Here is a 141523-nt window from a genome sequence, read left to right as displayed (position 1 = left end):
TGGTAGGACCTCTCACCTTGGCCCAGGTTTTTTCTTGCTTGATCCTTTGTTAAATTTAGCTAGAGAAGCCAAACGTTACTGGGGAGGACTGAGAGGCGGAGGAAGAGACTGAGGCTTGCAGCGCGATCGTTTTCTTAGGGGAGGAGAGGAGAGGAAAGGAAAAAAGAGAGTCCAGGGAACCCAGTTTACCCATGTCCTCTTATCTGCAGATCTTGAACTTAAATCATCACAAATATGTCATCGTTGCTGAAGTCATAATTAAGTGCAGCATTTTACTGTCAGCATAATTGCATGAACCACCTTCCTTTCTTGCTATGTCTTGAAATACAGTCTGTTTTATAGACTCTCTGCCAAGTTATTCAGTTTTAATGCAGTTGGAACCAGGTTTTCAAAACGCACCTCAAACACAGGAAAAACACTGGGTTCCCAGGGCCTGCCTTGTTTTTGTATATGAATGAGATCAACCGAACAAGCCAAGCGTGACGATGTCGTGAGGCTGAGCCCTACTGAGCGGCTGCGTACTCGGTGGCACTGAGCCGGCTCGGTGTCCCCCGGCCATACTGCAAACAGCTGGTGACGCTCCAGCTTTTCCAGGAAGACCTGTAAAATTCTCACATCCCTTCCTTAAAATCCAAGTTGCCAGAAGTGGCTTCTCCTTCAGCCTGAATATGTTTTCTCAGCGTAGCCTTGTTTTCGGGGGGTTAAAAAGAAAGTGCACGTGGTGCTGGGGTTAGGGTTAGTGCAGGGTGCTGCTGGGGGTGTCCCCGGGGGGCGGCGAGGGCTGTCCCCCAGGAGAGCCCTCTTGCCGCTGGGCTGCTGGTGAGCTGTTCGGGGATGTGATTCGTCTGGACAGACAGACAGCTCCCTCTGCCAGGGTAAGCTGTAGCTCAGCAGGGGGCTTTTCTGGCAAATGCTGTGCAGCTCTAATTGGCCTTTGGCTGGCCTCCAGCATGTGTGTGTTTGTTTGTTTGTTTGTTTGTTTTTCTTGCACTGAATCATCTTACTCCTAAAATACCAACAACGTGTCCAGCCAACGCCCCGAGCTGCCTGTTTCAGACGTTATCCGTGTTGTTGCTGATCATAGAACCGTAGAATGGTTCGGGTTAGAAGGGACCTTAAAGATCATCTAGTTCCAATCATGCTGTAAGGAAAAGAGGGATAATTCTCATCTTCCCCATTAATGCCTGTCCCCTTCCGAAATCCTTAAGGAAGAAAGCTGGGTTTGTAATATGGCTCCCTCTACTCCCCCCTTTATTTCGGACAGCCACCTCGGTGCGTGAAACACACGGAGGAGCTGAGGCGCAGGGAAAAAATCGCCTGGTCTGTGTTCCTTCCCCACATGCCAGGATTGTGGAGAGCAGGGATGGACTGCTCTTAAGTCTGCTGGACCTCGGACACCTGAGGAATGACGGAGGCCAGAGAGACGAGGGAAGTGAGGGTGTCTGCAAGGGAGTGGTGCACACTGGTGGGTCCTTGGGGTGAGGGCAAGAGTGATCTCTTCCCAAGCTCTGGCTCGCTTTGTGTGACATGGGACCAGGAGGATTTGCGTTGTCTGCCCACGAGCACTCGAAAATTACATCTGTTGTTGCAGGAGATGACAAGAGGAAAAGCAAAGCAGGGGTAACCTGCCGCTTCCAGAGATACGCAGCAGACCATAAGATCAGACTTCATCCCCACTCATGAACCACATGTTTCTATCACATCCTGCACCTTATGGGAACTCTCTGGATACCACACCAAGTAGGTGAACTTTCGAAGTGTGATGTGAATTTATTGCTACCCTTATGATCTGGTTGAGTGACCCTTTGCTTGCAAGCGTACCAATGATGCTTGTGAAACTGTATCCTCTGCCAGGGCTTCCTTACTGCTGGATTGTTTTGTTGGAGCACTAAAATTGGATGTCTCGTCTTCTGTCTCGCGGCAGCTGTCTCTTTTGTTGGATGATTTGTCAGCTGCTGTCTGACGTCCATTCTGCCATTCCTTCCTCTCTTCCAAGAGAGCCGTTGCATTACAGCGGCAGTCACACCTCTGTGTGTACGATGCCATTGATAAATTCCAGTCTGGCTCAAGCGGGAGGGATGGTCCTGAGACAGCCCTTTTGGAGGTCTGCCGTGATCTCTCCCTGCCGGCTGGCTTCGGGGCATGTTCTGTATTAGTGCTCCTTGATCTTTCTGCTGGTTTTGACACCGTCGACCGGGATGTCCTTGTGGAATGCTCTGAGCAGATGGTGCATCTGGCTGGGGCTGCTTCAGGTTGATTCAGATCATATCTTGGGAAGAGCTGCTCGTTTGCACATTCCATTCCTTCCAGAGGGTTTCTGTCTGCTGCCTGCGTGGCTCGCTGAGGGGACCCTCCCATTTTGGTGCCTATTGATCTATTTTGGCTAAGCTGATTAAGCATACGCTCGCTTCTGGCTGCCTTCAGGCACTCCTCACGCTCCCTGCTCCTTTCGCCAGCCTCTCACTCCAGCAAAGCAGCAGCATATTTGCAGCTTTTTTGAGGGTATGTCAGTGCAAGTAGTGTTAGCTCGGTGCCCCAGGAGACCCAAGCAACGCCCAGCCTGGCTTAGGAAGGGAAGGGTCTGAGTGTCTTCCCTCTGTACGTTGCTCCAGATGTGCACACCTGGCTACTAATATCTCTGCTACTATCTCCGCCACAGTGCCAAACCTGAGTGGTGCTGCCAGCCGGTGAGTGATTTGTTACGTCGGGCCCTGCCTCTGCTGTTGAAAATCCTCACGGGATGTTAGTCCCCAGGGTCACTGTCTGATAGAGACGTGCCAGCAGTCCCGAATACTCGGGCTGTGTGGTTGCTCACTTATCACCTGCTTGTTGGTATAGTGTAGGGGAACTTTTGGCTCTCCATAGTATTTGGATGCTGTTTTCTGCTTCGCTGTACGCTTTAGTGGTGTCACATTGCGAGGACTGACAGACCAGTATACACCTTTGGGCTTTAGAGGCGTGTAAGAGCTGTGGCCAAAGGAAACAGCCCTTTTCTGAATGCAGCAAACAGAAGTTTCTTGGGCTTGAGCACGCTTATCTTTTATAGAGGACTTTTGTTCTTTAGTTTGCAAATATTTTCATCTAAATACTTCCATAGACTGGAAAAGTGGGGTGGAGAAATGACATAACTTCCCCCGAAGTCACAGAGTAGGCACCTGGCAGATGTAGTCATGACCCGTCCCGTCCCAGTGGAGCACATTGCCGCTGTACTTTTACTTCTTGAGAGACGGCCCATGATATTCCTTTATGTATATCCCTTTCCCTTGTTCTTTCTTCCTTCCGGCCTGTGGGGTGAGGTGGAGGGGGGATGGATTTGGAAAGGCTGGGTTGCTCAGCTCCATCTGGAAGAAGCAGCTCCACAACTCACCCTACTTGCAATCAACACACCGCTCAAGGATTCCAGCAGACGAGCCAGCCATTAACAGGAGGAAACTTGGTTGGTATATTCTTACCATCTCCAGTACTGGGCTAAAAATCCACCTTCTCCCCAAAGGTGACAAACGCTGCCAGTTGTCACACCTTGGGTCCGCACTGCGCAAACCCTCGTGACTCAGAGCAGCAATTTCAGGATGAGACTCCAGAGGTTTCTTCTTTATGGGCTACACATTGCACATGAACTTTATCATGAGCAAGGCAATCCTAGCCTGTCTATCGTTACGTTCCCCACCTGGAATTCACCCCGCGAGCAATAGCGGCATAATAAAAGCCAACAGACGCCAGTTGCTTGGCTGGGCTTTGAAGTGGGAGCGTCTGGCGTCTTGCCCCACTCCCGTCGGGGCTCAGCTGCGCGTCCGCGTGGGCCATGGGGTGGGCAAGGCCCACCTCACCTTGGGTGCCCCTGCTCCTCAGGGATGGAGCAGTAGGCGGCGGGGGGAAATAAAGAGACTCTGTTCATGTCCGCGTTGCAGGACACGCTGCAGTGGGACCTCAGCCCCTCTCGGCAGCAGGAACCCCACACCCTCATGGCACCCGTCTGTGGATGCTTGATGGTTTCATCCTTCGTGGAACCACTTCGTTGAGGTTTTTGCTTTCAGTTCATCCTGTTTTTTCTTGGTGAAATCTGTCTCCTGAAACCGCACTAAAGGTGCACACCGGAATCAGCAGATCCTCTTGAAATATTCATGCATCAGCTCTGACTTTAAATTAGCTCTTGTCCCATGGAAATGCGGGCAGTATCCGTCACGCCTCCCAGGGCTATGTATTCACTTGTGAATCTTCTTCTACCTGGTGTTTCAGTGAGTCTAGCTGCACTAAATTTAGCAGGACTTTGTGTGGACTAAGTGCTCTGCGCTGTAATTTGTCGGAATCTGGCTTGCTCGGAGCAAACCTGGGACATTTCTCTCTATTGCTCTTCATTTGCTTAAGTACTTCGTAAAAGCCAGCCCCATGATGGTCCGAAGCCTGCTTGGCATGACTGCCTTTCACACCTGATGCAGGCTGCAAAGGAGGACAGGGGAGAAACCGATCATTCAAACAGCAGTTAAAAATACCCAGGGGAAAGTTTGCGAGCTTTTGTTTGGGGTTATGTGAGATAACCTCTCGCTTGCACTCTCAAGGAGAACGGGGCAAAGTACTCCCCGCCTCACGCAGGAGCGGGGACGACGGGGGGGCAGTGCCAGCCCGGCTGCACCAGGGAGGTGGCGAAAGGGCTGCAGATGCAGGAGACGAGCAAAGGGAAGATGAGTTACTCCAGAAGAAACAGCAGCAGAGCTGAGGGCAGGGCCCTGCTGTCCTGCGTGGTGGTGCGGGACTGTGTTCTCCCTCAGGACACCGAAGGGCTGCTCTGCTCTTGAATGACTCTGTTTCTCCTTTCTCCAGATCATAAACCAGAATGGCATCTGCACGCAATCCCTCTCCCCAGCCTGCAGCCGCCAGGTCCTGCTCTGTACAGAGGTACCAGCCAGGGCCACGTATGCTCTGGCCCCTGCTATGCCTGTGGCCCCCTCTGCTCCACTCTGGTGAGACCCCACCTGGAGTACTGTGTCCAGCTCTGGAGCCCTCAGCACAAGAAGGACATGGACCTGTTGGAGTGGGTCCAGAGGAGGCCATGAAGACGATCAAAGTGCTGGAGCACCTCTGCTACGAGGACAGGCTGAGAGAGTTGGGGTTGTTCAGCCTGGAGAAGAGAAGGCTCCGGGGAGACCTTAGAGCCCCTTCCAGTACCTGAAGGGGGCCTACAGGAGAGATGGGGAGGGGCTGTTTGCAAGGGCATGTAGCGATAGGACGAGGGGCAATGGTTTAAACTAGAGCAGGGCGGGTTTAGATTAGACATTAGGAAGAAGTTCTTTACACTGAGGGTGGTGAGGCACTGGCCCAGGTTGCCCAGAGAGGTGGTGGAGGCCCCATCCCTGGAGATGTTCAAGGCCAGGCTTGATGAGGCTCTGAGCAACCTGATGTAGTTGAAGGTGCCCCTGCTTACTGCAGGGGGGTTGGACTAGATGGCCTTTAAAGGTCCCTTCCAACCCAACACATTCTATGCCCGCGCTGCCTCACAGCAGCTCACCTGGGCTGAAATTTGGCTTTGCTCAGCTTTTAGAGGCAGCGATTGCTCTTGCAATTGGTGCTTGCAGCCAAGCTGTCAGCTGGAGGTTTGTTTCCTAGAGCTCGTTCAAATGTGATTTCAGGGTCTCACTAGGCTTTTGCAAATAACACACTGACCTGAAGGGAAGAAGGAAGAGATGCAGCTTTCAGAGCAGAAAATACCCATGGGCATCAGTGTTTCGGTGCCTGCCTCCCAGAGAACCTGGTCTGCACTGGTAAAAAGCCCTCGTCCTTTTCAGAGCCCAGCAATAGCATCAGGCGTTTGCCCTAGCTGCCAAGCAATTTTGGGTTATCCTATACGCGGTATATTTACCTTCCGAGCAGTCTGGGATGCAGGGGCCATGCAGCAGCTGTTGTACTGTTGTGTTGTACAAACACAAGGCAGGTGTTAGCTGGCATCCCATCTCTTGTATGTCGAGCGCAATTGCAGGAGCTGCCACGTTTCCGCCAACTGGGCGAGTCCCCGGTGTATTTTTATGGATATTGTATTCCTGTAAATATAGATTGTCATACTGCACCGAAACACTCTCCCCCTCAGGACGTTCCCCACGGGTTCCCGCTGTGGATGAGCCCCTCGCTGTGCTCTCCTACCAGCAGGGAGGTGTTGCAAACCCTGCCCACGCCGAGGCTTTCCAGCGGGCCGTCCGTGCAGGCACAAGGAGCTGGACTGTAGGGCTTCACAGACTGGTTGAGCCCTCCCATTCCAGTTTGGAAAGGGCTGCTCATGGTCAATATCTCGGCGTCTGAGATTTCTGACTCCCGTCTTCTGGGGTTGGGATGTGGGGTCGCCCAGAGCAGGTTGTTTCTAAGTGGAGCACAATCCTTATGGGGAAGTCTTCATTGATGGTGGTCATTCCCATCCTTGTTTTTCCCATAGGAGTGATGGACATGTATGATTTTTGGCCTCCCGCAGCAGGTTTGGTTGTCATCCATGCCAAAATTACATGCGAAAGGAGGTCTTTCAGAGAGGTCAGCGCAGAATTTCTCCTCCCCTGTCCTGCCTGCGCTACGTCTCCTCCAGAAGACACTTCACCTCCTTTTTTTTTTTGCAAATCTGTCTTCCTGTAACACAACTGAAGAAACCACCCAGAAAGCAAGTAAAGGCTCCCCATGGGCTGAGTTGTTGTGGGCAGCTGAGGAATCATGGGTCTGGTAAACGTGTTTGTTGCGCAGACTTTGGACCAGGTCAGAATCCCAAATTCCCCTGACCTGGGGAAGGGTTGGGGTGCCAAAACTCAACTCTTGAAAATGGCTTTTCCCCCTATGAGTAGCTACTGGTGATGTGAGCTGAGAAGAGCTTGCAGTCCCTGGGCAGATGAGGTAAGATACGCTCCTGTCCGGGGACAGATCTGTGAAGGAGGATAACATGGTGGGAGCACAAGGGGTGGCAAAATTGCTGGAGAAAATGGTCCCCAGGAGTCAAAATAGGCGTTCCTGCGTGCTGCAGGCATCAAAGCAGCCCCCGAGTGCAGGTGGGAGCCTGAGCCAGCCCCTGCGCTGCGACCAGACTCCGCATGCCTCTGGTTTCCTTACTCATGCCTTAATCTTTTTATTCCCTTGAGGGAACTCATAAAAGTAATTGTAAAAGCTTTGGCAAGGTGACGGGAGTGGAGGGGAAGCATGGGGGAGATCTCCACCCCGGCTGCTCTGTCGATGCTGCGGCTGCCCCAGGCAGAGCTCCTCCTTCCTGGGGACATCCCTGCAGGGACCTCATATCTGTGCTCACCCATCTCCTCCCTCTTAGCTGTGCTGGCTTGTCAGAAAACCTCCACTGAAGAGAGTGGAGACCATGGAAATGAAATACAGGCCCTCACCACATAAGTGTCCTCACCGATGGGCAGAGACCAGTGCCATGGCTGCGTCGCCCTGGGATGGCGATGCACCCCAGGGGCAAGCTCTTCTGGAGAACATCTCCTTCGCTTTGAGGCTGCAGAATCACTTGGAAAATGAGGTTAGGGCAAATATGTTTTTTTATGTATCCCCCAGACAAGGGGAGTGAGCTGCTGGGTATTTGATATGTCGGAGTGATTGGTCTCTGCCTGCTGCCGCAATGGGCAGCTAAATCAGGGTGCTTAGCATCAGGAAATGCCTCATAGCACAGCAGCCTTTGAAGGCAAATGTGACCCTTTGATTGGCAGCCCTAAATCTGACCGGACTTAAAATAGGAACCTCCGCATTAGGTCTCTGAAATTCAAGTCTCCATAATCTTCATTTTTTGTTTTTTGTCCCTGCTTAATTCTGATTTCACTATACAGGGATTATAATTAGGTAATCTGCAAATGGAAACCATTAAAAAAAAAGAAAAAGTAAGGGGGGTGGTGGTGTGCTGTGGAATAACAGCTCTGTGCTCACCCCTCTGCTCTTCCCCTGGGCCATGGGGCGGGATGCAGTGTCAGGGGGGCTCCCGCACTCATCTAAAGTGATTCTGACGCTCTTGTGTTGTAACAAGTATTTCAAGCAATGGTGACAACAGGGGAAATTCCTGCCTCTAACCTGGCTGTTAGAGACGGGTGTCCAGGCCGGAGATCAAATACATCAGTCCCAGAGTAATGGTGGGCAGAGACTCATGCTAAGAGCTCTCCTCTGCTTCTCTGTCTTCCTCCATTTCCAGCTGCGTGCAGTATTTTTGATCGCTTACCTCAGCCAAAGCACCTTCTGCATCTGTTTTTCTCCCCAGAGATGGGAGTTTTTCACTGGCCATTGAAATGGTCCTTTGTACCTGTTTGCAGAGGAGCCCCAGACCAAACAGCCCCACGCTGTCAGTGCAGGACGTTGGTGGCAAAGGTTGGTTTGTTTGTTTGTTTCATTGATTTTAATTAGTCTGCTTCGCTGCAAAATCCCTACCAGTTATACCAGCATAAAAGCGCAGGCTAAACGAAGCTTGATTTTGCTTGTCTGATGTGTTGATTCCCCTGGTGGATTTTGCTGTGGTGGGGAGTTTTGCCAGTATAGCTGCACCAGCAGGACTGGTTAAGTGCAGGTGAGAGGAGCTGGATGCATATCAATAGATTGGCAGCCAATACACCGCATCTCGAGATGAAGGGCGACGGTCTTTGCTTCCTAAGCCAGTATTCATTGCGTTGTGGGTAAGGCATGGCCAATCCCTGCTCATGTCTGGAAGCAGGAATGCGTGGTGGGCTTCCCATCATTGGGTGCAGAGTATTCGTCAGGGAACACACCGTGTGCATGTGTGTTGACCCATGCTCACGTGCCCATACCTTGAGGTTGGGGGTTTCTCTTGAGAGTGCCCCAGAGCCAGATATTTCAGCACCCGACACCCAAGCTGAGCTCTCTGTGAAACCCAGGTCCTTAAGCGTGCAAGGAGCCCTCAGACAGCGTTGTGCCGTGGTCTCACACCGTCTCCTGGAGGTCTGCAAGCCTTTTGGCTGATCGTTTTTGCCACCTTGACTTACATTCAAGTGCTTTGAGAGTCATCTGCTGGGGAGCCGCCAGTCCCATGTTGCTTCTGTTTGGGTCTGGGTCGTGCACAGACACGCAGGGGAGAGCATTCCTCCCCTCCGCCTCCTTATCTCCCCCACAGGAATGCAGCGTCTCCTCCATTTAATGTATACACTCCGTGCCCTATCGCTAGGAATGGCCAGGGCAAAGCAACCTCTTGAAATTACTTTTTTTTTTTTTTTTTTTTTGAGTTGGGGAGAGGGGGGCGCTAAGGAGGAGCTGATGGTTTGGAGGGTGCTGGAGAAGGAGGGGAGCATGGAAATAATTAGCATTTTTATTTTTCTTGTTCCTGAAAATGGCGGTTCTCCTGCTCTCGCACCTGTGAAATGTTCCTTCAAAAGAGGCAAGGCCCCCTCTCCACAGCAAACAAGCTGCATAATCTCGAAGCCATTTCATCCTGCCTGTGAGTGCAGTAAGTCTTTGGAAGCCCAAAATGAGATCTGCCCTGTCTTCCCACCTGCCTCAGGTTCACTGTCTCCGTGCTGGGCTGAGGGGCGCACCAGGAGCTGATCTCTGACTCCTCTGAATACCTGGGAAGCCAGGACACAGCAAAAAATGCCACGGCAGGACTCTGATGGCAACGTGTACGGGGCGATTTGCTGCTTGCCTTATGCTCCACTTATTCCTCCGCCTGTGGTTGTCTCTCTCTGCTCTACTGCCACAGGTTTCACCGCTGCTTTGGGCTGGTTCTTCTGCCCTCGGTCTTGGTGACTTTATTGTGGAAAAACATAGGGAGGCTCTTGGAGAAGCAATTATTCTGTGTAGTGGCTTTAGTCTCCTCATGCTTTGCTGCCTCTTGATCTTTCTGTTTCCCAAGTATTCCGACAGCTATTTCTTTATGGTATATAGGTGTGCACAGACATGCCTGCACTTACACCTATACGTATATACACACGCACACACACAGAGACACACACATATGGTGGGCCAAATAAAATATGTTGGTTGTTGAGCTATGTCCCTTATTATCAGCGTGTTTTGCCTTCATGTCTTTTTGAGAGGTGCTTTTCACATCTATTTGAAGGAATTTTAATAGGCGGCAGCAGCGTTCCAGTGGCGAGAGACCACCACCAGGTCAGCCCTGCACCACGCAGCACTGCAGACCCCCGGGGACTCGATTCGGCCACAGATGTTTCATGGCTCTAAGGCAGACAGAATCCGCTCCGCCTCTGTGAAGAGGCGACAAGGCTGAAAAGGGTATTGACGAAGCTATGAAAGCACGGCTGGGACAAGGACATCTCACCTTTCAGGAGGTATCATAGAATCATGGAATTGCCTAGGTTGGAAGGGGCCTTTCAGATCATTGAGTCCAACCATCAACATAACTCTGACAAAAACCATCACTAAACCATATCTCTAAGCAGGTAGATGTTGTCCACCTTGTTGTGGTTCACGTCCCAGCTGTGGAAGGACTTGGGACCTCTGGCTGGGGGTGGCAGAGACATGTGGGCACTGGAGCGAGCCTGCTTTTGTCCTAAAACATACGGCTTGTGTACCTGCCCTCCTGGTTGTTCATTTTTCTCTCTGCATTTCCTCTTTGACTGATGAAAGTAGTATTTCCCATTTCAGGCAGAATCCCGCATAAATGTAGAATTCTGTCCTCTCAAGCTGGCAGCTGGTCCATCCGAGGGAGACCTCACAGCCTGCGTTTGCTCCTCTGAAGTGAGTGCTTTCCTGACACCTACCTCAAGCTCCCTGTCCTCTGTCAGGATCCACCCCGACCACACGAGTGGTTGCGGAGGTACCCGGTGTGGAGCAGAAACCCCCTGCTCGCGATGGGACCCCGTCCGGCTGAGGACAGGTAGGCGCTACCCAAAAGCATCTCGGGACTGTTGGCCCAGTGGCCCTTCAGGTAGAGGGGTGTGCCCGTGGCAGGCAGATCCTTTCCCGCTCAGACTTGCTTCCTGATCCCCAGGAGTGCTGCGGGCCGGCTTTCTGCAGGCAGCTGGAGCACGCCTGCCCCGCATTTAGGGAAGGAGAGCTGCCTGCACGCTGGGCGAGGCCTCTCTGATCTGCCTGCCAGGAGCTGGATATAGACACAGACAGCTGGATGAAAGGTGAAAGGTGTGTAAAATCCCCCCTGAGGGGGTAGGATTAAAGCTGTGGAACCAAAAGTTTATGGAAACATTTTAGGCTCCATCTGGGGTAGCCATATTTCTCTCCACAACCAGTGGGAGTTGAGAGATCATAGGCTCCAACTCTGCTGGCGTTTCATTTTGGAGCACTTGTGTGGTTTTGAAGCAAATTTCCTAATTGTCCTCGCTCTCTGCACACTGTCAGCTGGCGGTGCATTTTTTGTGCACACAAACTGGGCTCATTTTGATGGAAACTAGATCAGAAGTTCTGCTCTGAGCTTGCACCAGATGTTCTCCAGCTGTGGGGGAGGATGTGGTGGTCGGAAGCAGCAGCTGGCCCTCTGGACAGCTGTGAACCTCGTGCATGTCCAGGGGTTTGATCCAGGTGACTAAGTCTAGCTGGAAGTAACATCCTTTAGCTGCATAAATGAGAGATGTAGGAGCCTCAAAACCAACTGCTTCAGCCAACCGGTCTCCTCTATCACACACAGTCATTTGCTGATGTAGACACTGCCCTTGAGCTTATGTGACCTTGAGCCCCCGGGTGAGTAGCAGCCTCAAGTGGGTGTTGAAGTGTAGCTCTCCAGGGACCACAGGTCATCACACTTGTGTCCCACACCTACAACTGCAACAGGGCCTGTGCTGAAGTGTTTGCAGGCTCCACTCTGCCGGGGTAAGGTCTAAGTGTTCCTTTTGTGACCCTTTGCAGTAGGGTCAGTATGGGCCATCAGGAAGAACACAGGCTGCTGTTCTATACATTAGGTGTTTCAGGGAATGGCCAAAATGGTTTTCTTCCTCCATCTCTGTCTGCTGAGACCTCTATCAGGACAGATGCTGGCGTTTCCCTGGGGTTGCTGTGGTCTGGAATGTAATTGCAGCCATCCTGGGATCCCTCGGGAAGTCCCTGCCACCCTCTCCTGTTGTAAAAGCACCTCCACCAGAGAAGATCAGGTTGTGGGAGGCGATGGGCTTGTTTGTTGGAAGCGTTTTGTTGGGCGGTGAGGTGTGCCAGCCTGCCTCGCTGCCGGCAGCACCACTGGCTGACGTGCTCAGCTGCCAGGCACTGTGCTCCGGCCGTGCCGAAGCCAGCCTGAGCAACCCGGCCAGGAGCTGCATGGTGCCAAGGAATACCCCCAGGAGCATCTCCAAATTCAGAGCCTTTGGGCTCTGTCCTTCAGCTACCACTGACCTGGGTATTGCGATGTAACAGGCTGGCGCAGTGCTCACAGCAGTGCCAGTTTCCCTGCTGCTGTCAGAGGAGCAGCTGGAACAGACAACGGCTCTTTTCAGGATTAATGCCAAGGTTTCCGTGCTTCTTCTTGCCCATCTGGAGGTATCACCTCAACTCACACGCTTTCCGGATGATTCACCACCTCCAGCAGGAAGGGGCAGAGATGCTGAGCAGAGCCCTCTGCTCTGATACGGACATCGCCTCCCAGCCTGTTGATAAGGGGCCAGGGCTGGAAAAAAATTCCTTGTGAAAGAAACAAAGGGTCACTCTGCAAAAACAAGGCATCTTCCATCCACAAATTAATCTTCACAGGTACAGCGTCATGCTTTCATGTTGCCTTTATATCAGCTGCAGGAGGACAAACATTGCCTGATCTGGCGGGGAACACGCACTTTGGCCGGCAGGGTGACTTCAGACGGGACTGATGCTGTGCATCCTGTGAGCTGGGCAGTTTTGATGAGATAGCAAGACCTGGGTTGACCGTGCCATTTCCAAGACAAGGGAAGAAGGGTGGGAAGGCAGGTAGGTGATGCCAGTCTGGTGGGGAGTGTGGATCAGACAAGGCCAAGAGCAGCAGAAGGGCTGGGACAGGGTGGGGAAGGCTCCAGTGGTAGCAAGGGTATGTTTGTATGGAGGGACTTTGAAGAAGCAAGTGCTGGAGTTGGGAAGACGGTGGAGAAGTGATTCATATGACAGTTGGTTGGAGAGGTGCTTTTCAAGTCCTGCCTCATCTCTTTAATGTGTGCAATCCCTGGCATCTTGCTAGTGCTTTTCATCTAGAGATCTCCGAGATGGATACAATCATCACCCCCAGGTAGGAGAGTGGAAAAATTCAGGTGCGGAGCAAGTGGAGGTGGGAGTTGGGCTTAGAACACGATCAGCTGTCTCGTGGGGCCATGCTTAGCTGCTGCCCTGCACTAGGCTGCTGTAACTGTGTCTGCTCTGAAAAACCACAGAGAAATCGACACCGAGTCCAAAGCCGTGGGTGAGATAAGCTGTACTGGTAGGCTTGGGGATTTCCTCTAGCATCTCAGGTCTGTATTGGAAAGCACTGTTTGCTCATGGATTCTTATGGACAAGGGAAGACAAAGCCTTGGACAGCAGCAGAGGTCTTCTAATAGGTGTGTGCTCATATGTGTGTGCAGTGTCAAACTATGGGAAACCCCGGGAGGCATTGGTCTCCTTTTCCCCAGAGGATTTTGACAGCAACGTGTCTGGTTTCGAGAACCTGTCTGTCCGGGTATTGCTTCTGTTGTGTTCGATGGTCTGGACGGTTCTTCCATCACACCTATCAAAATAATATCTCAGCACTTTTCAGGAGTGCATGAGGTGATGTGATCGCTATCCCGTGTGGATTGCTCGTTCTCACAGCCTCTCCAGTGGGAAGAGTGCATATCTTAAAGTGCTTGGCTTTGTACTTTGATACTCACGTAGGCTAGCTAGGGTAGGGCAGGGGAAGGGCAGGGGGCAGAGAGGTTTGAGGTTTTGTGGTTGCTCCTGAGCAGTTCTTCCCACAGCCCCAGTGGGACCTGGGAAAGTCCTGGCTCCTGCACAGGGATGCTCTGCCCTTGCTGTGGGAGCTGCTCTGTCCTGAGGAGCTCAGCCATGGCTCTCCTGGCTCACTGCACCATCCTGCCCAAGAGCTGCTCTTCTGAACTGTGTGTAAACGCTTATTTCTCTCTTTCTCCCTTCTCAGTCCATAGGAGGTAGACAGAAACAGCTTGAGCAGTGGGAGGTGCTGTGACCATATGGAGATGTTGCTGGGGGAAAGCTAAGCTTTTTGCTGAGCTCAGTTTTGCTTGCAGGTTGTGCTCCAGAACATTACCTGCTCCCTGGCATGATCCATGCTCCATCCACTGGCTGTCTGGGGCTAAAAGGAGTGGCTTCCAGAGCCACTCTGAGGTATGTCTCGTCTTGTAGTTTTGTGGTTGTGTAGGGCTTGCTTCTGGCTTTACAGTTTTTCAACTGAAAAACATTTTTACTGTAGGAACCTGTAGTGAAGGGTGAGGGACATACAGGGACAGGAAGGTGATTCCAGCAGGGTTTGCTCCATTCCCTTCAGCAGCCACCAAAAATGATGCCCATGGCCCAGAATGGTATGAACTCCACCTCCCTATGGGAATGCATCTCCTGGTGAGCACCGGGGCTTCGGAAAACACCAACATCTCAGCTAAAGTGGGGGGAGTGGCAGTGTGTTGTCTCGGGGGCCGGGGGTGCCGGGGCTGTGGCAGATGGCTCCTCAGGGGCTGGCTGGGTCCCTGGATAATCCCGTCGGGATGCTGTGCAAAGCCCAGCTGCCGGTGGCCGGGCTGTCAGTGCGAGCGGGGTCCCGACGGAGCCTGCGCAGGACTGTGGAAATGTCTGCATGGTTTGTGTAAAGCCCTGTTTCATGCAGCTGACTAAGTCCTGTGCTTTTAAATACACACGGAGTGCCAGGAGCCTGCCAGAGCTGCCGTGAATGTCTGTATCCATGGAGGATAAAAGCGAAGAGGCGAGTGCTTCATTAGACGGCTATGAAAAAGTGGCCCCTTACAGCACAGGACAGCATTTCTGATGGGGCAGCACCAAGCTTTTCCTCTCTGCAAACAAATTTACAGCTGAACTATTTAGGCCTGTTACTCAGAGAAAGTTTCAGGGCTTCGGGTTTAAAACGAGATTGTGTTGTTAACGCTGATTTGAGCGAGAAGTCGTTCCACAGGAGACTTCTGCTTGGGTAGGCTTCAGGACAAGGGGAGCTGGGCAGGGGCAGATGGAGAGAGGGGAGGATTTTAGGAAGCTCCTAGTGAAGGAAGGGGTAGCTCGGCAGTGGTTTCTCCATCCTTCCTCTTACCCCAGCGAAACCATTCCCTGCTGAGTGGCTTTCCCACAGCCACAGAGCCTCTGCCCTGCTGTTTCCCCTGGCCCCCTCGGGAAGGAGACCCTGGAGAGGAGGCATCATTCCCTGCCCTCCTGGAGGGCGTTTGCTGTTTGCAGAGCAGAAGGGACAGTCCTCCAGCCCCAAAGAGGAGCCCCTTTGAGCTCTTGCTAGAGGACCAGATCTCTCTCTGGCAGCAGATGTGGCATCGATTGCAGAAGTCCATTTCCTTGGTGGTGTCAGCCCTAGAAAACTTGATGAAAATGCTCTAACGTGCTTTTTAACTCCAAATGTGTGGTAGGATTTGTGACACCTAATGCGGGGACTGTTAGGAGAATCTCAGAAGCAGAGCGAGTTCCCAGGCTCTGGTAGGTCTGCGGTGACGCCTCGAGCAGGAAACCATGTTCTCACCAGGGCTGCCGTTTATAAATGAAACATCTCGTCAGCGCACATCAGACCCAGGGCTGGCTGCAGCTTCTGCTGCGTTATTCATGGCTATGTGAAAGCTCTGAAAAATGTGACAGACTTTGGGTTAGGTTCTCAACACAACATTACTTCTCATGAGATGAAAAATGAGCGTGTCCCTATCAAGACAGGAATGTATCTACTGGAAGCTGTGGGCTGATGGCATGTACAAAGGGAAAGTGAAGCCTTTGGTGTTGTGCTGTCGGTGGGTTTGTTTTTGCTTCCCCACCCCCCCCTCAAAAGGAGCACTTTGCTAGCGAGCTACAAGCACTAGCAGCCACCGCAGTGTGGTTCAAATCAGCTTGAAAATGCATAGCCCCAGAATTGGTTTTGTGTGAGGTTTTGCAAGACTGCTCGCTTGTGAATGTGGAGGACCAGGAGCCCCTCCATGGTTCCTGGAGAGGTTGTGCCAGCAGCCCGGAGTTTCATCTTTGCCAAAGTGAGCACTCAACAAAGAGGTCAGCTGGAAATTTGGCTCGTGTTCCCTTTTTAAGCAGCATGCTCAGCCCTCTTGGGTAGTGATTTGCAGGAGCTCAGCACCAGTCCTAAATCCCTAAAGCATTTTGGCCCGGTAGCTGTGGGTGACTGGGACTGTGGGTCAGAAAAACATTGCTCCAGTGCCCTTGGGGTGGGAGGAGGAGTGAGAGAAAAGGCAGGGATGCTCGGAGGCCCCGAGGGTTGTGTGTGTCTGGGAGAAGACATCGTGGCAGGGCCTTCAGTTCTCTTACACACCCATGAGCCTCTGTACTTTCCTAATGGGAAAGGATTTGCTCCCGTTTTCTGAGAAATAAGTGAGAGTTCTGTTGGTTTCCGTGAGAGCTGGTCTGGGACTGCAGGAGCTGCTATGCACGTGAGTACTTTGTCCACCTGGGTTTATATTATTATACAAATCTGTAACTGCTTTGTGTTAAAGGCGTGCGAGGGTCCTGAGCCTCGGGTCCAGCCTTCCCTACATCCCTGTATACATAGCAGCTGGCCTCTGCTTTTTAATGCTCTGTTCACAGCTATGTGCCTGGAGCAGCCGTTTGGCAGGGGACAAAGCCCAGATCTGCACCAGGCTGTCCCAGCCCTGTGTGTGCTGGGCGAGATGGGATGCATCTTGTGACCGCTGCTGGCAAACAGGTCTGTCTGGCCGTGCCCATGCCGAGGAATCTGGTCTGGGTGCCTGCCTTGGCCGTTTCCAGCCTGCACATCAGGTGAAGACCTGGGTGTGCAGCATCCCCGCCGTCTGTGCCTCCAAACCCCCGGTGCCCCGGGCGTGCAGTCCCAGCTGGCAGTGGTGGAGCACTCTTGAAGGCGCTGGGGGACCGAGCCCTGGGCTGCGCTGTGGCACCCCCAGCAGCCGTGAGACGCAACTGCTGGCACCTGCTGCAGATGTGAAAATAGCATCTGTACGGATCCTGCTGCTGTGTCCATAATGTGCGTGATGGTGCAGCTCCAAACACTGATTTATGAGGACAGTGCTATCTCCTCTGCATTAGCCAGCTGGCTGGGGGAGCTTCTCTATGCCTCCTTTTTCCAGGGGAGGAGATGGCTGTGGGTGGCAATGTGTTTTTCAGTTGTCAATGGAGAGGTGCCTATATTGAAGAGCAAAGTATCACTGCTCTTGTACAGCCCTGGTTTTGATAAAACCGGGTGGGTTTGAAGTAAATACAGAGTTCCTTTGTCAAACACACGTAATAACTGCAATTTGTGTATATGAAGCGCTATGAGTAACCTCCTGCCTTTCTGAAGAAATGTTTTCTTCACTGAAAACTAGTGACTCGCAGTGGATTCCTGCAGCATTAGTTGGATACGTGACAGGGAGATCATATAAAAGGTCACCATCGGTTTGAAGTCAAGGCAATGAAAAATGAGTGTCTCGTACTAAAACTGTTCCTGGAGATTGTTGGCCAACTATTGCAGTCTCACTTTTCTATTTTTAAAACTCTCTCACCAGCTGCGATGTGACCCTTCCCTCCACACCCACAACAGGAAAAAAACCCTTACTGATCAGAAACAGGAAATAATAAAACTCCCTAACCACAAAGTATTCTCAAACACACAAAGTAAACAAGCAGAAATGGTGAGAAATACATATTTCCCACTGATCTCTTTTCAGCACGGTAACCATAGCTGGTAATTATAGTCACTGGGGAGTTACAGCTCCTGGGGGAAAGTATGTTTTTAAGTTGATGCTGTTGAACTATAGCGAAATATTTTCATCGCAGCCTCTCCCAGTGTAACAATAAGGTGGCCACAAGTGCCATGAGATGCATTACTGACACCATCTAGAAGTTAATGAAAACTTCAGGCTCCATCTGCTCCTCCTTCCTGCCCCGCTGGTGTGCAGACCCCAGCACTGGGCAGTGGAGGTTCCTCTGGTGGGTCCAGCCATGGGGGCTTGTGTGGCACGGGGGCTTTATCTAAACTCAGCAATATGCCTGATCATAAACTGGGGAGGTCTTTAGTGTCTTTCCTCTTTCAGGATTTTGCGGTTTGCTTTGCCTGAATGTTTTCCCTGGGAGTATTCTGTGTGCTTTGCTGCTTTTCACAGAATCACAGAATGGTGGGTGTTGGAAGGGACCTCTGGAGACATCTAGTCCAACCCCCTGCCAGAGCAGGGTCACCCAGAGCAGGTTGCACAGGAACGCGTCCAGGCGGGTTTTGAATGTCTCCGGAGACGGAGACTCCACCACCTCTCTGGGCAGCCTCTTCCAGTGCTCTGCCACCCTCAAAGGAAAGAAGTTCCTCCTCATGTTGAGATGGAACTTCCTATGTTCCAGTTTGTGCCCATTACCTCTTGTCCTGTCCCTGGGCACCACTGAAAAGAGCCTGGCCCCATCCTCCTGACACCCACCCTTTAAGTATTTATAAGCGTTGATAAGATCCCCCCTCAGTCGTCTTTTTTCCAGACTAAAAAGACCCAAATCCCTCAGCCTTTCCTCATAAGAGAGGTGTTCCAGTCCCCTAATCATCTTGGTAGCTCTCTGCTGCACCCTCTCCAGCAGTTCCCTGTCCTTCTTGAGCCGGGGAGCCCAGAACTGGACTCAGCACTCCAGATGCAGCCTCACCAAGGCAGAATAGAGGGCAGAAGAGGCAGAAGAGAACGAGTCAACCTGCTGGCCACACTCTTCTTGATGCACCCCAGGATGCCATTGGCCTTTTTGGCCACAAGGGCACATTGCTGGCTCATGGTAATCCTGTTTTCCACCCGGACTCCCAGGTTTTCCGTGGCCCCAGCTGCTCAGGTTGCCCCAGCTCCCATCCTCATCTGGATTTTTGTGGTAGGATGATTTGGATGTATCTTCTGGACTGGTGGTCACTCCAGAGGTTCCCATCAGTAAAGGGGGACGTCCTAATTTTCAGGCAGAGGATGGAAGCGGAGGTTGTGGTAAGATCTGTACAATTCCGTGTTGTTACCTGCCTTCTGACCCCACAGCCGAAGAAACCTGCCTTGCCTCCGGGCAGCCATGTGTAGGCCAGTTGTTTCTCCTGCCACCTGTATGCCCCTGCTCCTAATGACTTTTCAAGAGGGCTGGATGAAAGGGAGAGCTTCACAGAAAAAGATGCTAAACTCAGAGGGTGATAGTTTTCACTCCTTCGGCACATCATCAAATAGATCTCGCTGCATAATGAGCCCCTCTGAACTGGGGGTCCATTAATTAGTATGCGCGGTGTTTGTTTAAGAGCTCCTTGCTCTTTTATTTGAACTGTGAAGAACTTTTAACTACCTTTGAGATGAAAAACTGGGACCAAATGTTGTCAACAAGCCGAGCAGATTTGTCCCAGTCTCCCTGGTCCAATTTGCAGGGAATTTCACCTTCTGCCCTTTAGATTCTCTCTGCGATTCCTTTATAAGTAAAAGCCAAAGCATTGATCCAGGCTGATAAACCCAACTCCTGATTTCTTTCATAACTTTTTAAGTGTTACTGCGATCTGGGGGATCCTGTCTGTGTGCGTGGTGCACACTGCTTTTTCTACAAAGCATCAGGGGCAAAACCCAAACCATCTCTTTCAACTGCGTTTAGGAAAAAACATTTGTGAAAGAAGAAAACAAAAGCAGATCCCCAGTTATTGTTTATTCAGAGCAGACAGGACGAGGCTGGGAGAAATATCAGTCGTTACCTTCCAAATGTTTATTTAGAACTTTTAGTTACAAACAAAAAAAATAATCCCTAAATTTAACTATATGTAAGATACATATATACACGTAGGTCACTAGTTTAACAGCCGTGTCAGGATGTCCTGGCGGCTGGGAACAGCACAGCCACCAAGTCTCTCCCTTTCTCTCTCTTTTTTTTTCTAACCACTGCAGCATTTTTACAAGAATCTGAACTGGAATCTCCGACAGCTGCACAGGGATAATGATAAAAATAAGAAGCAGAAGGGATCGGCCATTTTTCCAACGAAGTGATCTCAGTGGCGTACGTGAGATCTGGGAGGTAAGCTTGATGCCAGAGAGAGTCACTGCTTGTTGCCTTGCATTTTTATTAATAGGAAGTTAATTATTTTAAGAATGTAAGACAAGAAAGCTACATAATTAATATACACTAAAGAGCATGAGAGGTGTCTATACAATAATTTAGATGTATTAAATAAATAAAAAATAATAGCAGCCTTCTACAATGCAGGCTACACATAGGTTTACTTCGGCTTGAAGTACCCTGGTCTTTAGTACACCTACAGGAACAGACTTGCTCCACAAGTGTTTTAAAGAAACATATCTATAAGATACATACGTAAGAGTGTCTAAGGTTAGGATAAACATTTTAAAATACACTTTACCACGGTCTCCACATATCTAATGACCCCATTGTAGGGTTGTTATGGGAAAAATTTGGCTGCAGGACCTGTCTGGGAGGCGCAGCATCGACCTGGCTGAAAACTGCCAGCGACGGCAGCTGGAAGGAATTTTTCAAAGCCTGCTTGTTCTCCGCTGGGTAGAAGCGCTCCTGTGAGGGGTGTGTGCCCCGAGTGCTCCCCTTCGGGCTCAGGGGGCTCTTGGGGGTCAAGAGAGGCTGCTGAGATGGGCTTGAAGACCTCAATGCTGCTTTACATGCGTCTTCTCCAGACCTGGGTAAGGATTTCAGCAGGTGGTTTAGCAGGCGCGCCCCAAGGGTCTTGTCCATCCACTCGCAGGTGAGGAGGAGGTTGTGCACCTCGTGCATGCACTGGATGTACCCGGTGCTGTACCTCTGCTGGGCTTCCAGACCCACTTTGGAGTCGGCTGTGTTGGAGAGGAGACGAGGGGAGTTGGTGAGCGAGTAAAAGCCACCCGGCACGTTCCTGCTGAAAAGCATTCACCAGGCATGGTCTCCCGGGGGGCTCGTTGACTGGGCTGACTATGGGCTGACTGGAGTTTACTATAAGGTGAATCCAACCAGGGGAGTGGTGGAATCCCCATCCCTGGAGGTATTTAAAAAATGGGTAGACATGGTGCTTAGGGACGTGGTTTAGTGGTGGCTTTGGCAGTGTCAGGTTGATGGTTGGATTCGACGATCTTAAAGGACCCTTCCAACCTAGATGATTCTATGATTCTATGAGTCGCCTGCAGGGCACAGGGGGAAGGTGGTGCAGGACATGAGCCACCCAGGCAGGCAGCCCCTGTGTCCTGCTGCCCACTGCCAAGAGCAAAACTAGACCAAAAATCAGAAAGCGGCTCCGGAAGGAAAAGAAAAGTCCTTCTGTGGGTTGAGCAGTGCCCAGCTCCATCTCCCCATCTAGTGGAGAAAGCCAAACCCCAGCAGCCCGGGCCTCAGCAGGTTTGAAAGATGCTTTTGCCAAGCTGCCAGTGGATTAAACCTGCTGTCAGCATCCTGCCCTGCTGTCAGCATCCTGCCCCGACCGGGCACTCACCCATCAGCTTGTTGCTCTGGATGTTCTGGAGGTGCTTCACCGTCATTTCGAGGATGTCTGCTTTTTCCAGTTTAGACTGCTGATAAGGAAAGAGGGCAGCGGTTAGAGGCAATGAAGGGTTTGTACCATGCCCAGTTTCCCAAAAGAGAGAGACACCCCCCTCGAAAAAAACCCAATCCCCCACCAGCAAAAGGACAAAAAGCAGCATAAAAATGAGCACTTACATCCAGGTGAAACGCACCCACAACGGTCTCCTTCAGCTGGTCCAAGCAGTTATTAATCCTTTCCCTTCGCTTCCGCTCAATGAGGGGTTTCCTTAACTGGCAGAGAAAAGAAAAAGAGGAGGAAAAATTGCAGCTGATTTTTTTTTTTTTTTTCCTTCCTCTCCCTGCTGCAGTTCAGCGAGGGCAGAGCGCCCCATCCCCTGTGGGAAGCCGGGGCAGGGTGAGGGGACGCTCGGCAGGGACAAGGCACGGCTGGAGAGTGCTCTGTCTCCAGCTCTGGTCATGGCCTGTTGTCCCTTAGATGGTATCAGCTCCCAGTTCTCTCACTTCCACTCTATTTTAAGCAGAGCTTACCCCAATGAAACACAGAGAAGCCTTTCTAAGGCGGAGAAAAGAAGCAGAAAAACCACCCACACGGCTAAAATTCAGAGAAAGCACCACTATATATATAGAAAAAAAATTGTCCCCTTTCTTTATCCCAGCATCAGCCAGCGCCCGTAGCCCTGGCACTCGGGGTTCAGGTGCTACGCGTGGGGCTGCCGTCGGAGGGGACCTACCTTTCTCTCCTCCTTGGTGCTGGCCAGCTTGTGGGTGGCTGTGGCCGTCATTGTAATCCAGGCCGTGCGCCCCACGCGCCGGGAGGATGGGTCGGGAAGGGAAGGAGGCACTCGGGCAGTGGGTCGCTCCCGTTGTTCCCCCACGGGCTCTTTGCTGCTGGGCTGCTCCTCTGCTGTATTTATAACCCAGAATTAGCATGTGAAAGGGGGCTTTCCTTGGCGGGACTTCTTTTCCCACACGAGGGGTCGAGCCCGGAGGTTTGTGGCCATCAATCAAAGCTGACAGGTCACTGCTTCTTTTCAATGACCACGCCGGCCCCCCCAAACGGCGACAGATGTCCAGCCTCTGACGCCGGGCTTTGCAGGGATCTTTTGTTAGGGAAGAAGGGAAGGAAAATGGGCCCGCTCTGAGCAGCTTGCATGGCTCCTTGCTCAATTTGCACAGATTCCCAGGGAGGGAAACAATAGCCGGGAAGCGGTTGCGTTACACCTGGGAAAGTGCCTTCTACCCATCTTTTTTTCCCCTCTGTCTCCTCTTTTTACCTGCTAAACCCAAGCCCCGGCCATTTTGCATCTTTGAAGCAGCCTCTTAATTTAATAATAGTGTACTTGAGCGAGGAGTTCCTGCTCCCAGGAATTATTATTACAAGGTAACGATCATCGATTAAAAACTGTTGACAGCAGACGCCCGTAGGAGCATTGTTTCCATTGCAGAAATCCTCTAGGGAAAACACGGGAACTTTATTTACCTCTTGGGAACCCAAATGCTCTGTTGCACACAAATGGATGTAGGAAATATGCAGCTCTTCTAGTTTTTGGCTGATATGTAGAATTTAATATTAAACTTAGAGGCTGTTGCAGATGCAAACGAACCTAGAGGTGAGTTAGTCCTATAGGTTTTTACTCCTTTGATTTCCCCCCTGCCCCGTGCTGCAGGGAGGCTTGGGTGGCTTTGGGGGGAAGGGTGTTTTTGTGCTGGCTCCTCTGAAATGCTGGTGCAGGAGGAGCCGGGCCTTTGGAGGAGACTTGGCACAGGATGAGAATGCACTTTTATGCTTCCTCACTTCTGCCTGGTCTGGGGGGTCTGGAGGGGGAGAGTATGAGGGCGTTTTTCATGACCGTGCTTTTGCTTTCTGACGGTCGCTTTGCTAATGAGCAGGATTTGGCAGTGGCCTGTTGAGTCCCCCAGGTGAAGCCCTTTGGGTTGGTGTCGAATGTGTCACCTTATTGAAGTGGAGAGGAAGCGGCTGCAGCGGTTCAGAAGCACCGCGAGCCGGCCCGATCTCTGTCAGTGGGATTTCCCAGCACCGCGGCTGCGGAGCCCTCTCCCCCGCTCCCCGGCCGTGGGTGGGGATGTACCCCGGAGATAAAAGCGAGGACATTGCGTCCCTTGCTTCAACGACGCGTGGGTGGGTGTTTGCCTGCGTGTAAATGCAAACATACTTGCAGCATGTCTGTACGCCCAGTTGCCGGGGCTCGCTGTGAAGTGGTGTCCACAGACGTGGCATCTTGCAGGCGGAGGTGGTCTTGGGGTGCAGTTACCTGGTTTTATAAGCGCCCTACTTGGCCAGGGCCTGATTCGGGCTGGTGTGGTTGTTGCACTGGGAGAGGAGGGTTTGGGAGGGGAAGGTTAATAACGTGTCCTTTGTGCCAGGAAAAGGGAGCAGGGATGGGCTCCCCGGCTCAGGTGTGTTCCCTGCCCAGGCAGCGAAAGGAGGTCCCACTGCTCCATGCAGGAGCCCCTCGTGCTGGCCAGCCCTGGCTGCGCACAAGCGAAGACTCCTTTGGTTTTTCAAGCTTTTTCCAGCCCAGCCAGGGAAGTAGAGTGTTGCTGGTATTTGAGGAAGGCGTAGCTGAGGCATCCGTATTGCCACTGACTCCATCAGCTTGGGGTGCAGGAGGCAGTGGGGGGCTGGGGCAGGGCTCTGCCCCGCACAGGGTAGGGGGGCACGGAGTGGGTGCACCCCCGGCTCTGGGCACTTTGCTGGTGCTGGAAACGTCTGCCCATCACCTGGGCACACAGTTTCTAGCTGGGTTTGGCTTGGGCGGTGGGTGGGGAAGAGGAGAAGTCCACCGTTCCCCTGCAAACACCACTCCACCAGCACCTTGCGCAGGAAGAGGCACCTTCCCAAGGCAGGCAGGGCAGCAGGGGGAAGCCTGAGACTTCTCCTGGCCCAACCCAGCATGGCAGAGGTGTCAGCAAATGCAGAACTGCCTAAAAGATCTGAAAAACATCTCCTGTGCCTATTGGCATCCCTCCCCAGCCGGGCACGGCTGCAGGGTGCTGTGTGTGTCCCCCATGTTGGTGGCCCAGGGGCTGGCCGGCCCCAGCTCCAGCAGGAAAGGTCTCTCTGGTCTCTGTGGTGGTGGCACCTCCTCCCTCGCCCTCCTTTTCTTCCTTGGCCTGGACTTGCTGCTTCTGCCTTACCCTCCCTCCGGCTTTTCTCGCTCTGTGAGGCGCTGCCAAGCTCCCTGGCGAGGGGGATGCTCAGCAAGAGGGTCACGCACAGGCTCCCCTGGCAAAGCGGCTTCCATGGAGCAAGCAGGCAGGGGGGGCTGGTGGGGAGGCAGTGGACGGCCAGGTGTGATGGGGGGCCAAGAACAGCATGGTGGCCCCCAGTTCCCAGCCAGGGTCCATCGTGCCCAACCCACCCAGGGCAGCTGAGCCCCCGGGCTCGGGGGGCGAGAGCCTTGGCTTGCGCACTGGCGTCTGCTCTGGGCGAGCTCATTTCAAGGTTCATTTGTAAGACAGCACAGCCGTGAAAAAGAAGAGCAGCTTTTGCTGTAAACAGTTATTTTACACCTCTCAGTCAGGGCAAAGGCCTTTATTTTGGAGGCGGCGGGGGGGTGGGCGGGAGAGCTGCCCTGGCTTTGGGGGAAGGCTGACATCTGTGCTGGGGATTGTCGGGACCCAACAGGCCAATGCAAATGAGCATTAAAGGGAGCTTTCTGCAAATTCCCGCTTTCCTTTTGCATTGCCCACTGCCAGGTTTCATTGAAAAGGGGATTCTCCTTCATAAACAAAGCCTCCCTTTTTCACTGGGCTTTCCAAAAAAAAAAAAAAGGGAAAGAGAAAGGGGTTAGCGCTGCTTGGAGTTCTCTTTTTTGCTATTTGTCTACACTTCACACCCTGGAGAAAGAAAACAACTTTTAACATCTGTTCCTGCACTTTTTAAGAGGGAAAGAAAGGCTCTTGAAAAGGGGGAAAGTGTGGCAGATGTTGGCAGGTTCCCTCCGACGCAGATGTCTTGCTCCGAAGAAAACTTTCTTTGGGGACTGGCAGCCAGGGCTCCTCTTTGACTCGGGACACGCGACTGCCTGGCGAACGAAGGGACGTGGGAAAGCACCAGCGAACAAAAGGGCTTATTCAAACAAACCTGAGAGCCGTGAACAATCTAATAACCAGCAGAGAAATGGTCAGTGGCCCCCGGCCCCGCCGGGGAGGGGTTCAGGGCAGCTGGGGGCCACGGGACCGGGGAATTTCCCCGCGTCCCCACGGCTGTGAGCAGGGGTGTCCCCTCCTTGCCCCCCGCCTGCTCCCTCTGGGGCATCCATCGTGGTGCTTTGGCCAGGGACCGTCCTTCTGGAGGTGTAAATGGTCTCAGCTGGCCGGCAGCCCCAGCTGTGCAGGAGCTGGCTGCCCCATGGCGGCAGCAGAGGAGGTGGAGGGCAGGTACCGGCCAGGCTGGGCTGTCCCACACCCCTGGCCAGGGCACCCGCGAGCCCCTCACCGGCCAAGGCAGCAGGAGAGGAGCAACCAGGGGACAGCAGGGATGTCTTTAATTAAGCTTTTAAAGAAAAGGTTCTGCCAAGGTAATGATAAAAAAAACCAAACAACCCCACCCAACCCTATTGATTAGGGCCAGTTGAAAGATCTTTGCGAAAATGGTTTTGAGGAAAGAAGATTTTTTTTTTAATGGAGAGAAAAAATTTTGAGAGAAAAAAGTATATTTTCTGCGAACCTCTTGTTCACCCTTTCCCCTTCTCTCGGGCTGTTGAAATAAAAAGATTTAAAATAAGTTTTTGCCATGAAAGCTGGTAATATTTCTGTCTAGGCGCTTCATAGGAACAAAGTGAAAAGCCTAGAGAAAAGGGAGCAGAGCCAAGAAAATTCCCATAAGAAAGTAACTAATTCTGTGTAGCCGTTAAAGCTGAGGAACTCTGTGATTATTTTGTTCTGCCTTATCTCTATCCCAGTCCATTTTGTCCAGGCTGTGGGCAGGGCAGAGCTGCTCCTGCTGGCGAGGGCAGCCTTGTGCTGGAGGAGGAAGCCCGGTGTGATGGAACTGTGTTGCCTCTTTGGAGGTCGAGCACTGGTGCGAGCACCTCAAACCCTTGCTGTGGGTGTCCCCCATGTTTCTCCTATCAGCAGAGCCCTCCCTGGATGGCGGCTGGAAGCCTCGGTGGGGCTGAGGAGCCCCATGCTGCAGGAAGGGTGCTGCGTGTCCCCAGAGACCCGTGCACCTGCCCAGGCTCGTCCCTCTTGCGACTTGGGGTGATGCTGTGGGCACCAGTTCACAACCTGGCAGGACTCACCGGGAGGGCTGTGCAGCGCTGGGGTGGCCTCTGGGTCCAACCCAGGCCCCTGGCTGGTTAACGAAACTGCCTCATTAACACAGCTGGGCCTTTTGCAGGGATGGATTTGCCATGGGAGACTGGGAGGAGGGATGCCACCCGCTCTGGAGCACGTGCGGTTCACAGCAGGACCACTCCATCCCCTCTCCTGTCCGGGCTGAGGGTGCATCAGGACTGGATTTGTCCCCAGTTAAGTGCTTGACCCTCTTCTGAGGTGCCTCTGCTGGCTGGGGGTGGGAGCATGGGTCCCTGGCCCGCAGGAGGTGCCGGCGGGCAGGGATGCTCGGGGTGTCCTGCCCCATCCAGCACTCCCAAGCTGTGTGTGGGTTTGCTGGCTCTGCTTTTATTATAGCAGCTTGGCTTTCCGCACAGGCGGTACCGCGGGGTTTGCGTGGCCAGGAGCAAAGTGCAGGCTGGGGAGCGGCGGGAGCGGGCAGGGTAAGGCGGGGGCATCGGCACGGGGAGCAGGTCGGCCCCAACGTGCAGCCTCCGCACCCACGCTGCCTCCCTCAGGGACGGGCTCCCCACCCGCCCCGCCGTAAGCAAACACTCACCGAGGAGAGGCTGTTTTTACAGGGGCTTTAGTCATTATGAATAAAGAAAGAGGGGTTTGTCTGGGTTTTTCAGAACGTCAGTTCGGGTCCAAGGTTGAGGTTTAAAAATGAGGGGTAAAGCTCTCCTTTAGAAGGTTTAAATCTGGAGGTTTCTCGAGAGCTGTAAATCCCAAGCAGCCCGTCCCGAAGCCCTGTGTCGCCCAGGGGTGGTTTTCTCCCAGAATGTTACAGCAGGAGAGGAATGCGAGGAGCAGCAGGACGTGCCAGCGCGGTGACTGGCTGCGCCGGGTCCAGGGGGTGCAGGCGGTGCCTGGGCGGGCAGGCTGGATCCCGGCACACAGGCACCTCGACCGCAGCTGCTCGGAGATTACTCATGGTTGGATTGGCCCGGGGGGACCAGGGCTACGTCTCCAGACTGGCCTCGGTTCGGGATGTTGTACCCGCCACGTCCCGTCTCAGGCTGGTGCAGCGGGAGCCACGGCAGGACTGCATGTCCCGCAGCCCGGCCAGGACAGGAGAGCGCTGGAGATAAGCTGGGGCAGTAAAGCAAAGGATGATTTAGCTATGCTTGGGGCGTGGAGAAGAGCGTTTGGAGTCATTTGCTATTATAAGGAGAGCCGGCTGAGAGCGCAGCCCCGATGCAACAGACGCCATCCACGATGGGACACGGAACCGAAGGCACCAAACAGCTTGCGGCTGTGATGGGAAAGCTGCTCCAGACACCCTTTGCATTGGAAGGCTGTATCGGTTAAATCCTTGGGGCTGGGGTGACGCTGTCTGTACCAGGAAACCGTTTTTGGCGGAGAGCTGGGAGGCACTGGGGTTTGTGGCTGGGTGAGAGTTGTGTGGCAAGCGGGGAAGAGGCAGAGGGGATCTGGGAGATGAGTCTTGGTGTCTATGGTCAAGTGGTGGCCTGTCAAGGCAATGTCCTATGCAATTCAGCATGGTGTAGACAGGGCTAGGAGCATAGCTGGAGGCTCACGTGCTCCAAAGACATTTCCAGGTGGAGAGAGAAAGGACATATATGGCATTGGACAGTGCTACCTGCCATATTTTTGCCGTAGGGGAAGTCCAGCTCCAGAAGCAGCATTGGGTGTCTTCTGGAAATTCTATTGAGGTTTCTCCATCTGGCTCCTTTACTGCGTGCACCAAACCTCTCTAGACCCCATTCAGCTTCCTCGGTACCAGCTGGCTCTACCATCTTTGGGAGTGGACTCCTGGGATAGGAAATAATTACAAGGCTGGCACCAGCTGAGTAATTCTCAGCTTTTCTTTCACACACCCCCATCTAGCCTTCATGTTAAGGATCAGCTGATGCTCAAGACGTCTCCTGTCTGGCGGGTTAGTAGTGCTCCCGGCCCCGGAGGAAGGCTTATCTGCTGCCTCGCAGCCAGAAAGCTGCTGCTTGCAACACAGCTCCTCGGCCAAGAGCGCCTTATAGGAAGAAGAAAATCTGATAAGCCATGTGGGTGGTGACAGGCTGATAAAGGTTAGCCCCTTGCCTGTGCCGAAGTGGTGGTATGAGGGGTCGGAGAGATCCGAGCTTGATGAGGAGAGTGTAGGGGGCTTCGAGGGAGCATTCTGGGGGCATTCTTGAACTGTCCTCATGGGGCATCCCAGGAGTTGTTTCATTCAGGAGGGCAGCTCTGGGCTTTCTCACACTCCGTGTGTGTATAATGTTACCAGATGTTCCCTGATAACAAGCCTCATTTATAATGCAGCAAGTGTTTAGTTTATTCAGTAAGCTTTACTTTCACAGCAACATGGGTCCCTGGCTCCCCAGGCATCGGAACCCAGGGCTCAGGACCTGTATCCCATCCCCTGCCCATCCCATATTGCAGCCCCTGCACACCCCATGTACCCAGCCCCCTGCACAACCCGTATCCCACCCCCTGCCCCATCCTGTATCCCATCCCCTGCACACCCCATATACCCATCCCTTGCACATCCCATATCCCAGTCCCTGCCTATCCCATATACCCAGCCCCTGCCCATCCCATATTCCAGCCCCTGCACATCCCGTATCCCAGGCCCTGCACACCCCATATACCCAGCCCCTGCACACCCCATATACCCATTCCCTGCCCATCCCATATTCCAGCCCCTGCCCATCCCGTATCCCATCCCCTGCACACCCCATGTACCCATCCCCTGCCTATCCCATATCCTAGCCTCTGCACATCCCGCACAGCCTGTTTCTTCTTAGCTTCTCATTTCTGGAGGCCACTGGAAGATCTTCAGCGTTCCACCTTTGTGAGACAAATATCTCTTCTGCAACTGTGAGTAAATGTGGCTTTCGTCACGGCATGGCCATGTGCCAGCAGCAACTTTCTTTTTATAGTAGGTGCGTATACGTGTGCTGCCACCACATCCTGACCCCGTGTCAGCACGAAGGAGGCCGGTCGTCGCTGATGCTGTGCAGGGAGAGCGACGGGCAGCCCTCCTGTGGCATGTTGTCCTGGCCCGTGGGTACTTCGGCTGCCGCTGCGGGGACAGCAGGATGGCTGGGAGGGCACCAGGCTTTTCAGTGGTGTTTCCGACATGCTGCTGGTTTCTGGTGCTGCAGGGCTGGGGTTGCAGCACCTGAGGAAGTGGGGAAACACTCGCTCCATTTTTTTTGCACTTGCTGGTTCGGTGTCGGCGCAGCCCGGCTGCTGCTGGGACAGCAGAAAACACAGGGGTTTAGGATGGGAGGGTGCGAGCCGCAGGGGCTCTGCTCTTCGTGAGCCAAGTCTGGCCGGGATTGTACATCAAATCACACCCTGCTCTCCAAGCTAATTTTTCTGTATCCATATTGTTGTATCTAAATTCTTTAGCAATTAAAGCAAAAAGGTTTATACTGATTTTTTGTTTTATAAATACTGCCTGGTTTTAAACATGTCTCTCTGCTCTTTAATTTATTCATATTTTTTTTCCCTTTCCAAATATATCCAGGAGACCATCCTTTTTACAGGGATGAGGATTTCTTATTCCTTTGGAGGGCGTAGGAAGTCCTGCTAGCTCTTGGGTCGCAGTCACTCAGTGGAGGGATGCCCACAGCCCCTGCGGGGTGAGGAGCAGTCAGGAGCCGCGAGAAGGTGGGTGATGCTCCACAAGAAGGTGGGTGATGCTCCACAAGCCAGTCTGGGATGGGGAAAAGCAGAGATTGCACTTGTTTCAGCTTCTCCATAATGAGGCCTTTAAAAAATAACAACAAACCCCCACTGTCACAAGCCTCTTTTTCTTTCTTGTCTGTTTTTAACATCAGGAGTTGTGCCCTGGGTTTGCTCTTTTTTAAAAAGCAAAAAAGGCCACAACACACAGGAGGGAGCTCCCCAAGGAGTTTTCCAGAAGAATATCTGCGATCAGATGGGTGTTTTGTTGTGCTTTAAAGGTGACATTTCCTCCCATTTCCCTGTTCCTGGTTTGTACGTATACACACGTGCAGACAGCAACTCATTTGTACACCTGAACACGTGAGATTTTCAGAAGATACAAATTTCACCATAGAATTGAGTAGATGATGTTGTTTTCGAGGGTGCCCAGTGAATCCAGCGGAGCTGGGGAGAGGGGGCTCAGCCCTTCCCTGAACCAGCGCCTGACTTTGAAGGTGGGGGACAGGCAGAGCTCTGGAGTGTCCCCCTCCACATGAGCCAGGGTTCCCGTTGGGAGGAGGAGGAAGAGGAGGAGGAGTGGCACAGAAAACCTTTGGAGAGTCTCGGGGAAGGTATTTGCTAGAGTTGCTCAACACAGATTTAAGTGTCGAGCGGCGTTGCAATGGCTCCTGTGTTAAGTCAGCCCTGAGACGGAACCTGGCTGAAGAGCAGCACCCAGCCCGTGCCATTCGCTGCAGCAGTTTTCTGCTGCAAGAGCTGGTAGTCTGATTTCTGCAAAGTCCTTTGAAGGGGTAAAGCGCCAAGTAAGTGCCTAGCAGCGTTATCCAGGGGCTGTGGGCTTCCAAGCTTAAGGGGCGCTACTTAAATATGAACTGGGTTAGTAAACTTGGTTCATAATTTCTTTAAAATGTAAAAGAACAGGGAAAGCATCGGAAAAACCCCTCCACCAGTCGTTTTGGTAATGCTGAGCCTGAGGAAGAGTCACTGAAAGAAGGCAGCTCCCCGGAGGATGAGCAATTGGCTTCCAGTTCCCCGGCTTTCAACCTTAACCTGCCACATAACCAGGGAACACCTTTCTCCTTCAACAATTTTCTGGTTTAGAACTGATTTGGTAAAAGCAGGAGAATAAAAGTGCTGAGAAATAAGAGAAGAAAAGCAGTCCTTTCGGAGAGATCAGTGGGTAAATGCAGGCCGGTAGAGAAAGCTCTTCTTCAGCGTCTCTTCTCCCAGCGCCTCGGGAGGGGGTTAGGTGGCAGCTGGCCCTTGTGGGGACACGTGGAGGGAGGCCGGCTGGCGGGGATGACGGCCATGCACCCGTGTCGGGTGACCGTCGCCCACCGAGAGCACCCGCGTGGGCTGCTGGCCTGGGGGGACACGCGTGGGTTCCTGGAGCGGGGCTGGCTCCTGCCATTGCTCGCAGCGCACGTGTTACAAGGGTGAAAACTAAAGGCTCCTGCCAATAAATCGAATATCCTTTTTTAATCCTTTCACCAGTGTTCACAGCCTCATGTCTTTCTTGCATGATTTGGGATTTGTAGATGTATTTGCTGCCAGTTTTATTGAATATAAATAATATATATTGAATATATATAACCAGTTCTTAGCCTTTTTTTTTTTTAACTCAGAAAGTACATTATTTTACAGCTCTGTTTTTCAGGGTGACTTGTGTTATTTCCTTTGATGTTTACCATACTGATGGAAATCTAGTTTTAGCTTTACTAGTAGAAGCTGGCTGGAATGGATGCTGCGCTTTACAGATAACTTTCAATTGCTCCACACTAATAAAAAGTTTATTAAAAGGACGTGGTTCTGCAGAATGACACGCTGCTCTTCTTGCTGTCTAGGAAAGGAATTTGCAACAGATTTTTTTTTCCTTATGATTCTTCTGGCAATTGTTTTTCTTTTCTGGTAATTGTTACATGCTACCCTTAGTTCTTGTGATTTGCAACAGTATTTTTTAAATGTGTTTTAAATCTGACATGGCACCTTGAATTGAGGATAAATCATAGCATCCCTGTGAGAAAAAAGGAAAAACAACCCTGAAGCCGGTATGGATGACATTTGCATTTACTTGTACTTTCTACTGTAAATAGGATTGGGGTGGGGGGTAGAGTTTGTTCATTACGTGTTAATTGAATGAACTGAAAGGTAACAAAATGCTCACAAAGACGTTTCTTTGAGGGAAGCTTCCAGAGCCTGCAACGCACATCCCCAGCCAGTAACGGGTGAAAGGCAGTTTCAGGAGCCGTCACGGGCACTTGTGAAACCCAGGTGATTAAATTCAGCCACTTCAGCTCGGTCCAAAGTCCGTGGAAAGACTCGGGGTTCTCATTCTTACAAACTTTAAGTAGAAGATATTTGGCTTAATTTAGAAGTTACTAGTCCTAATATTTCCTCCCTAAAGCTTTATCCCTGAAACACTTTCTCAGGGACCAGGAACGCGGGCTCCGGGCTCTGAATCGCACCAATTCACGCCCAATTTAAACGTAAGCTGGATGGTGTTATGTTCTTTCCTCTTTGTATATTTGTAAAGGCAGCTGACAAGAACACCCAGATTATTTTTTCAGATGGTCTGTGTCGTGCTGATTGAGCTGGCAGGAACACCTCCATCCCACCCCATGGCCAGGTGGTGAGATGCCCGAGGTCCGGGCAGTTATTTCTGCCTCTCTGCTCCCTGACCCCCTTTCCTAGGATGATTTGGGCTCTTTGTGCAAATTGGGGTTCGGCCGGGGAGCTCTCACGTGTTGCGCCATTGCCAGGAAAAGGCGGCGTGGGGCTTTTTCGTAGGAGGGACATTTGCCTTGCATGGGATTGTGCCCGTTTGGGTGGTGACTTCCAAAAGCACGTGGCGGGCTGCAAAACCTGGGGGGATGCCGTGCGAGACATGACGAGGGGCACCAGGACCTGCCCCGAGGGTAGTGTAGTGGGAGAGATGAGGAAACATCCTTCAAAGGGAAAGGGTGTTTCTATCTACTTCGTTGCAGCCCTGGAAAAGAGATAAACCAGGTGATGAGTTACTTCCCCTGTGCAAAGTGGTGAGGAAGAGGAGGGTGCAACAGACGGATTTAAGAAATAAGCCTCGAATCCCGGCAGTGAGGTGGGACAGAGTGCCCCGGGGTTGCTGGGGACCTACTTTGAAATCACATTTGAATCGCCGATCTCTGGAGGAAACCAGCCCACCGTGAGTGACATCCTGCGGGCGGGATGCTGTTGCAGGGATGTCTGGGCCCCACCTGGATTTTGGCTGAGCCTCAGGAGCCCGTGGTGCTCTCGGCAGCCTCCATCGGCTCTTGGGCTCCAGGACAGGGGAGGGATGCCGGCCTGGGAGATCCGCTGCTGCCATGCAGGGGCCAGCATCCCCCACGGGGCACCGCGGCCCTGCGTGGGGTACGGGCAAGGGAAGAGAAGGGGTGGGCAAAACAGAGCTGCTCGAAGGAGGATTAATTTCTCAGGGTGGCGTATTATTTTTCCCCACCATTCGCTGGTGTGGGATGGTGGTTAGGGGAGCTGCACGCAGGTTGCAGAGCTCACTGGGAGCCCAAACCAGCAGCAAAAAGCCCTGGGATCCCCCCATTCAGCTGGCCGTCCCTCCTGAGCACAGTGCCCCAGGACTTGCCTTTCCAACTGCCTTTTTTTTTTCCAGTGAAGCAACTGGGATTTTTTGATCCTGTTTATTCACTTCCTAATTTGCAAGAATTAATTAATTCACGATGGATGTCTCAGTCATGGCTGTGATTTACCGAATTGCTAGTGTACTAAGAGCTCTCTCACATGTTGAATTGAATTCCTGCTTCTAAGAGCTTAGGAAAATCATACTCTCTCTGCTCGGGGATTTCCTTGCGGTATACTACACAGGGATGATAATTACACTGAACTTGCATGAATTATTTTTTTCCAATGGTCATTTGTGAAGCAGTAGTATCTATTTTCCAGGAGCTGGTGTTGAATCCCTGTATACCGGCGCCTGCCTTTAATTCTTTCCTCTCACTAGTCAGTACCCTGAGTATTATCTGTTTAAACTTGAATGTTTTTAGCATAATTAGTGGTTAACAATTTGAACTCAGACGTACACACCCTTTCCACGTTGGCTTTGGAAACAATTATTCCCAGCTGACAAGCGGGATATACAAATGCCCAACGTTTCGCCGGCCGCGTGCCCTGGGCCCAGGCTCGCAGGGAGAACCATTCCCCTCTGTCACCCTGCACAGGCAGCGCGTCCCCCTGCCCGCTCTGGGTCCAGAGCCGCTTCGTCTCCTATGTCTTGATGTAAGAGCAAGTATACATTTGGGGGATATAAGCAAGGATATATAAATATATATATATAAAATTTTCTCTTATATCTATGCTGTCTTCAACTAAAGATAGAAAAGGAGGAGTATATACATATATAAAAAAATATATATATAACTTTCTCTTATATCTATGCTGCCTCTAGATAAAGATATGAGGAAGAGTATATCTATATATAACGTTCTCTTATGTCTCTGCTCTCTCTAGATAAAGATATAAGACGAAGAGTGTATATATATATAAAATATATATGTTTCTCTTAAATCTCTGCTCTCTTTAGATAAAGATATAAGAGGGAGAGTGTATAAATATAAAAAATATATAAAAAACTTTCTCTTATGTCTCTGCTTTCTCTAGTTAAAGATATAAGACGAAAAGTGTATAAATATAAAATATATATATATGTATAAAACTTTCTCTTATGTCTCTGCTCTCCCCAGATAAAGATATAAGAGGAAGAGTGTGTATATATATATAATATATATTATATATATAAAATATATATATAACTTTTTCTTAAATCTCTACTGTCTCCAGATAAAGATATAAGAGGAAGAGTGTATATATATATATATATACATATTTTATTTTTTTTTATATACTTGCTTATACCCTGCCCGGTGAGGTGCTGAGCGCGGTGGGGCTGGCGGGGGTAGCCCCATCACGCTGCTGGGCTGGACCTGGAGCCCACGGGAGCTCCCAGGGTGGAAACTGGAGAACAGGGGGACTTTGTGCAGGGAAGCCGAGGGGATGTTGCAGGCGGTGATGTGCACAGGGGCCAGGAATGAGAATGCTTCTCACGGGGGTGAGAAGAGGGACTGTGAAATACTGGAGGTTGCTGTCAGGCTGCTAAAAGACACAGCTAGCCCGGAGTATGGGGGATATACATTAAAAAATATAGCCACAAATACAGGTCAGGCAGAGAATGGCTTGAGAGCAGCCCTGAGGAGAAGGACTTGGGGGTGCTGGTGGATGAGAAGCTCAACATGAGCCGGCAATGTGTGCTTGCAGCCCAGAAAGCCAACTGCATCCTGGGCTGCATCAAAAGAAGCGTGGCCAGCAGGGCGAGGGAGGGGATTCTGCCCCTCTACTCCGCTCTGGTGAGACCCCACCTGGAGTACTGCGTCCAGCTCTGGAGTCCTCAGCACAAGAAGGACATGGACCTGTTGGAGCTGGTCCAGAGGAGGCCACGAAGGTGATCAGAGGCTGGAGCACCTCTGCTACGAGGACAGGCTGAGAGAGTTGGGGTTGTTCAGCCTGGAGAAGAGAAGGCTCTGGGGAGATCTTGTAACAGCCTTCCAGTACCTGGAGGGGGCCTACAGGAAAGATGGGGAGGGACACTTTATCAGGGAATGTAATGATAGGATGAGGGGCAATGGTTTCAAACTGTAAGAGGGGAGATTTAGATTAGATATTAGGAAGAAATTCTTTACTGTGAGGGTGGTGAGGCACTGGAACAGGTTGCCCAGAGAAGCTGTGGCTGCCCCATCCCTGGAGGTGTTCAAGGCCAGGCTGGATGGGGCTTTGAGCAGCCTGGTCTGGTGGGAGGTGTCCCTGCCCAGGGCAGGGGGGTTGGAACTAGATGGTCTTTAAGGTCCCTTCCAACCCGAACCATTCTGTGATTCTATAAAAATGCAATGCACAGGGCGGCGCAATGGCCCAGCACGCTGCTCGGGCACGGCAGCTGCTGTGTTTTCTGGGATGGCTGGGGATGGCATTTATTGTCTGTGTATGGGACTAATTTTGCTTTTGCTTGACTTTGTTTTTTAAATTATTTTTAATTTCGTAAACTTCCACCTTGGGGGAAGGGAATGCCTGCCAGGTGTGGGGGGAGAGGTGAGACCCTGCTGTCCCCAGGGGGGTGTGACAGGGAAGGGCAGGAAAGGGACACGGGGACACGATTTTAAGGAGATGGAGAGGGGAGCCTTTGGCTGGAGCTGTACGGTGCAGCAGAGCTTGAGGATCTTGTTCCATAAAAACATCTTTTTCCCCTTTAAAATCACACTGTGCATTATACAGCACTAATGGATGATATCAGCTTCATCTACGCTGGGCGAGATGTGGTGGTTTTTTGCGATTCGGGCATTTCTCACGGCGAGACTAATTTATGAGTATGACCTGCCAGGGACACAGAAAGAGCCTGAAGCCTTTCCACGCCACGATGGGAACGAGCAGAAAACCTTTGGACTGAAATTCACCCGCAACCCGGGGCGTGGGACCGGCTGAAGTCCGAGCCCAAGGCGGACGTGCGGCACAGCCCCGCGGCCGAGCCCTCGGGTCGGGGGGAGAAGGGGTTTTCTGACCGTGCGGAGGGTGCAGGAGGTCAGGGAAAAGGAGAGTGGGGTGGGTAATAATAAGAAAAAATAAAAATTTTAAAGCAACGAATAGAAATAATGAATAATAGAAGCTGAATAATAAAGAAAATTGAATGATAATAAAGAATTAATGATAAGTAATAAAGAATAAAAATAATAAAGAACAAAAGGAGTAACGAATAATAAAAATTAAATAATAATAAAGGGAATAATAATAAATGTTAAATATTAATAGCATTGACAGCTCCGCCCCCCCGCCCGCTGCGTGGGTCCCGCCTGGGCGCCGCCCTGGGTCCTCCGCTCCCGCAGGGGGCGCTGTCGTGCGGCGGCGGGCGGAAGCGTCTCCGCGCTCCGCCGCCCGCTGCCTCCGCCGCGCTCCGCCGCCGCCGGGCTGAGGGAAGGGCCGCTGCGCCGCCGCCGAGCGCGGGGCGGGGGGGGGGAGGGGGCCGGGCCAGCCGGGGCAGCGCCGCAGCCTCTGCCTGGTAGCCGTCGGAGCCGCGCCGACAGCCGCCGGAGCCGGGGCGGTCGGGCCGCTCGCCGGGACACGCCGCCGAAGAGGCGCCAGGCCGCGCTCCGCACCGAGGTACCGCGGCGGGGGAAGCGGGAGGCCGGCGGCGGGTCGGGTCGAGGTGAGGCGGGGGAGGGGGGTGGCGGCGGCGGCGAAGGCTGCCGGGCGCGACGCGCATTGTCCGCCGCTGTCCCCGGCGCGGGGCCGGGAGGCGGCGCCGCCACGGCCGCTCGGGGCAGGGCCGGGCCGCGGAGGCCGCTGGGCCCCGGTCGGTGCCCGCCGCGTTCCGGCCCCGTCTCGGCGGCGCTGGGAGGGCCCGGTCAGATCGGCCTCCTGCCTCCCCGGCGGCCTGGGGAGTGGGCAGCTCCCGGCCGGGACCGGCTTCCCCGCGGTCTGTGTGTAGAAGCCGTCGGCGGGAGGGGGGAGACGCGGACCGGCGTTCCGCTGGTGGGCAGCGCCTCTTGCCCCGGAGTTCCTCAAATTGACGTACGCGGGTCACGAATGAACGTGGGGTTCACCTCAGCGGGGCCGGGCCGGGGTTGGGGGGGGGGGGCTGCACGGCAGCCCCGGGGCGACGGGGAGCGGGGTGTCGCGGGGGAGGGGGCGGCGGGCACCGGGCAGCCCTCGCCTGCTGCCTGAAGCCCTCCTCTTTGTTGTGTCCTCCGTTACGCGGGGCGGCCGGGGGTGTGGGGCCGGCACTGCCTCACGCAGCCCTCCCGGTGTCCAGCTCTGAGGCCTCTTCCTACTATTGTTATTATTCGTGTTCCTAACAGGCCTCTGTGCAGAAATAACTGCATCTGGGGGCTCTTAAGATTCCCCCCCCCCCTTTTTTTTTTTTTTTGCGAACTACCCCACAGAAAACTAGTACAGCGCAGCGTTCCATAAAGGAAAAAAGTTTTTTCGTTGCTTTTTCCTACAATTCTGTGAAATACTACTACTAGTATTGAAACTGGGAAGTATTCATTATTTTGCCGCTTTAAAAATAATTTTCTTTTTTAAAGGAAATTTAATTGTTGGTAGGTGATCCTGTAGGTGCATAGGATTTATTTAAAACCTATATGCTCTCGTAGGAGAATGGTGTGATTTAATTTGCATGATGAGTCAAAGATTAAATTACATGACCTAGGTTCTTTAGTTTCAGGGAGGGAAGTGACAATGCTTGGAAGAACAGTTTAAAAGTAGATCAGGAATGATACTTGGTTAGCGTCAAAATATTGTAAAGTTTTGTGTGTGTGGTTTTTTAAGCTTACCTGTCAGAAACTCTAATTCAAGGCCCTGTGTTTTCTTTCAGCAGCATAGTTCATCAGCAGGAAATGTGTCTTCCTTTTTAATGCAAAGAGCTCATGAAATCGTATACTGTCAGAGGAAATTTAACATTCTGAGCTTGCGCCTTGGCATCTAGGCCTTTAAATAATAGATTTTTACTATTTAAAACACTGTGTATCTTTAGTTAAGACCCATTACCTAATACCTGTTGATGTGGCACATGCGTTTAACTGCAAAGAAAAAAAAAAGGCTGAGAAATATTCTGTGAATTAGAAGAACCATGGTACCTGTTTCGGGGTCAGAAATAACTTGCTTTTTTTGTTCAGTTGTCCTGTACGAAATGGCAGCTTACCTGGTCTGTAAGGGTGGCATGATGCCCCATGGCACTGTTGTCTTGGTAGGATTTTGTCTGTCGTTGACTAGCGGTTGGGAGAATATTGTATTTTACAATTAGCTTCATGGTTGTCTCATGACGTGAGAAACTATTGAGTCAGCCAGCTTGTATACGCTTGGCTTACTTGTATTTAAACTGTAATCTCGACGGTAGTGTGATATACGTGTCGGTGGGGACTTTCCTCGATCAGACAGAAGAAATACCATAGTACAGGAGGAGGTTTTGTCTTGCGGTGTTGGGAGCGAGCAGAAAAAGGGTCTTGTAATGTAAGTTTGTATGTATGGACCAACACGCTGCTGAATATTTCTAAATGCTGATAGCGTTGATTTTTTTCAAGTTAATTGCGGCCTCGCATTTACGTTGATGTGGAGTTCTGAAACTTTGATGCGTTCTGTAGTGCATGATTGTAGATGGAGAGTTATAAAACAATTCCTGTTTTTTTTTTTTTAAGATCTACGTATTTATACAAATAAAGTAGACTAAAAAGCACCAGTTAAGTGATACTTTGTGACAATATGTCTTTGAAAGATAATTATGCTCTTTGGGTATTATCAAGTACAGGCAAATGTGTATTCCCAGTGGGGTGTGATAATATTAAGAAAACTCCACCTCTTGGAATTCCTTGATTGCTTTTATGAAACATTTATTCAGGAGGGAATGGTGTCTCTTTTGCATTCTATCATGGAAGTTAATGCGTTAGTGTCTTATTAATTAATGGACGGTCGTCAAATGAGACCTTACTGTTGCGCTGTACATGCTGCTCTTACTAGGTTTTTGTGGCATTTTTGTGAATGCTAGAATTACTGACCAGCGTTCTCACTTCTGAATCAATTCTCTATGGAGTTTTTGCAGTTTTTTTTTTAATAAGATGTTTGCAGCCTTAATTTTTGTGTAACATCTTTCTGAAAGCTTTGATAATCTCCGCAATGTGCTTAGGGGCTTTACAAGTCCTGCTAAAATGATGTCTTTTTTTGTACTGAAGGTAGAGTTTTGGCATGGCGCACTAATAGTTGGAGCTGGTTTGAAGCAGGGGGCAGGAAGGAGCCTAGATGACCTTTGGAATTCCCTTCTGGCCCTGCTTTTCTCTACTTCTGACACTTTATAATATGCTTTAATTATAAAAGCAGCTATTAAAGTATGATTACCTTTGTGTAATTGGAGGCATCTTGCAGCTTCCTATCAAAAATAAGATTTGACTCATCTGCTCCTCCAAAATTACTGGTACCACAACAGCCTGCAGCTATTTTATGTGAATAATTTGCAAAGCAAAAGTATGAGTTGAAGTTAGAATATCATATTTTCTGCGTTGTACAGTTGAAATCTTGTCAATGTGGCAATTCTTGGTAAGGAAATAGTGGGCTATGTGCACTTCTACCACTTCTTCTTAGCTGCAAGTTGAAGCCAGATATTAATCCCATTGGACAAAAACATTTTAAGTTGTTCAGTGATCCTAAGTCATAGTGTTCGCTGTAACTGTAATTTTGTAGCGGTAGATAAGCCTCAGGCAAGGTGAAAAATTCTTTTTGCTATTAGTGCTCAAGATTGCGCTGTTCTACCAGGAGGAGAGCTTTTAAAATGTTACTTCCCCAATTTGTTGTCTAATTTAGGGTGGTTGGTTAGTCTGAATTGTTCGGCAGTTCAGCTCTCATTCCCTTCTGTCTGGGCTCTCTCTTTCCCTGTGTTTTCTCTCAATATTGTGCTTCTTGCAGTGCAAGATGTAGAGGTGTGAGCCAGAAGGAAACGGAATGTCTTCAGTTAGAAGGTGAAACTTTACGCTGAGGTCCCTCCCCACCCCCCCACTCCCCCCACAAGTGCAAACACAAAGGCTAAATTAGAAGATGATGCTGTCTTGAATTATTTTAACGAACTTGAGCTAGGCTTTTAACTGCGTGCTTCAGGAGTACCTAAGGCTTAAACTGGTGTCATGTGAGTTTGGTCTTTCTTAAGCCTGAGCAGATTTATACGCTTTTGTTATTCCACCTGATGATAAAATGACATGTTCATTTGTCCCTATTTAAATACTCTTTATAGAGGATTGAATTTGGGACTGACCCAAACTGGAAGCAGCCAAAATACTGTGTGTTAACAGGAATAACTGGGGGCTTCCTCAGCAGCCTTCATGGCCTGTCTTTTTTTTTCTGGAGAACGTTAATTTAGGAAATAAAATGCTTAGGTTTAAATAAACAACTGCAATTTGCTTTCTAACTCCCTTGTTTTGAGTATTCTAGCTAATACTTCATATAGTCAAAAGACAGTATGAAAAGTTTCTGTCTGTAGACCTCCAATTACGCTAAAAGGAAGCAAGTTTTAAGCCTATCCACAGGGGCATAAAATTATGGGGGAAATCGCTGAATGTTGTAGCTAATTGTAGAATCATGGAATGGTTCGGTTTGGAAGGGACCTTAAAGATCATCCAGTTCCAACCCCCCTGCCCTGGGCAGGGACACCTCCCACTGGACCAGGCTGCTCAGAGCCCCATCCAGCCTGGTCTTGAACACCTCCAGGGATGGGGCAGCCACAGCTTCTCTGGGCAGCCTGTTCCAGTGTCTGACCACCCTTCCTGTTTATTGGAAATCTGCTGCTTCTAATGAAATACCTAGATCCATTATAAAGATCCGTTTGCTCTCCAATTCTTCCCTTTCCTTCAAACCCTCAGATAGTTCATCACTAAAAGGTTAAAAATAGCAAGAAGGTTCAAATATTGGGAAGTTATAATTAGTAAAGAACTGTATTATTAGTGCAACATGTATTTTCTAAGTTCAGAAACATCTTTGGATGAAGTTATTTAGGAGTTACTACTTAGAGTTCTTTAGAATGTTCAGGTATACCGTCAAGTGTTTCACAGTGAAATGGCTGCGTCAGTGACAAATTGCTGAGTGCTGCTTTTGATCCTTACCCTGTTGTGTATTTTTTAAAAAAATCTATTTGTATTGACAACAAATTCATTTTTCTTACTAGAAGAATGTAACTAAAAGTTTTAACTGGAAACCCTACAAGATTTGAAATGTGACCCTTAAAAATAGCCAAGATAGAACTTGGCTATAAATTAAATTGAATTAATATGTCAACTTTTCAGGGAGTTGAATATGCATGGTTGTGAGACAAGTACTTATGTTCAGTCATTCGTGTGTGTGAAATGCCTGGTCTCCTTTGAAGTTACCTGTGCTAAAACATATAATGAAAAAATTGAGAAGCATTCCCAGAAATGCGGAAGGCGTAATCTTTTTCTGGCTGCCGGGGTGCCCAGGCAGACAGCTGACATCTGAAGAAGTACCTTTCTGAAAAGTTTTTATTGTTTTATTTACTGACTTTTAAGTAAAATATACTAGCACATAGAGATATGAAGGAAGCCTTTTGAACAGGCAGCTGTGGAGGGTCCCCCCGGTCCCTCCAGCCAGCTTTCGTGTCTGGTGCTGCTTTGGATTTTGCAGACTGTGCCATTTTCACTACTATTTTTCTCTTTACTCCCTGACCAAGAGCTCACCTGAGAAGGCTGGTGATCCACCATGGGTGGATACCTTTTTTTTTTTTTCCTTTCCTTCCCCCCACTGTTCATTCAGAGCCATGCTAGTTGATCTGCTGAGGCGGTTGCTTTAAAAAAAAATATCTGTAGACATTGAATTATCAGTAACATCTTGGTGTGGTGTGGTAGATGTGTGTGCTGATAGCAGGCATTCAGAGCATCCTGCTGCAGTGAAGTCTCTGATCTCTTCCTCCGGGTAAGCAGTTTCAAGAGTTTTTGCTACAGTTGTAGAAATCGGGTGAAATTTACTTGTGTCATTATATTTTACTTTGACTATTACGTGTAAACTATGCACTTTACTGCTTCAGCAGATCATACTCCTTTTAATATATGTCAAAAGATATTTTTGCCTGATGTATCGTAGCAGTTTATAAAATCAACCAGCATATAACATTTTGACTTAGTTAAACATTGTGCTTGGACAAAGAAAAAGCAAAAGAAAAGTTTGTTCACAGAGAAGTAAGATTTTAGGAAAGAAAATGTAGGGGATTTTAGTCTACCTAAATGAGACCTCAGTGATACAGACATGCAGGGAGCGTAACGCAGGTGAGCACTGAGAAGTCTCTCCCACACAGTTTATGAAGGCATCGTTCTTCTAACCTGTAACACCTGCTATTCAAGTCCTAAGTTTCTTCTGACCGGAGGTTGGTAGTGATGGAGAAACTTTACAGGGAAATTTAAAGAGATACCGTGTAGCGGAAAGAGTTGAGGCACAGTTCTTGATAAAGGCTTTGTGTGTGCTTGGTACTATATTAGAAAAATGTTGAGAAAGCAAAGTTAACCTTTCAAAAGTTAACAAATACTCAGAACCTCCCTTTGTTCATACCGATTTCATACAAAAAGTTGCATTACGTGATTGTTTTTGGGTTGTTTTTTTTTTTTCAGCAGGACCTTTTGTTCAGTGAGTGCACAAGAGAATGCTCAGGAAGGGGCATCCTTTGCATATTCTCGTTTGGTCTTTTGCCTTATTGCATAAAACTGAGTTTCCTGAAGACAGGAGGATTCAGGTCATTGTGGGTTTTTCATTGGCTCACAGATACTGATGAACATGCATTTCACAGTGTTCTTCAGCAGCATGGTGGTTCTCCCCCTTTTTTTCAGCTAGCGATGCTTAAGCACAGAGAAATTTCTCCTGTGTTTGAGTGTGTGATGATGTGTGTGTCGTCTGGTGGAGCATTTATGAGCTTACACTTGCAGAGGTTTTTTTGCAGTGGCATTCATTCGTAGTGTGAGATTCAGTTGCCTAAACATAGGTACCTAGTATTAATTTTAGATGCTCCAAGGCATCTGCCCAAGACAGGTAGGAGATTTGTGATTTTTCTGAAGGGCCAGCTGGAGACCAGCTGTGCTGTTGTAGTGCATTCGCAGTTGCATTTGTCATTTCGGCACCTGAATTGCTGCCATGGTATTAGTTGTTAGCCTCAGAATCTCATTTTGGGCTCCCAGAAAGGAAAAGATACTTAAATAGCGACCACTTGGTAGGCACTTGGTTTATGTGTTGCCTAATGAGAAAGGAAGATTCGGGGTAGAATTCTGCTGTCTGGGGCAGTACGTGAGAGTCTCGACTGAGGGACCTTGTTTTGCATCCTCTGCTTTGTTGCATGCTTTCTGACTTCAAAATCAAGTAAGGAAAAGTTCCTATGGAAAATTACTCTTTTTTGAGTCTGGTATAGTTTGTCAGTGGAATGAATGAAGGCTTCTCTTAAAAAAAGTACAATTGAGGAAATCTAAAATAATCAAGATAATCAGAAAACCATAAATCTCGATGTGTTGGACTTGAGGGCCTTGCGACTTGAACATGAGAATTTCAGCTTGTTTTAAAACATGATCTGAAGGCAAACACAAGCTCCAGCGACCAGGTGAAATAGTCTTTTTCCATGGAATTCACAGATAATGATCAACAATGAAGGAAGCTTCTTGAAAATATTCTAAGTGCTGTTCTGGATGTTATTGTTTAGGTTTTTAATCTCTAAGAAAAGCAGTGTATTGACTCATCAGTATTGACTAACATAGTTCCGCTTTACATCTGTAATTGACATTGAGCAATATTTAAACTCTGTAATAGGGTGGAGCTGGAGTAAACAGTTTTTCTGTTAGGAACTGCATCCATTCACAGAGAATTTGGGCAGTCCTGGCATAGCTGTGCAGTCTGACTGGTGTTACTCTTAACCCACGTGTTGTGGTGAGTGGATTAACGTCCTTAGATCCAAAAGAGTCTCTTTATTTCGGGGTTATGGATTATTTTCCAAAAAAAATTCGCAAAAAACTTCAGGGTGCCTGTGCATGATAACAAACTTAGGAATGTATTGAAGTTTTAAATTCTGTGGAAGAATTGCCTGTCAGTTTTCTTCATCACTTCAACTTGGAAAAAACAAACATTGTAGTTATTCCTTCCTAACTGTATATATATAAGTTTATCTGTCTTATAGAGAAATGAAGTCTGTTTAGTGAGCTTTCATTCTTGTTTGTGAACTTCTATGTATATATGGGGCTGTGCATATATATAAATAAAAAAATGTTAGCAGCCATATAAGTATGGATTTACAGTGTACATCCAACAGAAGGTGGATTACGTTTTTTCCTTTGAGACTGACCATGCAAGGCTTTTTGCTTCCCTTAGGAATTGCACTGAAGAAGGTCTCAGCGTTGCTGCAGTTGAGCTGTTGGAGTGTGAAGAGTAGCTCTGCTCTCCCCCTGGCATTGGCGGTTACCCGCGTGTGTTTACGCAGGTTGAGGGCTTAACAGTATCAAATCTAGGAAGAAATGTTAAATCTTTTTTTCAGAATTAGCTGTTCTTGAGCTCCTTAGCGAACAAGGAGAAGGATTGCTGGCCAGAAATACAGCATCTTTCCTCTCTAAATGGGCTATTTTTAACTTTCAGAATTACTTACAAACATTGAAAAGTCTTAGTAAGTACAGCAGAAGTTTCTGTAACTTGTCATTTCTGTTTATTATGGTACTCTAACTTTCAGTGTTGTGGATTCATACCTCCGAGACTTATAAAAAAACTGAGAAAATCTGGCCTTTCATCAAGTCCCTAAATTAGGGAACCAAACTAAACTAATTTAAAAATGGTGTTGAATGGGAAAATTAAAATCTTTATTTTAGGAGCTGTAAGGGAAATCTGGATAGTTTGAAAAGCAATGAAGTATAGTGTCTTTCACATTGTTTATTTAAGTCTTGTTTGACTTTGTAGCGGAAAAAAAAAAAATATTTTAACAGATACTTGATTTCTGTGAAGTCCCCTAATTTACTTCTGTATCTAATGAGTGGTTGGTCAGATTCCATAATTCACTGCATGGATTTTATTTTTGTTATTTTCAGAAATTTTAAAGATGCCATTACAGATTATTTTACAGAATTTATAACCACTAATACATTTTGACTGCAGTCAAACCTTAGGTTATAGTTTTACACCGGAGTCTTGAAAGCATAACCTTACCTGCTCCTTCTTAAATTTAGCATTTTCCTAATATGTTGATTACTTTTGTTGTTGAAAATGGAACTGCAGTACAGAAAAAGTTTTTGAGAATTATGATTTCTTTTGGCTTGCCTTCGTAATTAGAACAAGTCTTTTAGCATAGAAGATATTTTCTTTTGAAATAGTTAAAGCTTTAGAATAACTTCAGAGTTTACCAAGGCTGTGAATTTTGATAGTTGCAAATTTTTATTTCTAGAGTATTTGATTGTTTGATTTAAGGGCTCCTGTTTGATTGAAGCCTATTGGTGATGCAGAAAGCAATGACGTTATAGTGTTGTAAACTCCTATCAAAGTAATTTTTATAATTCTGCATTTAAATAAAACTAGCATTAAGCTGGTGCACCAGTAACAATTTTAAAGGTTGGGTTTGGTGAGGTGTTTTTTTTCCACATAGCCCTAACGAAGAGAAGGGGTTGACAGGATACTGATGTAGCTGGAATAATTAATACTGTACAATGTAGGAGTGTAAGTATCAGCTATTATAATGCAAGCATTTCCACCTTAGCTTGGTGTCAGCCTTTTGGAAGATCTGCTGTCCTTTGAAATTATTTTTTTCAGTAGTTACAGAGATGGCGTCTGATCATTTGTTGGGTAAACTTGTAGAGGTGATAACATCTTCTGGTAGTGTTCAAGTTTGGTTTGGTAGCCTTAGACAGTAATTGCATTAGAGGAAACTTGGGAGCTCTTATTTTAGTATTACGAAACAATTTCATAGTTCCTTTTTCCAGTCCAACTCTTGTTAGCAGATCAGATAAGGGAACTCTGTCCCTCAGAGATGCTTCAGTTCTTCCACTGTGTTAGTTGGCCTAATATTAGCCACTTCTTGTTAAAAGCCTCATTTTTTACTTGCTGTCTCTAGACAGGTAGCTCTGGGACATTTTTGGTTTGTGGACCTATAGATGTGTTGCAGGAGAGATGCTGACTCCTATATAGACAATATCAGCAGCGCTGGTTTTAGTTGCATTTTGTGAAACCCCTAGACTGTTCTGCCTTGGAGAATCACATCTACAGCAGCTATTGCTAGCTGCTTTGAAGTAAAATCAGTTGGAAAGCTTTCCTTTTAGAAAGGTACCTTCTGCTGTGGTATCCCCTCCCCTTCCCTGCCCCCCTCCTTTTTTTTTTTAATGCAAAAATGCTTTTTGAAACTTTGGGGCAACTTGTCTTATTTCTAATAAGCAGGAAATGTAAAGTATTTTGCTCTGAGTATTGGCTGGAATAAAATTTAAATGCTCAACTTTTTATGAGGACTTTCTAGCCGTCTGTCCCAAGGTTATTTTCTTGTATTTGTTGTTCTGATTGAAGCAGAGAAGTTCGCTTGCCGTGATGTCATCTACCTGGAAAAATACCTCAAGTGTCCCCAGAAGGGAAAGCCAGATGAAATGTAGCATGTATGTATATACGATGGGTCACCACAGGCATCTGCCACGTTGTTTCTATTCTATTTCTGTTTAATGTACAAGTAACTTTCCGTAACTGGAACCCTCAGCTCTTGTCAGGAGGGAAAAGGGCTTCCACGTGGGTTTTTCAGGAATATCTGGCTTTTCAGAGTGTGCATGCTGACACTTCCTGCTGTATCTTAGATCTTTGGACTGATGTCTTGTGAGTCATCAGAATGACTCTTAGGTTGGCATGGCAAGAGGTTAGACGCATTTTGCGGGACAATCTAGATCATTCCCCCATCTTGATTCCGATGCTGCAGAGCATTTCATAGTGTGAAGTGGATTTCAGGGTTGAGTTGGAACTTCTCTCCCTCTGCCTCAAAAAGAAAATACAATGGCATGGTGTTAAAAGTTCTGGCTCTCACCTCATCTCTCTTGAAGATTTGTGCCGTGGATAGTTCTCCCAATCCTGGTATGCATCATCTCTGCCTTTAAATATATCTTTCTGTGATCTGCCTTGCCCCAAAGGAACACACCTGTCTTGGCGGTTGAGGTGCGATGTGGTTTATGTATCAGAAATTGAATCCATTAGTGACTTTGAAGATTTGATCCAAACGTGTGAACTGGCAGGAGAAACGGAGCTGGTTAGAGGGAACTGTGTAAATAGTTTTTATAGCCACTTTAGATGTATTGTGATCTTGAAATTATTTATGCAGAATTCCTATATCACTGTGGCTGGTTCTTTTCTTGGGAGAATGGAGCGAATTATCCTTTAGGGTTTAGTTTTGTTTGCTTGTTTGTTTTTTATTATCATGGCACACAGTTTGATCATCAATTCAGTAATGAGTTCTGGACTTAGTTGAAAAGGGAGATAATATTATCAATGTATTTTCTCTTTCCTGAACCCATGGCTGTTCTGTTCGGGCTAAACTTCAGCCAACTAATTCTCATAAGTTCATTTCTTACAAACACAATGATGTCTTGGTAGCAATGAAATGTACATGTGAGTATTACAGATGTGTTCTAGCCTATAGTGTGTCTTGATTATTTTGCTGTTTTAGGTGATGCCCATGAATCTAATGCTTGATCCTGAGTATTCGGGGGAAAAGAGCAGTTCCTCTTAGCTAGCCCCTGTTTTTGCCGATTTTGGTGCTGTTTTCCCATCTGCCACGTTGTCCTTGGTACAGCGTACCCAAGAGGAAGCAGGGATTTTCATCTGAGGATAAGCTGGGTGAAGGTTCCATACTGAAAGATACCTCCGTACAGCTAACTTGGGAAAATCAGCCACGTGATTTATGGTGGTACCCACGCTGGTTAGCAGTGTAAAGGAAAGAACACTCTTACAAAGGTACCTAACCAGGAAAGCCCTAGCACGGTTGCAGTTACCATGGTCAGAGATTGTGCTTTTTACTAATATTAGCTGTATCTGCACTAGTAGGATTTGCCAGCAGAGCTGTGTCAGTAAACCCTTTGTATTGTCATCCAAATTGTGTTTTAAGTGCTAGGGACCATGGCAAAAAAGTAGTTCTACAGAACGCAAAATTGTCAAATAGATAATGACCTTATGGATCAGGTCAAATAATTGCCTGTACATCAGCTCCTAGTACTAAGGGAAGAGATAATTAAAGGGAAAAAAAAAATTAACTGAACAACTTTTTCCTTTTACTGAATGAGCATGTAATGAACTAGAAGGAAAGGATCCACAGTAATGGTGGGGTCATGATTCTGAGTCGTTTATTGATTGCCCTCTCCTGCTTTCCCTGTGACTCAGTACGTAACTCCCATAGGTTATTTGTCAGGAACTCCCTTTTGCAGAGGAGATATGTAATCATTGAATAATGTGCCAAGTTCCCTCGGTTTCGTGTAGCAAGAATCAGCTTGGATTTATGAGAGTTGATCTCCAAGTAATTTACATTTTAATCTTTGTGTCACGGCAATGAGATTTCTCAATAGAGTTGCAAATGGCAGAATTGAGGAGTCATCCGTGGTCTCAGAGTCACCTCTCAGGGCTTTGACCATCGATGTCTTTTTGTGGCGCAGCTTGCTGTGCCTGTTGGTTTTGGGTTTCTGCCCTAGTTAAGTGGAATTAATGCACAAAAGTAATCCCAGAGACATTAAGCTATGCTTGAATACGTGTCGTCTCAGCTAGTTTCTAAGGGGCTGTTGGCACTGAGGTGAATTGTGCAGTAGTCTAACATAGATAGTCTTTAATTGTGAACTCTGAAATTGATTATTTTGGAAGGGAAGCCTTAACAGATGTAATATGTCAAAGCAGAGACTGATGTAGTTTATTATATTCTGCCTATGGCAGGGGCCAGTAGTAAGCAGTTAGGGAAGATGGATACTCCTTGATACGCATTCCAGTTCTTAAGCCAGTGTTTTTAGGATGTTCCTGAGCTACGTCAGGGTCATTGTTTAACAGCCTTTCAACTTCAGGCTTTAATGTTGTCGTTCCTTAGGTGATCTTGTTCTTTTGTAGGTTATGTTTATTAAAGATCTGTTGTTCTTCAGATAAATTAGATGGAGAGCTATGATGTGTTGAACTTAGATAAACTTAGATTGAACATTAGAAATTCCTAGCAGGCCACAGAATTGGGTCTCCAAAGAGAGTAAAGGAACCATGGGAAAAATATTGGTTTTCTGAAACATTATTTTAAAAACGTAATAGTATGACATGGTTCTTATTGAAACTACATTTGGGTAAATATCCATTTTGAATTTTTTTTATGAGCTTTGTTACTTGTTCTTCAAGAGAATGGCTTTACTGAGTGCAGTTTTTTGTTTCTTGAGAGAATATTCTCTAAAGAAAATTACACCTTCAAGGATTGTACCTGGAGCGATCCCAGGACCATTCTCGCAGTCAATTGTTCTCAACTTCGCTTCAAAACAAAACGCTCAAAAAGCGTCCATGTGTTTCCCTTCCTATCTCATGCTAGTACTGCTGATTCTCATCCTCCTTCCTTATGTAACTAATTCATATTTTAGATAATCTATTTTTCCTCTGTCCATTGCACCGGCTTTCTGTTTAAAACTAAATGCTGATGTTGTGTTGCGAGTGGGGTTTCCTGTCCTTCTCCTGTGCAGTTTCTGATGTTCATACAGCTGTCTTTAGTTATTGGGACACATTAACTGTAGACCATATTGCACTATGCAAAATGAAGTCACAGATTAAATTGCAGCGTATTTTCTGCCTCCCCTTTTGACACTTCTTCACTCTCAAAATTAACCCTTAGATGTGTATCAGAAATCTGATGCAAAGAGCAAAACTTGTGGAAAGGAATGGGAATAATACATACCAAGGAATAGAAATAGTTACGAGGGGGACTCTCTTGCTTTGCATTTTTCCTTCCAAGGGTGGGTAGAATGGCACATGTAATTGCAGCATTTTTTGTCATGTAACAAATATTCTGGGTTTTGTGATGATGCGGTAAAGGCATCTGGGCCAACTGGGGATTGACTGTAATGCCAGGTTATGACAAAATTATTTGAGCTTCAACCTGGCCAGAAGTGGGCATATCGTCTGACAACATTTCTTGAAGCTTGAAGTAAGTTCACTTTTGTGCACAGTGTGTTAGATGTAGTAGCTACATTTTGTGGTGAAACTTGTGATTATTGTTTTTTAAAAACATATATTTACCAAGGAATGGGTGAGGCATTTACATGCTTGTCTGTATACCATATTGCAATATAGCAGTAAGGGTTGTGGGGAAATGAACGGGTGGGGTAACTCCAAACAGTACACCAGGGAAAGGAGCTGAGTCATAAGATTCCCTTGAATATGGAGAAAGAGGTGGGATCTCAGACACTGAGCATTAGGATTAACAAGCTTTTGTGCTTACACTGAATCCCTGAAGCCCCTCAAAAGCAGCAGCCTTGTTTAAAACCAATTTCTACTTAAGTTCTGCAAAAGCTCTGTAGCTGTGTGTTAAACTGCAATGAATATAATAATGTACAAATCACAAAATATAACATAGTTTTAGGAAGCTGCAGTGAGCTAGTCAAGCCAAATGGCAGTAGCTGCCCCTCTCTTCCCCCAGCACAGTGCAGGTGCCTGCTGGAGGAGGAGGCTCTTGAAGAGGCAGAAGGATCAGTAAAGTAATTAAATGGCAAGAGAGAAGCCTGCTTAATGAAAGGAATCAACTGGCATTTGGTGCTAAAGAAACAAGCAGGGCTGTGGACTGCTGGGGACTTAATTGCTCTGAAATTTTCAGAAAGCGAGAAGCTATCTCATATTATGTGCTTCATTTTTACTTAGGAATTTTGTTTCCAGTTTTCCTTTTTTCTGAATCCATTGAATTAATCTCTTTTGTTCACTTGCTCACCTGTGTTACAGCGGAGAATTTTTTTCTTCATGATTTTAATTTTTCTCTGAATTAATTTACCATTCTTAGGTATGGGATATTTTTTTTTTTCATTTTAATCTTGAAGTGGGTCACACCACAAATAATTCTGTGATGCAGAATTGTGAAACTCCCTTTGAATCGGATTAAAGCTTTTGTGTGCTGCAGACTTGATAGAACAAGCTTATAGTGAATTTTAAGGAAGAAGCTAGTGTTCAGTGGTGGGTGGGACGTGCCAGGTATGAGATGAACATGCCTGTCTTGGAAGTAAACTTATATGTATAAGTTATGTTCCTCACCGAGTATCACAACAGATCCAAACAGATCATTGATTGCTTTAGCCATATACTATGTAGAAAGTTTTACTTCTTGTGTGTAAGACAGTTGATGCAGTCGTCCTATCCAAGTTTTAAAGTTATCTGGAAATAAATGCTTGAAAGATGTGCAGAAATATTTAGAGGGTAGCAAAAACGCCTTAGAGCTGGAGCATACTCTTCAATTTTGCCAGCTGGTAGTGCCAGTAATTACCATTTACAACCATAGCTGTTCAGTTAATGGCATGCTTATGCAGGTAAATCCATGGTTCTACTAAATAGTTCATGCTGGAGCCCTGAAATAGATTGAGGTGTGGCTTCTGCTCTTTATCAGTCTCATTTCCTCCATGATAGGCAGGTTTTGCATGTGAGGTTGTATTAATAAACTGTGATATTTAGATGTGTATTTTGACTGTCAGGATTTAGTTTGTTTAGCATATCAAAAAGAACATTGAAAAATTATTTTGATATGGTGCCAAGTCTCTAGAAAATTGTTTAATCTAGTAGGAAACCACATATCCAGAACCGGGGCACTGAAAGAAGTAGTAGGCAACAGCACATGAAAAATGTGGAAGATTGTTTTGATGATGAATGTGAGTACTCAAATAACATACAGAAGGAAATGATGGATTCTGCTGTTGGTCAACTGTACATCCGCAATTAGGAGCGGTGAGGCCTTTGAGGAGGATGTTCTGTAGCCCAGAATTTGCAGTGACGACCTGGCAGTGGTATTTTGGATGCTTCAGAGTGGCACCTGGCTGCCATCCTGCCGTGCCAGCTGCCGCACGTGCCCCGCTGCAGCACAGGGCACTGGCTGCTCTTCTCCCTCATGGCACTTACTGAAGTTACCAACTCTACTTCCTGTATGTTATTCCGAGATAACCAGCAAAATTCTATAATCTTGTACAAGAGGGCCGAATAGCTAATATGATGTCTGCTTCTGTCTTTGAAGTACCTGAATATTCTTTTCCCAAGGAGCATGGTAGCTTGCATAAAAAACAGTTCTTGGATCAAAGGACTGGCTGTCAGTCTTCCTTCCGGATGCTGGGCATGTCTGAGAGTAAGGCAGTGATTTTAAAAATGCATAATTCCTTGATCTATTTCTGGTTTTATCGCTCCAGCCTGCCTTCACAGCAGTGAATTCTGTTAGTTCTGAACTAACAGCCGCTTGTAACAGTAAGACCTGATGAAAACTGATCTACGTTATTGTTTTCAATATTGGCTTAATGATCCTTGTTAATCCGAGAGGCATACGACAAAAGAGCAGATTCTGAGGGGAAATGAGTTCTATCAGCACAAACACATGCTCGCTGTGTTATATTTTTAACAGAAATATACCTCTATTTAGCAAGATGCAGCATGTTTTTTCAGTAATAGACTGATAAATTGTCAATTAAAAATCCATATACAGAGTAGACCCAACTGTTTATTGTGAGTCTGGGTAGACTTTGTAGACTCATTAACTTATTTAATTGTGTTTGCTTAAGTCAATCTCCCATGTGTTATTAACATTGTTGAATGTAATTGACACATGATAAGGATTTCAGGATAGGGGTTGGCAGCTTCCCTCTGCCCGGCGGAGGTGGTGCTGTGCCCTTCCCTCTCCTGCTCCGGCTGCCTCCGCTCCTCCTTCCTCCCTTGGGCTGGCTCTGGCTCCATCCAAGAGTGCCTGGTACTGCTTTGTCTTAAGAACATTTCAGAAATATTTTTTTTTTCTTCCTCATTTTTGTTGGGTTTGTCTTCTGACATTTTGGTGAGCTCAGTCGGCACGCTGGGCATTCAGACAAATATCAGGCCACTCGGAATAACTGATGGAGTGTGACCTTCCCCCTTCAGCCCTGCTGTTGGTTCAGCTCCAGCCTTACCGGTGAACCACCCCTATGGTGAGATCATGAGATGAGGGAGCTGATTCACGACTACTTGCTGGTCAAAGGGATGTTTCTTCTACGTTCCCTACACTACTCATCACTTACTTTTCTTTTGTGTGTGTGTTTTCTGATAGCTTAGTGAGTTGAATCAGCTTGCGGATGGGTCAGCTGGCTGTGGCGTAAAAGCAGGGGAAGGAGCGTGGTGCTGGGAGCAGAATGGGACCTCGCCATCGGCAGCAGACAGCTGTTGGGTTGGCTCATTCCTCTTGGGGAACCTTACCCTTAATTATTTGGCCTTATTAAAATTCTGTTGATTTTGTTTGGTTTTCAGCACTTTTCTTATGTGCACATTAACTGGGTGGTACATGTGCATTTTCGCTGGGCTTGGATGTTTTTAATGTGTGCGATTGTAGTCAGGAAGTGGCTGAAGGGGTTTTTCCTCCTCTTTTCCTCATTAGGAGCTTACTAAAAGCAATGACCTTAAACTCTTGGTGTGTAAACAAGGCAACAGGATCTAGCTGAAGACTTAATATAGTGCGATTAAACTGTGAGGCCTACAATAGATTAAGAAATTGAGTTTATTGTACCTGGTAGTTTCACAAGATTGGGAATGTAGCGTTTTTTGTACATTATTTAAGTAGCATTTTGCATGGGGGGAAAGGCAGACATTTGCTGTCCTGAGCTGGAATAGTGTGAATACTTGAATTCATTTGACACTTTATTTATGGATTGTACCTATATGCAGAGGAAAAAAAAGTTACAACTTTTTTATGTTGTGGTAATTCATGGTGTGTCATAAGCAGAAAGGCTGAGTTTGCTTTTGTGTCTTTGCTTATACAGCTAGTATTTCTTTACCTTCATTATAGCTTTAAAAGCCTGCATCACTGAGACTTCAGTGCTGGTAATTCGTTTGTCTGGAATAACTCTTTGCCTGTGTCACTGCAGTCATAAGTGTTATTGTGCCATTTCTTGTACCAGTATTTTTCTTGAAAATAGTCATGCAGGCATCTTACAATGTGCTTTATTTAAAAAACAAAACACGCCACCTACATCAAAAAAAAACCCTTCTACTGTTAAGTAAGCAGGTTTTAACCTGTAGCACGCACGTCTGTTAAGCAGATAGCACGTTTTCTGACCCTTCAAATAAGAAAAAGTTAACCATTATAAGAGAGAGTATACGCCAGCCTAGTGAATCTATTCTTTAGAGAATTAAAATTTATTAAAAGAGAGGGATTTCTTTATCATGCTTCTGTGTTTGTTTTTTGCTGCAAGAGGGCCATCCTCACTGAAAAATGCTTTTAAGTGCTGTCTGGTTAGTTAAAAAAACAATCTTGTATATGGAAAGCATTAGTTTTAAATTGGACATTAATTGATTGTGTGGTCAATGCAGTGAATAAAAAATATAAAGCCTTATACGTAAAGCAAACTGTGCACGGATGCATGTTGCATTGACAGAGCTGGGAATTATATACTATCTGAAACAGTGGGACTACTATCTCTTGTTATCACAAAAGCCCAAATGTCCCAGCACGCCTGAGTATGTGTCAGTCGTGCTTAAATCTCTGGCTATTTGGCTGCATGCCATATTGTTGTTTGAGGGTCCATTTGGATTTATAAAGTCACTTAAGATTTCTAAATGTGGCCGTGACACCAATACTTTGAGGACTTTAATTTTGTTAGGTTTGGCATGCTTGAGTATTGGTGAAATAAAATGCCTATGTAAGAAAACCTGAGTTTTGTGTAATATCGTTCATGGTCTCTTTTAACAAATGGATAAAAGCAGTGAGGTTTCTGGAACGGTAAGATAAAGCGAAGCAGAGCACAGAGCTGTCCGTGTACTTGTTGCAGTTTAACTCTTGAAGAGTCCTGTGATCCCTTCCTTAAGCCACAATCAAAACCTTATCGGGAATTTGCAAGGCAGCCTGGTGCTAGTAACGTGAAACAGTTATCATTTGACGTGATGTAAGGTCTGTTCTTATTTACAGAAAATGTCATTTGATGTTGTTTCCTTTTTTCCCTCGGGTTGCAGATGTGGGTGGTTGCAGTTCTTTCCGATCTCACACAGATGTTGTCATTGTCTATTGTGCGCAGGGTGCTGCTTGGGGTGGTTTTGCTGGGCTGAGAAGGGAACAGCCTGTCTGTGTTCTCCTTGCTGCACGAAGTACAGCGCTGAGAGACAAAGGACTGCTCCTGCTTTTTTTTTTTTTTTTTTTTGACAGGATGTGGCACAGGTTCTTCAGTAATAGTTTTGCTTCAGGGTTGGTGGGGTCTTCAGTCTTGAGGCCCCAGATGATGTTCCTGGCAGTGCCACTGCATTCCTTCCAGTAATAAACTTGAAATAGCAGAAACAATGCGTTTATTCCATTTTATACAATAAATGAAATACCTCAAAGCAAAATGTCACCTTCAGTAATCAAGGATGTGGATTTCCTTCTTAGTGGTGCTGGCAGTCTTTCCTGATTTTTCTGACTTGCTTGTGAGAAACTCATACAAGAACTTACCTGAATTGGGAAAAAAATGTTTAGTATAAATATATACTAGTGAACTGTTATTGATTGATTATTTTCTATTAGGTATGCTAATAGCAATACATGCAATATGTACATACAAGGTATGCTAATAGAAATACATACAAGAGATACAGTAAAACTTGTGTATGACCTGTGTATGCACATAGGTGTATCTGATTTATGCAGAACCTGGAAGGTTTTATAAATATGTCAAAGCAGTAGATGATTTTTAATTTAAAAAGAAGAAATTGAGCACTGTCTGGAGGGAAATCAAGTTTTGCAAACCTAGACATTGGGCACACCATGGGGACAGTTGTTTGTTATTATTCTATATTTCTCTGTTATATATGTTATCTGTATAGTCTTTTAGTTTAGAAGTAATTTAGTTGTGATTCAGAAAATGAGCAGAGACATTTTCTTGGTTTTGATTTCTTTTCTTTCTATATTGCTGTAATACCAGATTTTGTGATTCTGTATAATATTTTTATTCTTGCAAAGGACTGTTTTGTTTCCTACTGGATTTTATTCTGTTTTAATACATAATCCAAGGATTTAAGACTAGCAAATTCTTGAGCCAGTCTTGCTCTGTTACATGGACATAGCCATCTTCCAGAATGAATATGCCGAGTAGTTGTTAAATACTATTATTATCAGTGATGATATGCAAGCGTGAAAGAATCCAGCTTTGTTTTCAAGGCTCATTTTAATTTGGCAGGAGTAGTAATCAAAGGGAGAGATAAAGGGAACATTTCAAATACGATGCTTGAGGTATGTCATCTGTGTTGTGGGAAAATGGTACTTATTTTCACACCTGTCTCTTTCTAGGAAAAAAATTCCTGTGTGAAAATACTTTAATTTTCATTAAATGTTGTTTAAATGCCATGACATTTTTGTTAAATAGCAATGAGTAGACATTTCGTAAAGGTAGGTTCCTGTTCCACTACAGGTGACAAAGTTGAGGCATAAAATTCTCTTGTCTAAGGAATGACCTGTGGGTCCATTTTTACCTCTTAGGGTACGAGTCCTGCGTTTGCAATTTCAGTGTTACAACCCCTTCTTTGTGCAGGTTATGAATGAGAGATTACTATAATGAGACAATTATTATACTAGAAAATAAAAGCAACAGAAAGTCCTTGTGATCTGTTAAAGAATGGAAGGGGCTGGTGCAAGGTCTTGTTTCAGCCTTCATGACGATACTTTTATCTGAAAGTAATTGATTAAAAACTATCTACCTTATGCTTTTTATCATCTGGGTTAGGTCAGTTGCGGGCATGGAACAGTGAAGGCATGACCTCTGTAGCTGGTTACTTGAAATACCTATTTATGGAAATTTTCTTGGCTAAAGATCAGAGTGCTTCTGTTCTTCACCTTTAGATTGTTGCCCTTGGGCCAGTCCAACTTGTTTGTGTTAAAAATCAAAATAACTCAAAAATAGCCTCAAATTGGTATTTTTTAATCCTTGATCAAAACACCATTGAATACGATCAGGATTAACATTTTGGAGTTCATGATGAATGAGCTGGTATTTTAATCAAGGATCAAATTGCATAGTATTAGATTAGAAACTGTAACGTGCCGGTTATAGTTGACTAGTTACTAACTTCACGGACACTGTACGGAGGTAGAAATTACTAACTTTCAGGGTGATATCCCTTCTTTGTAATGACAGTGTGATCTCTGCTCTGTCAGCTCCGGCTGCCTTTTGTGTCTAGCAGAAGTAGCACTGTCAGCATTTTTAATGCAGGATTTCCTGTTCTTTTCTGTCTAGATTAGAGTTCTAGAAGTATGCTTTATGGAATTCACTTGTAAGACGCTTTTATTATTTAAATGGGGGTGTATGTGTTTAGTAACAAAAGCTTTTGTATAGTCATTTATACTAGTAATACTTTTCTATTTTGTACACAGAAGTGAATATATTTGTGTGTAAAAGCAAACGCATGTAAATATACAGAGGAATGGCTGTATTTGGATCCAAGAGCCAAATATTCTTAGGGAAGGAAAACTGCTCCTGTAAGAGAAGTGTTACCTTTTTGAAAAAGATACATATCAGGTGTTTGGTTTTTATGTTTTCAAGTGCCTTATTCACGTCCCTGTTGTTGGTGATTAACTTTGTTTCCCATAAAATGAGTCGGTGTGAGACTGTATTTCAGTATGACGCTACAGTAATACTGATACGAAAAAGCCAGGGCATACCAAGTGTTTTGACATAGGTCTGTAGCCTCGACTGCGTCGCGCTCGTAGCTCCTGCCCTAAGGCGCAGGCTTTGTGGTCTGCTTTGCATTTGTTATGGAATGAATATGGGTAAAAGCATGTACCTGGACAGTCATTGCAGCGCCACTGGGACATGATGACTTGTGTCTCAAAGACCTAATATAAGAAGGCATTTTGTGTGACAGCATTAATTGGACTAATTTGTCCTTGTTAGTCTTGCCCATATGTGGCATTTCTACAGTATATGGCTTTGGATATATTTAATGTACGCCTTTAATTTGTTCCTGTAGCATAAGATAATGATCTTAATGTGAATTCTTAGATTACGTATCTTGTGTTTTAAAAGAATTAGATACACAAGCATTTAACTTTGTCATGGCGGGCTCTTGTTCAACTGTCAAGGATGGTTATTCCACATAGGAATACCTTTGCTACTCTCTCTTGATCATCATGTGTATTGTTATACTGACTTTGTGTTTCTATTTTTGACACGCTTTTTTTTTTCCTCCTCCTTTTCCAGGTGAAGCAGGAGCTGTAAAAGGAAGACCTTGTGGCTCGCAATCATGCCATTCCCTTTTGGCAAGTCCCACAAGTCTCCTGCAGACATAGTGAAGAACCTGAAGGAAAGTATGGCAGTTCTAGAAAAGCAAGATATCTCTGACAAAAAGGCAGAAAAGGTACAGTTGGGACTTTCCAATTGCTAAACAGTAATGGAAAGGGGGGAAAAAAAATTTTACACCTGCACCTGTTGAAACTGAATAATTTAGGAATTACTTTTGGGTTTTATACTCTGATAAATGGTAAGTTATTATGTACCTTTGAACAGGTGTGTTTCACATTGGTTGGATTTGCATTTTTATGCCACTGACAGGTGATATGATATGTAAAATAGTTTGGTTTGGAACTGTAGAATGTCGCATTCTTTAATGACCAGCTCACAGCCATACAGTGTTCTGGTGCTTGTGTCCACTCTAGTGGCTTTGCTGCTGTACAGCAGTTCTGTCTGTGCTTGTGCATGCCAGTGTTCACGGAGCAGAGTGTCTCTGTTATTGAAACCGAGGAACTTTGTGTCTCCATGGATGTCAGTAGAGGATATACTTTTACCTTTCCTTGCCTTTCCGTCAGCCCAGAGGAAGATGTGGTGAAAAGTCCCTGTGCTGGTGCAGTTTCCTTTAGACGGGATGCTTTGCTGCTTCAGGGTCTGTACCTGTTGACAGTTGTTTAGTTCTCAACTGGTAGTCTTGACGGCTTTACTGAAAGTTCGGCCTGTGTGCAGCTGCGTCCCATTGCAAGGATATTTACTTTTTTTGATTAAGTTTTTCATAAAAAACTCAGCATAAGGGCACAGATTTCAATACTTCCAAAAAAAACCCCAAAGCCAAATCAAAAAAAAACAACCAAACAAAACATCTCCCTCTCCAATTTATCAGCTTTTGAAGCAGGCTATGATACCCTCCTTGGCTCCTCTCCCAGCATTATTTACCTGTTCTGTGCCATTCTTGGCATCCTTACAGAGTCACGTGTAGGAGTTAGTCACAGTCTTTTCCATGTTCACCGGTGTTTTTAAGCATGGTGTGGCCAGCTTCTCCACATCCAGTTTCACCTAGATTTGGCGCTACTACTTTAAGTGCAGGAGAATCTGGGTCTTAACTGAATTGCCATCTTTATCCTGATACTCATTAGAATCAGCATCTTCTACCCTAGTACCATACACGGTACGTTCCATAGTATTTTCCCCTGATGCTTTTCCTCCCTTGCTGGAGAGAAAAATGTTATAGCCTGCTATGCAGGCCTGTGTGGAGGCTGTGTGGATTTTCCTTGCTGCTGCTTTTCTTCTTTCTCTAATAAATGACATCTGTCAGGAGAGGAGGGGTAGGTGCATTCTGAAGAGTCCGTGATGAGACATGGCCCTGCCTCCTTCATCTCAGCCTCATTATGAATTCCTGGAGATGTGGCTTGATCTTAAAATCCGTGCTCTTTTGTGTCATCTTTTTCTTTTTGCTTAGACCTCTAATGGGGAACAGACCAGCTTCATTCCATTGTGCATAGCTGTGCACTGTATCACGTGCCTGTGTTCTTGATGCTGTAGCTGAAGATTATTATGTACCATTTGCTTCTTGCTGGCCTTTAATCCCGTACCTCCATCTTCTTTAAAGACGTCGTTTATGTGAGGCGGCTGCTTTGACAAAAAATAATGTGCTAAGCCTGTAGAGCTGTTTCTGCTGTGTCATATAGAAAGCGAGACATTCTGCGTTAAGGAGAGAAGAAGGGAACCTGTGCTCACTAGATTAAACACCAGGAGGGTTAAATACTGGCATTCAAAGACTGAACTTGCTATGGTGGTGCTGGCATCTGTCATCCTCGTTATTGAGAGGAAACCAGTTGATGAATCTGAACATTCACAACACCAGTGTCCGTGTCTCCATACAGAGAGTCTCCAGGAAACAGTTGTGTCATTGGCAAGCCAAGACTTCCATGAAGGTGACTGTGGCAGTTTATCTCAGATTCTCAGACTGTTTGCTGGCTTGATAGAGAAAATTCTTCAACATCTTACAGAGCAGTCATCACATCTTTGAGGGTACAGCTCTGATTTAACACCCTGAATTTGTGCCCTCTTCCTACCCGGTCTATAGAAATGACTGGAGTAACTTGTGAGTTAAAAGACAGCAAGGGTTTGAGCAGTAACTGCTATTAAAAAAGAAGAAAAATGTCTACACGCCCCTATCTCAATATTTAGGCATCTTTTTATCTTTCACTATGCCTTTTATTATTATGATTCTTTCTGCAACGTAAGTTTCCAGCTTCCTTTGGAGAAGAATTCTGTGACGATGAAAGGGTGAGTTCTGTGGCTGGTAGTGGAACAAAAATAGAAAAACTCACTGCACATAAAGACAAAAATTATTACCCCTTAGAAAAAGGGGAGAAGAATGGCAGAGTTTTTCTTTTTTTATAGCTCTACTTTATTACTGGTTAGACTTGTATAAAATTCTCTCTGTCTCTTTGCATCTGCTTCATTGTTGCTGTTCCATCCAGGGGTGTGCTTTTGTAGCCTGCCAGATAACAACAATGAACTTCCAAGGGCTAATCAGCATGGTACATTATCAGTGTTGGTTACTATTTGTGGTAAAGACAGCCTTTTGTGTGCAGAGAATGCTTACTTTTCCTACACTACTTTGCTTCTTAAAGCTAAGTACAGACAGTTGCATGTTTTCTTTACTCTTGAATAGATGGAATTTGAAATGTGTATGTAGATCAGACTAAAAAAATTTCAGCACATGTTGAAGTGAACTGAACATTTCAAAATTTAATCATTTTAAATATTTCTTCCACAAAATGAAATTAATTGTAAATGCCCTTTTGTTTTATACCTTACGGCTGACTGAGGTTCCAAAGACAAACTAATGCCTTTTCTACTGCAGTGTTTTTAATATGTAGTTCCTACCATGCAGTAGCAGCACAACGCTGTTATGAAAAGATTTAGTTTGCTGTGTAAAGGATGCTTTTTGAAAGTTTCCTAACACACTTGGAAATACAGATTTGTAAGAAAACTAGACAAATAATTTTCCCTAGAAATGAAAAGTGTAATTAATTATGTTTCAACAGAATACCTCAGTCTTTTTCAGTGCTTAGACAGAAATTTAAAACCTTTAATATTTTGTGAGAGGAAGAAAAAGCAAAGTAAGTAAGAAAGATTTTTAAAGCTTGGACAGTGTGTGTTCCTGTACGTACTTTATAATCAAAATGTGAATTCTAGTTGCATGTTAATCTACTTTTTTCTTTTTTTTTTTTTTGATCTCTGTGAATACTGGAGAAAAATTAACCAGGTAATTCTCCAGGTCATTTTGAAATGTGGTTTAATTTCGTGGTACCCGCTTAGGAGCGGAGACCTGAAGTGGCTGTAGAAGCTGGGCTGTGTCTCGCTGCTGCCGGCCTGCCCCCTGTACCGCGGCACCGGCTGCTTGTTGGCTGCAGTCTTGGACTCAGGATAGAGGCGATAGCTTGCTGTCTGGTAGTATTTTGGAAGAGAAACTTGAAATAACAAGTGCTTTATAACTGAAAACGTGTTCATCACATATGCTATTAGCTTTCCGTTGCTTGTGTTTTTCAGAAAGGGGGGGCTAAAGGGAAGGAAAACTCCATTCATATAAGTGGGACGTACCCTTGGTCTAGCCCACTAGTTAGTCTTTTATTCGCATCTCTTCCTCCTCTTTGGCTGACATCAGCATTTATTTTTATACTACCAGTTCACTTGGTTTGTGGCACACATTTACTGTCGTGAAGGTAAATATTTACTCATGTAATAAACTTGTTCTTCCCTCCCCTCTGACCTTGGGTTAACCTGCTCAGAGCAGCTCCGGTTTTGGTTTTCGGATAATTGTTTCAACTATGTCGTTAACCCGTGTGGGTTGACTATTGCAGGCATGGTTGGTCTCTCTTCTTTAAGTTACCTGTTCTGTAAGATGGACAGTATACTGTATGTATGGGATAATGCAACACGCTGTTCTGATTCAGCTGTCAGAATGTGGTGGTATCGCGTCCTGTTGCCATAGGCGTAGATCAGATTTAATTCTGAGTTGAAATGAGTTAACGCTGTTATTTACAAAGCAGTAAAATTTTAAATTTGTTATGCACGTGCTTACAATTAATTCATGGTTGAAAGAAGGCAAAAGGTTAAGTAATCTGCCTTGCCTACTGCATGGGGCTGTTACTCGAGGGGTAAAGTTGGGGTTGCTTCTGGCAGTAGTGGGTGAGAAGACGTGCGTCTCTTCTACTTGAACTTAGCTCTTTAGTGATACCTTCATGCTAGATGTCTGCTAAAAAATAATGTGATAATTTTTGGCCTTTATAATAAACTGGTGGCACTGATGTAGATAATCATATACTTACAGCATTGTATGTTTTTGTGTTTTGAAATCCAATAAATTTAAATAGGATTATTAAATGGTGTTTTTACGATAGATACTGCTCTAGACTAGTAAACATATTCATCAAGACAGGCTTAAAACTAAAGCTAATTTATGTTTTTGATAGATGTTTTCATTAATAGTGCAGTTTATATCACTGCATTATCAATGTGGATAGAACCCTTAGCCATAGACCTGATGCTGAATGCATCTTAAATACTTCAGGATTCACCATGTGTTCTTAGCTTTTTCTACCATTTCTCTAAGTAAAGGCCAGTGTTGCTTCATAAAACTTAAATACTCCAGCTGTACAAATCTATTTGCACTGCTTAACATTTAAGGAAACAGTAAATTTTGGAAATACCCTAGACATTGGAATAAACTGTAGTGGTTCATCGCTGTAAAGACATGCAGCTGATTCTGGTGGGACAATCATGCCTGTGACTTCATGATATCTGTTGATATTTTAAATAATATTTTCCTGTCTTTGATACAAATAGAGAAGTAAATGCTTTCTTCGTTTTCCTTACTTTACATTTTACTTTTATAGTTTGACTTGTCCTCAAATGGTATTGGTTGTCTGACACCATTGAATTTCAAATGTGACTTGTCACAGAAATTTTTCTCTAAAACTGCAGTTGCTCCAAGATTGCACCTTCTCAGTACTGAGAATAGATATATGATTTTAATATATATAAAAATATATTTTAGTATATTTTTAATATATAAACATATATTTATAGACCGTAATATGTAGAAGAAATATATATATTCTGTATACATAATGTATGCTCTGCTTACGTTGTGCATTTTGATTTTTCTCTAGAGATTTTTTTTTTCCTGTTAAAAGAAAGCAGTGCATTAGGCAATTATTTAGAACTCAGTATCTCAGGAAATCTCGCACATAGTGCGAGCTAGTCTTCTCATCTTTCTCAAATGTTTTTGGTAGTTTTTCACTTAGCTCTTAACATCGATATTTAATGTAGCATTATATTTTTCAGTGTAGCTCAGTTCCATTCTGCATCTGAAATGGCAAAATTAGCTCTGTACATCATGTATTTGGAATATGAGAGTTCATGGAATATAGAAGAGTAGAGAGATTCTAGAACAAGTTTGTAAGAGTTTTTCTAGTCCTTTTGATGTTGAGTTTTAGAGTAGAAGAGGAGGGAATATAGCAATGTAATATTTTATAGAAGTGTAGTGTATAAAAAGACCTTGGTTATTGATAGAATACTATCAAAGACCTCATATTTCTGTATTTGTAGTATGTATCCAGAAGAGATAGTTTGGCCTAAGTTGAAGCGGTACGAGCAAGTCTCTTTCCATGATGGAGGTGGTCAGACATTGGTACGGGTTGCCTGGAGAGGTTGTGGAGTGTCCATCCGTGGCGGTTTTCAGAGCATGGCTGGCTATGAGCCTGATCAACCTGATGGATTCTGAGGTTGGCCTTGCCTTGAGCAGGTGGTTGGACCCGATGACCTCCTGAGGTACCTCCCAACCTAAGCTGTTCTACGTTTCTGTGTCTCTAACTGTTAGCACTTCCAAGTTCAAGTGAAGCACATTCAGATGTCTTGACAGTTGTGAAGAGCATAACAAATAAATCTAAGTCCTGATGTCTCTTCTTGAAGTTACTGAGTTGTATGTTCATGTTAGGCCAGAAGGCTATTTTTTGCACTTGGTGTTTGGAAACACTATTTTTTTTTCTGTCTGGTTTGTAAGCATTTCCATTAGTAGCATCTTTCTTTGTGTGGTGGTGAGGGAAAGCCTTCAAGTGTGATTATTAAAGTTTTGGGAGGATTGTTCATTTTTCTGGGGTTTTGGTATGAAAAATTCTCCACTGGCATTCTTAATTGCAGGCACGCCCTCAATATTGCCATCATCTTACTTAAAATAGGTAGTTCCTTGAACCTCTGCCTTTCTTCCTCTTTCATCTTGCTTTCTAAATTAGTGTGCAGGGACAAACTGCAGTAGAATTTTTATTACTGCTTCCTCTTTTCTTGGTAGCCATACATCAGAGGCATCTCTTCATATCTCCGCATTTGACAGATGTTCCTCTTCTTTTCCTAGTAAAGAGATATTTCTTCTGAATTTTAAAGTAATAGAACAGTCGTGTGTGTAATACTACTACAATATGGTGAGCTGGCTTTCTCATTTTACGTCTTCAGGAGCTGTCATGAATCTAAGCAGTCATATTGAGCACCTGCTTCTTGCTGTCCTACTAACAGTGCACAGAAAATCCTTTGGAATTTCAATTAAGGTGGAGCCAACTGGGACTAGGAACTGCAATTAGCAAGGAGAGAGAGGGAGCGGGGAGTGGAAAGTTGTGGAGGAGCTAAAAATGATATGGAGCCTCCTTAAAGGTTATGGAATCCTTACTTGCATACCTAGCAAAGCTGGAATGGCTTTGGCTTGAATAGTGCATGGGTCATGCTGATCTTAAACCTCTCTAGATATAATGCACAAGCGAGAAATCTTTTTACATACCCCTTATAAGAAAAACAATATCCAGGAAGTGATAATTTTTTCACTTCGTTAGTTTTCCACATGCTACCAATCATAAATACTTTACATTAAAGTGTATGCATACCTCGTTGGCAGGTTCATCTAATTACTAAAAATTAGTGTACTTACTTTTTAGGCACGTTAAGAACTAATACAATATAATTAAACCAGCTATTTATGATGATCATTCTCAGCGTTTTGCCCTCAAGGTACGTAAACATATATATATATTGAAAGGAGTAGTTCTTTTTTTTCCAAGATAACTGTGTTTTATGATTCAGAAGTGGGTCTTCAGAAGTGTTCTTGTTGATTTCTTTTTTTTTTTTAGCTTTACTCATGAGATAACTCTGCTTCCACTGCTACATCTAAGTACTGCCCCAGCCCATCTGGCTTCCCTAAGTGAGACGTCAGACCTGTCTGTCTTCTGTAAGATGGACTTCAAATTAGAAGCATCTTAGGCTTTTAATTGTCTCCTGTATCACTGTGTTCTTTTGAGCGTACCTCTTTCTGGGTCTATTTGCCAGTTTGTTCTTCTATTCTGAAATAACCTGAAAATGGAAGGAGGTCCTCTTTGAGGTTTTGTTAGTTATGAAGGAAAAATTTCATCCCTGCTGCCCGGAATGGGAGCCTAGTATTTGACAAAACCTGACGAGTGCAAAATCTGTAGGAGGGGGTGCATCTGCAGTTCACTAGGACAGGCATGTGTCTCCGTGTCATGTTTTCCAACCTGATCCTGCGTACCTCTGTTTTACAGAACGGAAATTTTGTTGGGTTCTTTTCATCCCACTTCAGGGGATTTTTGAATGGGAAGTTTAAAGTCAGTAAAAAGGAAGAGATTTTTACTTTTGCTAACTTGTCAAATAAATTGCGTATGTCTTGCCTCTGCTTTTTTTTTTTTTTTAATAACACATAACTGTCTCATTTGCAGAAAGATTATCTTTTTTTTTTTTTTTAACAGGTTGTCATTTCCTGATTATTTTTTTTCCCCTTAATGGAAGCTCGCAGATTCTAAGAATAAGAGTGTGCAGTTACAAAAACAAATGACGTTGTGCTCTAACTGTATTTTTTTTTTTTTCCCCCATTTTCTTTAGGCCACTGAGGAGGTCTCAAAAAACCTTGTTGCCATGAAAGAAATCTTGTATGGCACAAATGAAAAAGAACCACAGACAGAAGCTGTGGCACAGCTTGCTCAAGAGCTGTACAACAGTGGTCTTCTTAGTACCCTAGTAGCCGACTTGCAGCTAATCGATTTTGAGGTAAGGAACGAAGTTTGGCATTTCTTATATTGCGTATGTTAAAATAAACACATCGGAATTCCTGCCACTTTAATTGGTTCAGACATCGTTTGATCTTCAGCTTTCTTTTTCTGGCAGGGACAAAACCATTAGAGAGAGAACTCATTCCAGACTACCTGGAAAATTAAGCAAATACAGAATATGAAATCTGTGAATTTAGGCACATAAACCACACAAAATTGAAGTAGATAAACCTCTAATCCTGATGATACGGTTCTCTTGAAACTATGGGATAATTCTTAATTGTTGTGTACCCAGGAGGGTTAATCTCTAAGCAGTAATACCATAGTGAACACAAACTATCATACTACAAGGTGTGTCTATATTCTCATCTCGTTAAATTAAATTACTTGGAAAAGTAAGAGAATTATTGCAACATTTATGAAGAATTTTAAATATTTAAGGTAAAGCTGTTATTTTTAATAACAGTCCACTATTTATCTCTCTCTTTAGAAACAAGTGATGCAATCTTTTTTCTATTTTCCTTGTGGTTTTTTTCTGTTTACTAAAAAAGCAACAAACCCAAGTTTTTATTGATTACTTCAAAATAGCAGTACTTATTTGTATTTAAACATATCTCTAGATAAACCTCTATCTGGCATTTGCAACATCACATAGAATAATTTAGCTTCACATTGCCATAGTGAAAAATCACCCTATTTAGTGATAAGAAATTGCAGTACAGTGGGATTTTCCTATTTTTGCTGAGGTCCCACAAGAAGAATGCGGTTGTCTAGGAAAGGAGCCAAACCCCACGTATCTCACTCCACATCCGTGACCATAAAGATCATCCCACTTAAGGTTGCTTAAAAATTGTATTGTTGATAAACAAGTTGTTCACAATGCAAACACAACAGTTTAAAGTCCTATTGTAGCATGACATTCCAAAAACAATGGCTTTCTTCCCTGTTCTTTCTTCTCTCCCCTCCACCCCACCCATAACTCCCTCTGATTTTTGTTTAATTATAATACAGTGGTATTTTTTCCCTACCCACACAACTGTTTATACCAACCATAAAACATTCAGGTTGTTAAATAAGCAAGGAGACCTGGGAAAGCTGAGAGGGAATGCTGAAATGTGATGGCCATTAATTGCTGAAGAAAGGAAATCATGAAACGTCATCTGGATTCTGCTGACCTCTAGATTCTTATCAGCTTGGTGTTTACTCAGCCCAGTTATTAGTGAAGGAAACCTTCATTATCTCCTGGTAATGAAGAATGATAACAATTTGTACAGGCTTGCTCTCATTAAGGAGAACTATTCATTTTATTCTAAGGGGACTTGAAAAGATTGCAAGTAGTTTCCTGCTTGTGGACTTTCTGCTGCTTTGTTACACGAGGATATGACGGTTCCCCCTTGAGAGAGAACGTCACTCATGCCGCTTTCTAGGCTGGACCACGTGTGCTTTTTAAGGATGGGATCTGGCAGACTGTCCAGCTATTGTTATTACCTAGAATTGATGTCAACACACCTATGCTCCAAACCTACACTAGCTTCCCAGCTGTTACAAAGTCAATCAGATGTTGGCTTTGATATCCCAAATCCCTATGGTTGGGTGTTACTGCATGGAGAGGATTTCTCCATTACCGGTGGAGATACGAACTTGGTTTCCTGTTGATTCTTCAACTTGAAGAGTAAGTCTAGCATTTATTCCTTCTGGTGCCCCACCACAGCTTGAGGTCATTCAGCGATGAAGTGAATCTCGTCTTTTTTGGTCAAGAACTTCACTCATTTCTGAAGAGGGTTTCCTTGTAGAACAGGAATAGACAGCTAATTAATAGACAGGGACTGTTCACTCTGACTCTTAAACTGTTTTAAATGTATTTGCATGTGAATAGTATGGTTAAAAAAAAAAAAACAAAACAAAAACAGAAAAGTAACAAATTTTCTGTTTTAATTAAGAAATTGCCTGACTGTCCAGACCTTGCTGTTTGTAAAGGCCTGAATGAAACCCATATCTGGAAAATGAAACACGTATCTGGAAGCCTTCTTTCCAAGTAAAGTGGTCAACGCAACTATCTACTTACCAGTCTTATAAATTTACCAGTTATCTCCCTGCTGATTTTTGCCGGCATGTCTGTAGGAGAGATGGTATCCCTTGTGGAACTGTGGGGTTTTTTTTTCTTGGATTTTTTTTTTTTTTAATGCAGAAAAAACAAAACAAAAACGCCTTTTGCATAAGGGAGCCTGAATCCTTCTGCTGGGAAGACAATACTAGCACAGTCTCCCCCTCACCTCTCGCAGTCGTGACTATTGGCACAGGGTTCGGTGTCTGTTTGCCCTTGTCAGGCCATGAGATCACTTAGTAATAACATCCTTCTAACAATAACTAGCCTTGGTATTACTGTGTACCACTATCAGTTCAATCATGTGCATAATAAGGAAACGCTGTTCTTGCTGGGGAATCCAAAGCAAATTGTGAGATCCAGCGCAAAATTGGCAATGTTACTGAATGAGAGTTGATGACTATATTATGTGGAGTTTGAGTAAAGCAATTTCTGGAAACACTGCTCTACTCATTTCGGAACAAAGAGTTCTGGTGTTGCTTTGGGCTGGCTTTCAATGGAATTGTAATTGAGAAAACAAGCATTTACAAACAAACTCTTATATCCTGAAAACAACACTCTAACAAAACTGTCCGTGGTAATTCACAAACATGCCATTTGTAAAACTACAGTCCTCCTACATTTTTAGAAACATTCAATTTTTTTCTTATGCAGTATTCTCGATTAGAAAACGGAAATAATTTTGAATAATTGCTGCTGTTTTTAAAATTCTTCCTACTTAAATGTACCTTGCAGTTTAGACAACAGCTTGCTGATGTTACTCGGGGCATTTATAGTACAGCTCGAGATTGTCAAGAAACATTATTCGTGCGTAACATTCAGGGACCCTTCAGGTGGAGTTGCTTAACAGGCCTTTATTCGCAAGCCTGGGCTTAGCACAAGTTTGCCTGGGCTTTTTCTGGATTAGATCTGGTAACACGTTGTCCTGAAGTTGTCTTTATGGCAATCCAAAATGGCAAGTTAATTGCAGAAATCTGGGTTTTAAATAGTGCATGTGAATGACAGTAAAAAGTGCTTAGATTAATAACCGTTTTTTGTTAGATGTCAGTAGCTATGTCCTGACAGAAGATAAAAATAGGAAATGTTTATATATTGAACAAAGAGAACACTTCCAGCTGCTTTTATACTGTCTGGTGCTATCCTTGTGCATTTTCTGGTGTATAATCTGTGCTGAATTCCAGCATCCTGGTCTTATTTATACTTTTTTTGTCAATTAAAAAATGGGAGACATGCATTTTAGGTCAGCGGATGATTTCCCTTTGTAGTTTTTATTTATTTATGTAGCTTCCGTAAGTTACAGTTTTAAGTTGGATGTTAACACTGCAGTCAGAAGTGCTCTTAATGGTGGCATTACGTGTTCCTAGACCAGGGGAGAGGAGAAGGGATTATTGAAGAAGCACACTTTCAGGCAAGAGCACAGTTAAAAACTGGTATGTTATTAGCAGAAACAAGTATAAAACAAGCCCAGGGGACTGATGCTACGTAGAAGTATCTGATGAAACATCAACTGGCTTTGCTTCTTAATGTAAATCACCCATGATCTGGCTGTGACGTGATGTTTTGAGTGCTTTGGCATATTTGAAATAAGCATAAAGAAAGAGAATATTTGATCTGCAGAACTCACACGGTATGAATGTATGAAATGATAATGTTTAATTGTTATTCGTCAAGTGGACTTGAATATTATGTGTTTAACTCCTAATGTTTTTGACAGGGCAAAAAAGATGTTGCGCAAATTTTCAACAACATTCTCAGAAGGCAAATTGGTACAAGAACTCCCACAGTCGAATACATCTGCACTCAACAGAATATATTGTTCATGCTATTAAAAGGGTATGTACACATACATAAATACACTTTTACATGAAGTAAGAAGTTTTAAAATTCATGGAGAAGCAGTGAGCTCTGAAATGTGTTTTTTTTTTTTTCTTCCTTTGCAGTATGCTTTTTTTTTTTATCTTAGGGCCTGTAATTCCCCTAAGTAAAGGAAAACTTGAGTAATAAACCACCAAAAATATACTTTTGTGTGAAATATGACTGAAAATTGACAACTGCTAGTGGCCTAAAATATTATTACTGGGGCAGCGCAGACGTTTTCCTTTCAGAATATTATTTCATCTTATTTAAACTATTCCCTTGTGAACTTACTCCTTCATCAAGAGTTAAAGGCTGTTTTTTTCCTTTAACCATTGGTCACTTCCAGTTCTCTGTCCTATCCCCTGCTCTTAGTTTGGTCTTAGACTTTTTATTCATAGTGACTTATATACCTGTAGTGACACAAATGCATCCACTCAAATTTGACCAAAGAAAGAATGATTTGGGGCATATGGTGCATACCAGATGGCTCTTTCTTCCTCTGTTCTTGTATTTGGTGTGCTGGATGTTGGAGAATCATGCCATACTGAATACGTGGTTGCACGTGTAGAGCTGTGGGTCTCAAACGTGAAAGCAGAGAGGTGTTATTAACATTTTCAGGTTAAAACAAGATTATTCTTTTTTTAAAAAAGAGAATTTAAAAAGAATTGCTGACGTTTCTAGTAATGTTAATTAGGAAAGTTCTAAAAATTGCAATTCCAATGTGTTTGGGGTAGAAAAGTTCGTCAAATACTAATAAACCATTTCAAAAATGCGGCTATTTCAAGTGCTAGTTTTATAATTTTTGTTAAAGCTGCTAAGTTAGGCTTACTGCAGTTGATGAGTATTTATTCCACCTCCTGGGACAGCCAGAGGATGTCCATACTTCTCAGTGACTACTTACCTCTGTTCTGTTGGTAGCACTGAGATGTGGGAATAATCAAGTATATTTTTAATGTTTAAACAGGAAGCTTTATTGTGTTTTTCCTTTTCCCTCCTCCTACTTCGTAGTAGTAATTAGAGATGCTGACTAACCTGCCACATACGTGGCATATTAGGCTAATTCATTGTGACATCTCAATGTGTTTACCTAATCTTGGCCATTCGTGTAAGCCACTGGAAAGTGGATCATGCAAGAAACTTTCTCTGTGGAGAAAGCGGAGTTTTACATCTTTGAGTTTCATGCTGACTCCCAAGATTTCACACCAGAAGCGGTACGGAATGTTTGCTTCAATTCGTACGAATGTAAGGTGTACGCTTGTCTGCCAGAAGTGCTTTGTCGTTTTGGCTTTTTTTTTCCCCCGCATTACAGCCCTGATTTTGAGGGTGCAGAGAGATAAAACTACGTTCTCGGCATGCTCTCATTGATATGTGACTGAATGGGGGCTGTAACACATTCGTCCTAATTTTTAGTCTGTGTTGTCACTCTTCAGAGAGCGTTATTTTGACAGGGATTGTTGAAACCCATATTCATAAGTCAGGATGTTTGAAATGGGCATTTAGTTAGCTTTAATGACTTTAATGTTACATCTGGTATCCAACTGAGGCAAATTTATGTAAATTTAAACTATGGGGTAAGTTGCAAAAAGTTCAGTAGTTTCCAAATCTCCATGACAGGTTAAATGGGAAAGTATTGCAGGATTTAACATGAAAATTAATTCGTAAGAAAATGCTTTTGTATGGTAATGTAGTTAGTACTTAGTATGCACAGTGATACTTTGCTCCTGAATTGTTCTGGTGAATTTGAATTAGCTTCCAGTGGTATAGGACTAAAGATTGTTTAGATGGAAGGCAGGAAGGTTATACAAGAAGCGTTGACTGCTCCAGAACCAGGTAGGAACGACAGACATAACTTTTCTGTAGACTGGGATAGCTTATATTGCAACATGCTGAGATGAGCTCTTGGTTTGGAAAGGCAGTCCCATCTTCTTCCAGGGTTCTACTATTAGCTTGCTTGGGAAAGCAATACAAAGGTGTATTTCTATCAAATGTGTCTTCAAACACACTATTGTGAGATTTTGACAGCTGCTGTTGGCATATGCTAAAATCAGCTGAGAGAACTCTGTAGTATTTGAGCAAGAAAGCCTGCCAAGGAAGTGCAACGACAATTTCTAAGCCATCAGGGATGGCTTCATCACTTCCATCAAATCGGTGATGGATGTGTTCCAGAGGCTTCTTGTAAGGATGTGTGGATGCTTTGCTAGAAGCAATAACGACTTGGGCGCGGAGAAAGGTGTTCAATATTGTCCTTACAATCAGAGGACGCTGTTGCCAGCAGTTCAAGCTTGAAGCCTGGGATGTGTAGAGTAGCCAGTGATGCTGAAAAAGAGTTTAATGAAAGAGGAGACATGAATTTATGTTCAGTATTATTAACCCTTCATGCTCATATTATGCGTAGTCTTATGTAAATTGCGGTCATGTTTAAGCAAACCGCTTTCAAGACAGAAGTCACTTACTGCTTTTCCAGATGTCTGCAATCCCACCAATATGAAAAAAGAAAACTGATTTTGAGTATGAAGCAAGTATTTTTATTTAGTCTTGTTTCTTGGTTTGCGAAAGTCATTTGTATTGCCTAGAATTTGGCATTTAATTGGCAATGATTTCAGTAATATTTCATAGAAGTGTTTAAAAGTGGAGTTTAATGCAGAAGTAAGCACCTCTAATTTTTTGAGTTTTTGTTTACTTGATAGCACTGAAAACCGTAATTAGTAGTATGGTGCGGCAAGGCTAACTTGTGAAAGTATTTATAAAGAATCTTCGTGGTTTTTTTTTTTTTAAATAGGTACGAATCTCCAGAAATTGCTCTAAATTGTGGAATAATGCTTAGAGAATGCATCAGGCATGAACCACTTGCTAAAATAATCTTGTGGTCAGAACAATTCTATGATTTCTTCAGATACGTGGAAATGTCGACGTTTGACATTGCTTCAGATGCATTTGCCACATTCAAGGTAATTTACATACAACATTTGAATTATTATTTCTGTAGTTCTCTTCTATGTGAACCCAGATGTTGTGTGTTACATTTTGGGGCAAAACAAGCCTAGGGAGAAGGAAAAAAAATAGTTGTGATGCAAATGGGTAAGCTGGACACTGCTCTTCCTTATTTGTCAGAATGCAAGACGTTTCTTTAAATCTATATACTATGTTTCAAATAACTTTTATTCCAGAAAGCAAGATTTAAACTATTATGCATTAGCTGAATGCATGTTCACTTCCATGCCAGGGGCTTTTAAATCTGTCTCTCTAACTCCTCAAGTGAGCAAACTCCTTTTCCTTCTGCTACGAACCTGGGTATATTTGATGCTGATGCTTTGTTTGGGGAAACTTTTTTTGTTCTAAAACAACTGGTTATGGGGCTGTAAGGATAATATTGGTCAGCGTTAAATAGTGGATCTTAACCTTGGTTGTGTATAGTTCTGAGCAGAGTATAGCCTTGATCCATAAATGGCATTCTTCAGTGATAATTCCACAGGCTATTTACCTGTATGAATTAACATAACAATCATAGAAAACCTTTCCTAAGTGATGCCAAGATCCTTAGCAATGTCCATGTAACTGCATTTATGTCCTAAATCTCTTTGTTTAATGAAATAGCAAAATTGTCTATTGGATATCTTATGTGTGCTCACTGTTTAATGAGAATGTATATGTACTGTTTAAATATTTTAGTGAAAATATTGGTTTTGTGCTCTTTTTACAGGATTTGCTTACAAGACACAAGTTGCTAAGTGCAGAATTTTTGGAACAACATTATGATAGGGTGAGCAGATATGTTTTAATATTCAGAATTTTGTACTGCTGTGTATCTTATTTGAAAAAATCAGTATTTTCCTTCCTTGTTTAGATTCAGGTTTGGAAATTTACATACAACACTAAACCACATGAACTTACAGTAATTTCTGCCAAGCAGTAAAATTAAGATCAAAATCTTATTGTTGAATGTCGAAAGGCAAAAAAACAAGAGAAGGTGGGCAGAAGTCTATTTCTGTGAAAACTAGATCCGACTTTTCCGCTAGAGGGAACCCTTTCCTTGTCTTTTTCTTTTGTCTCTATCAACCCGTGGCAACCACAGAATACAAGATAGCCCTCCTCCACCTGCTGGGGACTCCTGAAACGAATTAACAGTGTTCAATACCGGGAACTATTATGCTTTAAGAAATAATGAGATAACTGCTTTCACCACGTTGCAATCTAAACATTAAAGGCTCCTGAACGAGTAAATAAAAAATTTTTAAAGCATATACAATGTTTAAACAGTAGTGACTTTCAGGAACCTACTGAGATTTCAGATTTTGTTTACATTTTTGTAATGGATTTGCATCTCCTCCGGTTTGTTGTAATCATTTGGAAGAAGAGTGTGTATGACACTTGGAAAGGTCCTAACCATTCTCTTTGTTCTGTGTTTAGTTCTTCAGTGAATATGAGAAGTTACTTCATTCAGAAAATTATGTGACAAAGAGACAGTCACTTAAGGTAAGGCAATTTTATTTTCTTCTTAAATGCAAAGTTAGAGAATTCCTTCAATTTCAAGGTGGGTTGACTTTAGTTGAAATGGCTTCAGTCGCTACCTTGGGTAGTGTGTATTTTAATTTTTCGTCTGTTTTAATTCTTGGGATCAGCTAGTTTTTTTTAGTCCAGTCCTTCCATTATTTAGTGTCCAGCACGCACCAAGTTGTTTCTCTCCCTATGCAGAAATGGCTGTATGCAGGTATGTTTATTTTTTGGGCGGGGGGGGGGGGGGTTCCTTCAACAAATCTGGACACATTTAAATAATTTAATAAAGGTTCACACAGTGTGACTAGAGCAATACTAATCCTAAAATCACTATTTCTAGCCTACTTGAATGTAAATATAATGCATAACTTGTAGCAATGGTGGTACTTGTAGGGAATATCCTTTTACTCCCTTCTGGACAAAGAAGGTAGCAAAGGAAGTGTAAGTATTTCTCATTTGAGGTGTACTAACTCTTTTTGTTATTGTTGGGGTTTTTTTCTTTTGTTTTTTAAAACCACATTCTTATTGGTGATGTATAGCTTCTGTATAAATGAAAAAAATATGAAATCATGGGGAAAAAGAATGAAAAAGACTTTTCTTTCAATTTCAGTCCTTAGTAAGGGGGAAACAAAAGGCCATTTTTTTCACTTGTTGAGAAAAAGGAAAATCACATCATCAAAATAAGAGGAAAATGCACCCTGCACGTAGAAATTCAGGGCATTTGAGTTCTGTTGTTACTATATTTACAGACTGGTGTCAACTACTCAGTATATTTGAAAGCACTTATGAAAAAGTTGTTTCTTATGTCTGATATCAGTCATTTTTTCATTTGGGCATTTTTTCCGCTTTTAGCTTCTTGGTGAATTGTTATTGGACAGACACAACTTCACAATTATGACGAAGTACATCAGTAAACCCGAAAATCTCAAACTAATGATGAACCTTCTACGAGACAAGAGTCGTAACATTCAGTTTGAGGCCTTTCATGTGTTTAAGGTATGTTTAAAAAAAAAAAAAAAAGACAATAAAACAAACAACAAAAGAACCCCACCAGAAGTTGTTTAATTGAGTAAACTACTTAGCTGAGCCTTAATGAAGCTTATCTTAATGTCTGCTAAGTGGTTAAATAAAGGGAAGGCTAATGTTTGGCTTTATTATGATCCATCTTTACTAATGGCTATCTTTGTATCTTTTGAAAATGGTTTAGAAACCACTGAGGGACTTTTGTATGACTGTCAGTGTAATCTCCCTCAGAAAATTTTAGAATTAAGAAAGATGAAGTGCAGTAAGATAAGGAGGAATGCATGGTTTCATGTGAAATCATGAAGCATCTTGGAGTTCAAAAGTGTTTTCATCAAGCTGCGTGATCTATGAAGGTTAGCAGTATTTTAGTCGTCACCTAAATTTCAAAGCCTAAATTGTAGTTTGCCTATTGTAACAGATACCTTCTGACTTTGCAGCAGACAAGCAAATAGCTAAGAGCTTGGAGATACAATTTGAGGTATAAAAGTTTTCTGTGAACTTTAAGATACCCATCTGATGCTGTATATAATATGAAACCGTGCATTTGCTGCAGAATGTAATCATGAGGTGTCTTCAGCCACAACACCCTCTGCAGAAACCTCTAATCACCTCCCACAAATTGAATTTACCTTGGTACTGGTGTTTAGCTTCTATTCTAATACAAAAAGTGGAGTGATTTTATTCTAAAACTTGTATTTACTCTATTATTTTTTCTGTAGAGATACTGGAATTCAGAATAATTAAAACATCATGTTCAGTTATTGTCATCGCTGTTTTGATGGCTAGGTTTGTTTTTTAACTTAGCCTTCTGTTTCCTACTATTACGCTAAATGCCTTTTGTTTTCTTGCAGGTGTTTGTAGCCAATCCTAACAAGACACAGCCTATATTAGACATCCTTCTAAAGAACCAGACCAAACTTATTGAGTTCCTCAGCAAGTTTCAGAATGACAGGACCGAGGATGAACAATTTAATGATGAGAAGACCTATTTAGTTAAACAGATCAGGGATTTGAAGAGACCAGCACAGCAAGAAGCTTAACCTCCAATAAACCCTTAAAATATTAAACCCAAATTCAGCATTTGCTGTTAGATATTCAGCATCAGGCACTCTTATCGATTCATGAGGAACATTACTGCTAATCTGCTGTTCAGTGAACGGTTTTTGTTTTTCTCTTTTCTTTTTTAGTCCAAGTTGAAAAACATAGCTGCTGCTTTCTTGCACAATGTGGACTTTCTTGATATTTGTGTCATTTCAGAATTCAAAGACACTGCTTGTTTTAGGAGTCCTGAAAAGAAAGATTCTAGGTTCGTGAAAGCAAACATATAGATACTAGTTTGGTTTAGGAGAGAAGGTATTAATGTAGTTAAGTAACAGGTTGCATGCTTGCAAATCTGAATAAATCTGTATGTTTGCACTTAACCTTGTTTGAGATATGAGCACAATGTGACCTGTGCATACCTGGCACCATACTATAAGATTATATGCCTTGATTAAAAAAAAAAAATGTGCAGTGCTTTATTTGTAATCAAAGGGGAAATGTATCTAAGATGTGAGCTTATTGGGATAAACAGTTGTCTTGCAAATAAACTGATATTGAAACTCAGCAACTTTTAAAAGAGTGAAATCTCAAGGTTCATAAGGAAATTGTATATATGCCTTTCACTGCTTTATAGAATTTTTTTTTGACATGATTTGATTTTTCAGAGAATTGACTTGTAAACTTGGAAATATGTTCTAAGGGTTTTTGTTAATTTTACTTTAAAGGTATTTCAGACAGTAGACCTAGCAGTGACATTTTGCATTTCATTTCAACAATGCTTGCTGGTTTCTTTTGTATATAACTCCTAGGCTGCTCATTTCTTTAAAATATGATTTAATTTGTACAGCAGAGGAATGTTATTGTATTAGTCTGTAACTATTACCTAATATTGAGTTTTGCAAAATGAATGCTCATATGTAATTGAATACTTCAGATCACATGGAAATGCTGATTTAACAATCTTAAGTACTGCAGCATTAAAAGGAAACAAAACCCCATGTAAATTCTTTGTATTCACTTATCTAATGGGGTGCCATCAATTAGGGTAGGCTGAAATAGAGAACTGGAACCCTTTATACTACATTCTTACTGGATAATATTGGCCTTATTCAATTAAACTAGCATTGTGCTCGCCAGCTCTGCAAATGGCAAAAGTCATGCTAAATTAATATCGATTCCTCGTAGTCCTGGGGAGCCTGCAGTGCATCGTTTCTTTCTTACAGTAAATAACTCAGTACAGTAGTTGTGGAAGTGAACGATTTAATTCCCTCCGACTTCAAGAAACGATTTCATAGATGTCCTAGGGTAACAAAATGATTTGATTTTGTTGATTTTGTTCTTTAATGCTGCAAACTATCAGTATTTATAAAAACAAAGAACCCAACTGATTTTGCACCATGTTTTTGTTACTGTGACCATACAAAAGGAATCTACTAAGTATAGCTAAATGATGTTATTAAAATTGTATCTATCCATCATATAGTAACGCTAAGATCACAACCAAGCAAACATATGGATTGGAGTCTGAAAGTTCAAATTCTGCATGGCTGAATCTGATTGAGAATCCTATAGAAAATGTTTGTTGCTTCCTGTCCTCTTCCTAATTAAAATACTACGCAATCAGCAAGATGAAACTCCTAAGTGGTGTTTAAGCTGATTTGAAAGCCTTTGCGAGGGAAGTCAGAGAGCTCCAGAAAATTGAGTGTTTTCACTCGTTGCTTAAAATTGTTCTTAAGATTATAATTGGTCTTTTAAAGGTTCTTAACGAGTCCTCTGCAAACCGATTCATTTTGCCTGCAGGAAAGAAAATAGCTTACTCTTCCCGAATATCACAGGGGCAGGCGGACTTGGCCATGAGGTGGTATTATAGTTCAGTACTAACTGTCTGTTATATTTTGGTTTGTCATAGCTGAGTGGAGGAAAACATCATTCGCCAGGTTACTCACCATAACATATAAGGCTTCCTCTTTAGAAAAATGTAGACATGCTAAAGATTTCTATATGTAAAGAAGTGAAAACATTTGGACTGGGGTAGAGGTTACTTTATATTAGGCCTTGGAAACAATGGCTATGGTGACTTTTTTAATATGTGGAAACATTTGAATGTTGGCTTTTGAAAAGAAGTTGTATTTAAATTAAAGCTCATTTGACGTGCTCTTCGTATTAAAAATCTATCGTTCTGGAAGTGGTTTCTTATCTGCTTGAAGGCGTAAGGGTATTACTAAAAGTTATTTAAATGTGAGCTTTTTTTTTTTTTTAAATAAGAGATGTATACAATTGTAATTCTACTTCTGTGGTAGCATTTCATTTCTCCTGAGGAAAATGCGTTTCTTATCCAAAAAATCTGGCTGGCCCCATAATTTAAATTGCAATAAAATTTTGAAGAAAAACGTGTGTTCTTTACTGTGTTACTGAAAAGGATGAGTTTTGTGTGGATGTGTGTTTGACCTCCTTTGTTGCCTTAGAGGGGTTCCACTTTCTCCCTTTTAAATGTGAAATAATGGTAAATCATTAAAAACTCTGGCTTGCAAAAACACTTTTAAGGAATTAAAGTGCTGTATTAGAGATGTAATCAATTTTAATTAATTGTTGGTAGCCTCTCTTGCCTATTTGTAGCGTTATTTCCTGATATTTTTTTTTTTTTCCTTTTTTTGCGTGACCAAGGGCAAAGAGAGGAGATGCTGTTTCCTGCGTCACAGCCAGAGACAGGACCTGATAGGATTAGTGGAAGTGGATCCGTGATAATTTTTGGCCTCTCTAAATTTCAGGAGCTGAAAGTCTGTGCAATTGGTAGCTCTTTCATTAGGAAATCCTGTGTTCTCTTTGCCTTTGACGGTGTCTGCCTCTGTTTTTCACAGGTAACACCCCAGGTTATGCAGGGTGGCAAACATCAAGAGAGTGTGTTACATTTAAAATAAAACAAAAAACCAACAAAACATTCAGGAGTTTTTGATGCAGATTCTTCAGATGGTTTTGTTTAGCAAAATTATTGAAAATTCTTTCCTGCCAGCAACATGCTTGCCTTGCAGACAGAAATATTTGATCTTTTATAGCCCCCACTAGAGGCTACGCCTGTTTGAGCCTTTATATAAAATATTAGTATTTTTCTCCCTCACTGACAGTAAGATCACAGGTTATAAGGGGAAGGAGTAATTTATACTTGTAGTCAAACAAATGGCACATTTTAAATAAAAGAAAGAGTGGTGAGGTTGGGTACTTGACTGGCGGTTTGGATGAAACAGCCCCGGTGGGAGGAGGCGTCGGAAAAGCATGGAGATGTTGCACTGACTTCTTCAAATTTTTTTCCCCACAGAGTTACGAGCAGGACCTGCCTTAGGAGCTACTGTCTCCGGGAACCAGAGGAAGAGTTGCCCTCGGAGCCCATGGGAGCCGGTCATGGAGAAAACTGCTTTCAGTAAGTTTGCTTCCGTTTGTGGCCTGCTAAGTCCTTCCTAGCAGGCAACTCCATTCGTTTTCCTTTTGCTGCTGCCCTTTTTTCCCCTCTTTATTCCAGACCTTTGCTGACTGCTTTGTTGAATAATTTTCCTGTCTGTATTGCTTTCCCTTACGTGGTTCTTCACTTGATCTGGTGCCATCTCGTTGGGTCCAGTACTGTTATTTTCTGTTGTCATTTTGGTTATTTCTCATGATCCATCTGTGTTCCCTTTCTCCAAAGGTTTTGGCATTTTAAGGGTGCTTTAAGTGCTGTTTCTTTTAGCTTTTCAGCATATTGTAATTCAAGTTGATGGTTAGTATCATAATGTGGAAAAAAAAAACCCTGTTCTTTTGCATGTTATCTCTTTGAATCAATGTTCATGTTAATCTGAGCGCGTTGAGTGTGAGAGTTGTTTTGAAGGTATGTAATCCATATTTAAAAGTGTACCTGGGTACATCCAGTTTAAATCCCATGTGACTGGAGGCAGCTCAAAATATTAAAAAAACATACAGAAAGAAGTTAAAAGGCGGGAGGAGAGGGACACTTAAATATATTGCATTCTTTGAAGGAAATTGGCTGTTTCATTTGAGAAGAGACCTGTTCTGCTTCCCACTTAAAGATACCTGCTGGCTTGTCTCTATTTAAGAAAAACCACCACCACTAAACTCTTGAGTTATACAGCCAAGAGATAATTAGATGTTTATGTGTTGTATTCACAACAAAATATAGACAAGGTCTTTCTTAGAGGGCTCGTACTAGAGATTCTGGTGTACACAATAAGAGTATGGATATTTTGTTTTCTTGCTCAGAAATATCCTGGCAAGAACTGGGTTTCTGTCAGTTATTGTAAATGGACCCTTTCTGCTAAAGGTTTCCCCACCGTCTGTAGCAGGAGAGTTTTCCAGCTGTGGTGTGGGGGGGCTGAGTGTAACTCCGGTATGTAGGATTACATCTGCCAAGGGAGAGCATCATGGGTCTGGAGGTGAAACTACCCGAATTGCCCTATGTGTTCCTAGTACAGATAGTACGTGTTTCTGGGGACTGATTGAGAGGAGATTGTACAGAGGGAAGGAAGATAAAGAATATGCTGTAATATAAAGATACAGTTTTTGGGGAGTATCTGTTTGGGGAAAAAAGAAGTGATAAATATATATGCTACTTTTTACATGTGTTGGAACAGCTATGTATGTACTATTTAAGATAAATAATTATGACTGAAGTTGCCTGCTTTCTTTGCCTAAAATGAATTCAACAGTAAGTCTTTTTCCATTTCTTCCCCAGCAAGTGCCTTTTACTGAGCTGTTGTGGAGGATCCTGTTACAGTTCTTGTTTCTTCCTCTTGTGGCCTTTGGGAATGCCTCACATCCTATCATGGAGAAACTCAGGGTGATAAAAACGTGAGTGTTGCTTAACAAGGGTTCTACTATTAAAACAGATGTTGAACTGAATTTAATATTGCTTAGTGTTCCTTAGAGACTTGCAGGAGAAGACTAGGTATGCATTTAATTTGAGAAAAAAACAAGAATTAGAAGCTGTATCGATTTTTAGGGCTGTTTGGCAAGTTTAAGAATTTTGTGTATTCTAACATTAATAAATAAGCCTTTGTAACTATAATTTGGGGCATCTAAATACGGCATGCAGTACATGTAGCACAGTGTTAAACAACTGAGGTGTAAGCATGCCAATTTTTTGGCCTCAGCTCTTTAACAGCCTCTACAGATTGTATGGAATTAAAAGAAAATATGTCACTAAGAGAAATCAGACTGTATTGCAGGCTTCTAGGCATCTAGACAGGTTGAGAAATATAGTCTGGAGAGACTAAAAGGTGCAAAGATTCACCTGGCTGTAAAACTTAGTTTGCAACAGCTTAATTTCTTCATCTTTTTCCCTTTTTGGAATTAAAGGATGCCGAGTCATGCCAGCTAATATCCAATTACATGAGAACAGCATTTAAGGATTTACAATAATACTATATTTTTACATAAAACGTTTTTGCCTTAGCATAGCGTTTCTTAAAGAAGTAGAACAGTCTCACAAACAAACCCAGTACGTAGGCAGAGCTAGGTTTTTGTAACGTTTCTTCAGGGTATTAGAACAGTAGGGAGATCCTTTAGGCTGAACTTTGGTTGCTGCACATGTTTAATGTCTGAGGGGCCCTTATGAAACACAGGCATTAGGGTTAAATCTTACTTGGAAGTCACATCAGAGCGATGTTCTGGAAAAGAAAAAAGCACAGATAAACCCAACATAGGAGGAGCAGTTCCAAACCTACAGAGAAGCGTAAGATGAGTTCATTGCAGGCTGTGAATACCTCGTCCATATCTGTTACTTAATTTAAAAGATGAAATGGTTTGCCATAGTAGGTTGTAGGCCATCAGCGCGCAATATATGTGATACTGTACACACTATACAGACAGGATTGGAATTTTGGCTTCAGTTTATCTTATGTAAGAAACAGGTATTTTATAAAGACAAAAGAGCTATGATGCACAGTGGCTGAAAGTATTCTTGCTTCTTGGTGTTGCTTGGGAAGCTGGAGCCCAGCTCTCAATTTTCTAACGCCAGTCTTCCCTTCTCCTGGGTATTCACCCAGTTTGGGTAAAACCTGCAGGTGGAAGAAGGGAGAGGGATGGCAACAAAACTGAAATTATTAAAATATCAGTGAAAAGCACATGTCTCTTTCCTTACTGCTACTTTACAGTCTCACAGGGTTTCCCCTTTATATCTTTGATACAAAAATAAACTGAAAGCTACCACGGGGTAATTTAAACTTTTGTACAGGAACTTTTAAAAGACTGTTAAATTGTGAGTTAATTTCTGTTAGCTGAATGCTTCCTCTGAGCTATGTTTTTTTTCTTTAAGCCTTGACTGGTGTAAATTAAATTTCCCTTGGCTACACATTGCACTTTTGGTAATTAGTAACACTGACAGCTGTGCACAGGTGGTTTTATAGTTTGTAGTGTGCTCTGGTATAAGGTTCATTGTGAGAAAACCAAGCAGGCTAAATTCTTGGGGACAGTGAGTTATTGACAGTTCTAGATGCCCCAGTGCCAAAAAGAAAATCCTTCTTATTTTACTAATAAAGATGGGCAAAACCTAGGAATTGTTAATAATTGTTTTGATGTTTATGTTGGCTGGTGGCTCTTCAGGACGAGTGCTAAACTGCAATCTAGTTTTGAAAAACATCTGCTAGGAAGGTAACACCCAAGGTGAAGTATTACCCTGTGGCTTGTGGTTTCAGCTCGTTTCCCCCAGCTGTGGAGGCTCTGCTGCCAGCTCCCAGGCATGAGAGAGCCGGCACTGCTGCCGGTACAGCTGTCCCTTGCCATGGAGTCAGCTTTCTGCAGTCTCCTGGCTGACCTGGCTGTGCCTTGTCCTGCAGACTTCTTCCACTTTAGATAAAAACCTCCAGGAAAAAAAACATGGAGTGTGAGATAAGGCGATGAAGCAAAGGGTCAGAAAAGACCCTGTGTTGCAGCGTTCTCGTAACACCGCACTGCAAACAGCAGTTTTGCGTTACCTGGATTCCACTCTGATAACTGTGTTTAGTCAGCCACGTGAGCCGGACTGTTTCTGGTCTGGGGATAGGATGGTTTGTAAATCTTTCTTCTGGTGCTCCCACTCCTTGCCTCTGAATTTCCAAGTCCAGAAAGGATATCTTCTGCAGCTCTGTTTTCTGTTAGTGAATCTCTTTCTTGCCAAGTCTGATTCCTCACTTAGAAAATCCCAATCCTCTTGGCGAATCATTTCAGTCTTGCCCTTCCCTTCCAATTTCTGCCGTTTGTCTTTTCCGTTCTTTTTCCAAGGGGCTCTTTTGGATATTTTGGGAAATGTTCTGTAATAGCTGAACCTCATGTAAGAAGTGCAGTTATTTATGTCTAATCATTTTTCCTTCAGTTGTGAAGTGTTGTATCATCCAGTATCATTGCTGTGGGCAATGTATGGTTTCCTATAAGCCACTATTTGTACATCATTAGAAAGTAGCAAATAGGTAAAAGGAGCGTAGATGGTGAGTACAGCACTTGTGGGCTCACAGCACTGTCAGGCACACAGAATTTTGATGGTGATGTGGAGAGGGATAGGAGCAGCACTACCCCAGTTTGACCAGGGTGAACGTTACTAATGGTTGAGGTGGCACAGGTTTGGCATGGGGCTTGGTTGACCAGATAATGTTAGGAAGCCGGCTGCTAATGACGCCCACACGCAGCTGTGAGAGGCACTGAATACCTGGAGTTGATTTATAAAGCAGCCGGTGTTTTACTTCAGCTTTCAAAATGCTGCCCTGTTTGTATAAACCCTTGTTTGACATCAGTTTGACAACAGCTTGGAACAGGTTGGAAGGGACCTTTCAGATCGTGTGGTCCAACCATCAACCCAACACTGACAAGCCCCGACTACCCCATGTCCTTGTATTTGGGTTTCTGGTGGTGATGGGCGCTGCCAGCGAGTGAGCTTTTGCAGTCTTTCCTGTCGCTTCTGTGCTGTAGGTGGGTGTCTGGGACCGCTTCCCTTGTGATCTCAAGCTGGCTGTCAGGGTGTTATTACAGGTGAACCTTGCTCTCCAAACAGTCAAATGGTGTCTGTGTCATCCTGTGACTAGACAGCAGTCTGCCCTGAATCTTCTGAACTCAGCAGAGGAGATCAGATCTTTGATTTCCTATTCTCTTGGTCCGTTAGTCCAAAAAAGACTGTTTCTGCTGCAGCAGTTTGATTTTCTGTGCTGCTAGCAGAAGTGGCAGGTTTAAGGACTAATTAATCTATGCCCACAGTGCCCAGGTTCAGACTGATCCTTGCAGTTTGCATGCAGTGTCAACACCTCAACCAGACCCTGTTTCCTTCCACTGCTGTCTGTCTGTCTTGTTAGAACTCTTGGGATTACAAAAGACAATTGCAAATCAAACAGCGTTTAAATTGGTACACCAAAGGGACGGATGAGCTCGAAACATTGCCCAGACAACAGCTTTGTGGCCTGACATGAAGGCTGTTCTCAGGACAGGCTGTTCTGTAGCCTCTCCTGGAGAGCGCTGGGTGATGATACCCGTCACTGTTACTTGTTGCTTGTGTGAAACTGCTTTTTGTGCCAACATTTCCACACCTTTGCAGCCTTATCCTCTGGCACAGTTTATAGCTGTGTTAAGGCTGCTGGAAATAATGCTGTCGAGCACGCTGCTGGTGTAAGGTTCTTCAGCCTGTAGCTGCTGAACTTCTGGACATATGTGGTCTGCAGTGTCCACAGGTTTACGTTCATTGTACAGGGAGGTTTTGGGTTATTTGGAGGGGGAAAAAAAAGAAAAAGTAGTCCACAGATCAAGGCTCAAAAGTCCTGTGACAGCCAGGAGGTGGTTTTAATTTCATTGTCCTTATCTTACAGGGTGGCCTTCAACTTCAGGAGGCAGAAGGTAAGTGAGAAGGTATCTCTACCCAGACAGGCTACTGGCAGCTCTGATCTGAGGTTCTCCACACCTCAAAGAAAACTCCTTTGCCAAAGTGGGTAGTTTTCAGTCCCTTTTTGCCTCCACAGCAGCAGGGCACAGAAGCAGATCTGGGCTTTAGAGCTGGCCTTGAGGACAGTGCAGGTCTCAGGGCATTCCTGATCAGTACTCCGTGGGCAGAGGAGGGCCTCCTTTTAGCCAAGTACGAGAGGTGAGGTGTTTTTGTTTATAATGCAAACAGAAATGCATGAAAACCAAGCCTTGGGAGCATGCCCAGCTGTAGGAGAAGCTCTTGCTCTATAAGCAAAGGACTGGAGGGAGCCTGCTTTCCAATGGATGTGTCTCCCATTCGTGTTCCCTGTGACAGGCTTATAGGCGGGAAGCAGCATGGAGGTGGCCACTGTGGCTCTACATGTGTGCGTTGCCCAGTTTACTGGTGCCAGGCAGAGCGTGTGCCTCTTCATGGGGTGAAGGCAGCCGGGAAAGGAAATGGGATGAGGAGGGGGAGACAGCTACAACTACTCCCAGTGACAATGTGGAGCTGCTGAGCGGCAGCAGCCAGCAGGTATGTTCCTCTGGAGTGGGAGTCGGGGTGCGAGGGGTGAGGGAACAGGGATGGGAGAGATGAGGATGTTCTCCTGCAGGATGGCTCCGGGCTGAAGAGGACTGAGGAGGAGGAGGTGGTTCCAGCAGGGAGAAGAGGACATGGAGATAGAAATGCTAGTTCAGAAGGCATCTGGGAATTAACTGGCAAGTGCCTCCTCCCTCACTGGAAAACTAGTGTCTGGGCCTGTGTCTTGCAGGTGGTGAAATTGTAGCTGCAGCTCTCGCTTTGTCTGAGGCCGGGCTCTCTGCCTGGGCTGTCTCTATCTGAGAGTACCCCAAATTGATGTGGATCCTCTGGGGCATTGCGCAGTTGGGTTAGTCCAAGTCAATTCAAAATTAAATACTGTGTTTCGATCCTCTTTACAAACCAACCTTTTTAAATTTTTTTTTGGCAGAAACAACCTTTTTCCCCTCATGGAAAATTTCTTTTTTCTCAGAAACAGAATTCTCTTTCAGAATATCTCCACTATGGAAAATTCCCAACCAGCTCCAATTCTAAAACTTGATGCCAGAAAACATCTAGCTGGCAGTAGCAGAGGGTGACTCGGGGTGTAATGTATCATTTAATCCTAACTAGGGCAACATAGCCACATGAATTTGAGAACACGAGCAGGGGCTCAGCATCCCTAGCTCAACATGCAGTAGGCAATCCACCAAAAACACACATGCAGAACAGGGAAAACGAGTTATAGTCATTTTTCAGTTTTGAAAGCTCAGTTCTACCCTGAGAAAGAACTGGCAAAATGTCATCATGTGTGCCATATCCGCTTCCTCTTACTGACTTCCAAAACCAAAGTGTTCACTTTACAAAGAAGAAGAAGATGGTTGGGGTTTTTTTTTTATGTTTGTGGTTTTTTTTAAAGCAGATAGTTTCATCAACAACCAGTCTGAGAGAGAAAGGTTTCCTCCTCCTATAAGAAGTATGCAGGGGAGAAAATTATATGGCATGTTTGCAGGCGCAGCAGGCCTAAATGTTGCAGTTGGTTATCTTGATGCACAAGAAATAACAGTCTCCAGTCCTTCTCCCACAGCTTGATGCTGCTTTTCTGCTCAGAAAAGAGACCAGACGACTGAGAAAGTGACATTCCCTTCATTTGGGATTCAAGCCTGTCTCAAAAGGTAACTTAAAGCCTATCCATGGAAGCATTGCCCAATTAAGCACATCCTGGGAAAAAAGTGGGCTTCTGGACAGCAAACATGGCTTGGCAGTGCAAGAGAATATCAGGTTGGGAAGGGAAAAGGAGGGAGAAAGGCAGGTGAGGTGCTTCAAAATGTGGTAGTCCCAATAGCACAGGAACTCTGCTGGGATGAACAAATTGATTACTCCTTTTCCTTAAGAGGGCCTTCTTCCAGACACACCTAGAGAGACTATCTACAGGCCAAATTGCAATAAATATCCAGCTACAGATCCATCAATATGAATTATTGTCAAAGGCAATGAAAAGGTGTTTTATTTATTACTACTTTCACTCCAGGTATCAAGGACAAGTTTCCTCTGTCCAAAGATAGCTGTGAATTTTTGGAGGGCCTTTTTTTTTTTTTTTTAAAGCTAAATCTTTAGCAATTTAGAGATATTTTATTTTTTTCCCTTTTGAAAACATTTGTTGCAGCTGAACTAGATTTAGTTTGGTTTTTGAATCCTCAGATTGGTTGACTTCCGTCTGGAGCCTTGAGAATCCAGTGCAAGATGGGCACTAACCAAATGTCCTTGCCAATGTGGCTTCATCCTGACTTGTGCAGGTCTTTGGTGTTGTTTGCCTCAGAGCCTTCAATTCTAGGCAAGACTTCAATTTTTAATGTAAAAGACAATCAGGGGCGAAAAATTCTTTTTAGAATAAGAAAGAACTGCTGAAAAAAATCCTTTCCTGTCCTCTATGCATTATAAAAAGGGGGAAAAAAAGTAGTGCAAATGTTCTGCGCCCCTTCCTTTGTAGGTCTCCTTTGATGATTTTGTTCAAGCAGTTTTATCCTGGGTTTTGGGTTTTCTCTAGTGTGAGTCTTCCCCACAAAGAAACATGAATAAAGTTTCTCTTGTTTGTCATTATATAAAATACGAAGTTTTACACTATGGCCTTTCAGGTGCCATCATGAGCTGCTCTTGCACTTCGAAACAACAGACGAATTCTTACTGGCTTTTCCTGTTGCATCGTGTTTTTGAGAGTGATAAAAATGAGAGGCAAAATGGGCTGACAGCATTTAGGACCCATTTTACTTCTTGCAGTTACGGAGTTGGGAGCACTCGGCATTTCACTGCTCCTGCAGGAAAGACCAACCAAACGCTTAATGAAGGAAGTCTTGTTTCTGAAGAGCTGAGCGTGGTTGCAATCTCGTAATGGCAAGATTTCCACCTGAGCAGCTGCTGGCATTTCTGAAATGTTCAGTTAGCCTGTTATCTTTTCTAAATATATAAATATAAATATGTATTTAAAAAGAAAAAGGTAGAAAGTAATAGGAAGTTAAGTCATGCAGGGTGATATGCAAACCCCAAATGTTCCTTGTTTATCTTGTATATTTGCTGAGTGCAGTATTGCATAGTGTCACAAGTGCTGAATATTTTCTCTAGTGAAGTGATGCATTTTAATTAAATTCATTGTTTAAAGTTCAGTTATTCATTAAACGTACCCAGTTGTCCAAAAAGACATGGTGACCTTGGATGTACAATCCTCTGAAGAGAACTGTTAGGGATATGAACTAGAAAAAACATTATTTCCTATAATTCACACACAAAAAGCCATGGAGAGTTCCTTGGCCAGGTGGCTCCATAGATGTATACCGTTCACCTCAACTAGTTCATCTGAAAATTTCAAAGTGACAGTGTTGACTGTCTGATATCAGCAAATCAGGGCGTGCGTGTCCTTTGGTTTCTCTCTCATGGAAGCTGGACTCTGCTGCTGTGGGTTGGCTCTCGCATCCGGGGCTGAGCCTCAGCCCCTCTGACAGCTTCAGCCTCTGCTTTCACCAGCGTGGAAGACCTTGAGCGTTCCTCCTTAGTGGCTCACCTCTGACAGGCCTTTTCATGATGGAAGCAAGCACATACAAAAGCTTTGTAAAATTCAAGCTGCAGTTCTCCACAACAAAGAATATACAGTTCTATGCAAACAATAAAACATTTATTCATTTCCGTGCTCCTATTTTTTTGTTTTCTGCTGCTCAAGTGTTCTCTGTGTTGAGGTTGAATCTCTCAGGGCCCAGTAGCCCTCTGCGCGCAGATGTCTTCTTTCCTGAAACAGAGAGGCCCTGTTTTCTCCTAGCATCTTTTGCCCTTTTCTAGCCTTGTTGTAAATGTGTTTGTTGTAGAATTGTTGTAGAAATGTGTTTCTTATTTCTCTCATCTGCCCAAGGTTGCTTTCTCACTGAATTTTCTCTTCTCTTTTATCTTCTCAGATCCAACACTAGTTTGATCTTGTTTTCCTCTGCCGGTCTTATCCCATTGTCAGCTAGTGAGAGAGATGGACAAGAAACTGGCTTTATCAGGAGCAGAGTTCTTTTGTTCTCCAGAATTCCGACGGGCTTGGCTTCTAATGGTCTTTGCTCAACCTGTGCGTGGATAAGCAGGTAAAAGGCACCATAGTCTTGACTCAGCATAGGAACATGGGGCAATAGGCAGTGAAAGATGTTAAAAGATAAGGAAGCAAACACCTAGGTTCCAAACAAATAAATTTGATTCAAGGTTTCCCTACCTACCGAAGTGTCAGTGAAGCTGTAACAGCTCACTCTATTTGTGAAAACGTGGACTGCAGCACAAAATCCCTGTGTGCTTTGGTAAGGGTGTGCTTGATGAAAAGGTGTGGCGTATTTTTTTTGGTTCTGTCAAGACAACGTAATCTACTATCTAGGAAAGCGTGATCAAAGCAACGCTGTCTTTGAGGGTTGCACGTATCTGCTGGGCAAGTAAAATAAGTGATGTTTAAAGGTCAGAGCGCTCTGTTGATAAGAGAGATGTATTGAAAGGGCAAAAGAACCACAGAGGACTTCCTGTGTCATTACAGCAGGTGCCGTGTGAAGTTGAGAGAATAGCTGAACAATCCAACCACAATGATGACAGGATATTTTAAGCAAAATGGGGAAATTGAGTCATCCCCATTTATCAAAGTGTAAGGAAAGAGATTTCTGCCTCAGTTAATTTGTCTATGGGACATAAAGTTAGCCTTTAACAAAAGTGGGGGGGGAAATCTCAATTCCATTTCATTCCCTTTAACCCAACCAACCAAAATCCTTTTAGACTATGGAAGTTACCAATTATGTAATGTTGGTACCAAAAAAATCAGTATTTTCCAGGAGTCTTGGGTTTAATCTTTCTTTGTAATCAAAGTGATGTGTTGCTTGCTTGTAAACAAACACGTCTGTGCTCCTGAGTGTTTCTCAGATATCCAGAGTTAAACAGCGTGAGTGAAACCACGTAGTTGAGGGCACGTCCTCAACCATATGCAGTGCCGTATGAAGACACCCAGACGCTCCCCGAGTTAGGTCACAAGTCTGATTACCTCGTGCAGCTCTGCTGGTCTGTCGCCCGGCTGGTGGTTCAGGGCAAGCTCATGAGCTGCTCTGCTGGGTTGTGAAGACTTGCTTGCAAGGCCTTAAACAGAGAGCACAGGTTTATTTGGGCCAGATCATCCCCGTGTAATAGATAATGTATTGATTTGGGAATTTATTTTATTGGATTTGGTGTTCCTCAGTGAAAGTTTGACTTCCCAAAAGGAATGCTTATTTGGGGGAAGACCTTGCCAGTGCATTTTCCAAGATTCCTGCCGTTTTGTACAGATTTATACTTCAGACCCTCTAGTATGTTGTGACCTCTTTGTCCATCAGAAGCTTTTCATAATAACTTTTATTGCAAGTTCTATCGCTGCTCATTAGTCTGGTAGTAAATCGGGTTGCACATATTGGATGCCTGCGGTGCCCAGCTCTTACACAGGTGATGCCCTCCGAAATAGTCCTCCTTAACAAGGCAAGTTGATGCTGTCAGGAAAGCTCACGCCTCACGGAGACTGTCCATATGGTCTGTTACTATCCGTCTGTTGGTATGAAGATAAACATCTTGCAAGAAACGAAAGTCTGATAATGTGCACAGCGTGAGTGTGTGTGTAGGGCTAGATTAATGTTGACAACATCAGTGCTTGGTCACCTAGGCGATGGATCTTGCTGCTATAGTAACCTGGAGGCTGTATTACTCATCAAATACGAATTTTAACAAACAGGAATGTTTTAAGGTGTTTGTATCTTATGTCCCCTGGGACTGTCTGCTGCCCTTTTAAATATTTACAGGAATTGTAAAATGAGACTCTTAAGTAAAGGTTTTATTCCCCATTTTTTTTTCTTGGAACTGTGTCCTCAAAAAGACCTGGTATTTCTGCCCAAGCATTGAATTTAGGATAGAGATTTTTGAAGAAAGGTTAATTCTTTTGCTTATTGCCTTCTGAACTCTTGCTTCTTAGGACCGTCCCTCACTAGGGAAGCTGTTATTTTGACTTGTATCCAGAGGAGTATGAGTCAACCCAGTATACATCTTTAGGCAGCCACATGGATTTTCCATATACTTGTGCCATTGTGTATATACCTGCAGCCGTGTGCTGTTCCAGGGTCATATCTGGAACATGGATATTCTGTGTATGGCTTGTGCTAGACTGTGGGACACTGTAACTTCTCTTTATTGACCCAGAAGAGAAGTGATTGTAATACATTCAGCTCATTAACAACATAGTATGTTCATTCAAGGAGGCAACCTTATACGCTGCTGGGTAAGAGATTTTCTTGGATTCAGGCAGCAGCATGTTTTGGTGTGTCTCACTGAGACCTGTGAGAGATGATTCAGAAGTCACAAGAGCACAGAGCGGCACATCACCTCATCAGACTACTGATTTTTCTTTTTGATGACTATATAACAATTGGCTGTGTGTTTTCCAGAGTCCCACAGTATATGCCCTCTATTATCCACAGCGTGTCATCTTTTTCATGTGGACAGTAAAGACAGTAGATTTTTTTAATTCCTGTATGGTGGTACTTAATGCATTGAGAGAGATTTTTAGGTTCCTCTTGGCAGAGCAGGATGGGACAAGGGGAATATGTCCTGATGACTTGTGGAGGGACAAACTGGTATATCCTTCACAGTCTGACCTGTCTAACTAGACTTTCTGCTTTTTGGAAAATTTTACGAGGGATCAATACAAATCTGGAAAAACACTTAATGAAATCAAAACCATGAGTGATTAAAAAGGAGACAGCCAACTTCCTGTCCCGCTTACGCAGAGCACTGTAGGCTTACCATGAAGATGGAGCAGGACCGGCATGTGCACCCAAGGACTTCACCAAGATTTCCACGTAAATGGGGAACCATAGAATAGGTTAGCCCATTCATCACAAGCAACTCTGTGGAAATACCCCAGAGGGTAACCCCCATCATGCTTGAAATGCCCAAGAGAGCGCTGTAATGTCCCACCCTACAGTGCTGAAGCTTTGCCTGCTCCTGGCTGTTGATGCAGCTGGTACATGATTTGAAAAAACCTGAAAAGAATTATTTGTTCATGGTGCTCCAGCTGTAATACAAACCTGAAAATACTGCCTTTGGGCATTAAGAAGACTCTTTAAATGCTCCACTGACCAGCATCTTCACTGTCAGAACAGGGACTAGCTGTGTCCACGTGATCTGCTAGCTGATGGTTTCTTAGATGTAGGATTAAAACAGAATACACGTTCTTGGAAACAGGGGTAATTGGTGGGGAGGGATACAATTTAATAGGCCTTAAAGATAAACACAGGGAAATGGAGGCTGCCATTGGAGGATACCCCGTACATAAAGTCATCTGGATTTGCTGCCTCCATGCTACCAAGAGAGGGCGGATAGAGAAGGATTGCAGCGTAGTTTGGGCATCTACTCGTCATCATTTGGGTTGCTCTTGTGCCTGAGCAGAAAGGTGTGAAGCAGTGCGGGGGGACAGGAAGAGGATGTCTAGAGAGCTTGCTTTAGCTGCATGACTATCATGCCCATGTAATTAGCTGGATTAGAGCTAATCTAATTACATATTTCATTGCTCGTCCATTGGCTCTATTGGCTTCTATTTGTGGTGGAGTCCAGTTGACCCCATGAAGCAGTCTCTTCCAGTCAATGAGCAGCTGCCCTCTATGTCATGTGAGATTAGGCCAGTTTTCAAAGAAACAACAAACAGTGAAGTAAGTGCGTGTGTTTGAGAAAGAAAAACAAGCTTCTGCGAAACCTAAGTGTTTCACCATTAAATATTATTTCTTCCTCAGTCCCTTAGCAGGCAGAAACTGGCAGAAAGCATTTGCCTATGGCTGGCAAGCTGGGTGAAGAGGAAAGTACCCTTCGTGACTGACTCCTGCAAGGGGCCCTGGTCTGTAAGATCACCAGGCGAAAGTGCTGCTGCCGTCTTTGTGAAGCCGGAGCCCTGTCATGTGAGTGTACCAGACACGGTCAATAGGAGCAAGTGGGTACAACCCTTTCTTTCCCCAAAGGAAAACTAGCTGCTTTTCCTCAGTCCCTTGGAAGATAAACACAATTTCCATGTCATCAGCGGAATTTCAGGTTCCACCTCTCATCTGAAAGTTGTCAAGGATAAATAGTAGTAATAAGTGAAGAGGGAGCAAATAGAGTAGGTGGGAATAGGTAATGCTTCTAGCCCTATATTGAATTGCTTATACTTTTGTAGGGCTGAAGTAAAGAAAAGCTGAAGGCTCCTAGACCAGGTGTTTCCCTTCAGCTTCTTTAATGTTTGAACGTGTTTCAGCTGGTGAGTGCAAGGGGAAGTGGCGAAATTGTTCCTGTCGCTTAAGACTAAGAATAAATTTTGGTGCCTTTTTTCTTCTCGATGATTTTCCTCTCTTAGCATTGAGGAGCGGTGGCTCATGGGCAGATCTGCCTACAAAGCAGTTTTATTTGCTCACCAGAAAAGTGGGTGGGTGGGTGGGTGGGTGAGTGGGCCAAGCCAGCCAAATTGGTGAGAGCAGTTGAGGGTGAAGGTGGAGCTGATTAGACCACGCTCAGTGCTGTGTAAAGCTAGCTGGCCTCAGAGTAAAAGAGGCTTCTGAGGTTAGAGAGGTCAGCTATCCTAGATATAGATGCCTACGCTCAGGGTTTGAACAAAAACTATTTTTGGTGAAGGTCGTCTTAGATGTCGTCTTTGTTCCCTTGTCCCTGGGACCTCTGAACAGGAGCATGGCAGTTACTAGATGTGGTTGAATTTGCTTGCTTTGGCTTTTATTTCATTTGGGCTGCAAAGCAGAGGATACTTAGGTAGCAAAGGCTAGATTGATTTCTGCCAATTGCTGACTCTGAGCTTGCTTGGATTTGTGTAATATGTGCTGATGCTATAAATAAAAGCAGTTCTGTCTCTTGCACTGAAAACTCTGTCAACCACGCAATACTGAGATTTTGTTAGGTATTAATTAAGTTACGGGTATGTATAGGATGCCATGTGTTGCTAGGAGGGATGGCAGATTCTTTCCATGTGACCCAATTTGCAGTTGGTTTGGGTATGACAAACACGGTGTCTTAACAAGAGAGTTGTTCGCTGAGTCACCATCCCAAAAGGAAGGTGAAACTGAGGATGTCCAAGTAGTTGTTTGGCTTGGGTTCTCAGTGACACATGTTTGTCTGCATGTCTGTAAAACATGCTGGCCGTGGTTTTGTTTGTTTTTTCGCATCTTTTTGGTGTGCCTTTTCGTTATTGCGTTCAAAGGCGAGGCATCAAAAAGAAGTACCAAATCTAAGGAACAGGGCAATAAGGATGATGCCTGCTGTGCAAGTATTTTGGGCAAGGCAGGCAAAAAGTTCAATAAAGACAGAAGAGACAAAAAGGGGGGAAGAGATTCAGGCTCTTTCTTGCTCAGTCCTACAGCCAATTAACATTGAAATCTCCATCTCTTAATGATTATTAGTATTATTATGGTGTCCTGCGATACTTCATCCCTCTTGGCTTCGAGGTAATGGTAGTTTTCTAAGAGTGTAACATAAAAAACCCTGAGATGTTCATCAAGATCTGATAATTAAAGAGACAGAGAAGACTCATTTCTGAGGGTGTGGGTTTTCTGAGCAATTATCTCTGAGCTTTGAAAACCAGTTCTTCAACAGTCAAACTCCTGGAAAGGGACCACGTTTTCTTTCCTCCTTGCCCTGCATAAAATCTGCTGGAGAACTGGTGCCCGGTATTCAGTGTCACGCTCCTTTCTCCTGTGTGAGAGCAGTGTGTTCTGCTCTTGCCAGAAGGTGTTTTATTGGGGCTGAGCATGCTCACTCACTCTTAGCAAGCCCTGAAGAAGAGGAAAACTGAGAGATATGAAAAAGATGGGGTGGCCTTTGCTCACAGAATTTTACTTGCGGGATGGGTGGGCATGAGCTGGTGAAAACGGGGCTGCTGGTGTAAGCTAATACACACCTCTTGAAACTACCCAGCCTTTCTGTAGCTGACTAAAATATGCATTGCGCTCAGAACTGTAACTGCAGGCACATTTTTGTCGAGCCAGGCACCTGACACCATAGAAACTGGAGTCAATGGTGCTTCACTCCCCACACCTAAGACCGACACTGTGCTGTATCTGCACTAAGTCACTTCATGCGATCGATGAGCCTTTGGTTCAGACACTGCTTTGGCCGAGCTCATGACGAAGGAACACTCGCCTCCACCTGTCAGAAGATTGGTTCTTGCCAGGCCTAATGACTTCATGATATTCGTCTTCATGGTGAAGGGGGTATCAGCCAGCCTCCCAAAATCCCTTCCCACTCTTTTGGTTTGCAGGTCCCTGGCAGGAAGGAGGGGGCTTTGGTTCACTTGGTGGCTTCCAGAGAAGATGCATGCCCTGGGCTTTTCCACACCAATTGGCCTCTTTCAACGTCCGACAAGCAGAATGTTACAAGGTTGGTGGAGGTAGAGCAAAAAGTCCAGTTCTTGAATACGGAACTAGAAATGAGGTGTCAGAAGGGAAAGCAAGAGCTCAGGTTACGTCTTCTCTTGGACTTAGGGGTCCCACTTTGGGACTCTGGGAACTGGGGAAGGATGCAGATGAACTCTGTGGGGCTGAGACCTCCCACCCGCCTTCTCCCACAACTACTTAAGTCTAGTCCCATGCCTTTTATCCTCTTGAACCAGCATCTCCCCTACATTCCCTTTCTCCCGCTTTTGTTCCTAAGCTGTATTTTAACACTTGCATTCAGATGTAAAGGGGAGGAATAGGGCCATTCCCACTTCCTGGGCTTTCTTGGCTTTTGGGCTTGTGTCCCTTTCTTTTCACTAGTGCTTTCCCACCAACTCAAATGCCCTCCCTGCTGGTCACAGCCTTTCCAGAAGTGATACAAAGGTACTCTGTGCGGAGTTTTCCAAAGTATTTTGATTTGCGGAACCCCTAATGTGTTTCCAGGTAAACTGTGGATACCTCTATAGGAAAAACTCCCTCTAAATCATAAAAAGTATAAACTTACTACAGTTCTGGTAATTTTGTTGGCTCTGGTATGCTCCCTGCTTATCCTATGACATAAAAATACAGATTGGGTATTTAGGGTGCTGTCTCCAAACCACCTTTTTTCCTTCCCTTTCTCACCATCCCTCCCCACTTTTTCGCACGTGCCTGTTAGGGGGTTTGGTGCCACAGCAGGCAGCCAAATGTTAACAAGCATCCTGGCGCTGGCTTACACCAGTTAACACAGTTAACCAGTGGTTAACTGAACGTAGTGGTACAGGTCAAATCCATTGTATGTCTGGTCTGTGCATACTTTTCGAAATGTATTGTCAATACATTTATTTTTTTTTTTAATACTGACCGAAGGATGCTAAGGGTTAGCCTTTTACAGTCTAGTTTATAAAAGAGATGAGATACCTGGAGCTTGCTAGTTTGCAGGAGGGAGACTAATCCAGGATAATTCTTACTATTAGGAGAAAACTACTCGCTTGTTATTTTTGAAGTACATAATGGTAATAGATTTCCATTTACCCTCCTAGGTGGCCCAGGGCTTCCTGCTGCTGCCTAACCATCAGTTTTGTTTCAAAGAAGGAACAAAAGACTCGATCCATGATAGCAGCAGGCAGGGATTGACACGTTACCCCGGCTGGTGCGGCATGCACTCCGTGGAGTGACAAGAAATTTGGCTCAGTTCAGCTGCAGATGAATGCTGTAACTTTCCATGGAAACTACTGGATTGATCTCTACCTTTGGCTACAGGTAATTGCTCTGCCTCGTACAATTATGTGGGGTAATTAGAAGTAGATTACACAAGGAATAGCAAAAACCATCAGTGCATCTTCTGCATTTGTCGTCTGTTCCTTTAAGAGTGATTATGAATTTATTGCAGTTTTTTTTTACTTTTTAGCCCAGTCTGTCACTTGCTTTCTACCCAGCTGATCAGTATGGCATAGGAAGGGAAAATAAAAGTATACTTTCAGCACATTACTGAGTTCTGCTCGTTTTTACAGCACGTTATCTAGTACAAGCCCTTATTGGAACTGCAGTGGAAAAGCAGAATGATTTAAGGACTCTAAAATTCACGTTTTCTTCCAGCCTGATATAGTGAGGGATTATTAATACACTGGGCAGACCTCTGAAATTGATGCAGCTCAGTAAATGACAAACACATTTTGGTTGGCCCAGAATATGTTAACGCAGTTATCTTGTACTCTCTCTCTAATATTTTTTTTTTTCTACATAAAGTGTTACTTTTTTGAAAGGTGAAAAGTGGCAAGGGTAGCGGACAGCTTCTCTAATAGAGGTTTATAAAGTTCCCCTGGATCCATTACTTGAGAAGTGCTATAGTGCTGCTCTGCTTAATGAAAGATCAGTCAAGTGAACTGTTCCTGGGATTCAACTTAATTACGTGCGAGCGATGGAAACTTTGTTATCAGGACTAATAAAATATCCGGTGGCTTTAATTAAGTTAGTAAGGTGGCAGTTTTAAACGGAAACCTGCTTGCTTAATAATAGAAAAGACAGTAGATTTGAGCAAGATGTTTTATAAGCGGCATGTCACTTCTCCGCTGCAAGGCAAGGGACATGTTTTTTTTTTAAGCTGCATTAGCGAGAAATGTTAAGTTCATTGTCAGTGTTTATCCTCTAAGCCTCCAACTAAAGGGCCTATAGCTGGAGGAGATTTCTTATTGAAAAATTCTTTTAGTCTGAATCTCGGCATATGATGACTAGGGTGATTTTTCTTAATGCTTGCAAAACCATTTATCCAGATACGTAATTGAAATTGGGAGATGCCTCAGAATGACGTGGCTGGGACTGACACTAAATTTTGAAACGTTAAATGAGTAAATATGCTTAAAGTTTTAGACTGTTAATATTGACCCCTTTTATAATCATTTGGATGTTTTTCTATAAATTTTTAAAATACCTGTTTTGGGTTCATTGTGAAGCTGAGAATAACTTGCCTTCCCCACCAGTCCTGCCAATTTTTTTTTGTGGTACGGTAAAATTAATACAAGTATTCCAGTTGTATTCACAAATACTGCGGACAAGTAGATTGCTCGAGGCACTTGTGCGTATTTCCATTAACGGAATTGCAAAAAAAAAAATATTTTATTTTAAAATTATTTATTTAAAAGTGCATGTCAGAATCAACAGCATCCTACAGGACTCCTAACCTCACAGGGGACAGCCTTTGCTCTGGGGGTGCTTTTGGCGGCCAGTTGGTGTTTTACAGGGTGATGTCTAAGCTGTGCTTGGGCAGGAGTTGCAGAACCAGTGCCCGGGGAGAGCAGTGGGCTGCCAGGCGGGGCTTCCTGATGGGGAACAGCCAGACTGATCCGAGGAAGCTGCTTCTGAGCTGTGAACAGGGGACTCCCCCGCCACACATGCTCTGATGGCCGTCTCGCGTATCTGATCAATACTACTTTCCACTGAAAACAGGAAATTAATTGCTGTACTCCAGAGAAGACCCAGGCTGATGCAGTAGGTGACAGGCCGGTACCTGCCTTGCATGGAAAGGGCAGAGCCCCTGTCACTGCTGCCGGCTGCTCTGCTGCTGGTTTGGCATGCTGTGATGCCGCCTTTCAGCCTGTTTGCCTCTGTGGAAGTCAATAGACTAGTTCTGTCGGCAGCTCCGGTGAACATCTGGAGCCTTGTACTTATTTCTCTCAGTATCTTGCACAAATGACCCAAATATTAGAAGAGGATCCTTTGCTCTCCCGACTGCAGGCTTGTCCCACCCGTCCTGCAGGCTGACTGGCTGGGGGTGGGGGGTGGCCTCATATTTGCCACAAATGGAAAGAACAACCCCCCCTTTTTTTTTTTTTTTTGCAACTTCTGGCTTCAAACTAAAGATTTTCGTGTCAAGCTTTCTCTACCATTTATCAGATGTACTGAGAGATTTCATATCGTTTTTCCCCAGCTGGTGTCACGGCTTTAGATTTCTCTTCTGTGATGAGAGCTGCTCAGTGGACCATTGCACTGGAGACAAAGGAGGTAACAGTGTCTCTTGTACAGAAAGCTTATGCCACAGAGGGTGTAACCAAATGAGCTTAAAAAAAAAATAATAAATAAACAAAGCAGAGCCAAAGCCATGCATAAGAGCAAGGAACAGGGTAGAAGGCAGGATAACCTGGTGGATTTGAGTAGACTGGAGCACAGGGATTTCTGCCCCTCTGCTCCTGTTCTGGTCGTTTCCATGCCCTAAGGCGACATGTCATTTAGGATAAACTTTATTAGAGTAGTTAGCGATTGCCTTACAGCTTTTTGTCATGGAAGATCCTGATGGTGGCTCTTGGTTTGCATGTTGAGTGTGAGATGTTTGGATCTGGCTGTAGCTCCTCATGCCAGGAACTCGGGACCATCTTGTCTCAGTTTGGGCTCCTAAAATTAGGGGCTGTTTTGGAAATGCTGCCCCTTATCTCTGCGTACGATAAAACTTGCAATTCTGATGTAACTTTTACCCACACAGTGGGATGCCGGGAGGACTGAGCGGCTCTAAATATTGAACAATAGCAAGTCAGCACTATGAGCAATTGTTGTTGTGAGTCAACGCTGAATCCCTGCCAAAGATGCCTTTTGCAAATAAAATTTAGCACTAATTTATCAATGGGTTAGTTCATAACATGATGTAAAGCACTCAGTACATAATGAATCCTTCTGGATCGAAAGAAAATGCTCATAACGACTTTATTATAAATAAATACTATGTTTAAGTGGACCAAATCAATGTAAGGGTATCGCAGTGTTTCTCCACCCACAGTTTGCTGCTTTCCTTACTGCCCACATCTGGCAGAGGGTTTTGTTAATGCGTTTTTTTCCATTTTGTTACCTTAACAAAACTGTCGTGTTTTTTACTGATTGCTGTGCAAGTGCTTCAGTGAATCCTGCATATGGCCAGGTGCTGCCCTGCTGTCCCCACCCTTCAGACCACCTTTGTGTCCCCAGCCCCTCGCAGGCGCCTTTGCTCCCTGCGGCTCCCAGCCACCGTCCAGTGGCACAGGAGCAGAATCAGTGGCACAAAAGCAACCCCCTCCCCCCCCCAAATCCTCCTCTGCATGCCACACTCTGCTTTTGTCGGGAAGGGCTTTTTACAGATTATTGTCCCCATGATGAAGGTAATCCATCCATTCTGCTGCCCAGAGCTGGTCCTGGTGGAGAGACCACCTTGGATGCTCTTGGTTCCTCCATGGATTCCGGTCTTGGGCACTGAAAGGAACGGCAGCTGGGTTATTCCCAGAGTAACCTCTGCTCTCTGTGTGCATCTGCTCCAGACAGATGTGTCTCCAGCCTGGGTGGTGGGTTGTTTAGTTTTGTTTTATTTTGTTTTGCGGGGATTTTTCCCCCATTTGCTGTGACCCGATTTCAGCAGTGCCACTTGGCAGCACTGAAAAACGTAGGCAGTGCACCGGGCCGGGCTTTCCTGGGGCTGCGGCTGCTCCCTCCCTGTCCTCACCCTTCGGGAGGGCTGGGGAGCTGCAGCCCCAGGCTGTCGGGGCGGGACCCGCTGGCGGCTGCTGGGGCAGCAGACCCCTTTCTGCGGGGTCGGGGGGCAGCCGTGGGGTCTATCGGTGCAGTCGGTGTCCCCCCCCACTCCCAACCCCGCCGTTTGGCCCCCTGGGGAGCACCCCCACGGTCCCCGTTGCCGGCGGCGGGGCGCCCCGGGGCGGGGGCGGGGGCGGCGGCGGCCCCTCCCCGGGGCGGTGCCGGTGCCGGCGGCAGCTCGGGCGGCAGCGGCGGCGGCGGCTCGGGGCCATGGTGAAGATCGGCGTCCAGCAGCCGCCGGCGGTGCTGAAGCCGGAGAAGGAGAAGGCGGCGGGGGGCGATGGGGCGGCGGGCGCCGTGCTGCAGCCCCCGGGCGCCGTGAGTGCGGGGCCGGGGAGGGGGGGCGGGAGCGGAGCCCGGGCTGTGCCCGCCGGTCCCCGCCGGTGGAGGCCCTCGTCGCGCCGGGCTTTTTCCCCCCCTTTTCTGCGAAGTTGGAGGTGGTGGGAGCTGAAGGGTGCGTGCGTGGGGCCGGGTGTCTGCTCGGAGCTGGCTCCCGTTGGGAGAGGCACCCCCCGAGAGATAAAAGTGGCCGGTTTTATGGCTGTTAGCTCATGTCCTAGAGGGTGCGTAGGCATCCGAAGTTTGGAGAAGTAGGGAAGGGGATGGGGAAGGGTAATTGCACCATTACGGGGAGCGGCATCCATGGGCAGCAAAGTAAATGACCAGCGCGGACAAGTGGCATCCGGATTCATCCTTTTGGTCTGGGTGGTTTTGTCTGGGGGAGTGTAATCTGGGAGTGATTCAGGGTGGATTTCAAATTCGAACATCTCTGAAGGCTCAGGGTTGGCATGGAGAAGAGGCACGAGGAACGAAACGGCTGGTGCTGGAGCGAGATGAGAAGCAAGGGGATACAGGCACGCACAGCTCTCTGGGTGCTTTGCAGTTTTCAAGGTGGGAGTTGACATGCTGAAGTCAAATTGTTCTTCGGGCTTCAGGTGATGGGTATCGGAGGGAAACGAGCGCTCATGCCTGCGGAGGTTGGGACCCGGGCAGGCGCAAGGTGAATGAAGGTGTTGGGGCATCCTTAGTGCATGCAGAGCACGGCTGGGGCCCTGGGGTAGAGTTATGTCAAGTCCCATCCATACGGCGTGAGTCAGGGCAGGCGCTGGGAGGCAGTGCTGGGCACGTACCAGTGGTGGTGTGGCTGGTGGCCCTCTTGAGGAGGGTAAGGTGAAATGGGCACTGTTGTGTTTGGCCGGGAGCTGAGTGTTTCTGAAGTCTCTTGTGCTAGAGAACCCCCAGCTTGCAAGCCCTTCTGCGAGGATGGACCCACTGGGGTAAATATCCCACTGTGTAGTGGGAGGGTGTTGTCCAGAGAGGTGGGTCTGACCCACAGCATCAAGTCCACCGTGATACAGTGCTTCTGTATCAGAGCAGGGGACTTAAATGGCATTTCTGTCATGCTCATGAATGCCTCGGACTGTGCATGCAGTTTGATCATTTATCAAACACTGTTATCTCCCTGACTCAAAAAACTCTGGGGGAGCTGTGGTTTTTCTCTGTTCCTGCAGCAGTGCCGAGCGTCCCTCCGCACGTGCCTTACCGAGCGAGTGGGAATTTCCGAGCGAGCCCCCAGAGAGCTGCTCTGCAGCAGGGGCTTCAGGAGATTGCTCAGTCCTGCAGAGAGTTCAGGGAATCGCTTATATCCTAATGATCTCTCACATCACGTGCGGATGTGCTTGCAGCTCTCAGCTGTGCTGTCAGTGTCTGAATGTGCTCCGTCTGTCGTGATTGCATCTATTAATCTGACGCCTGGGAGCTGTACAGAAACCTGTAATGGGGGAACGTGGCCAACTGTCATCTCTTGATGATTTCCAGACTTCATCTTTCCTAATTATGAGCAAAAGAAGGTGGTAGGTTTCTTCCCACCTTTGATATCCAACCCTGAAAGTTGGACTGGGTTGGATCGGTCTAGTTCACACTGGACTTCCAGCTCACGCTGCCGTTAAACCAGCTTTCTGCAGCAGGGAAGTTGGTTGTTCTGCCGATCCTGCTCGAGCTCAGGCAGGATCCAGCTCCTTCTTACAACCACTGCGAGAAAAGGACTTCAAAAAAATAATAAAATAAAAAATAAAATTAGCAGAAGCTTATTTCCATCATTAGTGCTGCCAGATCCCAGCAATCAAAATTATTCTGATTCAGGTCCTGCCAGATGAATGAAATTGGCTTAGGTAGCAAATAATAAATTTTGGGTTCTTCATGTTGCCTTGGGCCTTTCTCTGACTCCTGGGGGGTGCGATACTGTTCTTTTAAGCCCACATTGAGCTACAAAGGAACTGAAAAACATGAATTTAGAACAAAGACTCTTCAACAGTCTCTTAATTCCAGCAGACAGGCATGTGAGAAGATCAGCGTAAGACCCATGACAGAAGGGCAGGAGCAGGCTGTGGTGAGTCAGTGCAGCATGAGGGTGCCCAGGGGGCAGCTCTTCCACTGACAAGAAGGTGGCCTTTTCCTGATGCCGTTTTCCAGGGTATCTGTGACGCTGGCTTCTTCGGCGTAGTTTGTAGTTAGCTGGACCAAGGCAGGTGCTGCTTTGTAAAACACACAACCTGTGGGTTTCCATAGCCAGGCTGTCTTGCCATGCTCTCTCTCCTGCTGCCAAAAATTCCTGTCTGTGTGTGTCTTCCTCTCGCTGCCTTGCAGCAAAATGGCATTGGTGACATGCAAACAAGATGCTCTGCATTCCTTTCCTCTTTGATCTCGCAACTTCAATCCCAGCGATAGGAGCCAGAGCTGGGAAATGATTCAGCGGCGGCTTCCGCAGCCTGTGAATTTTGGCAGGTGCTCCATGAATGCAAAGATGTGGCAGGCAGGAAGATGTCTGTGATGCTAATGTGTCCTGAAAAGTAGTAGGTGAGGAGTCCTGACAGCGAGCTCGCATGTGCTGAGCCTTGTTTCTTCCCAGTTTGACTCGGAAAAGGATATGCAATTCAAACTCGTGTCAGAAAAATCCACGTAATTTTGAGGCAATTGCAACATTTTAAAGGCTTGCAAAAGAAACAATCTCCTTGTCGTTAGTAGGAGCTGTGAGGACGTAGCAGCCTTGAGCAGAAGGCAGTTTAAGGTTACGCATCCAGTAAAATAATTTGTTGTGTTCATTGGAAAATACTTTCTCAGATGCAAAATAGTATTCAGTGAGTTTTAATTGAACTTCGGATTTACAGTCTGAAATAGAAATAAATACACATGCGGTGTCTTTAACTGCTCTGGGAAATACGCTCCTTGCGTTTGTGATGGACGTTGAAATCCACAGGAAAGGAGTAAAACTGATGGCTGGAGCTCTCCAGTCAAAATTTGGTTTGGTTTTTTTTTTTTTTTCGTTGATTCCTTGTAAACCCCTCTAATAGTTGCAGCTAGTTGTTCTGCAGAGACAGCACAAGAACCGGAGGAGGAGGGGTTTCATTAAAATCTTCTGCTTCACGAGGGGTAAATGATAAGTATTGGAGGGAAGAGGTGCCTCATCCCCCTCGCTCTGTCCCTGGCGGAGACCGGCTGCTCAGCTGCCGTGGCCGAGGCTCTGCTGAACGCTCCTCCCTGACGGCCCGGGGTGAATCGAGCCTTACAGCAAACGCTGCAGCGCAGACAGGGTGTCTGTGGGGACTGGGACGGTTTGCAGAGGATGGGAAGATGCATCGGGGGATGCTGTCACAGAAACCTGTGGGAAGAGGAAGCAGAAAGCCAAACCCCTTGTTATACATCGAGGGAGGACAGTGTTTGCTCAGGCCGTGGCTGGGAGGTCTGGCTGGTGGGAGAGAGGGGTGTTATGGGCGGAGCAGGAGGACTGGGAGAGCTCTCCCCATCCCCGCAGGCGGTGGCAAGCCCACTGGAAACACGTTGGCGGTGGGTCAGAGGCCCAGGGGCTGTGAGAGGCTTTGCAGGGGGGACACGGTGGTGTCCTGTGGGTGCGACTGGTGTTTTGCTGTTGGTTGCAGTAATACCAGGCTTTGGTTTCATGCCTTTCACCTCATCTGCGTTCCCCGAGACTCCACAAGACTCTTCCTTTTGGTGGGCTTTCGATCACGCCCTTCCTGGTCGTCTGGAAATGCTTCCTACAAGCAGTTGTTTGCTGTCCGGCGCTGGATCCGTCCAACCCTTCTGTCTGTGTTTCTGTGTGATCTCTGTAGGCTGCACCTCATCACAACACTCTGCTGGGGTGCCGCAGCCTCCTGGCTGTGGGGCTGCTGCTCCCCGGACAGCTGATGGCCGAGCTGCCCAGCCGCCTTGCTGCCAGCCCGGGATGGCCGGTGGCAGCTCACGCACCAAGCATGGTTGCCCCGTTTGTACAGAAATAGCAGGGAAAGCCCTGAAACTCTTGGGGAGCATGTTCCCTGAGGAGGCGGCTGCCCCTCTGGTGCCCAGGAAGCTCCCTTTACCATGACTGCCACTGCGAAACTCCCCAGTGAGGAGCAGGTCCACTGCGGATGTGGAGCTCTTAGCAGACAGTGTCTCGCCGCTGCGGCTGTAGCTGTGCCCCCGCCCCCTGGCCTTTTCTTGTGCTCAGGCGGGGAAGGTGAGCTGTGACTGCTTTGTGTCCGCCTAAGCGAGCCCGAGAGGATGTGTGCTTCAGGGGAGGTCGAAGCAGGACAGGGAGCAATGCCACTCCTGGCTCTGCCGGAGGTACCAGTGCCTCGTGAGCAGTGATGCTCCAGAGCCGGGCTCCGGCGCGTGGGGCAGGTGGAGGAGCGGTGGCTCTTGCTGGCTGTGCAGGCATCTCTGCCGGCCCTGTAACGCAGAGTCATGCCAGCTTGGTGGAGAACTCCATGCCAAGGCAGCGACGGGTTTTGTGAGCGACTTCCTTGCAGGATGCTGTGAGGTGGAAGGCAGATGGCTGGGGAAGGGGACGTGAGGAAAAGTCTTTAAAACAGGCTTTTTCACAAAGCAAGCTGTACATCCAGAGAGAGGGATAAAAACTAGCTGGCAGCCATGGGGATTGATTACGCGTATTGACATGTTTGCGGGCTTGAGTCCAGGCTCAAAGCTCCTGAGCTGTGGGGGTTTTCACCACATTGAAATCTTGATTTAGGAATCTAAATGTGGTAGATATTGACTTGAAGAAGCTGCCTCCTGTAACAGAAGGTTATTCCTGGCCTTTTCCCAACCTTCCCATATCCATGTGGTCTGAAGTGATGACTTCTTTTTGTGTCCTGTATGGAGTCGTCAGCTTAAAAAGAAGTGTTGTCACTGGTTCTTGGTTCTACGTGGTTTCGGGATGCTTTGGCAGTGGAGGAAAATGGCTGAATTGGAAAAAATGTCTCCAGACACTTACAGCATCCGCTGTAGTGAAATATTAGACTTGAGTATCTTATTGGGCACTGGCCATGAATATTTGATATTCCAGCTGAGCGTGACAAAGGATCTGGCTAAAACTGGCAGGGGGATTAGGAGAGAGAATGGCTATTTCTAGCGGAAGTGTTATGAATGTGACTGAATTTGGAAACAGGGAGCTCTCTTTCACCAAAGAGGTGTAGACTGAAGAGCTGGAGACGGAGAAACTTGGGATTGTCTAAGGGTGTGCGTTCTCCCAAGCTGGAGGAGAGCTGAAGCCAACGCAGCTTTGCACATAGGTGCTCTTTACCTGGGAAGAACCTGTTGACGTGGTGCCTTTACCTGCTTTAGGCACAACAATTTCTTTCGTAAAACAGAAAAGCAAGAAATATCTTTAAAAAGCAGCAGTTTTAAAGGGCACAAATGAAGCAAATGGAAGTACGAGGCAGAAGCTTTGCTGCATTAATACTGCAGCGCCGTAAGTCCTGTCTGTAGGACACATAGGACAATGTGTAAGTCTTGATTTTCAGGGAAGAGGCAACTGTAGGACAGGAGCTCTCCTTGCTCTTCTGTAAGAAGCCCTGCGCACTGATAAGCAGAACGCTGGTTTTCACCCCGTCGTTGCACCGTGCGGCTCGCCTGGCGGTTCGGGGAGAGGTGGCGGGTGTTGTGTATGGCTGGGAGCTCCCGCGCAGCAGAGCGCTGCTTCCAGGTCTGGAGAGACGGAGCGTCTAGAGAGGATGAGTTCTCCTTGTGCACAGTTTTGCAATTCCTGCTTTCGCGCTATTAAATCTTTGCTCATTAACGGGTTTACAGGAGATGGAAGAGGCATTTTTACTTCTGGATGGGTATTTTCTTCCCAGGTGATGTGTGGGAACCTAGACATGTTTTGTTATGTTTTTTAATGTCAGTGTTACCATTTGGGGGAGGACAGTGTGAGGGGGGTTGTTTTGGTTTTTTTTTAATTCATCTCTCTGCACTTGCTTTTCAGAGTTGTCTTTGTTTTTGCCGTGCCCTGCTGTTGAAGTCAGTTTGAACAATAAAGCTGAGAAGGGTAAATTTGCCTCCTGTCTCTTGCTGCTGTTAAACTACACGCCGTTTCTTTGTGGTGAATTTTTGAGTGTAGGCCTGACTGTCAGGGCTTTCCTACGCTGCTGCTGGGAGAAGAGATAATCATTGTCTGTTCTGAAAAGGAGTAATGACTTCATTTTATGGTGTGACAATGTGTAAGTCTTGATTTTCTGGGAAGAGGCAAACGTTATAACCTGAAGTCTAGTTCCTTGTAAAGATGCTTCAGCTTGAACTCCGGGAAGCGCTGGACTCTGACCCCTCTGCTCGGAGCAAACAGTACGGGTTTATGCCTCTGATGCCCCTTCTTGTCTGCAGAAGGCAGTACCTTGGCTGTTCCAGCCCCTAAGCGTCTTGGGCAGGACTGTGTCCTCCTTTCTACCAGCCTTTTGGGAATCAGTAGCCTTTAGTGGAAGAGTGAGGTGGGACAGCGATGGCTTAATTGGCCACAACCAGATCAGCAGTGCTTGGCTGGGCCTTGGCAACATCTAAAATGGCTGATTTGCTCTTGACCGTCTCCGCCTGCCTGGCTGTAGAAGCTCAGGTGCTGCAGTTTTAGATTGTAGGTTTGCTTGGACCCCAAAACTATCCGGACGTGGAGGTTTCTGGGGGAAGCAGTGGCTAGAGCTGTGTTCATGTGAGTCCTCACGTGCTTCATCAGGATCCAAAGCCATCACTGGTGGTGAATAGCTTCAGGTGAAATCGTGTGAAACCTTTTGACGTGTGTGCAGGTCTTCTCCCTGCCACGTTCTCTGCTTTCAGATGTGTTGAGGCAGCACCTGATCCTTTCCACCTTTTGCAAAATCAGTCACTTGCTCTCTTGGCTTGTGCCTAGGACTCCCTGGGCCTCTTGCACAGGTTGGTAGGTGTGGGGGTTTTATATTGCAGCAATTGGATGGTTTTAGTCTGTGAAAAGGTGAGTGTGTGGCTGTCAGAAGGGAAGTCTGTCCAGCTCCTTCCCAAGTGTGTGGTCCCACTGTCCTGCCATGGGACAGCTTGTCACTTCGGTGGGCAGTCGGGCTTGTGGCTTGCTTCTTCCTGAGCCGAACGTGGAGGTTACAGCAAGCAGGCTGCTTTTGTGGGTGGCTGGTAGCAGCTTCTCTTCACTTCACCTGGGAGGAGAAAGAAGACTCAGCTACAGGAAGAACAAGCTGAAAGCTGTTGGCATTTCCTTTCCTCATTTTCTCAATGTTCTTGAATATTTTTGACATTGCTTAAAGGTCTTTCAAGGAGTCAGATGTCTTGCCCACCTGCATGTGTCTCTGCCTTTGAATCTGGTCTCTCTCTTTAACTTTGCCAACCCCTCAATTTAAGAGTTTCCCCTATTCCTAGAGCAGCCACTCTCCTTCACTCTTGCTTGAGCTGCCTTTTGTCTCTAATTGCTCTAGATAGGTTTTGAGACTCAATGCCAAAGCTGCACCTTCGTTCTTCTTCTGGGGAAAATTCCTGTTCTTTTAATGCTGCCTCCCACTTCAGGGTTGCAAAAAAAACCCAAACCAAACCCTTGCTTTCACTTGGCTGTGTGCTTGCTCCTTCTCTCCCGGGTGGGGTCTGCCCTGGTGCTCCAGAGCCTTTTAGCTGTGGTGGTGGAGCTGCCCCAGGGCAGGGACTGATTTCCCCTGTCGTCGCAGTCAGTGGCTGCAGCTTCTGTTGATTTCTGGAAATGTGTTTATCAGACTCCGTATTTTGGCAGTCGGGCTGTTAAACAGCCAGGTTGGGACATTTTTTGTGTCTTTATCACAGCTGTTTATTTTCTCTTTGCTTGCCTGTCTGTTCAGCGTGACGCTCGGGGCTATAGCTATGTGCCTGGTAAGAATAGCCTCATTTTTACAAGGGGCTTTGTTGGCTCTGCTAATGCTCTGAATGGTTTTAGTCCTGGGAAAGAGGAGAGGGAGGCTGGAAAAACTCAGCTGGAAGTTGTTGTGCCTCTGCCAAAAAATAAAATAAAAAAATATATGGAAATGAATTCCTCACCCCTGTGCAAAGAAGGAGGAGAAATGGCCCCTTAATTCCAGAAAGGGATGGAAAAAGGAGAAAAGAGGGGGGTTTATATCTCTCTTGCTGACGAGGGAGAAGGAAAATATCATCACTGAGCACTTAGGAGCTCCCACATGCTAGGCTGTGTTTTTGACATCCTGCTGTCTTTGTCGTCTATCAACAAAGCTGGGGCTTTTAATTAGCCAGTGGTTGTTTTTGATATTCTAATTTCCAGCGCTGCGAAGTACCTCCTGAGGCAGGTGGCTTTGTTGCTAGTCATGTGCCGTGGTGTCATTTAAAGATGTGATTAGATTCATTTATTGCAACCTTTTTGCCTTTGGCTGCGATAGTCTCTTAATTACAGGCTTTTTTTTCCTTTTTTTCTTTTTTTTTTTTTTTTTTTGCCTTCCAGGCATCTTTGAGTCCAAAAGCCGTAAGTTGTGTTCTGTGTGGAAATGCTGCTGCGTGCCCTGCACAAGCGCTGCTCAAGTACTGTGTGCGGGGAGTTCGGTTGCCTTGGAAACTGTGTGCCATATATATATGTATGTGTGTATATATATAGCTCTGTCTCTCTCTCCATGCATGCACATGTTATTTTCTTTTCTGACCTAAAGCATTGAAAATGCTCTTTGGGCTGGAAGGACTCTCCTTCCAGGTAACGGGCTCGTTCGGGGGCCTCTCATTGCTAGTGCTGGGCACCGACCCTGTGACTCTGCCAGGGCGATGGCCCAGGCACTGTTTCCCCCTTGGCGTCACCTGGTATTTCTCCTCATCTCGCTCCCTCTCCTCCCTCTAAGCATAACTGCTCTTGAGGACAGGACTCTTTTTTTTTGTTCATCTGGCAGAGGAGCCTTTTTTGGAGTGTGGGAGATGCTTTGGAGGATGCAAGGATGAACTGCCTTTGCTGCGATGGTTTATGTCTCTACGTTCCTCTCCTCCTTCTGGTCTGCCTTCACCTGCCTTTTCCCCGTGAGTAGTCTCTCACTTTGCTTCTCCAGAGCTCTAGCTTGGCAAGTGCTCCGGTCTCAAACCCTGACTGACCACCCCGGCTTGCTCTGGCCATCCCTGGGCACTCTTCACCACCGAGCTCCCCTGGGTCTGAATGCCTAAACAGGGGACAGGTGGTCTCTGGGAGGCAGCTCTGGATCTCCTTGCCCTACAATTTATCCCACAAATTCTCCAGTGCCTTTTACCATACAGAGCAGCGTCAGTAAGTGCTGGCAATGCCCAGCACCTGCAGGCAGTAGGGATGCTGTCTGTGGGGTGGATGGATGAGAGAGCTTTGCTTTGTGTGCAGGAAGAGCAAGCTGCATCGGAGCGGACATGGGGGTTGCTTTGCTGAGAGGTGAGACTCAAAGCCAAGCCCAGAGCATCAGAGGAGAGGTTGGTCCATACCAGCTTACACCCACTGTGGTGGCACTACAATTTTCCAGCAGCCGCCTGTGGGATTTTTCCATCTGAAGTCAATGGCGGTGCTGCTATTGCAAGTCCTTGCGTTTTGTAAAGCAGTAACTGATTTTGACTGTGAATATGGGACTTGATTTGCTGGAGGTAGAGATGTTGAACTGATTTTTTTCTTTTCTCGTAGTCCGTATTGGCCTTCGGTTACCAGAAATGAGTAAACGGTGAGATCAGTTAGATTTTCTGATGTGGGTTTCTTGGGTTTCGAGCCTGCATGCTTTGAGGAAGCCATGGCTGTCTGTGGCAGTGTCTGTAGTTACATCAGTACATCTTTACATCAAGAGCTCAGGCTGCTCTCCCTTGAAACAAGCAACCTCCCAGAGAGGGGTGACATATTTTGCTGCCTTTCAGATAGCACTCCTCGCCAAACTGCGTCCCTTTGACTATTTACTCTGCACCGCATTTCTCTCCTTGCTTGTCAGTCGTCGAAATCACGTTTACTATTTTCAGTCGCCCCAAGATTCTTCGCCTGTTGGGATGTATATTTAGACACTTGCTGAGCTGTGTCCCCTGTTTGTCAGGCCCTACTTTCACCTAAAACGAAGGATTTCAAACTTGGGTGTTTCAGAAATGCAGGAAAAACAGTTTGTGGAGAACTCAGAGCTGTTTCCAAAGCTGAAGAAGCAGGAAAAGGGTGTGAGCTGAGCCCATTTCTGCCGAGGTGTTGTGAGACTCAGGAGGGAACAAGGCCTGACATGACACCTTTAATTTCCTCATTTCTGTCATCTTTTGTAAGAGATTGATGATGAAGGAGCAATAGAATCAAGTATATATTTTTCGTAACTCTGTACTGTATTCATGAGAAATGTCAAAGGCAACACTGCACTGGCAGCTCCTGCTAGTGTTATGTGTCCAAAGGCTCAGCGCCATGAAACCAGGGGGGTTTGCTCAGCAGTAGATGCCCTCGGCAGTGCCCGGCAGGTGTTGATGGTTTCCCTGCCCTGTCTTACTCTGGCCTTTGGACTTGTTTTCCGTGCTGTAGACCGGACATTGTGCCTGTAAAGCACAGCCAGGCTTCTGTCCCCCACTCCCTTGTAGGAGAGGTGTTCCTCAGCCATTCAGTAACAACTAGGGGTAACAGGACACCAGCCATTTTCATCACATCCTCAGCAAGACATGAAATCCTCAAAGGCTGAATTAGGACTTTTCCCCTCTCAGGCTAATTTCGAGCCAAATGGTCTGTATCATGACTTCACCCTCTCCTGTCTGGGTATCTGCCGCCTGTGCTCTGTTCTTGCTCTGCAAGAAGGCAGGGCACTGGAGTGTAGTGAAGAGCCTGTTTTATCCAAGGAAAGGAATTCCTTTTTATATTCCAATATCCTGTCTGCTGCTGGGCGCTGGGTGGAGTATCTGCGAAGCAATCGTGCCTGCAAACTGGAGCTGAGTCAGCATGTCTGGTTATTGAGGCTTGTGTGTTGGAGCTGCCTCTGTCTCTCGCCCGGTGGAATGAAGTATTAGCAGGACAATGCCTGGCAGAAAACCAAGGCTTGCAGGTGCTCTCCTTGAGAGATGGATGCTTTCCCCCATTGCCCACGCAGAAGAAGAGGAGCTGTGCCTTCCCCTCGGGTTGCAGAGGGGAAGGAGCTCTGCCTCTTCCAGTTTTCCCACTGGAAAGGGAGCCTGCCTGGGATTTTCTGTCGGATCAGCAAAGTGGCGGCTTCTGCTGCCTGTACTGGCGCTGGAGCTTGTGGTGGTGCCAAGAAATATGAAGCAAAGAAAGGATCATCGTGTGGAGCGGGAAGGTTTTCCTGCCCTGAGATCGCAGTGGGATACTCTGCAGAGCTGTGGACCTGTCTGTGCGTCCTCCTCGTGGGCAGATCTGTCGCACCTGGACCGTGGACACTGTGGTCTGCTGCTGTCGCTTTTCCATCCATTCGTTCATGGAAAAGCCAATGAATGTTTGTCCTTTGCGCAGAGGGGAGGAAGGGCCTTATGTTGATTTTTTGTGTAAAACATGCCCATCTGTTGGAATATCGTGTTTAAAATGATGAAAAAAGAAAAGGAAAGCCCATGTGCTGAACTGAAATACCCATCCCTGCCTGTGACCTGGGATGGTTTTGTCCCCTGCCTTTCCCATTTCTCTTTGCCAAAACCCCCATAGTTGGTTGAGGCAGAAAATGAGTAGGATGGCTTGTTGCAAGAAGGGTGTCTGGTTAATAAATTCTTATGGAATATTGCTAAACATCTGGTGAACGAACAGCATTTTTGCATGTTAATATTTTGATTTTTGTCCTTGGTGGAAATGCACGTCTCGAAGGCATGATCTGCTCTTCAGGAGAACCCCACTGCCAAGTCTTAAGTCTTTTTCCCACTACTGAAATTCATGGAGCTCGGGAATGCTGCCAGATCTGCAAAGTCCGCTGTGCGGCTCAAGCGCGGCGCGTGGTTTGGTGTGCCGTTGGTCCTGGAGGTCTTTCTGGTGGGGATGGCTTTCCTGCAGCTTCCTGCTGGGATCGCCTGGCTGTCTTTATGGTAAGGTTAGCTTAGGGGAAAACTGCTCCCTTGCTGGGGAAGCCAGGTGTTTCTATGGCAGGAACAGATGGAAATCAGCTGTGATGGATTTCCCGTTTTTTAAAATACCTGTGTTTCTACTGCAGGGAGTGACAGTCCTGGGGGAAGGAGGTACGTTGCGGCATGAGCAGGGCAGCAGCCTGTGGAAGAAGCTGCTTGGATTTTTCCAACCTGCTGAAGATTTGTTATCCTGGGCGAAATGCTGTTAAAGCAGGTTGCGCACTGCTCAGTCCTCGGGCTGGCAGCACTGAGAACGACTCTGGCCCAAAGCTCGGGTGCCCACTAACATGTGGTTGCTTTTTAAATTGTAATTCATTCATTGCGACACAGACTGGTGGCCTTTTAATCTGCTGGACCAGGGGAGAAGATGCATGTTTCAGTGAGGGTTAGCACAGGTGATTTTTACGCAATATTTTGCAGGACTGTGGTTAATTGTTTCCCTTGGGCTGCCTGGCAGCATTTTTAACCTTGCTGCCTTAATCACCTCTCCATCAGAGCGGTTGATGCTGAGTTTTTCTTTCCTCTCTGGGAACGTGAGGGTTTTTTCATTTTTCCTGGTGTTCTGTAACTTCTCCCAGGGCAAAGCTCTGCTTTGCTTCCCCCGCCTTCTCACTAAATGCAAAACTCAGGCATTTTTCCTGAAGCCAGGAATGCTTTGTAGGGAGCCGAACTCATCTGCTTTGATGGTGAGGGGTGGGTTGTCTCACTGTGTCTTTGGCTGTGCAAAGTGCACAGACCTGCTCTAGCAAATACCAAACCAGCGAGGGCTTATTTGCCTGTCCCTACTGTTCTTCCAACACAGTTTTTCTTTTTAGTGGGAGTCATTTTTTTTTTCTCTTTGAGCTGGTGTGTCCTTCTGAACCCTCTCCCCAGGCCCTCCGTGCCCTCCATGGAGGTAGCACTTGCAGCTCACTGGGTGAGCGAGCAGTGCATTATCCATCACGGGAACCTGGCACCTTTCGGATGTAATTCACTGGCGGAGCGTTAAACATTTCCTCAGCCGTGCTTCAGTGTCAGTAGCCGGAGAGCTTTTCGTTCCTCTTCACCCCCACCGTCTGCACTCTTCCTCTGAAGACAAGTATCTCGGGAAATCTGTTATTGTGAAACACTTGACATATAGCATGACTTTCCTAACCTAGCAGCTCATGTCAGAGAGCCTTTGAACTTCCTCTGGTAATGTGATTTATTTTTTTTCTTTTTCTTTTCTTTTTGACTTGTCACAGTTGCTGCCCCTCGTCTGCAGAAGGAGAGGGAGGGAAAGATTGGAAGTGAACTTAAAATGTGGTATTTTTCAGTTTGTTCTTCCCTTTATTTGCTGGCAGAACAGCGACAAACTGATTATACTGATCCTTCACTATAGGGAGCTGGCGGTGAATAGAGGGGCTGCAGGTCCTTCAACAGCTGGGATCAAGGAGAAATAAATATGGATTATTTTCTCCTGGAGGCGTGCTGGAATTGTAGCTCTCCCAAAGCAATTTGGTCTTTGCAGTTATTAGTCTGAAGGTGGCTAGAAAAGAAAAAGTGGATAGCTGGAGCAATCAATAGATTGGAGCTTGGAGCAGGTAGCAGAGGGATTGCAGGATCCTGGCTCTTCCCCTGTTCTGCACCTTGATGGAGCTCAGGTGCCAGGGATGTGGGGGGATCCCTGGCTAAGGGGCTCCCCGGGGATGCTGGGGTGCTCCAGTGCCAGGGCAGGAGTGACCCGTTGCCTCCAAGCCTGGGACTGAACTGCTGCTCTGGTGAGGGCTGCTTCATGGCAGGGAAAGGGGAAAGAGGCGTTTGCTGCCAGCTTCGCTGTGCTGAGCGGTCTCATGCCACCGGACGGTGGCAGGGACCGAGGGGCATCTCCCCTGGGGGCTTCAGCACCTGCACCCTGTGTGTTTTGGCTGAAGAAACATCTCTTCCTTTAAAAAGCGATGCATTTTAGAAATGAGAGGCTGTTGTTTGCTTTTAAATCTGTTCCTCCAGTTCATACTGGTCTCTGGCTAGCTGTGGAGACGGTGTCTTTCTAATCAAACGCATCAGATCACGTACCGCAGAGAGGGAGTTAATCTGCAGGAGCCCTCCCTGGCGCCTCTCTCCCCTGCCTGCCTGCTCAGCGGAGGGCAGCTTTCAGCTCTTCTCTGTGGAAACTGGGGCATCTCTCACCGGCTTCTTTCATCTGCTTCTGAAAGGCCTTACATCCTCCTGCTTAACATTTCGGAGGGTTATTTTGGTAGTAAAAACAAGAGTGTGGTAGGCTGGGATGAGCGGTCCCCAGGAGGTAACCCAACCTTTGCACTGCCCCCCTTTTCCAGGGCTGTAACGAGGTGAGCTGGCTACTGTCTGTACAGATTGGGCAGCACTCTAAAAATGACAGACATGTTTTCTTTTGATGCTCTGGCCGTATTCCTGGCAGATGCGCAGGAATCTGCTTGAAAATGAAGTTGAGATCAACACAGCTGCTTGGGTGGGTTCACCCCAGCAGGTACCCAGGAGGTACCTCTCTGGGACCGGTAATTTCCACCTCCAAAGATTTCCCCTGAAAAATTCTGCGAGAATGGCAGCATTTCAACTAAAATTTTTTAGTATAAATACGTAAATGCTGTTACGTTCAGTAGCCAGGAGCTGTTCGTTCCTGATTTCCTTTTTTTCAGTCAATCCTTATCCCCTACTGAAACACAGCTTGACTTTGTTCTGAGCAGTTGGTAGGAGGCAGAGTATACACATATGTGTGTATGTTCACACACACGCTTTTTTTTTTTTATATATATGTATGTATTTGGCGGGGGTGGGAGAGCAAAATGCACAGGAAGTGTTTTGCTCTTGCCAGATGCTATCAGATGTGAAGTCTCTTTGCAGGACAGCGCCGGCCTTCTCTAGTCGCACACCACAAACCCCTGTGTGGCCTTTGCATAAAATATCGTTGATTTTCTGATCCCTTTTAGCAGCAGCTGACTGATGCTCTTGGTTTTGTCTCGCAGGAGGAGCCGGCTCCCGCGGTGCAGGGCCGGAGGACATCGCTCAGCGGGGTGTGCTACCTGACCATGGGTCTCCTCGTACTGCTCCTGGGCTTGGTCTTTGCATCGATGTATGTGTACAGATACTTCTTCATCACCCAGGTAGGGGCGAGTGGGGAAGGACTGCTGGCTCTTCAGCCGGAGCAGCCAGACAAGCTGCTTCAACCTTTGAAAGAGTTGGTGCTGTTATTTATTGCTTTGCACTGCAGTAACTCAGAAGCAAGCATGCCACGGCAGACGAGGCGTGTCTTAAGTAGTAGGCTCATGCTCACCTCCATCCCGACTGCCAGGCCTTCCAGAAACCCTCCTCCTCTCCTCCCTTGTGGCTTTGTTTTCCTTTTTTTTTTAACTCCATAGAAGTATCCTGCCAGTTCTACCTCTTAAACCCACCATCACCGCTGTCAAAGGGTAAGGCAGTCTGAAAACGCGGCTTGTTGCGAGGGGAGAGCAAGCCCTGGAGAGAGAGATCAGGGAGGTACAGGCAGGGAGTACAGGCAAGGGAACAGCTTCTTGCAGTAGGTCTTTTAGGCCCTAGCACAGCAAAACTCTGTAGGTGTAACAAAAATAGATGGTACTATTAATAAAGCAAGCGGAGAAGTGAAAAGTAAGTGGGAGATGGTATGGAAGGTGAGCCTTTGACCTCCGTTAAACTCAGCACCTTTTCTTCCACGTAGTCTTTGCACAGCCTGGCCTAGCAGAGGCGCTGGGCTAGCAGCGTTGTGGTGGGTCAGACCACAGGGAATGAGACAGGGCAGAGCTGCTTTTTAAGGAGGAAACTGCTGAGCTCTGTGGCTTGCTGAGCATTTAGCTAAGAAACCTCAGAGCATCGATTTGCACAGAAGCCCTCGTTCTGCTGCGAAGCAGCTTTTAGGGAATGAGTTCTCCCAGGACCACCGTCTGCCTTCGTCTCTGCAGCCAGCACTTATCCACTCAGCAATATAGTCTTTTTATACACTCCCTTGCTCTATAGATTTTCTTGCTGTCACATTAATTTGCAATCTTTGTTTTAAGATACGTCAGAGCTTTATTACCCGTGGTCATTTGTACCTGACCTGGAAATGCTGTGACAACCGCAGGGCTGCCCATCCCTCCTGAACACCGCTGTGTCAGTGTGATGGCAGCCTGTTGCAGGGCTTTTGTGTAGACACTTGCTTACGAGAGGAAGCCCCCGGCACTGAGGGGAGGTTATCGACCAGGTTATGGACAGCATAACCTGTTAACATACCCTCGGTGCATGCCAAACGGCACCAGGAAATGCCCGCTGGTCCATTTGGGACCGCCCATTGTCACCCCCGCTGCCTGCCTGCCATACCAGATGATGGCTCATATCCAATTACACAGCAAAGCCCGTTCAACATGGTCAGGGATGCTTTGGAGACCAAGGCAATGGGGCCTTTATTTCTCAGTCTCCAGTGGCTCCAGTTTGTCCCTGTGATCCTCGTGCTCAAACTTGATGGCTCACTCTGCGTTAGCTCTCTTGCCCATAGCTCGTGCTTCTGGAGCCCTGGAGAGCAGCAGCTCCTGTTTTGCAGTGAGGCAGAGCTGCTTTGTTTTGGTGCATTTGCCATATCCAGGCTACAAGTGCCTTTAGAAATGATGCTTATATGCCTTATGTAGAAAAACGCAGTTGCTGGAAGCCATGTCTATGGAGGGATATGAAATTATGAAATTTAAGAGCCCATAGGCAGTCAGTTTGCCTTTCTGAATTACTCCTCGTGAAATCACACAGAGAATCCTTTATTCCCTTTGGACCTGGTTAGCAGGAAGGGAGATGTGGTCATTTCACAAGGGCGTTTTGCACTGCCTTGCTCAAGAACATTTTCTGGTGAAGAGACTAATCTTGAAATATCTTCACGCATCTGTTTGAAAAGAGTGTTTTTTACCCAGTATGGGTGCATTTCTTCCTGCGTTTGCTGTAGCTGTTAATGGGGTGTGGGGTGTGTGAGTGTTGTACCTCCGTCTGGATCTTGTCCCCACAGCTGCCCCGCGAGAGTGTGTTTCACTGTGGCGTCCTTTACGAAGACTCGCTGTATTCGCCGTTCAAAGGGCAGCTGGAGTTGCATGAGGACGTCAAGATTTACCTTGAGGAGAACTACGAGCAAATCAACGTCCCAGTGCCCCAGTTTGGAGGGAGTGACCCTGCGGATATCATCCATGATTTCCAGCGAGTAAGGAGTTCTTGGGGCCTTTGGGAGCATAGCACGGGGCTGAGCTGGTATGCACCAAGCACGGTGCTCATGGTCTAGCGCTGGTGCTGTTGTCACATATGCCTACGATGATCTTATTACTGAGCCGTCCTCCTTCCCAAGGTCCTCTCTAAGACTTTCCAACCTGCTCGTCCTCCTTGGTAGGGAGGTCCCCAGACAGGTTTCTTGCTTAAAGCAACTTCCTGTCTTCCCTGAATTCCCTCTTTTCACCCATTTTCACAGCCACATTTCATTGTGAAGGGCTCAATTCCTTAAATTCTGTGCTTGGAACGCAGGGTCTGACAGCTTATCATGACATAACGCTGGATAAATGCTACGTCATCGAGCTGAACACCACTATTGTGATGCCTCCTCGCAACCTGTGGGAGCTGCTGGTTAACGTGAAGGTACAGCTGCAATCCTGCTTATTTTGTATGCTTTTCTTGTGTTGGCTCAGGGGTGCCAGCTGGGAGTTCGTGGGAAATCAAAACTGCTGTGTCTGTGGAAGTAAGCCTTGGCCCTGACAGAGCTGAGCCTTCACGCAGAGCGAAGGCTTCAGTGGGTTCAGCTGAAATATTCATTTTGCAGACAGCACGGTAACACTGGCATGACGGATCAACCTGCCAAGGGTGACACAGAGAAGCAGCAGAGTCCTTCTCTCTGGGGTTTACTGATTGTAGGAATCAAGGAAAAAAAGAATTTCCCTCCTTTTGCTCTTGCTGTGGTTACTGCTGCGGTTTGCCATTTGCAGACATCTGTGTCCCTTCGGGAGTAGCAGGCCTTCAGCTTTCACCCTTTTGGGGAGGAATCTGTGCTGCCCCCCCCCCGCTGTGTTGTGGGCTGCAATATCAGACTCGGGCTCATGCAGTTTTGCTCACAACCGGCATTAATTGGGTTTAGTAGCAGCAGTTTTGTTCAGTTCAGAAGCCCATGCTGCTACTGCAGTGACTGAAAGGAGTCTTCTTAAAATAGAGTACTATTTAATCTTACCAGCAGGAAAAAAATCGAGGATTTTTAAGACTGCATATCTATTTCAGTCTTTTGCAGGTAAAGCAAAGCACCAAGCCTGGGTCTTTTACTCCCTTCTATGAGGGTCTATTTATAAGAAAAGAAAAAAAAGCAAAACCAATCTAAGTTTTACTCTTTATTCCCTCTGCTCACTTGCTGCTACATGCAGTGTGATGAACTTTGTAAGGGTTAAGCTCAGAGGCAAAAGGTTGGGCTTTGAGGGATGCTTGATCTCCAGTCCTTGTCAAAGTCCCAGTTTGTTTCCTAGCAGTCCTCGCAATTTCATGCACTGTGACCATCTGGCAAATGTACTGGGAACCCTGCTGGGGTACAACACACATTTGCTTACAACTCGCTCCAAACCAGCCACAGCTTCTGACCATGGCAGGTGACCAGTCCCTGGGGCAGAGGGAAATGGAAAAGGCAGGATTGCACAAGCTGACAGCAGAGCCCCAGAAAAAAACTGATTGGGAATGCTGGTCACATCCTAGAATAATAGATATAAAATCACATTCCATGAAAACGATGCTTTGTCTTTATCAGAAATTGAATTTAAAAAGGGGATAAAATACAATTAAAATGGTCTTATGCATTTAAGTCTTTAAAGAGAGTACAAAGCAGATATGGGTTTAAATAACTTTCTGATGGATGGGTAAGTGGCCAATCTGTCTGTGGTGGTTTTAACAAGCACCTTAGAGACATTGTTCTAAAGCGTTTAGCTTGGTCTTGAGCTCCAAAAAAGTTTTTCACCATGAGGACAATGAAGCAGTGGCACAGGTTGCCCAGGGAGGTTGTGCTGCCTCCTTGAAATCCTTGAAGGTTTCAGGACCAGACTGGATAAAGCCCTGAGGTCCCTCCCCAGCTGAATTATCCTGGAAGCCTGTGATCTTCATGTCCACAGGCGGGGCCTTCCTGGTGGCCTGTGTCAGGTAGAGAGGGCAAATTTCTTCCTGCTGCAGGGACCTTCACCACCTGATGACTTGCCCCCCTGCTCAGAAGTGCTACTGTTTGGATGCTGGATGAGCTGTGTTGGTCCTTGGACTCGGGAGACTTTTGCTTTCTCTGCATCTCTGAATCAGTCAAGTCCCTAAGGAATGAGACTAATTTCCAGCTGCAAGTCTAGTTTTGAAGATGTTCAGTGGCTTCCGTCCTGTTTCTAGGACAAAACCTCAGTCCAGCAAATAGCGTCAGCGGTTTGCTCCAGCAGACTGTGGCAACACGGGGAGTCAGTGAACCTCCTTTGCCCTTTTCTCCCCTGCCAGCCTGGTGCCGGGGTGCCCCTTTGCCATGTGGCTGACACGTGCCCTGTGCCTGTTCTGCAATCCCTGCTGTGTGCGGGCACAGCTGTGCCAGACCCTGCACTAGTCTTGGCCGTGCTGTCCCCGCATACACATTACCAGAGCTCTTGTGTCTGATTTTTTGCTTGTAAATGGCAGCTCTTCTGCTTCTTGCGGGCTTTATTCTGCATAGGTGTGCCAGGTTAGTGAACAAGGCTGCCTAAGCATCTGAGAGAAAAGGATGGAGGGATGCTCCCCCCGCGCAGCAGCAGGAAGTTGGAGATGACCCAGTTAAATGATGGATGATCCACACCTTTTGCAGAACGCAAAATGCCCAAAGCTTTAGTTTTCTTAAAACTCTTGGCAGAGAATTGAAGGCATCATCCTTGTTGCACAGTCCTGCGATGGGGTAGGGATGATTCCTGACTACTTCAGCTGCCGTGGCTATTTAAATCTAGAGCAGTGAAGAAACTGGATTCTGTGCATGTGTCTGTCTCTTCTAAGTCCTTTCGCCAGGTCAAGGATTTGGCAAATTCTGAGCCTCAGCCCCTGGTGTTAAGATGACAACTCCTGCCAATAACTGCACGTATCGCATGCCCTCTCCTGCACTCTCCCACTGAGAATCAATAATTGCATTTCTTGCAGAAGTGTTGTGTTAGTGTAGTACAAACTTCCACTAATAGTCTAGTCCTCCAGCGTTAGAGGAGATCTTTATCGATCCAGTAGGCTATGCCAGCCCAACAGCACGGCATTAAGTTAAGACAGCATGTTTCCAGGTACATCTCTATGGAGATAACCAGTCCTGTGGTGGAAGCTGAAGAGGTGGTATTTCAAATTGTGCTGCTGTTGCTTGCTTTTCCGCTTGATTATATTTATATCGACCCAGACTCTTCTTACGCAAAGGGGACCAGAAGTGAGTCTTTGCTTCGTGGCCTAGTTAGCATCTAGTCTGCTCATGAGTGCCCCCCAGCCCAAGCTGTACTTGTAACACAGCTGCTTATTGCCATAGCGGTGCCCAGCCAGCAGCGAGATTCCCCGAGCACCTAGGAATCAGCTTGCAGAGAGTCTTCAATGCCGAGCAGATCTCTTTCCTGCAGAGAAAGAGGTGGTCTCCATCCCCGGGGTGCTCCCAGGTACCCCATTTTCTCTCCCTCCATGTTTTCCAGCCCCTGCTGGCTTTCTGCCATGTCCCCCCACCAGGCACCCCACTCTTCACCCTGGTCTTCATCTCTAGTCCCCGTTCCTGTGGGCTATAAGGACAAGAGGTCGTTGCGGCTGTGCTGAGTGGACCAAGGAGGAGTGGGAAACATGGAAAACTCAGGAAACTGAGAAATCCAAATCCTAGCAGGGCTCACGGGTTTGGGTTTTGCCTTTGGAGTAAATGTAAAATGCATGTTTTTCAGGGGAGTTCCTGGCATTTTGGTTGAGCCTTGATCCCTCTCCACGTGGCTGCTTATGGTTTCAGAGTTACAGCTTCACGTGCCTTCCTTTAAAACTGGGGTTAGTTTATAAGAGGGTTGATCCTACACTGGCTTCATCCACTACATGAACATTCAATTTCTGGATCTAATCGTTTTTGTGTGCCCTGTGTTAGTGGCATGGGACAGTTTCCTCTGAGGACAGAGAAGCACGTTAACTGGCCTTGGTAAGTGGAATTTGCACCTTCGAACAGTGAATTTTCCACAGTTCGGCTGACAGTGGCGCTCTGTGTGAGACAGTTCTGTTCGAGGAGGACATCATGGCACCGTTTGTGCTTTATTTTGGTGGAAACTGTGTCATTTCAGAAAGGGACATACCTGCCTCAGACATACATAATCCAGGAGGAGATGATCGCCACCGAGCACGTCAGTGACATGGAGCAGCTCGGCTCCTTCATCTACCGCCTCTGCAGCGGCAAGGAGACCTACAGGCTGAAGCGGAGGAACGCAAGGAGACGTAAGAGCCGTGCCGTGTTCAGCTGTCCCAACTCGCTTTCCCCTCACGTCACAGTCATTACTTAGAATCATAGAATCATTCAGGTTGGAAAAGACGCTTGGGATCATCGAGTCCAACCATCATCTCCACTCTACAAAGTTCTCCCTTACACCATATCCCTTAACACCACATCTAAACGAGTCTTAAACACATTCAGAGATGGTGACTCCACCACCTCCCTGGGCAGCCTATTCCAGTGTCTGACCACTCCTTCTGTGAAGAATTCCTTCCTAATGTCCAGCCTAAACCTACCCTGCTGCAGCTTGAAGCCATTCCCTCTTGTTCTGTCACTAATTACCTGTGAGAAGAGACCAGCACCAGACTCTCTACAGTGTCCTTTCAAGTAGTTGTAGAGAGTGATGAGGTCTCCCCTCAGCCTCCTCTTCCTCAAACTAAACAGTCCCAGCTCCTTCAGTCGCTCCTCATAAGATTTATTCTCCAGGCCCTTCACCAGCTTCGTTGCCCTCCTCTGCACTCACTCCAGCACCTCGATATCTCTCTCGTATTGAGGTGCCCAGAACTGGACACAATACTCAAGGTGTGGCCTCACCAGTGCTGAGTACAGGGGGGCAATCACCTCCCTCCTCCTGCTGGTCACACTATTTCTAATACAAGCCAGGATGCCATTGGCCCTCTTGGCCACCTGGGCACACTGCTGGCTCATGTTACTGGCTTCTTCTTGGTGAGAGGGGAGGTTTCCCTGTGGGTGTAAGCACACAGAAGATCTTTTTGAGGTGTTTCCCGTCTAATTCATCTCAACCCAGATCTGGGATGCTGCTGCTGCAACAAACGGGTGCTGGCTGCTGTGTTTCTGTCACTGTGTCTATCAGCCTAATAGAAACATTGAGAAAATGGTTGCAGGAGTCAGCAATTCATTTACATGTGGGCTCCTGGGGATCAACTAATAGCAGTGCTGTTGGGAACTGTTTGGAAGATTTCTCTAATGGAGACACCCGCTTCAGTGGCAGCTATTCAGAGCAGCTTAGATCTGCTAATTGCCTTTAATTAATTAAGTTCCTAATAATATGGAAAAAATTGTGAAGAGGGAACATTAGACTACCTGAAAATGATTTAATGAAAATCAGCGATATGTATCTTATATACAAATAGTAACATTGCTGAAAATTTCAGCATTTGTATTTGTTTGGTTTTAGATACTGGTGTATTTATGCTATGAGGACAGGCTGAGAGAGTTGGGGTTGTTCAGCCTGGAGAAGAGAAGGCTCCCAGGAGACCTTATAGCCCCTTCCAGTACCTGAAGGGGGCCTACAGGAAAGGTGGGGAGGGACTCTTTATCAGGGAGTGTAGTGATAGGAGGAGGGGTAACGGCCTCAAACTGAAAGAGGGGAGATTTAGATTGGATATCAGGAAGAAACTCTTTACTATGAGGGTGGTGAGGCACTGGAACAGGTTGCCCAGGAAAGCTGTCCATGCTCCATCCCTGGAAGTGTTCAAGGCCAGGCTGGATGAGGCATTGAGCAACCTGGTCTAGTGGGAGGTGCCCAGGAACTAGATGGTCTTTAAGGTCCCTTCCAACCCGAACCATTCTGTGATTTAAAGGTTTACCTGGAACGTGAACCTACCATCAGTTTGGGTTTGGATCTGTGGGGCAGCTGCAGGGTGCTGAGAGCATTTGGGTGCAGAAGTCACCATGGTTGTAGTTTGTGCTTGCTTTCCCAACAGAAGATGGACAATTGTGCGCGGGGCTGCCGGCACGCTGCCTGCTGCTCTCCTGGAGCCCTGCCGTGGTCCTGCTTGTCAGCAGGGCACCACCGGGTTTGCCGTAAGAGGGGAGCAGCTGCCTGGCAGAGCTGCCCAAAGCTAAGGTCCTGCAGTGTAAAGGCGTGGGGAGCATTACTTGTTTCCCAGAAGGTCTGAGGCTATAGCAGGATCAGTGCATGCAGAGATACAAACAGAGGGGTGGTAATTTTAAGCCCTCCTTGGCTGCACCAGCCTGTGACTTCTGCTGGTTTCATGAGGCTTTCTGGTCTCTGAGATAAACTGAGATGCTGTCAGCTGAAACCAGCTGTTACCATGCGGCTTCCCCAGTTCATGGCAGCTCTTACTGCAGGACCATGGCCTAGAGAATATGGCTTTTCTTCCAAAGACCAGGTGATGCTGCTTTTCATATGGGCTGTGTTCTTCCTGCATTTCAGTGTTCAGCAGTTGCATCTCATCTGCTTTCCTTCCCCCACTTGCTGCAGCTCTTGTAGATTATATAGTTTGTTGAATTTCGCCTCTCCTCTCTTTCAATTGCTTCTAGGTATCAGTCGACGCGAGGCTGGAAACTGTCATCGTATTCGTCACTTTGAAAACACTTTTGTGGTCGAAACTGTTATCTGCAAAAAGTCGTGAAGCCACTCTCCAGATGAAACCTTCCTTGGCTTTGCTTGCACACACATGCACACACATGCTCTCAGCCCTCTCTTTAGACATGGTAATCTGTCTTACTTTTTTTTACTTCCTCCCCTGCTTGTGCAGCTCCAAACCTCTAGGGTCCGTTGTGGCCTCCCGGTGGTTTCTCTTCTCTCCCTACTACCTATTTGAGACGTTTGCTGGGCTTAAATTTACACAGTGGTCAAAGATAACCTGTGAGTAGGTGCAGCTACAGGGTGGGAATCTCTTTTGGGAGCAGTTTTGGGGTAGAAGAGATGGCCGAGAAATAGAAGTGTTGGAAATAGGTGCTCTTTTCCTGGCTGAGCGATTTCAGGCTGGTATTAGTGCTTTGAGGCTGCCTTGGCACTGGGATAGAAGGTGTTTGTACAAGAGAAGGGTTACCATTTTGATGCTGATGTAGTGACCAGAAATACATAACCAGCTGCAATTAGGAAAAGAACAGTTGTGAGGCTACAGACCGGATGATTCAGAAAGCTCAGCAGAGAGGGATGGTTTCTGCCAAACCGTGCTGTGGTGGTCCCAGCCTGCTGTGTGCTGTCCCCCTGAAGACCGGATTTTCAGACACTGAAACCACCACTATGTGTTGTTTTTATGACTGGCTCTTGGACTCAGCCCTCACCATGTCTCCTCCTGGGTGCATCAGAGTATCCTGATGGGTGTTCGGGGAGGGCAGGAGGCCAGGGCAAGGGGCAATGAGGTGGGCTGGGAATTACATGAATGACATAGCACATCGCTGCTCCCCAGCCACAAAGCAGAGAGTGAAGTGCAAGGCTGTGTAGCCTTTTCCCTAACACACAGTTGGCATCTGCTGTTGTTCCTGGGCAGATCCGCTGTCACTTTGCCCAACTAAATAAAGAGGTGAATCTTCAATGCAAAGTGCCAAAGCTCCACTGATGTCCCATCTATAGGATGTGGCTGCGGGTGGAGTCGGGTGGTTTAATCCAGCCCCGTGTCTGTCCTGGCCGGCTCTGCTTGCCTGGAAAGATGAGTTATGTTCACACAGGTCTTTCTTCCTGAGTTGTTGAGATCCCATCTGTGTGCAGATCGGGTGCCATGCCTCCATACGAAGTGGTGTCAGCAGCAGAACTGGTATTTACTGGCAAGTGCAGAAGCAGAATTTTTACATTTTTTCTTTCACAGAGTGTGTATTCTTGTATAACTCCTCTGATGAAAGCTGTTTTGATAGTAATTACTCTAGTCCAGCCATGTATCACGTTATCTGCAGGCACCATTGTAGTACAGATATTGATACAAGGCAAAATTCAGCTGATCAATATACTGCAGAGAAAATGCGTGAACAGAACTGCTTTTCTATTGATCATCCGACAGAAGAATTGCAGAGTAATTAAATATTCTTCCCTCTGTTCCATAAATATAGTTAAAACTAATTAGGTTCTTGAAATGCAGGCAGTTTTTTGGCTTGAAAGAATGGGGTGAGTTTCAACTTGGCACATTCTTGTTAACTGGTTTCCAGCAAATCTGGACTTGTTCACCATCTGTTGAAATGAGCTTGTTGTTTTAGAAGAGGAAGGATAAAGTAAATGCAAGTACAATCATTAACTCCACAGAACCAAAAAAAAAAGTAAATATATTTTAGAATAAAACTTTTAAGTAATAATACTGTGAGTTAATTGTGTGAAAACAAAACAGGATCTCAAAATGGTCATGTAATGCAATAGGAATTAGTATGTCCTTAGAGGCTGAGAATTTATTTTTTTGGTTTAAGTTTTAACAGGTAGAGGAGGACACTTTGGTTTTGTTCTGCTTTAAGCTTGATGTAAAATGAAGAATTATGTGTACTTCATGCAGGTTGGTAAGAAAAGTTTCCCGTTGCCAGAGGGATATTTGCCTTTCTAGCGCTGTGCTTTTCCAACGATAACTTGCTATTAGCCCTTACTTTTCATTGCGGGGTGGATGACAAGAAGGGTCAGAGAATTGGTTTCCTTAGTGGAAGTACTGCAAACTGGTAAATTTAAGCCCTGCGTTTCTCTTCATTTCTAGGAACCTAAGCCTGCACTCAGGTGAGCATACAGACCTTTTTCCCCTTTCCTTCTGATTCTGCATGAATTAACTGGTCATTGAATATGCTAACTGTGCAACCCCGCAGCTGTAAGGACAAACCTTGGTTCTTTAAGGTGAACTAACGTGGTCACTGTTTCATAGGATGAGAATGCAGTTGTCTAGAAAGAAAACATAAGATGCTTTGTATATTTTGTCTGGTAGGACTCTTACTTCTTAGGAAAAATCCATGGGATAATAAAATCTTTTACCTCTGATATGTAAAGCGTGTGTGTGTTTGGAATGAAAAGCACATGCCCTCCACGAAGCTGTTGCTTGGGGGAGGCAGCAGCCAGATCACCCTGGAGGGGCCAGGCCAGTGGCATCTTGGAGCTGGGAGGATGCTGTGGTGTGGAGACCCATCCCCATAGTGATGGGATAGCTGTGTGGGGACGTGGCTGAGCCCCCCGGTGTCGGAGCCTGCCTGTGCCTGCAGGCTCCGAGGGGCTTTTCCCCTGTCCCTGTGCCTTCCTGGGAGACCCAAGGGCAGCCCATGGTGGGGAAGTCACTGCCAGACGGAGGTCTGTGAAGCTGCAAGATGCCTCAGCTGGTTGGGTGGCTTGTGGGTGTCTGATCTTCACGCTCAGCCTTGTTTCTCCAGCTGCCCGACTTCTACGTAGAAATTTGTCTGTTTGCGTGTGGCCTAAGCCTGCACTTGCTTTCTGGCCAGGTCTGAGGGACAGGCCTTCAGAGGGCTGCCCTCCTCTCCTCGCTACATGCAGTGATATAGGTCCGTTAGCGTTCTTCCAACCTTTCTCTCCCCCTCTTTCATCCTTCTGGTAGGGAAGTGTCAGAATGTTGTTCCTGAACTCGCCTGTTCTTCCTTCCAAAATTAGTCAATCAGTGAGGAAGTTCACGTTTCTCTGGTTACATTCATTTTTGCTGCATGTAGCATTTACCTCTTCAGTATCTGGATGCTTTTTTCCGTTATTGGGGTTCTGCAGAAGAGATCTGCATCTTGCAATAATTGTGTTTGCCAGAGCTGCTTCTGTGGGCTGGGCCAGCCAGCTCTGCCCGATGACACTCCCCTTCCACCAGCACTGGAGGAAGCAACTCTGCGTCACCCCACGGGGAACCTGACTCCTTTGGACATTCCCACCTTTTGAAGGCTGAAATGCTGATATTAAGAACACAACTGGTGCATTTCAGCATTTCAGTAAATCTACTTACCTTTAAACATAGCCACCTTGAGACTTGTCCAGTGCGAAGAAAACCAGCTTGTATTGTGAAATTTTGCTTTTTCTTTTGAACATTCACTCTTTGCTCGGTTTTTCATTTCTTGAGGTTGTGTTAATCACCGCTTGCTCATAGGAGACTCGAAATAAATCAGTTCCACTTCCTAATCTCGCTCACCCTCTCGCAGAAGGCTGCTTTATTTCATTGAACGGTGGCACATATAAAACCTGGCAATAAAGCCTGCTTTAGGAGGACTGTGTGGCAGAGATGCAGTTGAAACCCTAAGGTATGGGTCACTGTGATAGCAGCTAGCACCTAATATAATTTACCTTTTATTTTTAGTACTTGCATATTGCAGTACGGCTCAGGGGTTGTTATGTAGCTTTGCCAGGCAGTGCTAAGTAAGTCAAACTTTTGCTTTGACTGCAGGAGCATCCGCTTCCAGACTCTGGTGGATTTAAAAAAAAATGTACTGGAAACCTATTAAAGTAGCAGTTGAGAAGAAGGGACCTCAGTGTGTCTTCTAAAACATAAGTAAGCTCTTGATTTGTCACAAGTCTTTTACAGCTACGTGCACAGTCCAGCCCCATCCCATGATGTGCAGCCCATTGGCATTTCTGCAGACTTGGGACGAGGAATGTTTTGGCCGCCATGGATCACATAGGCTCCAGCAAGGAGGCTTGAAGGACCTTTTTTTTCCACCAGTGTGATGGGGAGCCCATTTTTGGTGGGGGGAATGGCTGCATCTTGTTGATGTATTGCACATGCTTCTGGGCAGGTGGTGGGAGGGCTGCTAGGTCCTTTGGGAAGGGGCAGCCAAGCACGGGCAGTGGGCACATTTGTCCTCTGCCAGCCTGCTGATGCCACGAGGCAAGGGAAGCTCTGTTCCTGCAGGTATCCCATGCGGCAGCTCTGCTGGGGGTTGGCTCCCCACTGCCAGCATGGATGTGGGGTGGCTGGTCCAGAGGGTGTCCTGGGTGTCTGGGGAGCCATGCTGCCCACCCTGGCTTGGTATGGGCAGCAGGAAGCTGCTCTCCACAAATCACCTTTTGGTTTTGGGGATGAAGGGGGATTTTTGGGCCACTTTTATGCGGTGAAGAATGAAAATACCTGTCAAGTGTTACCCTGTGAAATGGCTCCCTGAAAATTGAGCAGTGCCCGTTTTGTTATGGTTTATAAGACTCAGTTGTCCTTACTGGGAATTGACTACAGCCCATTTAGCTCAACATGAACAGCTGTCTGATGTATTATGTTGGTGCCAAGCTAATGAAAGCCTGTTCTCACTCTTACACACACTTATGTATGTGCCTCAGGATGTACAAGTTGTTCCCCAGTATTTTGCTGCCATCGTTCTGATTTCCACCCAGGACATTATAAAAGTAAGTATTGCGGATGCTGTCACAGCTTCCCAGAGAAAAAAAAAAGCAATATAATCTACCAAAAATAGCTTTCTAAGTTAGTGTCCCGCATCTCAGGGAAATGCCAGTTTCTCATCATTTTGGTAAGTACAATTCCTGATGCTGGCATTCATGTCCCAGTGAAATCAATGAGGTCCTGCAGGTCTGTTGGAAAGAATGTTTTCTGGATTAAATGAACAGAAAGCAGAGTTTGAGGGGAGAGAGTCGCTAACAAATACGGGTTGAGCTTTAGTGAGTATTTTCAGCTGGAAAAAAAAAGCATAAAAAGGTAGGTGGAAGCAGCTAAACTTCCTGATGTTGAGCCGAACATTTTTTTAATATTTTAGTAATTAAGTTATTGTTTCTTGTTTTGAAACAATTTTTATCTAAAAATGCTGAATTAAAATGGTCAAGTAACATGGGAATAAAACAAACGCTGGTCATTTTGTGTAAAAAAAAACCAAACCCCACAACATTCATGTTGACCACAATACCAACAAAACACTGCTATTTTTTTTTTTTTTGTGCTGTAAAAAACTGAGATAAAGAACCTAATTTTGATTCGATCTGAAATTTTTTTTCTCTCTGGGTTTTTTTTTTTCCCCTTTAAAATTTGCTTCATACCCCAACAGGAAAAGTCCCTTATTTTCTATCTGGTATCCAGCCTTACTGCCAGCAGAGCCCAATGCAACTGAAAGGGGAACTGGAGCTTGGAGCAATGTCTGGATCAGAGTAAGGACATCTCTAGAGGATGATTTTGAGTGCTCAGTTTTAGGAGTTTCTGCGTACATTAGTCTCCTAAATTAGACAATATGAACACCCTGTGTGTCAGATGTTTTCAGTGACTGGTATATTTAAAACAAGACTGACTTCAGGATGGGGTGATACTGGCCACTGTTTTTCCTGGCCGCTGTGTACATGGCCCCACGTACGTAGGGCATTTCTGCTTCTCTGTGTGAGGACTAGACCTGCTTGCTCTGAAATGCAGCTGGCGTTGACTTGCTGCATCTGCAGGTAAGGAGGTAAGTGCTGAGCAGCAATATCAGTTGGGTGTCCCTGTGTGCTGGCTTGTGGCTGCTGCTTTCACAGTCTCTGTTGTATTAAAGTTTGCCTTGATTTAACTTGGAGCCACCTCCACAGCAGCTTCAGCTAAGTGACCTTCCCCATCAACGTAGTCTCCTTTCATATAGTCCTTTTTCCATGGGGTCCTCCCAGCTCCCAGGTGGATCTTGTGGGGCAGAGCTCTCCCCAGCAGGGTGGTGTGGGGCGGTGCCCCATCGCAGGGGGTAGTCCGCAAGAGGCGTCTCCTGATGGGAGCGATGCAGCACAGCCCAGAGCCTCAGCCCCTCCATCACTGGGCTGTGACTAGTGACCTGCTGGAGGCAATGAGAGGATACTGCAGAGATGACAGAACATGCAAGGCAGCCTTGCGACTGGGACTGATGATATACGCTTAGACACCTCTTCCATAGGTAGGTCACGTCAGAGGAAGGGCTGGAGCACTAGGCAGGCAGGAAGAGGACATGGTGCAGGGACTACTTGACAGTTCCCAGCACTTCAACTCCTTCACTCTTGCTAAAACCTTAAAAGAAATGGGTGGGTTGAAGAATAAGCAATCAGCTGTTTCCTTAAATTTGCTTGAGAATATTTGCTCTGGGAATATTATTATTCATAGTGAATGTGGAATGTGTTTGTGCGAGCTCTAATTAACCGTTCTCACTAGCACAAAGATGTTCTCCAGTGGAAACCAGTATGTTATTCTATTCATTTGGATTAATTAATGTGAAAAGGCCAAGTGTGTAATTTCATACTTGAACTTTTAGTTCTGTATTTGAATTGAATTGAAATCACGTTATGCAATGATTGAAATAGTCTCATGGTCTGACCGGGGAAAGAAGTTTCAAAAAAGAAGACAACTTAATGTTGAAGAAAACCTCTCAAAATTTGTTGTCTTTTAAAGAGATTTCTCTAGGATGTCGCTCTGTTCCCCCATTTGTTATTCATGGAGCAACTTGTTCTCAGTAAAGTAACAGTAAAGGCTTTGGATCGGGCCCCAACTTGTTTCTCACTCTTTTCAGATGGTGATCATGTGGTGCTAAAACAACAGTCAGTCCTCGTGAGCCGTTCTGCCTTCTCCAGGAATTGTTGCACGTGAAAACAACAAAGCAGCCGTACGCTGACTTGCTTTGGCACCTTGGCCACACGGGGCTGCTTTCTGAAAACGTCCCTGTGCCAGGAACGTTGTCCTCTGCAAAGTCTGCGGAGGTTTTGGGGGGCACAGCCTGCTGCTGCCCCCCACGTACCTTCTCCTGTCAGCATGGCTGGGTCTGGCAGTACCGAGAGGCCTGGGAGGCACCTGTGCGCGAGCGGGCAGTGACTGAGCAATGCACGTCATTAAGAAATTTGGCAAGCTGGACTTGAGAAATTAAAGAAAATTACAGCTTTGTGTTTTTCGATGTATAGCGACCTTCATGGTAATTAAACCAGCAGCACCATGTTAATGGTCTCTGTGGGGGAGTATTGGAAAATACAGACCAGTGGAGTTACCCTTTAGAGGAAGGTTTGAACCTGACACAGCTGTGGTTTTGGTTTTGAGTGCTCCAAGTAGGAACTTTAGGGCAGCATTTTATATGACTTGGCTGAGTTCAGTTTGATCTCCAAATGGACTGATCTTTTTGTAGGCCCAATATTTGGGAGCAGTCTAGTAGACTGGTGTGTTACACAGCTAAACACGAGGTCACTACAAAAATGTCCAAAAAAAAAAAAAAAAAAGCCCAGAGAGGAGTAAACCATGTGCAGACACCTACATCTACAGGCTGGCTTTAAAATTAGCTGTGACTGGCTTTGCACAGCCACCTGCAGCCCCGGCTCCCGGCGGGGGAAGCAGGGAAGGCTGTGTGGATTGGCAGCCCCATGCTGCCAGCTTGCTGGTGTCGCAGGTTGTGCTGCTGATTGCTTTTGGTTTTGCAATGATTTTAGCAAGATCTCCGAGTGGGTTAGGGCTGTTGGAATAGCTGAGGGGGAGTAGGGGGCTCAGTATGGGTGGCTGGATGCTGGCTCCAAACTTCAGAAAGCGCTCCCTGTCCACGGCCTTCAACAGTGCTACTGAAGACTCCCTGCGTTGTAAGGAGCTTTTAATATATATTTCAAACGTCCCTTTGGATGTGGCACACTATGCATGCAGCTTGCTGGGGGGCTCACGTCCCTTCGGAGGGCACATACCAGCGTGCTGCCCTCGAGGCTGCCGGCTGGGGTCTGAGGTGCTAACACTACCTCCTCCTTAAAAACTAACAGCACACCCAGTTATTGAGCAATGCTGGGAAAATCCCATGGCACCACACGCAGCATCTGTTTGCGCACAGGTCCCCGCAGTGTAAATGAGGCAGGCACGGAGCAGGAGGGTTCACCTGCTCCTCCCTGGGGCAGTGAATGTGGCTGGGAACAGCAAACAGGTGATTTCCCACTCCACCGCTGGCAGTAACTCTGTTTAAATGTGTTGTGTTTCCCTTTGTGGGCAAGGTCGTTGCGAAAGTCTCCCCTAAGTCAGGAGTCTGGGGCAGGGCAATGCCGTTAGCTCCTGGGACCTGCTTAGATGGCCACGGTAATACGGCAGCCATTTTGGGGCAGACTCTGTCATGAGTCTTTTGCCTCTGTCATGCCGGATGGCAACTGTTGGGAAGGAGCTCTGAGCCTCATCCAAGGTCCCCACGCCTTGGCTGGCTGTGTGCTCCTTCCCTGGCCCACCAGCCGCAGAGATGGCCCTGAAGTAGGTCTTTCCCTTTATCAGGCACTTAGTTGTGTTTTGGGGACAAGCTGCATGTTAGAGGGGTCACGGCTGTCAGTCTCGCCTCTGCTTGAGCCCAGGACCTGAGAAGGAAATGAGGGCCAATTAAACACATTCTGTCTCCTGCCCTATTTTGGTCACTTTTCTCTATTCAGTTGAAGACATCGAGGTCCCCTGCACTGCCAGCAGGGGCTCCTCTCTTGGCACAGCAGGCTGGGTTGGTGAGCAGTGGAAAAAGAATTGCCTGATAAAAGTGCTTTGAGAAGCATTTTGCAGTATTTGGAAAGGAGACGTTTAAACCTGATGCACTACAGAAATACGGGCGGTTTGCAATGTGGCTTGGGCCCCTCTGAAATACGAGGCAGGTTTGCAATGGGCGTTTTGAACCATTTCTCTCTGAGCTTTATAACGGCTTTAAAAAATTGATTCAATTAAGATGTCATGGATATAAATGCTTTCTCTTTCTCCCCACCCCAGTATTTAAGTGTTAGCCCGTGAAATGCATGAGCGAACAACAAACAAACTCAAACCCAGTTGGCTTTATAACAGCAGGTACTGTATATTGAACTGGCGGGTTGAAATGTGAAGCGGGGAGAGGAAGGCATGTCAGTTCTGTAATGAGGTTTGCAAAGGAAATGCACTTTGCTTTCATTCAGTGCTTTTGATTAAGTTGTTTAATTGCACTAAAAGGTAAATATTTGGTATCAATCTCCTTGACAATTTGAATTCATCCAGCATAGCTGTTTCTGAAATGCCACCTCTGCCAGAGCAGTGCTTTGTACTTGTCTGTAGGGACTTGGTGGATCTTTAAATTTTCAGTTCACTTCTTTCCCCAAATTTTTCATTAACAGCAAGCGCTCGACTATTTTTGTGCTACAGCTGCTGGAATGGGCAGCTCCGTGTGGGGCTGTTTGCAGAAGCTGTAAAACGGATTAATGCCTTCTGATATTTGTACCTTGCATCCACCAGCTTTGGCCAAAAAGAGTGAATTTTTCGAGCACGGAGGAGGCTCTCCCCACCTAACACTTCCCTCTGGGGGCTCAGTGGCCGCCACCATCCCAGCTCCAGCCTCAGGCAGTGTGCAGGGCTGAGGGCCGCTCAGCACCTGTGCCGTAGTGTATGGGGCTGCTCGCATAAATTAGCATGTCATTAGCTCATCAAATAGACCCCTCCTCACTCAACTGGTTTCCTGGCCGTGCTGGCCACAGCTCAGCTCAGCTGGCCGCCTCATGGCGGCAGCGCTGAGGGAGGGCAGGAGCTGCCGGCTTGGGCCTGCGTGCCGCGTGCTTCGGTCCTCTTCACATTTGGTTTTATATCTACTTTTGTTAATGTCCTGGCGCTTACCCAAGCACGAAGTAAGCGGGGGAAGCTTAAACAAATAGCTGGCTGTTGAAAACCACGTTGTTTCCTCACAGAAACGTGGCCCCATGGTCAGCGTTTTGTCACTGGAGCTGTGAGCATTTCTGTGCAAATCCTTCCTCTGTACAGGAAACTTTTAAAAGTAATACTGCTTTTCTGACTGAAACTCTTTCCAAATTTGGCAAGTGGCTGTGAGGAGAAAGAAGTTAAATAATTTGCTGTCCGTATTTAAAAGAAACCCCCGGGCGCCCATGTCGAGGGGCAGTCTGCCTGCGGCTGGGCTTGCCCTCCTCGTCCCCTTGGTCTCTTGTTAGGGGCCATGGCAAAACCAGGATCCCCAGCTCATGTCAAATCCCAAATGTGGTGGTGTATTTAGGAAAATATTTGAGGGTGTTGGGGTTTTTTTGTTTGGTTTTTTGTTTTTTGTTTGTTTTTTTGTTTTTTTTTAACAAAGCAAAGCAGCTGTGGCGGAGGGTGGCAGGAGGAGGGCTGGCGCTGCAGCCTGCTCTCAGGGGATGAGCGGCACCTCGAGGGGCGGCATTTCTTTGTCACTTGTCGTTGCTCTGTCATCTTTAAAAATGTGGTAAAAGAAGTATCTGGCATGGTCAAACGCTGGGCGGCAGCGAGCCCTTCCCAATGTGGGCGTTGGAATGTGACTTGCTGTTGCTGTGCTCTGTCAATGGTGTAGTTTGCAAGGCAAAAAAAAAAAGAGGAAAAAAGCTGTCTTATGTCACCAGGGCTTAACTTGGAAAAAAATGCAAAACTGTTGAGAGAAATACATGCAAAATATATGATTTATTCAAAGACCTATCACTGTATATACCTTTTCTTGGCATTTCCCCTCTGTGGCAGTTTAAGGCTGGAGTTTTCCCCAGAGATGTGGCAGTGGCTTTAAATGCTCTCTGCCTTCTGCTGCGGGCGTTGTCGGCCGCTGTGCCACCACTTGTAGCTCGCTGCGCCTGCTCCGAGATGCTCCCTCAGCCCTCCATCCTCTCCCACCACCAGCCTTCCCCTGCACTTGCTTGTCTTGGGTCCAGGATGCTGTTGCCAAGATCTTCCAAAGGAGTTTTCACAGCCGGCACCTGCCGCAGAGAGCTGCTGTTGTTTGCCACCACTGCGTTTTCCTTTCCTTCTTTTTTTTTTTTTTGTTTTTATTCTTTCTTTCTTAAAGTTTATTTCTCCTTTAAAAGTTTGGTAACAGATGCTGAAAATTGTTCCCATCTAAGGGTGTGAATAGGAGCTAAGTGACAAAAGGAAAGTTAAAGCAAATCGGACACTTGCTTTTGGTTGCATCTACCAACTCCCACCTAAGGATGCAAAAGCAAATCTAAAATCACTCTGAAATGTTGTTTACAGTTAAAAGAGCAGCTGATGCCTCTTGAAAAACCTCCAGCCTCGAAGGATTCTGCTGCTTTGTCTCTGACTTTTCTTTTTTTCTCCCTTATTGTTCTTCCTAACGAGTGCTATTTGCATGAAAACGGGACCTTTTGTATCTCAAGAGCTGATCTATTCCTATTACTTATTCCTCATTTGGACATTGACCATTGGAGTCTGAGTCTATCTGGGGAATGCAATTAAATCAGACCCTCCAGACTCTAATCCTCTGAGATACCGGGCTCATTTCCACAGCAACTGATTGTGATATAGAAAAGGGTTTGTAACTTCAGGTGGATTAAGTATGCAGCAGAAATCGAGCGAACATGGTTGTAACAGAGAGTGGGGTGCAGCAATACAGAAAACGTAAGTTACGTCGGTGAACTACCTTTCTGACAGGGATGCTTCCCCAGAGTCCTCCAAGGGGCAAATGTAGCTGTTAAAGAGCTGAAATGTGCATATGCTGTTTCCAGCCATGTTTGAAACCCTACTTCTTCCCCAGGGGCTGTGAATCCTGGAGCCACAGGTCCCTGATCTGCTGCCCCTTTGCTCCTATGGGCCACCAGCAACACAGCTCTGCTCCACGGCTGGTTTGTCACCTGCCATAGGCTTGTGGTGCTGCTTCTTCATCTTACTGCATTTGGGAAACTTGCCTAATGGTACTTTGTGCTGTATTCATTAATACTCAAAATGTCACAAGACTTTTCTAGGTGTCCTTGAACTGACCAGCGAAGTGCTTCCCTCATCTCGGCTCTCTGTCAGGTCGACCTTCAAGCTTTGCTGCTTTGACATTTTGTATTTATCCAAGAAAATAATAATTTGTACCCTGAAAAGTTTTACCAAAACTTTGGTAAGAGTGACCTATGTGGTTCTGTTTACACAGAACAGAACTGTGTTTAAAGGACATGTAAACACATGGGAGGTGGGAGCTGGATTGTAAACCTAATGTGACTATGTGGAAGAATGTTGGAAATAAGATTCTTCGATGCATGTAGCGGAGTTCTGGAAAAACAAACACTTCATCTGATGCAAGTGAAATAGTTTTTAGTATGGCTGCTGTGTTGTGCAAGTTAGACCTGATAGACTAAAAGTTAGAATGGGTCTATTTACCCATAGGATCAGATTTTTGAATGTGAAAGAGTGGGAGAGAGATTTGGGATGTCTTTTAAAGATGTTTTGTGATAGGTGTATGTGGGCATCCCAAGGCAAGTGACACAGGCTGATTTGAGAGAGCAATAACCCATAATAGCGGGAAGTTTAATAATGATGTGAACAGTGTGATTATGTCCAGAAATGAAATCCAGGATAAGACTCACTGATACTGCTTAATTTCTGCCCTGTTGTTCCAAAACAAGGGAACATATTATTCTTGCCTCTGTATTTTGTGTTGCAAAGGTAGGGGACGTTAAAGGTCTCGCTATTGCTACTTGAGTGTATGTAGGGTTAAGTTTTATCTTGCCATTGTAGCATGGAGTTGGTTACAAATGCAAATGTGTCCAGCCCATCGATTTACCTCCTCTCACTGTTGGTAGCGTAAATGTGTTTTTCTGAGGAATCATAAGACAAGGTGTGCCAGGCTGTGGGTAACATCCCGTCCTTTTGTATGATTTTTGCAGTGAGAGACAGGTAGAGGTGAGAAGGGCCCAGAATAGCCCATCCCTGTTTGATTTGGCAGTGGAGGCTGGGTGGGATACCCCAGGACACCTCAAATGGGAGCAAACAGAGCATTTTATAGCTCAGGCTTTCTTTTATCTTACCACCACTCATATAAAATGGTCTACATAAACAAAAATATTATTAATATCAAGTTATTTTACTCTGCATGAGGGACACAAGTCTGTCTGCAGGTGTTTTACAGCCACGCTGACCTTGGTCTGTCAAAAGTCCCATTCCTTTATTTCTGCCCCCTTCTAGCTGCAACATTTTTGAGCCACTGCACTTGCTGTTAGCATGGATAGCATGGATGAAGTCAGGCTGGTCTCTGCTGTCTGCAACTTCTCATGCTTTCCTAAGCTCCTCTTTAAACTGAATAAAGCTATTTCAAATAGTGCCCTTCATTGTCTCAGATACGATGGCTGACCGAGTGGGACCAGGTTAGATGCTGGTCTCTGGGAGATGGCTTTACTTGTAGTCACAAAGTTAATACTTAACAGGGAATGGTCGGGATCGTGTTGGTGTACTCTGAAGTGTAATCTAAACTGGATTTCCTGGGTTTGTAATGCTTTGGATTAACAATTGCCTGGCAGTGTTTATAACTCTAAACTGCTGATACTTGCTCTCAAGTATAATCCCAGTTTAATGCCTTTTTTTGTCTTGGAATAGAGGGAAGGATTAATAGGAATCTGCGGCATACAGGAGACGTGAGGTTTTACATCCTTTGGTGTCTGCAAATGGCACTGACTCAGCTTTTCTTCCTGGGAAATATTCCTGGTTCCTCATAGGTTTTTGGTTGTATCAGTATCCCACAGCCACTTTTTTATCATATTAGACAGTGCGGTAAATGTCATTCTTATGGAGCGACCATGTATAAAAATCAGAATAAGAATCAATAAAATAAAATGAAGGATAAACAGAGGAGTTGTAGGTATCCTTTGCCTTTTGCAGTAGCTAAAGACACTAATTCATTAGAGTTTGTTGCTATGGTAGAAGTTTGTCAGTGAGCAAGAAAACAAATGGAGGGAAAAACCTCAGCTTTTGTAGAGAATTCAGTGCCTCCATAAAGCTGAAGACAGAGGCATGTGAAAGGGAAGGAAGGATGAAGACAGGACTGAGTAAGGCAAGCTGGAGCACTTGATTGAATTGTAGCTTTGCACTGGCCATTTGCAAATCTAGGAGCAAGCTGCACAGGTCGAGTTTGAGAGTCAGAGTATCCTCCCACCGCAACCGGACACATCAAGGACTCTGTGCATCTCTGTCACACCATGGTCAGCAATGGGAATGTTGTGACACTTAGGACTTTTTTGCTTCTTTGCAAGACTTCCATCTCATACCACCAGTAAATGCAGCAGATGAAAAGTGCACACAAACAGCTTTGCTGTGTGGGGAAATAACTGTGAAGTGCGCTGGGGTGTGATTCTGCATGTGCCTATCTGTAGTACTCCACTCACAGCAAAATTAACTATTCCATACTTCTTGTCTGTGAGAGTTTTCTCAGAGGGCTAGCATCTAGAGTGCTACAAATTCATCTTTACCTCACGGTGCTGTCTTTCTGCAGAGAAAACAAAGGACAATTTTAACCTTCTCTAGCGGCAATAGAAATGTTAAAGCTACTTTGAGAGGAGTGTATGCATATGGAAATTTCTGTAAAAGCGTATACATTTCTCTTGAGACTTACTTTTCTGAGTTTTTTCCTCATTATCGCTGACTACAGATATGGCATTGCTCACGGTAAATATTTTCTTCAATTCGTTGCATGTCAATGTCTTTCATAAAACCTAAAAGACAATAGTGGAATCTGTAGGGGATACTGCATGCCTGGTACCTGTGCTGATTCTTTATTTTTGGGAGATGGGATCTTGGGCTGGCATTTCTGTGGTTATACATGTAAATATCATCAGTGATGTTTGCTTTTAAACCCGTTTCCTTCCCAATCCAAACAGATCCTTCCTGAGCCTGAAACACAAGCTAATGGCTGTTCTACAAGAAAAGAAATTTGGAAAGTAAAGGACAGATGTGCAGGTTTAGTGGATTCCTACATTTGAGCTTCACTGCTGTCCCAGGTGAGTGAGTCTGCAGGAAATGGGACATTTAGCGTGTTTAAGTGTGAAATATCA

General features: G+C 45.7%; 3 protein-coding genes across 6 annotated transcripts; 2 read left to right on the top strand and 1 right to left on the bottom strand.

Moving 5' to 3' along the window:
• Positions 1-20388: 20388 nt before the first annotated feature.
• On the bottom strand, positions 20389-22295 carry LOC141744344 (transcription cofactor HES-6-like). The gene is made up of 4 exons (XM_074590037.1): positions 22245-22295; positions 21688-21783; positions 21464-21542; positions 20389-20834 (listed from the first exon to the last, which is right to left on the bottom strand). Exons 1-4 carry the CDS (start codon positions 22293-22295, stop codon positions 20389-20391), a joined length of 672 nt encoding a protein of 223 aa, XP_074446138.1.
• Positions 22296-37372: 15077 nt separating this feature from the next.
• CAB39 (calcium binding protein 39) lies at positions 37373-80440 on the top strand. 3 transcript variants are annotated; one of them, XM_074591492.1, is made up of 9 exons: positions 37373-37656; positions 59388-59544; positions 67365-67529; positions 71350-71468; positions 74272-74440; positions 75193-75252; positions 75900-75965; positions 76839-76982; positions 77861-80440. In XM_074591492.1, exons 2-9 carry the CDS (start codon positions 59431-59433, stop codon positions 78047-78049), a joined length of 1026 nt encoding a protein of 341 aa, XP_074447593.1. In that variant the 5' UTR covers positions 37373-37656; positions 59388-59430; the 3' UTR covers positions 78050-80440. The 3 variants fall into 3 exon arrangements, with proteins under 3 accessions (XP_074447593.1, XP_074447595.1, XP_074447594.1); XM_074591494.1 differs by having other exon boundaries at positions 37526-37702; XM_074591493.1 differs by lacking the exon at positions 37373-37656 and adding an exon at positions 37804-38067.
• Positions 80441-102613: 22173 nt separating this feature from the next.
• On the top strand, positions 102614-128878 carry ITM2C (integral membrane protein 2C). Of its 2 annotated transcripts, none has more exons than XM_074591620.1 (6): positions 102614-102794; positions 117725-117862; positions 119740-119928; positions 120243-120353; positions 124016-124166; positions 126469-128878. In XM_074591620.1, the coding sequence occupies exons 1-6, from the start codon at positions 102687-102689 to the stop codon at positions 126558-126560; spliced, it is 789 nt and encodes a 262-aa protein (XP_074447721.1). In that variant the 5' UTR covers positions 102614-102686; the 3' UTR covers positions 126561-128878. The 2 variants fall into 2 exon arrangements, with proteins under 2 accessions (XP_074447721.1, XP_074447720.1); XM_074591619.1 differs by lacking the exon at positions 102614-102794 and adding an exon at positions 111322-111758.
• Positions 128879-141523: the final 12645 nt, after the last annotated feature.

Source organism: Larus michahellis, chromosome 6, assembly GCF_964199755.1.
Source record: "Larus michahellis chromosome 6, bLarMic1.1, whole genome shotgun sequence".
Lineage (NCBI taxonomy): Eukaryota > Metazoa > Chordata > Aves > Charadriiformes > Laridae > Larus > Larus michahellis.
This window is presented reverse-complemented; position numbering and strand designations above follow the sequence as displayed.

Bases quoted from the DNA above. Each gene is read 5' to 3' on its own strand.
- ITM2C (XM_074591620.1), top strand. From the start codon at position 102,687: ATGGTGAAGATCGGCGTCCAGCAGCCGCCGGCGGTGCTGAAGCCGGAG. The intron at 119,929-120,242 runs GTAAGGAGTTCT...CTTGGAACGCAG, and splicing joins TCATCCATGATTTCCAGCGA to GGTCTGACAGCTTATCATGA. The intron at 124,167-126,468 runs GTAAGAGCCGTG...AATTGCTTCTAG, and splicing joins GCGGAGGAACGCAAGGAGAC to GTATCAGTCGACGCGAGGCT.
- LOC141744344 (XM_074590037.1), bottom strand. From the start codon at position 22,295: ATGACGGCCACAGCCACCCACAAGCTGGCCAGCACCAAGGAGGAGAGA. The intron at 21,784-22,244 runs GTAGGTCCCCTC...TTTCTCTGCCAG, and splicing joins GCACCAAGGAGGAGAGAAAG to TTAAGGAAACCCCTCATTGA. The intron at 21,543-21,687 runs GTAAGTGCTCAT...TTTCCTTATCAG, and splicing joins TGGGTGCGTTTCACCTGGAT to CAGTCTAAACTGGAAAAAGC.
- CAB39 (XM_074591492.1), top strand. From the start codon at position 59,431: ATGCCATTCCCTTTTGGCAAGTCCCACAAGTCTCCTGCAGACATAGTG. The intron at 75,966-76,838 runs GTAAGGCAATTT...TTCCGCTTTTAG, and splicing joins CAAAGAGACAGTCACTTAAG to CTTCTTGGTGAATTGTTATT. The intron at 76,983-77,860 runs GTATGTTTAAAA...GTTTTCTTGCAG, and splicing joins AGGCCTTTCATGTGTTTAAG to GTGTTTGTAGCCAATCCTAA.